Source organism: Sarcophilus harrisii, chromosome 1, assembly GCF_902635505.1.
Source record: "Sarcophilus harrisii chromosome 1, mSarHar1.11, whole genome shotgun sequence".
Taxonomy (NCBI): Eukaryota; Metazoa; Chordata; class Mammalia; order Dasyuromorphia; family Dasyuridae; genus Sarcophilus; species Sarcophilus harrisii.
Window position 1 is genome coordinate 78,598,429 of NC_045426.1, and position 144,179 is coordinate 78,742,607.

General features: G+C 34.9%; 1 protein-coding gene across 1 annotated transcript; it reads right to left on the reverse strand.

Annotated features, from left to right (window-relative positions):
• Positions 1-26,197: 26,197 nt before the first annotated feature.
• On the reverse strand, positions 26,198-84,893 carry RAMP3 (receptor activity modifying protein 3). Its single transcript, XM_012543741.2, has 3 exons — positions 84,303-84,893; positions 50,575-50,707; positions 26,198-26,805 (listed from the first exon to the last, which is right to left on the reverse strand). The coding sequence occupies exons 1-3, from the start codon at positions 84,352-84,354 to the stop codon at positions 26,550-26,552; spliced, it is 441 nt and encodes a 146-aa protein (XP_012399195.1). The 5' UTR covers positions 84,355-84,893; the 3' UTR covers positions 26,198-26,549.
• Positions 84,894-144,179: the final 59,286 nt, after the last annotated feature.

A 144,179-nucleotide genomic window follows, 5' to 3' on the forward strand; every position in this document is an offset into this window, starting at 1 on the left:
TACGTATAGGTCTTAAGGACCAACCTAAGTTCAGAAAGGTTCATACCAAAAGTTGATCACAGAATGATCCATTTCAAAAGCAGTTACACACAAAAATCTACTAAAATGTCACTGGGATTGCAATCTGCATCATTCCAAAAGAGCTTACACTGGCAAAATCATAAATAGTCTAAATAAATGTTTTTTTCAATTTAAGAAGACAGAATTTGGAGTAGTTAAATGAACTCATATCAGTGACATGACTGGTCATATCAGTTATATGACTGGTAAGCAATGGAAACAGGATGTGAATTCATGTCCTTCTGACACCATGGCCAATGTTCTTTCCATGACCCTAAGCTGACTTCTCAAGTCTGCTTCCTTGTTTCTGTGTCTACTCAATCTCTGGCACAGCTCATCAGGACCTATAGGAATACTAATAATTTTTGGAGGTTTGAAATGTCATTTATCAGTGAGAAAAGAAAATCCTTTATTATCTTCTAGTGGTATTTCTTCTGATCTCAGGAAAAGCCACACAGACGAGGGCTATCAGTTTTCCCCAGAAAAGCTGAATTCCATTCAGAAAAACCAAATTTAAATCTTTTCATTTTCAGCATTTCTGATCCAGTGAGATATTTTCCATCTCCAAAAAATGTCTTGATAAGTCCTCTGGGATCATCACCTCTCTATTTTTTTTCTTTTGCTGAGACAACTGGGGTTAAGTGAATTACCCAGGGTAACACAGTGGTGTTAGGAAGTGGTAAGTATCTTGAAGTCACATTTGAACTCGGGTCCTCCTGACTTCAGGATTGGTGCGTTAACCACTGTGTCACCTAGCTGTCTCATCACCTCTCAAATCTCCAGACTTTCTCTACCATAGAAATCTCTTCAACAGAAAATCATACTAGCCCCTGAACTTCTCCCACTGGAAGTATTCTCTACTCTAGTGGGCTCTTCTTCTATTTAGCCGGTTCCTTCCATAACCTCCATTTTTAAAAGGACATCAGGTCAGTCATATCTCCAGTCCTTCCTAAGCTTCATTCTTGATTGTTTGAACTTTTTCTACCATGCTTTCTGTATGCTAATACTCCTCATCACCTTCTCTCCCTCTCCCCATTCACAACTTCCCTTTATATGTTGTTTTCCTCTTTCTTACAAGCTCTTTGAGAGCAGAAAAAGGTTTTCTTTTTCTTCATATTTGTATTCCTAGCCCTTAGCCCTTATGCCTGCTACATAGTCAGTATCTATTAAATGTTTTTTGTCTTTTGGAAGTGTCAAAGTACCTAAAGATATAGAATTTCTATTACTGAAAACAAAATAATTCCCTGTAGCATAGAAAGATCTCCCGCCCCCAACTGTGTGCCAAAAGAGCAAAACTACTCATTTTCTTCCTTTTATTAAATAAATTTGTTTTATTCATGTTTTTATGGATTCAACTTCTTTATTCATACAATTTTCCTATCAAAAATATTCAAAATAAATATATTCAGCTAAATTATTCTTAGCAGGATAATCTGAGGCTGAGCCAAAATGACATTTTTCAGTCTCCATTTAAAATCAGTCCAAGTAAGTTAGGAAATAAAATTATTCTGATTGACAAGGACAAAATCTAGTTTGGACTGAAAGCAATTATTCTCCAAGGTCAGCTAGCATTGCAAGCCTACCAGTCAGTCAGTATGACTGGAAGCCAAAAATAAAATGACTTTTTACTGGGCCAATCCAACAGGGTGCCCTAGATTTTATAGCCAGAGAAAATGAGTGCAAGAGTGCAATTGATTCTACAGACTGGAAGGGTCATCTCTAATAAAAAAAAATATCATATGTGCTGAGCAGTCAATGAAACCACTACAGCCTCATCAGAGCTGCCAACAGAATGTTAATAAGATGCTAGACAGAGGCATAGGCAAGTATGAAATCCCACAGCCATTTTTATTTCTTCCTTGGGCATGATTCAAGAATTCCCAGACACAAAAAAAAGGCAAATTCTTTATCAAGGCACAAGCAAAAAGAGTTTTGAGTATACAACTCAGATGAAAATCCTGTCCTCTGCATACTTGTACCTTGTTAGTAGAACTGTGAATTACTCAAATTCTTCTAGAAAACAATTTGGAATTAAGGAAGAAAAGCCATCATCAACCTAGAGATTCTACTGTTGGTAATGTAAGCCAGGCAATTAACACCAGAAAGTTCCCATATATACCAAAATATTCATAATAATATTTTTTTCAAAAGACTAGAAACAGGTGAGTGCCTATTGATTAGGAAACAGCTAAACAAATTGCAGCTTATGAATGTATCAGATTATCATGCTATAAGAAATGAAAAAATGAAGGTAAAAGAGAAACATGGGAAGACTATGAAATAGTGCACTGTGAAGAAAGAAGTAGGAGGAAAAAAACACTCAGAAAACTCAATAATGTAGTGAAAACAACACCAAAAGGCAGCAGATCTCAGATTTAATGGTGACTAGAGGGGAAATGGCACTATAGTTGCAGAATGTTGCAAACAGCTAGAATTTATATAGCCCTTTTATATTTGCAAAGCACTTTTCATGTTTTATCTCATTTGATCTTCCCAACAATCTTCAGAGGTAGATACAACTATGATCCCCAATTTGCAGATGAGGAAACTGAGTGTGAGAAATTAAATGAAACATCCAGGATCACAAAAGGATCTAAAGCTGAATTTGAAGTTCCATACACTGTGTTATTTGGCCTTCTAGCATATGCACTCAAATGTTATCCCTCTGTTGATTAATTTTGTTTAATTGTTTTATTGCTGTGTTGTTATAAGGGAGGTCCTGGAAGCATGAAGATTGTAGGAAAAGATTATGGTATTTTTAAAAGCATCAATACTCTTTTAAAGTGGGGATTTGAGAGTTTTCATTTCCTGGCCCACTTTAGCAGTCTGATGAAGCCTTTCTCAGGACATTTTTAATTGTATAAAATCCAGATTATACCAAAAGCCTTTGTGCAGTTTTAAGCTTTTATAGCTTACATATTAATATGACTGAATATTAAATACTGTGATATTACAAATAATTAAGTGTTACTAATAATTTAATAACATTAATAAATCGTATGTATCATACTATTTGATAAGAGATATAATACATAATCCATTGGGAAGAAACATGAGGCTATTGATAAATCAATGTGATATTTTTCCCACTCAAATTCAATGACCCATGAAAGCTATTGACAAACACTCAAGAGGTCCATGGATCTAAGGTTTAGAATCCCTCTTTTAAAGTATAAAATAAATGAATACTCTACATGCACACTCACTACACCACAACACACTTACCTAACCCCCCAAAAAACTCTTTTTATCTACTTTGAGCTAGAGACAAAAGCTACCTGAAAGAAGTCAAGAAACTATAATGTTAGTATTAGTAATGTTAGCAAAAGTTATCTGTAACATAAACCATACTTCATAGTATACTTCAAAAAAATCAAAGATTACCAAATGACTGTAGTTTTTCAGTGTGTATTATTCTTACTTTAAGCACATTTCTGAATTTTCAGCTATTTTTTAGAAAGAAATTCGTTCTTGTTTGATTACGCTATTGATGACAATAAATGATATTATTGTTGTTTTGATAACAATTTATTATCAAAAATAAAAGTTAAATAAATTAATGATGACAATAATAGCTAGCATCCATATAGTATCTACCATGTGCCCCCCACTTTATAAATGTTATATACATCAAGAAATCTTAATTTTGTCAGTGTTGAACATATCCTCATGGACACACATTTATAAGTCTTTTGTAACTTGCCACAATGAGGCATCAGAGTAAAATGTTAATAGAGGAACTTTAATAATAATGATAATTACCATCATTGTTAATAGTAATTACAATAACTAGTATTTGTATTACACTCTAAGGTTTGCAACGTGCTTTACAAATATTGTCCCTACCCTACTACAGTCAGTCAGTCCCATCCCATAGGAAGTGATCAGTCAGTTTCTTCACTCTACTTCATCAACACCTTCTGGGTATTTGTCACATTGAAATGAAATAATACATCAAGACCATTTCATAAATCTTAAAGTACCAAATATATAAATGTTAGCTATCACCATTTTAAGTTTGTTAACTATCTGTAATCTATAAAGTTGATCAGCTAACTCTGGTATGCATGTTTCCAGTCTTCTCACACCTTATTCATCTCCATGTACTCTACAAAGTGAAACTGGCTTCCTTGCTTTTCCTCAAACAATTCTCCATCTCCCAAGTCTAAGCATTTTCACTGGCTATCCCTCATTCTTGAATCATCTTACTTCCTTCAAAGTTCTACTAAAGTCCCATCTTCCACAGGAAGTCTTTGCCAATCCCCTTCACTGCCAGTGCCTTCCCTGTGATATTATTCCCAATTTATTTTCTCTAGATCGTTTGCATGTAGTTGTTTGGATATTGTCTTCTCCATTTGACCACAAGTTCCTTGAGAGCAAGTACTGTTTTTTGCCACTCTTTGTATCTCCAGTCTTTACCACAATGTTTAGCATTGTGGTACTCCTTTAATGAATTCTGGTTGACTTCCTTTGACTCTTAAGTCTCATTTGCTGGGGATGAATTGGTTGCCTGAGACCATTCTGCCTTCTTCCCTTTTCTGAATACATCAGAACCCAAAGACTTGAGAGTAGATTTTGATCCCTAGAGAAATGCTTCTGTATTGGCTTAACTTTCCAAGGATTAACTAAGCCTTATTCAAATCATATCCTGATATTTCCCAGAGACAACTCTAGGGAAAAAAACAAAAACAAAAAAAGAATTATTCCCAGGACTTCAAGCTCAACGCTGATACAATTTGCCTTAGGGTGTTGAGTTACAAGTTAATATAAATATAGAATTGTGGAATCATAATGGAATATACTACCTAAAAAACAGTACAGAGGTTCAAATTCCACTTATTTTAAGGACAGAAAAAAAACCATTCTGGGACCATAGCATCATAAGCCTAAAGTCAGAACAAGCCTCAGTGGTCATCTGCTCCAAACCCTTCATTTTTTTTCAGTTATAGAAATCAAGGTCCAAGAAACTTTCTTGCTCAAAGTCATATGGGTGGTTGTTGCTGTTGTTCATTCTTTGTTCTCAGAGACAACCAATAATATCTTGAGGGTGTTCTCTTGACTTGCTCATGAATTGGATTCAAGCAAGGCAGAGCTGGGCTGAGAGCTTTGCTGTCTCCTCAAGAATCATGGGAATCCAATGGTAAGACAAAAGTCAAGATGACCAGTACTGGCCCAGAATACAGTAGGTGGCCTTGGCCTATATATGTATTAAGATCTTCCCTAGATCACAGTTTGCCTATGGCCAAAGTCAGATAGATAGTAATTTACAGAAGGAAAATTTGAAATTCCCAAGGCAGTGCCATTTCCATTATTTAGCCCTATCTTTGGTTTTGTGTTAAAAAAAAAATCTGCTCTAAACTGAAAAAAATCAGGGATTCCTTGGTGTCCTTCATATTCTCCTTCTCCCCCACTCCTTAAATCAGTAACACATTTTGAAAGTTCACAAATCACGCCAATTTTCTTAAGCTGTCCTTTTCTTTTTCAAACCTGAACTTTCTTGTGATAGCTTTACTCTTACTGAGTTAAAGCTGATATTAGGAGGCTCCCAATTATCTTGTAGCAGTTTCTAGGAGACAGAAAAATATCCCCTCAGCATGAATCCAGTTGAGAGATTTTTAAACTCCTACTGGAATTATAATTGGGTTATTAGAAGTATGATGGGTTGGTTAGAAACTGTCCCCCAATTAAGCTGGCCAACCAGCTCAGCAAGAGAAATTACCTGATCTAAGAAAACAAAATAGCTTCCATCCTTGCTTAATGGGGAAGAGAAAAGGGAATAAGTTTGTTATTATTAATAATTAGCATTTATAGAGTATAATGTGCAAGAACTATGTTAAGTACTCTTCAAATATTTTCTCATTTGATCCTCATTACCCTAGAAGGTAAATGCCATTATTATCTCCATTTTACAATTGGGGGAAATTGAGACAAACAAAAATTAAATGACTGTCTGGGATCACATGGTTAGTAAGTCTTGAGATCAGGTCTTTCTGATTCTAGACCCAGCACTCTATTCACTGTGCCACCTAGCTGCCTCTATTATTTCAACAATCATTTCTTCTTTTTCTAACTTAAAGATTATCTCCCAAGAGCATCACTTTAAGCAGCACATATCACCTTGTTATTGATTCACAAAGTGACTACTTGGGTTATCTTTCATATTTCCCTCACCTTCACTTATGATATCCAATAAGTTAATAAAAGTCCTCCAATCCCCCTCTTCTACATCTTTCAGATGTAGCCCCTTCTCTCTATTCCTAATGCTACCTCACTATCCAGCACTATCCATTATCACATGACTGAACTATTCCAATAATCTCCTAACAACTTCTCACCTAAACTCTTTCCCTCTTCCATTCCATCCTATAAAATGCTACCAAAATAGATTTTTCTTCGTATGCCTTATCATATTATTTCTCTGCAAAAATTAAAAAATATAAAAATACATAAATGAAACTTTCAATTTTTGTCTCCCCTTTGTCTACCAAATAAAATTCAAATTCCTCTGCCTGAGCTTCCAGGACATCCACAATTTGGCACCACTTATCTATTCCAATCTTACTTCAAATTACTTCCATATTCAAACCAAACTGATTTTTAAAAACCCTACTCAAATACCAACTCTTTTATCTCCCATCAGGAACAAACTGATTTTAGTCTGCTATGTTATATAATATATTTTGCTCTAGTTATTGTATCCTCCGATTGACTGTTTTATGAGGGAAAGTGGCTAATTGGTTATTTCCCCACAAAAAGCCTTGAATTTAAGGCAGTTTTCTGGGAGTTCATATGTAAGAGAAGGACCAACTGCTATACTCTTCTATCATAAACTATTTGTATCCACTATACCTCTCTCTATTGCCTTTTGTATAACATGCAAATCTGATTCTGTAGAGACTGAGATGTCCCATAAGGCATACAAAGAAAGATAAGACAGTCCAAGTTCTCAGAGAGTTGAGTCAGATATAGAACAGGATGACTGTAAATGGCCGTGGGTGCAGTGAGAGCCTTTGACTTAAACTAAGGTCTTTCCCAGGTCTCAGTCTCTCTGAGGTAATGCCCAATCAATGATTAAGGCTAGGTAAGAAATGAGGCAGAGAACGGTTTCTTTTATTTAGTGTGAATATATACACACACATACATATACATTTTATATATGTATAAAAATACGTATGTGTGTACATGCACACACACACAATCAAATTTATAAGAATAAAAGCCATTCCCTAATTGACAAATGGCCAAACAATATGAAGAGATGATTTTTAAACAAAGAAATTAAAGCCATTTCTATGAGGAAAAATGTTCTAAATCACTATTGCTCAGAGAAATACAAATTAAGACAACTCTGAGCTACCACTTCACACCTCTCAGATTGGCTAAAATGACAGAAAAAGATAATGACAAATGTTGGAGAGGAAGTGGAAAAACTGGGACACATGCATTGTTGGTGGAGTTATGAAGTGATCCATCCATTCTAGAGAGCACTATAGAACTGCCCAAAGGGCTTAAAAAATAAACAAATTGTTCACACCCTTTGGTTCAGCAGTGCCTCTACTGGGGTTATAATCTCAAAAAGATCATAAAAGGGGGAAAAGACCCACATGTGCAAAAATGTTTGTAGCAGCACTTTTTGTAGTGGCAATGAACTAGAAATTGATGGATGTCCCTCATTTAGGGGATGGCTGAATAAGTTGTGGTATAGAAATATAATGGAATATTACTGTTCTACAAAAAATGAAGAGCAGGCTGATTTCAAAAAATCCTGAAAAAAACTTGTATGAACTGGTGTTAAGTGAAGTAAGCATAACCTGGAGAATACTGTACACAGTTACAACAAGACTATGTGATGATCAACTGTGATGGATATGACTTTTCAATAATGAGGTGCTTTCAAGGCAATTCCAATAGACTTGTGATGGAAAGTGCCATCTGCATCCAGAGAGAGGACTATGGAGACTAAATGTGAATCAAAGTATAGTATTTTCACTATGTTGTTTAGTTTGCTTGCTTGCTTTTTTTTCCCTCTCATTTTTTCACTTTTGATCCGATTTTTCTTGCACAGGATGATGAATATGGAAATACGTTTAGAAGAATTTCAGGTGTTTAACCTATATTGGATTGCTTGCTATCTAGAAAAGTGGGGAGAGAGGGGGAGAAATATGTGGAACACAAAGTTTTGCAAAGGTGAATGTTGAAAACTAACTTTTCATGTATTTGGGGGAAAATACTATAAAAAGATATTCTGTATTATTTTGTTTCAACAAACAATTTGAGATTCTTAAAAATGCTATACAATTTGGACTTAATTGTTTCTGTAATTTTTCTTTTCTTTTTCACTTCTATTCATCTGCCAGCTAGTTTTCTTGTATTTCTTTGAGCTGTTTTGTCTGGTGCCACATAATTCTTTAGCTGTAAATGTGGTCCTCCTGAGTATTTATTAATTATACACTCTTCTAATGCCTTTGCTATTATTAAAACAACATGTGCATAGTCTTTTAAATAATGCTGCATAAATCATCTATCCCTGTGGCTCCATCATTCAACTTGTTCTTTGGATATATTGCTAAATGTGATGGCACCAGAATTAATGATGAATTCCCAACTCCTTGAGGACACGAGAAGGACTGAGAAGAAAAATGAGTAGGGAGAAGCTCATGTTCCTCATTTTTACCAACAGCAGCTGCTGACCCATTGCCATCCCAAAAAGTCATTCCTTCCTGTTGGGCTCGCACCTAGGGTTTAAATAGTATCTATGCACTCTCTTCTGAATGTCATGTGTTTGCTGCCTCCTAACTCATTCTCTCTTGGAATTATCTTCTCTATCCAAAGAGCATCACTCTGCTGGTTTTGTGGTTTCTGCTGGCCAGTGTTCCCTGCCATCATGTTCTGGGTTTCATCTCTTCAAAACCAGCTTGGCAGTCATCTCCACTTCAATCCGATAGACTGTGGACACCTGAAGGCTTTGCCAATCCATATCTATATAACAGACACCAGAGTGCTCTCTAGAGATCTTTTCTTCTAAACTCCTAGATCTAGGTCAGTCCTTTGTTTCAGATAGCTATATGATCTGAATTCAATGATCTTCAATGACAGCATGAAAATGAATTTGAGACAAAAGGAAAAGGAACCAAAATCATTCCTTTCTACTCACCTATCCTATATTTCTGCCTTTACCGTAAAGGCAGAAATATAGGATAGGTAACTTGAGAGTTATATGAGGAAGAAAAAAAAAACACCTCAATGTTTCCCTATAGGAATTTTGTCTTTTACTGAACTAAAATTTACTTTATTCTATAACTTATATCCATTTATTGGTTGTTTCACACACTGACTTAAAGCAAGGTTATCCAGAGGGATAAGATTATCTGAATTTGCAAAGGCTGCCCTCTATCCCAAAAGCTAAAGAAGATAGGTAGTCCACATTTTTCTAAGGCTTCTCTTTTATGATTTCTCTTCTTCAGTATTTGGAAAGAGAGGAGTTAGGTCACACTGGTCACTCATGTTGAGTCAATATGTAAAACATCATAATATAGCACCCTAACATCAAGAAAGTAGTAAAAACTCATTAAAATGTAAACAAAAAAGAAAAGAAATATAGAAAAAGTGAAATAATCAATACTAGATTGTTATATGTCCAAAACTTTACCTAATTTCCTTAAGTTTACAAAACACTTTTACCAAATACTCATCAACAACTATATTTATTAAGTTTAACTGATTTCATATTTAAATTCTACATTTTAATTTATCCTAGATTATGCAAGTAATTTCCACAAATATTTATTATATAGCTACTAAACACAAAATCATGGCTGGTATTGTTACAAAAACACAGTCTCTGCCTTCAGAGAACTTACAATCCCATTAAGGGAAAGAGATATTTACAATAACCATAAATTAAGACTGACAATTGCCTAAGAGAAGTTAAATGAAGAGCTTTAATATTTCCAAAAGGAAAGCCTGATAGTTGATCTATGCCCCAAAGGAAATAAATTATCTGATTTGATTAATAACATTCCCCTCCTTCTGGTCAACTTTTTCACTGTTTCCAAATGCTGATCTGGTTTTTAATCCTAGGCATTTAAACTAGAAGTAGTAAACTTTGAACTTGCCTCTCTGTCAGCCCTTTGGTTTGTTGGTACTCAGACTTTGGGCTGATTGACCTTGGGTTTAAGGGATTCTTTTCTGTTTATACTTTGAGTTGGTGACCTTTTAACTTTGGGGAATTTATTGACTCTAAATTTTGACTTTCTTGCTATTCAGTGTGGTCTGGCTTTCTAGCTAATCATCAGTTTATATAAAAATCAGCTGAATTTGTCAAACAAACCTAATTAATCCCCAGTCAAGATATAACTCTACTCATCTCAGATAAAACCTAATCTCTGATTCTGATCTGGACTCCAACATCCACAGTCTGGAAGAGTACTAGATGATAGGCAAATAAAACCACAATCTTCAGTGATTCCTTAGTGATAACTTGATAAAGTATAAACTTCTGACCTTGGCTTTCCCATTCAGGATCCTTTGTCTTATTGACAGTTTAAATGTCATGTGACCAGACCAAATGAGCAATTTTCCATCCCTGTTCTTGCCCTGTCCTCTCCCATCTCTTATCTCCATGTCTTTTTGTAATGACTCCTTTGAATTTATATCTTATCTAATATTATTTCAGGATTAGGCATTATATTATATAAATGTTTATATCTTTGACTTTTCTCCTTTTCATTAGATTGTAAGTTCCTTGACATATTGTTGATCACATTTGTGATTTACTGGATGCTAAATTCTTGGGTGGAAATTACCCTTTTCACCATTAATAATATTCTTCCTGTAGAGAAAAATTTTAATAACTTACTTTCCTAAGTTTACAAAATATTTTCCTCACAACTATGTGAAATAGGAAATGCAAGTACGAGAAGGAGGACATCACGTCTCAGAAAGGCTAAGTATCTTGTCCAACATCATATCACCAATTCAAAAATGGGACATGGACCAAATTTCCTGACTCCAAGTCCAGGAGTCTTTCTACTATATAAAGCTATTTCTTTTTACTACAACAATTCACCAAAACTTACTTTTATGTGAAATTTCCAGGAAATCAAACACTACTTTTATAAGAAAATTATTACAAGAATAATTAAGTCAAAACACCAAGTAATAGTATCAGGCCCTTTGCTAAGTGCTGAAGATGCAAAGAAAGACAAAATTAATAATAAAAAATATTCCCTTCTCTCAAAACTCACATCTGATGGGAGAGGCAACCTGCAAATCACCATGTACAAACAAAATATGTATATGATGAATTGGAGGTAATCTCAAGAAGAGACACTATCATTAAGTATGATTAATAAAGGCTTTCTGCAGAAGTTGAAATGTTAGCTTTCTAACCAGGGAAGCCATAACATGGAGAGTTGAAATCAGGAAACTAGGCACAGGGAGCAGCCCCCGAAAATGCAGAGTGAGAAAGAGTGTCTTGTTGGAGGAACTTCAAGGAGACTAGTGTCACTGTATCATAAAGTCAATAATAAATAAGCATTTATTAAACACTTACTGTATGTTATTCAGGAACTGTGCTGAGCTTCATAAATGTGGCTTCAAAGTCTACTTTTCTCCCGCTTATTGAGAGTTGGATCCCTTTAAATATAAGCCTATTCTCTCTCTAGTTTTCTCTCTCTAACTCTTTAGGGAGTTTGAATTTGCTTTTATGTCATCAAAAGAGGAGCTTTTCTTAACTTCTAACTACCAAAAAAGCAAGCGAACTGTTTTTTCCTCAGCTTACATCCCTGTTTAGGGGAAAAAATGAAAACTCATGCTTAACTCTCCTGGGTCTCTAAGTGACAGATCTCTTCTTTGATCCCAGCCTTCTACAGAAAGAACTTCCCCAAATAATTCATGCCTCTATCTCTTTATTCCATATTCCCTGTGTCCCCTTCAGTAACAAGGATCTTATAACATCAGTCATTCTATATGATCAATTGCCAGTCAATCCAACTCTAAGTTATTATATATCTATCCTAGATGAGAATTCAGGACATAACAATGATTTGAGGGGAGAGGGGTTAGCATTTGGCTGAATGACAATTTGTATGGCCTCTGGCTCATCACTGTTTACAGAACCAAGATTAGATCCAGCCTTTCCTAAGGCAAGAACTCCTTCCAGATTGGAATTGTATGTGACATCACTGTGTTGATCACCCCCCCCCCCCAAAAAAAAAAGCAAACATGATCTCTGGCCTCACATTCAAATGAGGGAAACAACTTACTATTATGCATATAAAAGATATATTGTAATATTGTGCAAATAGAAAGTTTTTATTGTTTGTCCTTCATTCTTAAAGACAATCATGATATCAGAGAGGTGATGTCATAACATACAAGTGAGTTGTATTTAAGTGAGGGAGGACTGTGCAAGGTCACTAGCCTCAATTTCTCATCCAAAACCCCCTGGGTTCAGTGGCCAGATATAGATCAGAATGACTACAGATGATCCTGGATGCAGTAGGAGACCTCGGCCTTTTTAAGGTAAGATCTTTAACAGGTTTCTGGTAGCACAGTGGATAGAGCACTGGCCCGAGAGTCAGGAGGACGCAAGTTCAAATTCAGTCTCAGATACTTAACACTTAATAGCTGTGTGACCCTAAGAAAGTCATTTAGCCCTGTATGACTCAGTTTTCTCAACTGAGCTGGAGAAGGAAAAAGCAAGAAAATAGGTAACCTCAGAAAAATTATACTGGAGTGAAGGGATGGGAAAGACCTTTTACAGAATATAGAAAAAGGAAGAGAAGCTGGGGAGATGGAGGTGAGGATTGAAACCATGCTTGGCTTAGAGAAGATGAAGTATCAAGTTCAAGGGAAAGCAAATAGGCCAATGTAGCTGGATCATAGATTATATGGAGAGGAATAAAAGGTAAAAATATTAGCAGGATAGGAAGAGCTCAAGTTATGAAAGGCTTTTTAAAAAAAACAGAAGATTTTATATTTGATCCCAGAAGATCCCAGGAGGAAAGCACTGGAGGTAATAAAGATGTGGTCAAATTTTAGGAAGATCACTTTGGCAGCTGGGGACCCAGAATTTCACTTCAGGATCTATAGATGCCCCTTTCTGTCCCTTGCAACCCCAGAACAGGAAACCAGCCATTATTCAAATGCCTCAGATATTAATGCCTATAAACAACATCTTAAGAGTTTCAAACCCACTAAAAAAGCAAGGGAGTTGTGTTTTCTCAGCTTCCATCCCTGTCTCAGAAAAAAAAAAAATGAAAACTCATGCTTAACTCTCCTAGGTCTCTAAGTCACAGATATCTTGTCTGATCCCAGCCTTCTAATAACTAATAACTCCAAAGGGGCAAAAAATTCCCCAGTCACCATTGTGTCTCTCAGTTTAAACTCAGTTTTTTGTTTTCACCTTCAAAACTTGTGTGCAACCTTGCATCTACATTGCTCCTCTCCACTTGCTATCTACATCAGGCTTTGAGAATGGAAGGACAAACAACAACCTCGTGAGGAAAAGCCACCCCACTGGGCACCCAACTAGAACTGTCCAGTTGGGCAACATAATTCTATTCTCTTTTCTGTTCTTTCTTTTTTTTCCCCTTTCCTTTCCCCTATCCACATAGGGCATCATACCCTTACTACAGGTGCTCTGCCTAAAGGATTACAAATTTTGATTACTGAAGTTTCACAAGATATCTTGGGGTTTATAGGCTAGGACCATCCCTTACATAAAAATCACTCTTTCATTAATTGAACAACAGTAGGTCCAGGGTCAAGCCCCACTTGGTCATTGTTTGGACTTTAATTGGCTCAGGATGAATGTAACTAGCAATTGTTTCCGGTTTGGGTCAGAAACCCTGGGAGCCTTCCCTTCCCAAACTGCTATTTTTTTTTAACTAGGTAAGAGACCATTCTGTTTCATTCCTTCCTAACCTTAATCACTGATGCATTGCCTCAGTCAAACTGAGAACTTTTAAAGACCTTAGTTTAAGAAGGTCAAGGTCTCCCTCTGTATCCAGGGCCAACTCCAGTCATCCTGATCTATATCTTAATACTGGATCTAAATGGCTTTGAAAGAAAAAGTAAAACCGTTGACTTTGCACAGCCCTCTCTCACTTAAATCCTACCCACTTGCATGTCATGACATCACCTTCTTGATATCATGGCTGTTTTTAAGAATGTAGGAAACAGCAACAACTTTCTGTTTATATAATGTATCACCTCCCTGATCACCTCCCTCTTTGAGAACAAGGACAAACAACAATATTAACCTTAGACAAAAGAGTTTAAGCTATGTCAGAACATCTGTGCATTATACAAAGAACTGGATTACTCTGTTACAAGTTTCTAACACTTAGAAGTAACTTCCTGACTGTGCTATGAAAAATTATGAACTAGATGATCTTAGAAAAACAAACAAACTTGCATGAAATTATGAAGAGTGAAATGATCAGAACTAAGAGAACATTGGCTACAGTAAGAGTAATATTGTTTGAAAAACAACTTTGAGCAACTAAGTCATTTTGACTATCATAAATATCCAAATTAACTACAACAGTTGTTGTTTATTCTTCATTCTCAAAGACAACCATGACATCAGGGAAGTGATGCCATGATTTGCAAGATGATTGGATTTGAGTTAAGGATAACTATGAAAGGTCACCAGTCTCACCTTCTCTTTTGGAACCATCTAGGTCCAGTGGCCAGACATAATTCAGGATGACTGGAGATGGACATGGATATGGGGGAGACTTTGATCTTTTTAAAGTATGGTTTTTAGTAGGTCTCAGTTTGATTTAATCACTGAACTACAAAGGACATATGAAGGAAAATGTTCTCAGCAATTAGAAAAAAAGAATAATAGATAGAAATATGTAGAAAATGGTTTGGGGGGAAGATCTGGGTAAAGGAAGAAGAGTAGAAATAGGAATGGAAATATCTATTTGTTTCTATAACAACACTTCCACAAGGAAGTTAACAAAAGGTTAACAAAGCATAAATAAAGGCAATACAAAGTATATCTAGATGGAAAAGAAGTCAGTATGAGTCAAATGTGCTACAAAGTCAATATAATCCAATAATGTGGTATAACAGGTAAAATCAACTAATGTGATCTTATAATGTATTGAAGAAAGCATTTTGTCTGGAAGGAAGAAAGTGATAATTCCACTGCACACTATCAGATAACATCTGGGATATTATGTGAATATCTAGTCACTACATTATATGAAAAACTATAACAAAATTGGTGAGCTTCCTAGGAAAGTGACCTCAAAGAAGAAAGGATTGGAGAAACTTCCATAAAAGGACTAGAAGAAGGAACTAGGAATGTTTAAGCTAAAGCAGAAAGCTTAAAGAAGGACATGATTATTATCGAGTAGTTTAGGGGATGACCTAACATATAAGCATATAACTGTTTCAAAGAGCAAAAAATTGAACCAATGAAAATGAAATTTCAGCATCATTTAAAGGAGAAGAAAATCTGACAATAAGAGTTTTCCAAAAATAGAATCAGTTTTTTTTAGGACACAATGAATTTCCCATCATTAGAGGTCATCAAGTAAAGGTTAAATGACACTTGTCAAGGCAAGTGTAGAGATGATTTTTCCTTCAGGTTTTTGTTAAACCAAGTGATCACAAGCCTTTTACAAATCTAATATATGTCTCAAATGTATTGAATAACATACAAGATAAGGTTAGGAATAGAATCTTAAACTTGCACTAGTAGTATTAGTATTATCTATAAGTATAATGCTCTGAATAATGATCTCTCTAGATAATCACATAACTATTGTAGGGCCTTCAAGCTCTTATATCAGTGAGAAGTTTGAAATCTCCCTTCTGGGTTAATCATATTAATCAGTGCCTATATGCAATTATCCTTCAAAGAATATGATTTGACCTAGAGCATATCTTAATCCACCTAATAGTAAGATAAATTGAAAGAATCTCTCAGTAGGCCAAATAATTTTCTAAGATAATTGATCATAAATGAAATTCTAATAAGCATCAGTTCAGGAAGTTTCTACTCCCAGAAGTTTCCTATACCAATGCAATTACAAGGACAGATTTTTTTTGATTGCTATAGTTTTTTTTTTAACTATTATATCACACAATAGAGTCATAATGAGTTTCCAAATCACTAAAATACCCAAATTTCAGACATACTATTTTACCACACCTCCCAATCTTACCTTTATCAAGTTGACTTTTTAACACAAATGTAAGACTATGTTTATCTCTATAAATGTATTCCCATCAGATTTTGTCCAACATCCTAACTTGTCAAGAGATTTCTACAAAATTTTCTCTGGGGGCCAGAATTTAAAGTCAAAATCCTGAGCCTTTGAGCTATGTAATATCAAACTATATCAACTGAAAAAAATACTAGCATTCAAATTTCCATCTAGTATCACTAAATTACATTGACTTTTCTTATACTTTTGTTTCTTCCTTCCTCTATTAACTATTGTACTTAGATATATAAGTAAGAATATCGAGTTTCAATTCCCTGTTCTAACATTTAAAAGCCATTCTTTATAGCCTGTCTCCAACTTACCTTTCCATTCTTCCTTCATATTACTCCTCTTTAAGAATTCAATACTTCAATCAAACTGGATCATTAGCCAAATTCAGTTTTCCATTTCTCATTTCCATGCATTCACTTAAATCATGAAACATGCCTAGGAAAGATGCATTCCCTTATCAATTTAGAGTCCTTAACTCTCAAGGCTCTATTCAGGTGTTACCTCCTCTGTGGACTCTCATATTCTCTCTTTCTAACCTTTTGTGCTTTTGCTCCCCTCATTTGTCTTTTTTACTATGTGTATTTACTTCTGTATTGTGTTTCTCCAGTAAGACTAAAGAAATTAAAGGTCAAAGACTATGTTTGGGTTTTATTTGGTTGGTTGGTTGATTTGGTTTGGTTTGGTGGTTGTTTGTTTTGGTCTTAGCATCCCTGGCACCTAATACAATCTTTTCAAGTAGTATGTGTTTAATGTTTATTGAAATACCATCTAGTAATACTGAAGTCCTTCCATAGATCACAAATTCCATTCTGATTAAAAGATAGTGAGATGATGGAAGTTTCTTGGGAGCTTCTCACTTAGGACATCTGGAATCAAAAGTAGCACTCTGACAAGTAGCCTGATGGTAATTTAACACAAAAGTAAGAAATGGCAACTCCGGAGAAACCAATCTAAGAGTTGATACCAACAACTTCACAGTGAAATGGTAAATAGCAGCTTTGGAAACAGAGATTTAACTGGGACACAACCTTAGGAGTATGCGTTGTATGGACTACTAGTGTCCCCTCTCTTATGAGTGTTATCAGAATTTGTAGGAGAGTATGTCTTTGCATGTATGTAGGAATTTTTTTTAATATAATTCACCTCATGATTCAGTTTTATTAAATACATTTTGTGACCTCATTTATAAAATCTGGCTTGGTCTACTAAAGAATACATTAGATAGAGGTTTGATCTAAAGATTCTGAATGTTGACCAAAAGAATACGGTGAACTTAGATATAGTTTTTGAGGATCTCCGTGGGAAAGAGAACAAGACGAGAACTGATAGATATGGGAGGTGAGGGAGAGAGAAGAATTATAAAATATTTGGGGGTAAAAAGACAAGTTGTGTCTCCTTAAATCTCAGAAACTTGAAATTATTTCCTTCCTCCTTTTTTGCAGATGGCAAAACTATAGAGACCCTGAATGGCTTTTTATTGACACAGAAGAAAAGAATGCTTAGAACCCGATGCCTGAAAGGTATGATCTAGCATTATGTTAACCATATTGCAGACTTTCAGATTAAAAAGTAACAGAGCAGTACTTCCTGGGGGGAAAAAAAGTTTATTTGTTTAGTATAGGGAATCAGGGAAATTCAGCCAGGCAATCTGCTCTGGTATCATTTTGTCCTATATTGTGCCCTGCCCTTTTCTGCTTTTAAAGTCAAATTTCCTGCTGAGTAAAGTTTAAGTTGTTTCTCCTAAAAGATCCTTAATAGTTTTGTGCATTCTGGCTTTGTCTGTTATAATAACTCCACCATCAATCCTCTATGATGCAGAATTAACCAGACTAATCATCATTCCATATTGGGGTCTGCCTTTTCAGGCTTTACTACCTTTGCTCAAGCTGTCTACTAGACCTGGAAAACTCTCTTCCCCTGTTCCTCTCTCAATCTGTTAAATTCCTGATTGTTCTGTAATACTCAAATCAAATATTAGCTCCTCAGGAAACTTATTCTATCCCATGCCCCAATCTTTCTTTAGCTCTTCTAGAAATTCTTGTTGGCTTTGGTATATTTTTCTTTGAGACTTTGTAACTCTTCACAACATTATCTTCAGAATTTGTGTCTTGAATTGTCCTTTTTCCATAAAAGATTTTTATGGTCAGATTCTTCTTTAGTTTTTTGCTCTTTTTTTCAGCCTATTTCTTGACTTTGATTTGGTTTTTATAATTCTGTGGCTAGGTCTGTACATTTTCAGGTGGTGATCTTGACTCTTGTTCTTGCCTAGGTAGGACTTCTGTTCCCTAATGACCACAAACATAAACACTCTTTTCCACCCATGATATGGAACTGGGTAGGGGCAAAGAAGCTGTCAAATGGCTCCCAGTCCTGCACCAAACCTAATACAAGGATTCTCTTTAATACCTTTTTGATCAGGAGTTTAGTTCCCTTATTGTTCTTGTAATCATCACTGCTTCCGTTTGCTGTCACTTTTTCCAGGTCCCACAGTTGGTGCAGCATCCTCGACACAAGCTCCCAGCCAGCATCCACCTCAGAATTTACAAGCAGAACTCTCATTTCTCCAAAGCTGTCCTGGGCTAAAAAAAATAAGATCCTATGACTTTTTTTAATCCTAAGAATTTGATTTCAAATACTTTGGATGGGAGGGGGAGTTAGTTGTTTAGAGTTGAACTGAAAGAGCTCAGCAAAAATGCTCAATTCTTTCTACCATCTTGCCTCTGTCCCTTACCTAAAAAGTGAAAGGTTACATGACTTGCCCAGGGTCACACAGTCTATGTATCAGAGGCAGGACTTGAACTCAGGTCTTCATTATGATGCGGTTTGAGTGGTCTCAATTCCTGGTGGTCAAAAGGTTAGTGGCAATAAGAGTTGTTAAGAATCCCCTTTAAATCAGCTGCAGGTTTAAGAGTAAAAGAATTCACTCATTCCTGAATTATTAGTTACAAAATGAAGGTTTATTGTTGGATAGAAATCATTTTCTAATAGGAAATGGAGTTTTGGCACTGAGAATGCTTTCTCAGTGGGCAGAAGGATCCTGGTAGCTGAGAGTGATAGCAAGCAACCTAGTCGCATCTGCAAAGACCTTAATTGAGGGAAGTTATTATATTGGGCATCTTGATGGGGACTGGGACAACCCAAGCAGATCAGACCTGCGGTGGGGGGCAGAGGCAGGGAACAGATCAGATTAAGATTCCTCAATTGAATGAGAATTTAGAATTTCTATGGGAGTTGATTCTCTCATCCTGAAAAGTCTGGGCTCTATCTCAACTCCTTCGAGCCTAGGAGATCCTGATCAAAGAGGACACAATCTCAGAATGATGATCTTAAAGGGAACACAACTTATGGTAAAGTTGTTCTTTACAACTTCAATTTCAGCAAGACCGACTCTAACAACTATGCTACATTGTCTCTCCATTGAGCTACAGAGGTCCTAGAACCTAGTTCCTCTATATTTGTTGTAAAGATCTTTATGTCTTCTGATTTCAATCACATTTTATCCCCTTTGCTGAATCTTTATTCACATCTTGTAACCGCTTTGTGTTAACCATTACTACTACCCCTAAAATTCTGCTCCGAGTCCTCTTCTCTCTCTGAATTGGTGACCTCATGAAATCTAATGGATTTGATTCCATTAGCTGTATATGGATAATTGCTCAAACTACTTATCAACAGAATTCTAATCTCCCCTAAACTCCAATTCCATGTCACATAGTATCTTTGGGCCACTTACACCTGGATATTAGCATGTCAAATTCAACATCTCTAAAATGGAATTCATATCTTCCATCCTAACTTCATTTTATCTAAATCTCCCTATTACTATTGGAGATACAAGTCACCCATCCTTGACTATTCCTCTTCTTCACTCCAATATCCAATCAGGTGGACATCTTGTCAATTCTATCTCTACTTGCCTTACATCCTAATCTGTCTCTTTCTTTCGGTTCATATGGCTACTATCCTAGTTAGTACATATTTCACAGGGTTCTTGTGGAGTTCAAGTGAGATAATACAGGTGAAGCACTTTGCAAATTTTAATATAGCATATAAATGTTAGGCGATTGTTGTTATTTGTTGTGTTTGTTTCTTCATCACCTTATTTGAGGGATTGTAAAATCTTCCTTATTGATTTCCCTGATTTTAGTTTCTTCTCTTCCCATTCTATCCTCTGCTGCTGAATTAATATTCCAACGACACAGTTCTGACCATGTCCCACCCCCTGAATCAGCAACCTTAAGTAACTCCACATTAGCTCTATGACAAAATAAAAGCCCCTAATTCAGCAATTAAAACACTTTATAATCTAACTTCACTTTTAAAGGCTTCTACCTCTTTATACACTATACATTCTAGCCAAACTACTAATGTCCCTCAAATTTGGTTCTACTCTTCCCATGTTTTTATGCCAACAATACATTCCAAGCCTGGAACTGATTCTCTTTCAATATCCATCTCTAAAAAGTCTGAAATTCAACTCCTCCTCCTTCAAGACTTTCTTGACCAACACTATTTTCACCAATTGGTAATGCTCTTCCTTCCCAAATTAGTTCACATTTATTTATCATAAATACTGTTTGTAGAATTAAGATCATTAAGATCAGATAATGTCACTTTTGTCTTAGTATTCATTAAGGGCAAGGAGTTTAATAATTTTTTAAATTTTCTTTCTGTCTTTGCTGTTTTACCATTATGTGTAGTTAGAAGGTCTGTATTCAAATACTAATTATTACCTCAGTGGATAGAAGATGCCATCCAACTTCTTGAAGTCTTTTTTCTTCATTTGTAATTAGACACCAAATAATCTCAAAGTCTTTTAAAGCTCTAAGTTCTATGATCACATAATAATGACCTCCAAATATTTTCTCTGAAAATATCTCACTGACCTTTTATAGAACCTAATTTCCTGAAGTGACATTTTTAAGGTACATCTTATCAATTTACTATATACTGAAGAAAACTTGAAATCAAAGTTATCCATAATCATATGAAAAAATACCCAATCACTTTTGCTTAGAGAAATATACATTAAAACAACTCTGAGGTACACTTCACATTTATCAAATTGGCTAATATGACAAACAGAAGATGACAAATGTTGGGTTAGATGTGAGAAAATTGGATTTTTCAATTGAATGAGAATTTAGAATTTCTATTTCCAACCACTGCTGGAGTTGTGAATTAATCCAACAATTCTAGATTTGGAACTATGCCCAAAGGGTTATAAAAACATGCATACTCTTCAACCCAGCAAATACCACTCACTAAAAAGTCTGTATACAAAAGAGATTTTTTTTAAAAGAAAGGAAAGACCTTTATGTTCAAAAGTACTTATAATAGCTCTTTTTATGGTGGCAAAGAATTGGAATTGGAGGGAGTGCACATCAATTAGGGAATAGTTAAAAAAAGTTGCAATATATGATTGGGGTTTAATATCATTATGCTATAAGAAATGATGAGCAGATTGGGTTCAGAAAAAAAAAAACTGGAAAGACTTACCTGAACAGGATCAAACCTTTGAAAATCAGCAGATTCTACTTTGGGGCACAAGTAACCAAAAAAGCATAAAGCTACCATCAAATAAAAGGATCTTATTTCTTTCAACTCCATAACAAGGGTTCAAAATCTTTTTGTATCATAGATTCTCTTGGTAGTTTGGTAAAAACCAATGAATCCTTTTCAGAATGTTTTTAAATTAATAGAATAAATAGGACTACAAAGAAAATCAATTATAATAAAATATGTGTGGCTTAGATTAAAATAACCCATTCAAGTTCATGGACTCTTTGGGAGCTAGAGGAGTGAGGAAGGTAGAGAATAGATTCAAAATGATCTTTCAGAACTATCCATGCTATTGGCATCTGATCTGGTGATTTCCATCTGCCTTGAAGACAGAAGTTTACTCTGTTTCTTTAGACTGCCTGAACTATTTCCCTTCTGGATTAATTTGAGTTTGTCTTGCTTTCATACATAACTATGATCTGATAACCCAGTGCTATCATAGTACAAGCTATGACAATACTCTTATCTACTGTGCTATATATACACATTTTTGTATGAATAATGTATGTATACATTTATTTATTGATTGATTATCTAAGAAGGCTAAAACTGCTGATATTTCCAGCAATTGTATTTCCAATTTCCAAATAATTGCTATAATTATTTTAATATTTCTAACACATATAACTGCACCAGAGTCCTCCCTCATCTTCTATAGCTTGGATCATCTTCATGGATGGCTACATATGAAAAAAAAAAAAATCAAGCCCAGTAACAAACCTTCTGGTAAGCACTTCTGTCCTTGTTAGGCTGATTCCCAGAAAAAAGACACACTCAAACCCTTTCCAACTTGGTCAGAATTGAAAAAACTGGAACTTTACTGGCATATACTTTAAGGACACAAGGTCATGCCTCCATGCCATGGTGATGCAATGAAAGAGTACTTAGTAAAAGATGTCATGAGCAATTCAGCCAAAGCAGGACAAAATGCATTCCAAAATTGTGAAAGAACTAGTAGGAGTGATTAATCATATGCTATCATGATTTCTGAAAACCTATGGAGAATAGAAGAGGTACCACAAGTTTCAAGATGGGCAAATGAGCCCATTTTCACAAAAGGGAGGCAAGAAGAGGTACAGTATAAAGTGTAAGCTGGCGAGCTTAAATTTGATTTGACAAAACTTTAGAATTAATTATTAGAGAGCTAATTTGTAGATATTTAGGAAAAGGAGCAATGATAAATAAAACAAAAAATTATTTCATTTAAAAAAAGATAATGCTAAATTAATGTAACTTCCTTCTTTAACAATGTTGTTAAACTGATACACTATAAGAATGATTTACATAAAGTAAGTCTTAATTTTAGCAACATATGTGTCAAACTTTTTCATGCTTTTATTATGGATTAAATGATAGTACAGTTTGACTGAGTCAGAGATAGTAGAGTGACCAAACTCAAAGAGCAGTGATTAATGGGTTCAGTGTCGAGCTTTGGAATATTTCTGGTGGACTATCAGGGAGAATTTGTCCTTAATCCATGCCATTCAAGATATTAGTCAATGTCTTCTAGTACAGTGTCAGACATATAGCAAGTGAGTAATGAATACTTACTTTGGGTAAAGGTATAGATGACATGTTTATCATTATTGTTAATAATCAAACTGAGAATGATAGTTAACACATTGACTTATAAAGATAATAATAATAATGCTAACATTCATGACTTTAAAACAAAGATTCAAAAATACCTTCACAGACTTAAAATAAATGAGTTAAATGAAATTAGATGAAATTTAATAACAATATAAATAAAATATTATTTATTTTTATTGGGTCATTTCAGTCACTTCTAACTTTTTGTGACCTCATTAACGTTTCTTGGCCAAGATACTGGAGTGACTTGCCAATTCCTTCTCTAGCTCAATTTAAAAATCAGGAAAATGAGGCAAACCAGATTAAGTGACTTGATAAGGGTTCAAAATGATCAACCACAAAAGCACAGCTAGACAGTTTAAATAAAAACTTGATAATAAAATCTTGAAACCAGGATTTTTTTGCACATCTCGAGCTCAAAATGAGTCAACTGTGATATGTTGGCCAAAATATTAATGTGATTAAGAAAAGTAGTAAGTCCTGAATAAAGAAGGATTGATTCCATTATACACTACTGTGAGTCAGAATGCATTCAAGTATTTTGTTAGTTTGGAATACATTTTAGATAATTATTTAATCAACCAAAACACATCCAAATGAAAGCAACCATGACAGTAAGGCAAAAATAGACCATGGCATAAGAAGATAAGTTGGAAAATATGGGGAAATTTGAGAAAAGGTGAACACAAAATAATTATTTAGAAGACTGTAATGTTGAAATGTAGGACCTGACTTCTGTGTGATCACAGAAGAAAGAACTAGGTTTGTTTAACTACTGTAGGAAGATTTAGACTTGAAGTGATAAAATAAAATTCCTGATAATTTCAGATGAGTTCAAATCCTTCTTCTGAAATTTACTAACTATATGATCACAGGAAAAATTACTTAAATTGCAAAAAAATTGCTTACATTATAAACCTCAGTTTCTTCATCTGTGAAGATCAAATAATGAATGCAAAGCAATTTGCAAATTTTTAAGTTTTGATATGCTTTGTTATCATGATAACCTTCATCTACATAGCTTTGCAAAAGTTGAATAGTTTTTTTTAGAAGGATATAGGTTTGTTCCAATGAGTAAAAGTCTACAAACATAAGGTAGATAAGTACTTATTGGAACTGTTGTAGAGATAATTCCTATTTACCCAATATTAGATTGATTATCTCTGAAATCTTTCCCAACTAGAAGATTCTGTGATTAAGTTTCCAACAAATGTTCAGAGCCAGATACAACCACTGAGGATAGGTTTAGGTGATGATTCTTTATGTTATAGGGCATATTTCTGAGAAAACAAAAACAATTCCTCTAATTGATTTTATAAGGTTGCTTAGAAATCTGTGGCTTTTAAAACATCTCAGTGTAAGAAAATTTACTGAGGTGGTATCAACAAAACACTCACAAAGAACTTCTCTTTGGTCTCTAAAAACTCAATATCTGATTCCTGGATCACTGTCAAGGAATAGAAAAGTTGGCTGGTTACAAAAGAAAATTACTACTGCATCTGAAATCCAATTAACAAGAAGAAAGAGCAACCCAATCTGCATAACTCATTTGGGGAGTGTTATCAATAGAAATATGATTATTAGAATGACAACCAATAAATAACATGGTCTACTTCTCTCAACATTGGTGAAACATTTGCTGTTTACTGGAATAGTGTGAAAGACAAAAAAAATCAACAACAACAAATACATTTACTTAGGGACTTTTTAAAAAACAGGATCACTGAATATTGCAACCCATAAACACATCTTACATATAGGAATTATGCACACAATTATTACAAACACACGCTTGCTCTCTTAAAAATAAAAGATCCAACTGGGACCCAGGAAAGATACATTTGAAGGAGGACAAATTTTGACTGAAGAAGTTAAACTGAACTACTCACTCAACATGGAATAGAGAATAATTGGGAAGTGACAAGAAAGGGGTTCACAAAGGGAACAGGGAAAACAATTGTCCAGAAAATACACAGACATCCACATTTTTACAGCAACACAGAAATGGTTTTCTCCCACTTTTTTGCAAGAGCTGTTTTCTTCCCCATTCTATGTAACCCACACTGGCTGTTACAAGCTTCCTCATGGCTTTTCCTCCCATCTTGATGCTTGTCCTTAATCCATCTATCTAAAAACAAAAAAGCCAGTTTCTGACAGCATTTCAAAGGCATCTCAGTCTGGGTACTCTATTATTTATAGAACATTGTGTACACTCGATCCCTTTGGGAGTTAAAAAGAAGGCATAGGAAGAAACCAGTCAGTACTCATTTTCATAAAAGTGACAATAATAATAAAAGAACAAATGAAGGGATCTGATGCATGTGTAGCTCCTTCATTACTTCTTGATAAATTAAGGCAGTCCATTTCCTTTTACTCTTTCACATTGTGAGAAAAGGGTCTGCATCCTTCTTGAAGCCAATTCTATGTCTTACTCAAGTCAAGAAAGCATTTCTGTTATCATCCCTTCATATGATATGGTCCTTTCTCCTTAAAGGTATGATGTGGCTATATAAAGTGTTGTCTTCAAAACAGCAGTACTTATCTTTGGTTGTATTTTCTTCCTTTTGCTACAAAGAAAACAACTGAGATAGCCTTCTGTGAAATCCAATAGTAGAAGACCTTTGGTATCAAGCTCACAATATAAGCCCTCTACCAACTCAAAGACAAGTGACTCAAACTGTATATAGATATTTGTGAGATGAATGGTTAGCAAGAAACAATGAACAAACTTACTTCTCACTGGCCCAGATTGCCTTTCTTTTTTTTTTTTTGTATTCAGCAGCTTTGATACTGTCAGTTCCTCCAGAAATTTCCATTTTTACTTCTGGTAGAATTAGAAATCTGATAAAATCCAGTGTCTTTGCTTCACTAAAAATGGGTGTTTCATGATGCAAACCAAATTCCAAAATGGCAGCTTTTCCTCGAGACTTTGCAAACCCAGAAATAATTCCTTTGCATAGGAGCTATTTAGCTAAAACCGCCATAGACCGCTGATTCCTAATGCTTGACTTCTGCTGGGTTTTTTTCCAAAAAAAAGAAAAAGAAAAAGAAAGAAAGAAAACAACAAAAGCCAAAAAAGGAAAATGCAGGCTACACCAAAACATCATTCCGTTTACTGCACCATACCACTAAGCTCGCCATCCCCACTGTCAACAGGACAGGAATCAGAATCAGGGGAATGAGAATTTCATCTGGTGGGTCTTCCCAATGCACTTTGTCTGATGTACAGTTTGAGAAGAACTGTTTGTGAACTCCCGTGATGAAGCTCTCTGTTAGAGGATTAGGCCAAAAGCACCCCACAATGTTGGTTTCAAGTTCTGTGCAAGAGGTAAAATTGTCATAGTACCTAAAAAAGGAAGAAGAGGGAAAACTATAATTAAGATATGAAATGAACACTCCACTGCTAAAAATTTACAAACCCAGATAAAATATAACATAAGATTTAATTTTAAAAGGATATAAATCCCAAAGAGATCTTAAAGGAGGGAAAGGGACCCACACGTACAAAAAAATGTGGCAGCCATTTTTGTAGTGGCAAGAAACTGGAAAACTGAGTGGATGCCCATCACTTGGAGAATAGCTGAATAAATTATGGTATATGAATGCTATGGAATACTATTGTTCTGTAAGAAATGACCAACAGGATAATTTCAGAAAGGTCTGGAGAGACTTACATGAACTGATGCTAAGTGAATTGAGCAGAACCAGGAGATCATTATACACAACAAAAACAAGATTATGTGATGATTAATTCTGATGGATGGGGCTCTCTTCAACAGTGAGATGATTCAAACCAATTCCAATTTTTCAGTGATGAAGAGAGTCATCTATACCCATAGAGAGGACTGTGAGAACTCAATGTGGTTCACAACATAGCATTTTCACTCTTTGTTGTTGGGTGCATTTTATTTTGCTTCTCTTTTTTTTAATTACAGGTTTGATTTGATTTTACTTGTGCAGCACGATAATTGTATAAATATATATGCATATATTGTATTTAACATATATTTCTACCATGTTTAACATGTATTGGACTACTTGCCATCTAGGAGAGGGTGTGGGGAAAGAAAGGGAAAATTGGAACATAAGGTTTTGCAAGGGCTAATGTAGAAGAATTGTCCACACATAAGTTTTGAAGATTAAAAAGCTTCAATAAAGAAAAAAAAAGATATAAATATAAATCATTGTCCAACCAATCTTGGGGAGATTTGACTTAACAGCTGTACATAAGAAAAGACTAAACTATGGTTCCCTCTGTAATATGATTTGACAGGACATTAATTTAACAATGAAACATTAGAACTCTGGCATATCTTCCATACCCTATTAACTTAAAAAATGAATAATTCACAACTTGTTTGTTTCAGATCATACACACAAAGTGGAGACAAACCAAAGTATGAATTATTGACTGGTAATTTTTGCTCTGAGATGGGTAGCTAAATGGCACAATGGATAGAGCATTGGCTCTGGAGTCAGAATTCAAATTCGACCTCAGACACTTACCATTTAATAGTTGCCCCTTGGAAAAAATTTTTTTTAAATAAACCCAAAATTTGTGCTCCGTTAGTGTCTTCCTAAAAAACCATAAAGTTGATACAAGAATATTCCAATGTACTTTTTTTTCCAATTTAGATATCTATTTACAATATAATCTGATCTGATTTTAAGTATCTCTGGGATTCTGACAAGAGTTTAAATCATATTGGATCATACCTTCCACTCTCTTGTAATGATTTATATACTGTGACATTTACCAAATTCAATTATGTTAAAAATTAATGATTAGAAACAATCTGAAAACAATTGACCATCTCATCAATTATAATTACTGCCACAATTTCTTAATTCAAATTATTGGATCCTATTCTTTGGAGGTCATATTATGGTCATCTGGACAAAATCACAAATAAAGTATTTAAAATGTTGTATTTAAATATATTACCCACTAAAATTTTCCTCTTAAGTCTCTTTTTCTCAAACACTTAACAGAGTAGTTTCTATCAAGAGCTAAGTTCGATTCATAAAGCAATGTGTATTAAAAATAAATAAATTTACTAGAAAAAAAGAGCTAAGCTATAGAATCTTTGAGTACAGGCTAGCAAATGGACTTGTGCCTATACTTAAGAACTAGGAGAGCTAAATTCAAAGAGAGTGCTCACCAAAAGACTTGATAACAGGGAATGAATTGTTTTGGTTCACAACAAATCATAAAGCTATCAAGGAGGAAATATTTTGATCAATATTGGTAGGAGGACTATTCATGTTGATAAAATTAAGCACCTTTTGTTTCTAGAGAGCGCTGTTATTAAAACTACAAAATGGAATCCTTTCCATTTTAACCTCACAAAAGATATTTATTGTATATTTATTCTATATTAGTAGTACTGAGCTGAATCTTATAGGGCAAAAGCAAGGTCTCTGATCTTTCAGAGTTCACATTTTAGTTAACAAAGAAAGAATTCAAGTGAAAAAAAAATTTTTAAAGTGCTTATCTAAGCAGGCTACTGAACTAAGTGCTGGGGATAGAAAGCTGAAAACCAGCATAGTCCATGATCTCAAGAAACTCAAATCTACTTAAGGAACAGGGAGTGAGGAGAAAAGATTATAACACATACACAGTTAAGTATAATAAAAGTTAGAGGCAGATCAAAATGATAAGAAAATGATTTTTGTAAATTTAAAGAAGAAATCATTTTTGACAAAAAAAAATTAGAAAAGATCACATGATAGAAGTAATACCTACACTTAAAAAAAGAAAAGTGTTTCAACAAGTACAACATTTGAGAATAAATTGCCATTAGTAATTTTTGTTCTGGCCTTTCTAATCCAAAGGAAATTCTCATCAATGGAGAAAAATATAAGCATAATATGGGTTGATCAGTTCTACCTTCTCTGTCACCCATTATCATTATCTCATCCACTGTAACCAACGGTCATAATTCTTTTTTGACTCTTTTCCTTCTCCCAAAATAGCTTTTCCCCCCATCTTCTAATCATTTTTATTTTTTCCCCAATAACAAGTCAAGACAATTTTTGGCATTTGTTTTTATCAGATTTTGAATTCCAAATTGTCTTCTCTCCCTATCCTTCCCACTTTCTAAAATGGTAGGCAATTTTATATCTGTTATACATGTGCAATCATGTAAAATATGTTTCTATATTAGTCACAGCTGTAAAAGAAGAAAGATCAAAAGGGAAAATCATGAAAAAGAATAAAGTAAATGAAAAAAACATGCTTTGATATGCATTCAAGATTCCATAAATTCATTATCTGGGTAAGAATAGCATTTTCCTTCATAAATCCTTTGTAGTCATCTGGGATCATTATGTTGCTAAGAAAAGCCGAGTCATTCAGAGTTAATCATCACACAGTGTTGCTGATACTGTGTACAATGTTTTCTGGTTCTGCTCTTTTCACTTCATATCAGTTCATACAAGTCTTTCTAGATTTTTCTGAAATCTTCCTATTCATCATTTCTAATTGCACAATAGTATTCCATTATATTCGTATATCACACCTTGTTTAGCCTTTCCCCAATTGATGGGCATTCCCTCAATTTCCAATATTTTGCCACCATGAATAGTATGTCACCATGCTATAAATTTTGTTTTGCGGGGCTTTTCCCCTTTTTATGACCCCTTTGGGATACAGACCTAGGAATGATATTGCTGAATCATAAGGTATGCATTAGTTTGCTGTAAAGTTACCCATGCATATAACCTGTAAATAAAAGGCTATTTAAAAAAAAAAAAAAAAAGGTATGCATTGGTTGCCTTTTAAACATAGTTCCAAATTGCTCTCCAGATTGGTTAGATCAGTGCAAAATACCACCAACAGTACATTAGTGTCCCAATTTTCTCATATCCCTATCAACACTGATTATTTTCCTTTTCTGTCACATTAGCCATGTCTGTAATATTCTCTCATAATTCTGATAGGTGTGAGATGTTACCTCAAAGTTATTTCAATTTGCATTTCTCCAATCAAAAGTGATTTAGGGCACTTCATCTGAGAACTTTCTATTCATATCCTGTGACCATTTATTAACTGGGGAATGATAATGTACTCTCATAATTTTGACTCAGTTCTCTATATTTGAGAAATGATGCCTATTTCCTAGCTTTCTGTTTTCCTTCTAATCTTCATTGCATTGGTTTTGTTTGTACAAAATCTATGATTACTCAGACTATCAGATTTGTTGGCACATAACTGAGCAAGATATTTCCTAATGATTGCTTTAATTTTTCTTCATTGGCGGCAATTTCACCCTTTTCATTTTTGATGCTAGATATTTAGTTTTATTCTTTCTTTTAATCAAATAAACCAACAGCTTATCAATCTTATTGGGGTTTTTCCATAAAACTCATGCTCAGTTTCATTAACTCGTTTTTTTTTTCTTTCAATTTTATTAATTTCACCTTTGAATTTCAGAATTTTCAAATTGGTGCTAAATTGGGAATTTTAACTTTTTTTTCCCCCAGGTTTTTTTTAATACCCAATTCATTGATCAGTTCTTTCTCCCTTTTGTTGATGTAAGAATTTAGAGAAATAAATTTTCCCTTAAGTACTTCTTTGGCTGCATCCCATAAATTTTAAGATATTGTGTCATTGTTGTCATTCTTTTTAATGAAATTACTGAATGTTTCTATGTTGTTCTTTGACCCATTTATCTTTAGAATTTAGTTTCCAATTGATTTTTAATCCATCTTTCCATTGCCCTTTGTTTATTGATTATCATATGAAAACAATATATCATATATCTGCCTTTATACATTTGAATTTGAAGTTTTGTTCCCTAATATATGGTCTAAGTGCAATATGCTGCTGAGGAAAAGGTATATTCCTTTCTGTTCCCATTCAGTTTTCACCAAAAGTCTATCATAGCAAACTTTTCTATTTAACTTCCCTAGTTTCATTCCTGTTCATTTTTTGGGATTGGATTTATCAAGTTCTGAGATGGTACAACAACTGAAACAATAGATTCTGCTCTTGTCCCTTACCTTTACTCTGTATCGTGTTTCTCTGCATCAAGTGTATCTTGTAAATTACATATTATAGAATTCTGGTTTTTGATCCACTCTGCTATTCCCTTCCATTTTATGGGAGAGTCCCTTCCATTTACATTCACAGTTATGATTACTAACTATGCATTTCCCTCCATTCTATTTTTCCTTCAGTTTGTTCTTTCTTTCTCCTTTTATTTTTCCCTTCTTCACAATGTTTCCTTCTGACTACTATTTCTCCTGGTGTGCCCTCTTCTGAAGTTCATCCCTCCTGTATCTAATCTCTTCCCCTCCTACTTTGCTAAGAAAAATTTTCTATATTCAACCGATTGTCTATATTATTCCCTCTTTGAGCCATTATTGAAATGGCTTTACTCTTATCAGAAGAGTAAAGTTTAAATGATACCCATCTCCCAAGTGAAACAGACCTTTCTCAATGATCTTCCAAGTTTCTTGGACTAAAAGATTATTTCACCCCATCTTTTTGCTTATCCAGGATTTGGTTTGGGGTAATATTTTATGGTTGTCTGAAAGTAAATGTGGGAGATTTATAGTGATTCACTGCTTATTGCACCATCTTGGCTCCTGGAAGTCTATGAGAGATTTTTTTTTTAGTTTTTCTTACATTTTTAGCTTTAAAACGCTTGATGGCCCTAGAGAATCAAATAAAAAACCATTAGAAATAATCTACAACTTTAGCAGGGTACAACATAAATCCACATAAGTCATTAGCATTTTTACACATCACTAACAAAATCCAATAGCAAGAGATACAAAGAGAAATTCCATTTAAAATAACTGTCAATAGTATAAAACACTTGGAATCTATCTGCCAAGGGAACATCAGAAACTATATGAGCAAAAATACAAAACTTTCCACACAAATAAAATCAGATCTAAACAATTGGAAAAATATCAAATGCTCTTGGAGAGGTTGATTGAATATAATAAAGATAACAATACTACTTAAATCAATGTATTTATTTAGTGCTATACCAATGAAACTCCCAAGAAACTATTTTACTGGCCTAGAAAAAATAAAATTCATCTGGAAGAACAATAAGGTCAAGAATTTCAAAGGAATTAATGAAAAAAAAAAAAGCAAATGAAGGTACCCTAGCTGTACCAGATCTAAAACTATATTATAAAGAAGCCATCATCAAAACCATTTGGTACTGGCTAAGAAACAGATGTTTCTTAGTTGGTTAGTGGAAAAGGTTAGGTTCAGAAGACAAAACAGTTGATGACCATAGTAATCTAGTGTTTAACAAACCCAAAGACCCCAGCTTTTGGAATAAGAATTCACTATTTGACAAAAACTGCTAGGAAAATTGGAAACTAGTATGGCAGACACCAGGCACTGACCCACACCTAACACCATATACCAAGATAAAGTCAAAATGGGTTCATGATCTAGACATAAAGAATGATATTATAAACAAATTAGATTTATATTTTAATATATTTAATATCTACTGGTCATCCTGCCATCTAGGGGAGGGGGTGGGGGGGGGGGGGTAAGAGGTAAAAAATTGGAACAAGAGGTTTGGCAATTGTTAATGCTGTAAAGTTACCCATGCATATATCCTGTAAATAAAAGGCTATTAAATAAAATAAATAAATAAATAAACAAATTAGAACATAGGATAGTTTACCTCTCAGAACTGTAGAGGAGGAAGGAATTTGTGATCAAAGATGAACTGGAAATCATTACTGATCACAAAATATATCATTTTGATAATATTAAGTTAAAAAGTTTTTATACAAACAAAATTAATGCAGACAAGATTAGAAGGGAAGCAATAAACTGGGAAAACATTCAAAGGTTCTGATAAAGGCCTCATTTCTAAAACATAGAGAGAATTAACTCAAATTTATAAGAATCCAAACCATTCTTCAATTGATAAATGGTTAAAGGATATGAGCAGACAATTTTCAGATGAAGAATTGAAACTTTCTAGTCATATGAAAAGGGCTCCAAATCACTATTGATCAAAGAAATGCAGATTAATACAACTGAGATACCACTACACACCTCTCAGATTGGCTAAGCTGACAGGAAAAGATAATGACATATTGAAAGGGATGTGAGAAAACTGGAACCCTGATACATTGTTGGCAGGACCATGAACAGATCCAACCATTCCGAAGAGCAATTTGGAAGTATGCTCAAAAAGTTATTAAACTGTGCATACCCTTTGACCCAGCAGTGTTTCTACTGGACTTATATCCCAAGATTTTATGGGGGAAAAGGGACCCACATGTGCAAAAATGTTTGTGGCAGCCCTCTTTGTAGTGACCAGAAACTGAAAACTGAGTGGAAGCTCATCAGTTGGAGAATGGTTGAATAAATTATGGTATATGAATGTTATGGAATATTATTGTTCTGTAAGAAACAACCAGCAGGATGATTTCAGAGAGACCTGGAGAGACTTATATGAACTGATGCCAAGTAAAATGAGCAGAACCAAGAGATCATTATACATGCCAACAACAAACCTATATAATGATCAGTTCTGATGGACATGGCTCTCTTCAACAATGAGATGATTCAAATCAGTTCCAATTGCTCAGTAATGAAGAAAGCCATTTACACTCAGAGAGAGGACTGTGGGAATTGAGTGTGGAACACAACACAGTATTTTCACTCTGTTATTGTTTGTTTCCATTTTGTTTTCTTTCTCAGTTTTTTCCTTCTTGATTCAATTTTTCTCATGCAGCAAGATAACTGTATAAATATTTGTGTGTGTATATATATAGTATTTTTAACATATTTTAACATATTTGACATATTAGACTACCTGCCATCTAGGGGAGGAGGTAGGTGGAAGGAAGGGAAAATTTGGAACAGAAAATTTTGCAAGAGTCAGTGTTCAAAAATTATCCATGCATATGTTTTGTAAATAAAAAGCTTTAATAAAATAAATAAAGAGAACTCTTGATGGTATTCTTAAAATAACTTGACATGTTTTTGTAAGCATGGGAAAATCTGGATTGATTTTCCCTAAAGAAATTTTAGTCAATATGTTCTCATTCAACCTTCCTCTGAACCTTTGGAAATTTGCTGTCTTCTAAATCTAGACAGCATGTCAGATTATGCCCAACTTTTTTTCTCTGTAACAAATTCTAGGAGAAAATGAACTCTCCTCCTATGCAAGGCTTTCATCATTTTTGTGCCAACAGCCAGTTCCTTCCTGTTACTGAGAATCAGGTTCACCATAGAACTTCCCCTTGACATTTCCACATTTTTCTGCTGTTGCCAAAGAGTATGTGCTCTAGCTCATGTCTAAACAATTGAGGACCCCTATATCTTCCTTATCACACCTCTGTCCCAGACTTGTGATCTGTTTCTCAAACTCTTCACTTATCTCTATTGGTGGCTTATCATATTCTCTAATGGCAAAAATTGTTTGTTTTCTCCCAACACTGAGTTTCATTCCCATGAGTCCATCATTTTCATATATAATACCACCCTCATCATTCCCCTATAGCCCAGTAGCTGTCCCATCTCTTTTGAATAAGGCATACCTATCTGGAGTCATATGCTAGTCATGGACCTCATCCCCCCCCAAGTTTTAGTTATTTCCAAAAGGTCAAATTTATTTGTGTGCATCCACTCTTATAATTTATCTTGCTTGTAGCTTATACTTTTCACAATCTACTACTCTTTTCTTGAATTTTGTCTCTCATGAATCTGTTATCTTCTTTATTATTATCATCTATTTTACTATATAGTAGTCCATATTTACAATATTTAACTTGTTATATGGATACACATAAGTAGTTTTCCCCTCTCCCTTTCATTTCAGTTTAAAATTCTTTTTATTAGAACTACAAGTCACCAGGTAAATGTGTTCTTACTAGTCTTTATGAGGTACTCCAACCCTGACCAATAGCCTGTTGTCCACATATTTAAAGCTATAATTCAGAAATATGAAACCACTCTCAAACACCATCATTTTAAGCATATTCCATTTCCCTCAAATATTTTTCTCTTATATATTACTTGCTTTTAATGGGTTTTATGGAAGAAAACACCACCGGAAACCCCTCTGGTCTTCTGTTTCTTGTCCAAGACTTTGTTTGTTATTATCGTTACTAGTGGAGACATCCATTGGAGAATTGGAACTATGATGTGACGAAAAGTTGATGAGTAGAAAGCAAGAACATGCCAGAAAGTAAGAACAAGATGTCTAATAGAAATTCCCAGCTGCCTAAAGATGGGCGGTGTCCAGTAGAGAACAGTATGATCCTATGATCAGAGATCATCAGTGTCTTTGTAGCGTTAGAAATTATTTGTCCCAGGAATTCATATATGATCTCCATTGAGTGCTATAATTGGACATATCATCCATGATAATTTCCCCCCCCCCCCATCAGCATGCTCTATATGCATTCTTCACACATATACCTTCCAACTATGTGTTCTGGTCACACATCTCTATGTATGTGCCCTCCCCACTGGTATGACAACCCAGATGAGAGTGTACTAATGTACACTGGGGGGAATTTTTTTCTAGTTATTTAATTTGTTATTCTTTTTGAAATTTATTATTTTAATTAATGTTCCTTTTGTACCTATAAAAATAGACAATTTGATACAAACATATGACTTATGGTTTTAAGAGGTTGCTGACTCGTTTGCTTTCTAGGTTTGCTTTCTGGGCATCCACATGTGTGGGGGGGAAAGGGGAGCATCACACCACTCTCCTCATTATTTCTCTGTCATGTGTAAGATTTGATCCTTCTTAGTTTTACTTCCAAGCCCTGGGAAAATGAGGTCAGGTGATTTTCATCATCTTTGCTGATTCCTGATGGTGACCACAGTGTCCTAAATATCTTCCCAGAATACATCAAACACAACTTTAATGCTCAAAGATATTTAGACTAGACACAGCCGAGGGAAAAGACAGTAAGAACAAAAGAAGAAAGTTGTCTTTTCTGTTAGCTGGGTGTCTATGCTACTCTCTTCCTCATTACCTAGTTTTCAAGAAGTCAGTGTGTACAAACAAAATGGGATTTAGATGGGGCAAAATGAGGCAGTCTTGGTCATCACAAACTCATTCCTTCCCTTTTATGTCTCAACTAGGACAGCTCAGTTTGGTTACAGAAAGGAGGATCTCAATTCTTTGCTACTCTGAAATTTTACTGGTGCCAAGTGGAAAGTTCCTTCAGGATTTAGAATTCCCTACTATTTATGGATAAACAGTCCAATCTCCACTTTGATATTCCCAATAGTCAGGGGAAATGCTTTGAATAGAAAATTAATGTCATATCTTTTCTTAACTTTAATAAAGATTAATTTATCACCCATAAAATATTGTTTTCCTAAAGATTACAACAAAAATAGGGTCAAGTGTGTATAGTTTCCTAAATTGACTCTGAAATCACTTTTGTTGCTTTGTTGCTATTTTATTCTAAGCCCAGATGGTAAATTGGATCATTTGAAGAAATGTATAACAATGCTTGAGGTAAAGGAAGAGAGGAAACAAAGAGAATACTAATGACAGTTTTACTGAACTTCCTTTTCCTTTTTCTTTAATTAGTATAAGAGAAAAATAATTACTATAAAAGATAAGAAAGTGGTGTGGCATAGTGAATAAAGTCAGCCTCAAAGCCAAGAAGACTAGACTTCAAGTCCTGCTTCTGACACATATTATCCATCTGATCCTAGGAGAGTCATTTAAGCTCTCATTACTTTAGCAAAATTTCTGACTAAATTATAGAGAAGGTGTAGATTGTATTGATGTAAGGAGTTGCCGTCTCTAGGAGTTTCCTATATCAATGAAATCACAGGTCCAATTTTCTATTTATTACATAAGAGATGGCTCTATTTTTAATCTATTTTTCTATCTGTTTTTGTAGTTTTATTTTTTCTCCTCAAGGTTACATTGTAAGCTGTCATTTCTTACTGCTAACATTAAAATGATCTATAAAAGTTTTCTCCCCCCTTCCCCAATTTGCTACTTCCAATATGTTGGGGGTAAAGGAGATGAGATAACTAAGTATATAAGAATCAAGTGTAAATTATGGGTCAAAAAACTCTTAAGCAAGCCTTAAGCAAGGCTAAACAACTCTCCTTTAAGCAAAGTATGAATAAAATGCATCAATTTTGGCTTCATAAGCCTGTCACTCAGGCTGTCAAAAAGACACACAGATTGTCAAAAATTGGCCTTCTGAGAAGAGAAATATTACAGTGCAAGTATTCTAAACAAAAATTAAAGCAAAAAATTTTCTGATTAAATTCCAATTAACCATAATATCTACCATCACCACCACTACTATCACAATATAGCACAATTTAGCAGGGAAAATGCTAGACATGAAGTCAATAGAGACCTAGATTTGAATCTCACCTTTGAAACTTCTTCAAACCAGTTTCCTCATCTGGTAAATGGGGATAATAACTGCATGGTCTATCCCATGGGTTTATAATGATAATCATATCAAATAATGTACTTCAAATATACTTAAAAATGCAACAAATTTTAGCTATTACCATTCCAATTATTTATAAAGTTGCTTTAAAAAATAAAAATTAGCATGACCGAACATTATTCTGGAAAGAAAGGTCTCTACTTTAAAGTGCTGTTAAAATGGATATTTAATGTCTCTTTAAAAATTAAAACACATTTTAATACTGCCATAGTGACTATTTAAAATCTGGATGCCATCAACTCTGCAGGGGTTTCTTACCAATCATCAGCATGTTTAAATATTAAATCAAAAGATGATGTTTCAAATCCTAGATCTGACCCTGACTAGCTTAATGACAGCAGAAATAGGGAAATTTGGAAAAAGGGCTGACTTTGGGGAAATTAAACAATGATTATTATGTCAAGCCCAGAATATTATAAACTTCCTCAAAGAGATCCATGAATACTCAAGAGATCAGCTAAATAGTATATATAAGAAAAGCAATAAGAGATGCATACTTATTAGAGGTGTTGTAGAAATACAAACACATTAATATACCACTGATGAAGCTATGAATTCATTCAACCATTCTGTAAAATAGAGTGTTGCTGAGAAAGTAACTACTCTTTAATCAAGAAGCCCTACTGCTAAGTATATAATCCAAAGAGGTTTGGGGTTTTCTCAAGTCCCATACAACCAAAATATTTTTAAAAAATTTTCCATTGGTTGGAGAAAAGAAAATAAATAGTAGTGTTTGAATGCAATGGAATATTGCTGAACTATAAGAAATTATGAATATGATGAACACAGAGAAATATAGGAAGTTTTATAAAATAAAGAGAACCAAGAAAACAAAATATTCAACAATGTAAAAGGAAAAAAGACAAAGATAAACAAAACTAAATACTGTGAAATTGTAATAATAATGCTTGGCTCCAAAGAGGAGTTATGCATCTCTATCTCCTGAAAAATGAGGAATTATGGATGAGAAACATTGAATATAATGTCAGATTTTCTTAATGTTTTATTTGTTTTTTCCCCCTCTTTTTGTTATAAAGGATAGCTTTCTGAATAGAAAAAAGGAAAAAGTATAAAATTGATATTAAAACAAAAGATGTCAATAAAAAGAAAAATGTCAATTATTAAAATTAAGACCATGCTATGCAGTTGAAAGGCCAATCAATTGAATAATACATTGGGATAAGTGCTACAGGTGGACAATGAGTTTGATCCCAAATTGAAGAAAGAAAGCAGAATTCATTGTATTTAAACTGTCTGATGTTTTTAACAATATCAAGTTGATCCCTGTCACAAATGTCCATATCAACATGAATGTTCTTTCAGCAAAGAACAGTTTATGTACAAGAAGGAAAATGTATGATCAGAAAAAGAAAATGAACAGTTGATATGTCAATAGCAACTGATAATATATGGATAGCTTAGAGTGTTCCATTGATACAAATACAATGTAAAAAGATCCAGAAGAAAGTCTATAGCACACTGGATTGATATTCTATTAGGCCCTCCCGAGACAAAAATTGCATCATCTGAGGAAGGTTGTAATGAACACCAATGGAGAGAATACCCATTTTCATGAGATCATATATCCACTGAAATATTAACAAGATTATAGTAATGTAGTGTTGATAAACCCAAAGGCCCCAGCTTCTGGGATAAGAACAAACTTTCTGACAAAAATTGGAAAATATGGCAGAAACTAGGCATTGATCAACACCTAATACCAAGATAAGTTCAAAATGGGATCATGATTTAGACAAAGAGTGATACTATAAGCAAATTAGAACAAAGAATAGTATACTTCTCAGATCTGTGGAGAAGGAAGGAATTTATGGCCAATGAAGAATTAGAGTACATTATGAAATGCGAAGTGGATAATTTTGTTTATATTAAGTAATTAGAAGAAAACTGGGGGAAATTTTTTACATCTAAGGATTCCGATAAAAGTTTCATTTTTAAAATATATAGAGAATTGATTCAAATTTATAAGAATTCAAGCCATTGTCCAATTGATAAATGTCAGATGAAGAAAGTAAAACCATTTCTAGTCATATGAAAAAATGCTCTAAATAACTATTGATCAGAGAAATGCAAATTAAAACAACTCTGAGGTACCATTACACACTTCTCAGATTGGCTAAGATGACAGGAAAAGATGATAAATGTTGGAGGGCATGTGAGAAAACTGGGACACTAATACATTGTTGGTGAAGTGAACTTATTCAACTTTTCGGGTGAGCAATTTGGAACTATGACCAAAGGGCTGTCAAACCATGATACTCTTTCATCCAGCAGTGTCTCTATTGGGCCTTGTGTCCCAAAGATCATAAAAAGGGGGGAAAGATCCACATGTGTAAAAAATGTTTATAGCAGCCCTTTTTTTTTGCCAAGGAACTGGAAACTGAGTGGATGCCCATCAGTTGGAGAATAGCTTAATAAGCTACAGTATATGAATGTTATGGAATATTATTATTCTATAAGAAATGATCACAAGGATAATTTCAGAAAGTTTTAGAAAGACTTGCATGAACTGATGCTAAGTGAAGTGAGTAGAACCAAGAGAACATTGTACATAGCAACAAGAAGATTATGTGAAGATCAATTCTGATGGACATGGCTCTTTTCAACAAAGAGGTGATTCAGACAATTCCAATAAACTTGTGATGGAGAGAGCCTTCTGCACCCAGAGAGAGAGGAGTTGTGGGGACTGAAAGTGGATCACAACATAGTATCTTCATTTTTTATTGTTTTTTGCTTTTGTTTTATTTCTAATTTTTCTCCCTTTTTAATCTGATTTTTCTTGTGCAGCATAATAATTGTGGAAATATATAGAAGAATTGTACCATTAAATATATATGGGGGGGAAGAGAGAGAAAAAAATTGGAACATAAGATTTTGCAATGGTGAATGTTGAAAACTAACTTTGTATATGTTTTTTTTAATTAAGCTATTGTTTTAAAAAAAAGAGAAATATTAACAATAAAATAAACATACATTGTCTTCTTTTATCATCTCTGATAGATGTAAAAAGATCAGACCCACTAAGAGTAGTATTATTTCAAGAGTAGAGTTAGGATGGCTAATCATTTAATTAACCAGAGTTATTAATTCTCATGCCTTTCATAATTGTTCACTTTTACAATATTGATATTAAAGTGGAAGTTCTTCTGGATCTACTCGCTTCATTCTGCATCAGTTCATACAAGTCCATCCAGGTCTCTGAAATAGTCTCTCTTTTCATTTCATACAGCACAATAATATTCCATTACATTCATACACTACAATTTGTTCAACCATTTCACAATTGATAGGTACCCATTTAGTTTCCATTTCTTTGCTATCATAAAAAAGGAACAAAAAAAAGAAAGAGGAAATTATACATACAATATTGTCATTTCCTTTTCCTTTGATCACTTTGGGATATAGGCCAGGCTATAATATCCTTTTGTCAATGAGAATACTATTTTTAATAACTTTGGGGATTTAATTCCAAATTTAAACATCCTTTTTCACCTTAATTTCCAGTTTAGCTTTTCTTCTCATAAAAGCATTAAGGAAAATACCGTGAAGGTGACTCATTCGAAGAAAAGTTATAAAATCATTTTAACTCCAGAGCTTCTCAGTGCTTTTCATTTAGAGTACTATTGGTCTGTCTCATACCTACCCCTATCCACTTGTGTCTGTCACTAATGTTAATATAATACACTTGTGGGAAGGAAAAACTCAATCTAAATAAGTATAAACTCATTAATGACTTCTGAGATCTTTCAATGTGTTTAAAATTATATTTTAGACCTCATACAGCATTTTCTTAGCTACATGTTTGCAATAAATTATTGGCAAAGAGAAATGCTTTTAAAACCATTTCTTTTTTTTAAATGCACATTATTTGTTGGGCTACTCCAATGACATGCCATCAGCTGGAATTCTTGAAGACTTCCATAACTTCCCCAAATTTAGTGACATCTTCAGTCCTTTGATGAAAATACTAAAACCAAATGATGTAAAGGGAAAGAAATTACACACACACACTTGAAAAAAAGATGGAATTTATTACAGCAGGGAGAATTTGAACATAACCTAAAAAGGAAGTCAGTCCTTTGTGCTAGAAGGAGAGTCCCCATCTGATTTTGATGTAGCTATTTTTCCATATCAAAACATTTCTACATCACAAAGGTTTATTCAAAATTGAAGAGAAAGATGAGAAGATGAGTTAAGGAAAAAGAAAAAATAAAGAGGAAAGAGCAGGAAGAAGCAGAAAGCATTATAGAATGCATAGAGTAACGAGTACTTAAGAGTCAGAAGACCTAGGTTCGAGGCTGTCCTGCATCAAGTCAACATTTAAGAGCTCACTGTATGAGATACCCAATATGCTTCACTGCCCATAACCAGTTAAATCACTTAATTCCTCTGATCTTCCATAGAATCACCTATAAAATATAAAAACTGACCATTTTCTACCTAACCTATGAGGTTGAGTGGGGATCAAGGAAAATAGTATTTTAAAAGTAATTTTTTAATGCAAAAGTGATTTTCAAATATAAGATAAACACTTTGAAAATTGGGGTTGTCAATACTTAGCAATGTGCCTCATTTATTTTGGTTTGGGGTTTATTTCTTTGTTTTTTCTATAATGTCCTTATGGTAACAAGCTCCCAGTGAGGACCTAATTCCTTCTATCAATTCAGGTTAGCACCTTCTCTGCAACTGAAAGTCATGGAGAATTGCCTTTGGTACCGGGGGTGACTTGCCAGGGATTACACAGTCAGCAGGTTTCAGAAACTAAACTTGAATCCCTTCCCGATCTTCCTAACTCCAAAGTCAGCTCTATAATCTATATTTAGATGTTGCTCCTTCTCATGTCTAGCACAGAGAAGGTATGTAATAAATGTTTTATTTAACTGTAAATGAATAAAACAACACTCCACCAGGGAGATCAGACAAAATAAACAGAGGCTTTATGAATGTACCTTATTAACATAGTAATGTAAATGTTGCTTTTATTGTTTCAAGGAAATTATTCCATCCCAAATAACTCCCCAGAACATCTAATATTCAACATCATGTCTCAAATAGAAAAAAAAAAAACTGCTTAGAAAGACAAAATGACTCATGTTGCATTTTATAGTTCATTTCCTCTGTGCTCAGGGCAAAAAATGAAAAAGAAAATCAAGTCAATAAGCATTTCTTAAGCGCTAATTTTGTGCCTTACACTGTGATAAATGCAAAGAAGAACAAGAGAAAAGACAGTCCCAGTTTTTAAGGACCTCTCACTCCAATGGGAGAGGAAAATTTGCAAGCAACTATGTGCAAACAAGCAATATATAGGATAAAATGGAAATAATCAATGGAGAAGAGACACAATCATTAAGGGAGATCAGGAAAGGCTTCTTGAATAAGGTGGGATTGCAGCCGAAACTTCAAGGAAACCAAAGAAGCCAGAAGACAGAATATTCTGGCCCAGAATGAGCAGCTGCAAACCATCAAGACAAGATTAGTTATTTTTTAATTATGAAGAAGTCATTCATTTACTCAGCAACATTAAGATGTAAGCATAAAAGAGTGGGCTCAGTATCAAGGAAAATCACAGTTAAAATATAATGTCTGTCTTCATGGAACATACAATCGAGGAAAGAGATAAGACACTAATACAGATAACAATATTACATGTTCACACTCTAGAGAGGAGCAAGTATACCATGAAATCCCAGGAGGGATGGTTGTTACCAATTAGGATTCAGTGTTATTAATACCATCCTAGGCGAGGTGACACTTCAATTGAGCTTTGAAGACCAGGGATTCCATAAAAGAAGAGACTTTGACTTTCTATAAAATGAAGCAATTGAACTAGTTCCCTTCTAACTTAAAACTCTATAATCTTACAACTGAGAATTTTCTGATCTTGTATCATCTTGGAGAGAAGAAAGAACTATAAGCTTTTTCCACTTTCCCACATTCCTCTGATGATCTATTCTACTAAAGAGTACCATACCAATCCTATATTTTGCTTCCTATTACTTAAACCACTAATTTGACAGTTTCCAATACTTTCGGCCATCTCTACAACCAAAAACATGAAACGCAGCCCATATTTTGCCTTAGCAATCCAAGAGTGCCCTCTGCTGGTAAAGGGCAAGTCCCATGCACAAATACCCCATGCCCAACACTGTCCAAACAAGGTCCATATCATAGGATCATAGGACTATCGATCTAGCAGGATCTAGAAGATGACTTTCTTAGAAATCATCTAATTTAACCTCTCATGAAACTGAGACCCAGAAAGATTCTGACTCTCTTGGGGTTAAAGTTAGTTAGTTAGAAGCATAGTTAAATTTGATCCGAGGTTCTCAGATTCCAAATACAGTATTCTGACCCTATCACCATACTACCATTACATTCCCGTGCCCACCGTAATAATATCATGAAACTCTGCTGAAATATTGTTCAGCCATTCTGCCCATTTTACATCATTGCCCCTAAGGAAATAACTTTATGAATTAGTTAAGTAAAAGCACATGATTAAAAGGAGACAGTTAAGTGACATGTGTCCATACAGGCTTTCCATGCATCACAGGAAATTACTCATTTTTCACTTGTTCTTTTCCCAATAATTATTCCCACAAAATTATGTAACTTTTAAGTTAGACGGGATTGAGAGATGATCTCATCACTTCCTTTACTTTATAGATGAGAAATTGAGGCTAGTCAGAAGTACAAAAAAGTTTAGTAGACTAAACTTTATATTTCCCTCAATACTGAGCAATATGCTCTATACATTAGCAGTGCTTAATTTTTAGTAAGTCAATGATTTGAACCCAGGATCAAATAATATAACTGATACTTATGTCTTAATTAACTAGCTTTGTGACCCTTTTCATATCACTTAACTCATTTTGTTCACAAAGAGAAAGAAGTAGAGAAGGAAGGAGCTTCTTGACCTCCAAAAAATAATGCTATAAAACTACAGTGGCCATCAAACAAGAGGCCACATGAAGGACAAGGGTACATCAAAAGAGACAACCAGCAGTGGTCAGTGGCTCTTTGCAGAGTGATACTTGTTGACTTGACAGGCATAATAGAGAGGTTTATATGTTTCCATGGCATACCTTCAGGGTGTAACAAAGAATCTCTCAAGACCAATCAAACCCAATGATTATTGTCCCCTGTTGACAAGTCATATGGACAAAAATGATATCATCATAATTAATATAGAGAGAATTTCTTTGGATTGGACACACAAGATCATCAGGATACATATGGTATTTTCATCACTGCTCCCCGTCAAAGACGGGAGATTCAGCATAGAAAAGAAAGACCATTTACTGAATCAGATTTGGCTTTCCATAGAGCTGAGAATGTGATATGAGTGACAGCAAGTGGGTCAGGAATAAAGGGCACTAAGCAAGATCTAGTAAAAATGCAATTGTCTGGAGTCCTTCATATGCAAACAAAAGGATTTTCGATCAAAAAGGAAGGAGGGAGGGGAATATCTATTAACTGGATGAGATGCAACAGATGGTAGCTATAATAAAAAGGAAAGAATAGCAAGGCAGGAGCCCAGAACCTCACAGGAGAGGAGGAATCAGCGATGTAATCATAGCTTCAGAGATCTTGAGGTAAAATATAAAATGTATTGGCAACAAGAAAGATAAGCTAAGATATCCTAGCAGGAGGTAGATTTGACACTGAGAAATTAGTAGGACAGGAGATATAATTGGAACATAGTTCGTAAAGGAGATGATTTTATTCGAAAGGAAAAACAAAATCAGGAAAAGGCAGAGGAGAGGGTAGTGAGCTCTGTACTACATCGAAAGGGAGGAGTTCTGTATTACATCATAAGGGAGGAAATCCAGGAACCTAAGAGAAGGAAACATAGTTGGATAGCATTTGGGTAAAGATCAACAGGGTCAAAGATAAACAATCCTGTCATCAGAATAGTCTACAGGTCCCAGAGAAAGAAATGAGAACTATAGGGATGAGTTTAAGAAACAAATTAGAGGCCAATTTATGAAGAATTTGTGCTCTAAAAATTCACTTGTAAATTACTCAGCTGGGAAATCTGAACAAATTTTCCTTGAAATAAATAGATTCCCATGCTAGATAATAAAGAACCATTTAATTTAATCTATAATTAATTGAATCCATTATGTAGCTAAATTTTTTTCCATCAATAGCATCTCCAAACCCTGAATAGGAACCTTAAGAATTCAAGGTATCAAATTCCACACAAAACCCTTTGGGTTATTTCTAAAGGAAGCAAAGTCAGACCCATCATTGTTGAAAGGCTGTTTCAATTGAAACATCTTCCTCCCCTTAAACATATATACATGTGCGTGCACGCACACATTCTCAACTCATCTTGTATCCATGATCACATCTGCTTCTCCATAGTCCCAGTTTTTATTTTCTCCCTACATGTTGATTAGGGGTTTGAACTTAGACTGGAGGTTCATAATTATTCTTACTAATCTAACTTCCTCTTTCCCTGCCTTGCGCTAAGATGCTCCCAAGGTTGTGACCTTGGCATTTTCCCACCAGACTTCCTTCTATTCTGATTTCATCTAACTATAAATATCTCCCTACTTGGTAGATAGTGAGTGGTGCAAGATACCCCATTAGCAGCCCCCCCTCAATACATCATTCTCTTCCCATTCTCTGCTACCCTTTAGTGATATATTACCTATATCAAATAATCAATCAATGGTAACCAAATGTGGCACTGGTCACACAGTTATTTAGCATCAAGCTCTAAGAGTCTCCAATGACTCAAAAGCATGAGATGAGTCCTGGATTAAGAGAAAGCACAAGGATTCTGAGTGCTAACTCTAGCAGAGGTGGGACCTCTTTTAATCACAGAATATTCAATTGTTTAACACAAATGCCATATATAATGCTGCTTTGTTGGCACCATTATTAAATAAAATGAAATGCCAACTAAAATGAAAATTCCAAAGAAATAAGTCCAAACATTCTCTGGAAATTTATGAGCACTTAAAGGAGTTGTCTGTTCCATTACACTCTCTATGACTGCAATTCAAATAATTAAGAATCACTTTAGATGAATCTTCTGAGGATCTCTACTCTGAATAAAGCTCATTCTGGAGTTGGAAATAACTACAGTACTACCAAATATGATGCTGTATATCATCATGACAAGTTTGTTCGCAAAGGGAAACATGGATAAGTACGATTACCTTCTCATTTATCATAAAATATATAAAAAACAATTTTAATGATTTGGTTATTTAGGCAATTAATAATTAAGCAAAGTGATTTGATAAACATTTAAAAAATGAATCCCAGGAAGATTCTAGATAATACAATAAAATTTCATTTGGTATTAACTATCCTGGAAACCTGTATTTTCAAAGTTGGACTTTGGATAGTTTCCTTTTGTAATAATTTATCTAAAAGAGAAGAAGAAAAAAGCACCAGAGATTTGTTATCAAAATACATCACCTATTGTGTTTGAATACTGCTATCTCTTTGGAGTATTAATCCCAGCACTGAATTAAATATTCTAGGCTATCTCTTGGGAAAAGATTGACTTAATATTCCAAAGATATAACAGTACTCAATCCTTCATCCCTGCCTCTTAGGATCTCTAGTTTTCTCCAAGACAGCTCAAATTCCATCTACCGGAAGAGACCTTTCCTAGTCTCTTTTATTGAGCTGCTAGAGCCTTCCCCTCTGACATTGTTTTCTAACTACTTCATAAGTATCTTTTAAGCAGAGAATTATTTTTAAACTTATCTCCCTTATTAAAATGGATTCCTTGAGAGCAAGGATTGATTTTTCTTTCTTTTTAAGATGTCCACACTAATTGCTTAATAAATACTTTCTGATTGACTCTGGACAAATGATTTAACCATTCTGAGTGCCAAGCAATTCTCTAATATTTATCTGCTAAGTTATAGACAGGATATGATCACAAATTCTTGACATACAGATGTGCTCACCATATTTATTAGCTACTAAAACATGTGCCTATTCAACTGGTACAAGAATAAGTATTTAAATTCAATTTAATTTTTTAAACCATGATTCAAGGGGCAGGGTCACATAACACTTGGAATTAGGAAACTCAAATGCAAATCCTAATTCTTCCACTTTGTTTGAAGCAGCTCTTTTTGTGATGGCAAGGAATTGGGAAATGAGGAGATGTCCATCAGTTGGAAAATGGCTGAATAAATCATGGTGTATAAAAGAAATAAAAATCCTCTGAAGCCACAGAGATGAGAATAATTTTATAATTTGATGCTGGTGTTACTGGGAGAGGAGGAAGGGTATTTGGTGGTTGGGATGGAACTGAAGTTTTGCATACTTTCATTTAATATGATTATAGGTCACACATATTTCTATAACAAAAATGAACAAGCTGATTTTAGAAAGGCCTGGAAAGATTTACGTGAAATGATCTGAGTGAAACAAGCAGAACCAGAAAAACATTGTACATAGGAACAGCAAGATTGTGCATTCATCCAATATGAAACATTTGTTTCTTCTTAGCAGTTCAATGATCCAAGGCAATCCCCAAAAAAAAAAAAATGGAATAGACACAACATCTGTATCCAGAGAGAATCGTGGAGACTGGATGTAAATCTATACATGCTATATTCTTTTTTTTCCTTTTTCTTCTGTTCTTTTCCTCTTATGGTTTTCCCTTTTGTTCTGATTTTCTCTCCCATCATGATTCATAAAGAAATGTATTTTTAAAATTAATGTACATATATAACAAAAAAAAACAATAAAAAGAGGGGGAAAAAATCTGGCCACAAGAATAGAAACAATATTGTATCTCTTTTCTCCCCTCCCCCATTAGATTGTGAGCTCCTTGAAAGTAAGGACTGCCTTTTCGTCTTTCTTCTTATTTCCTGCATGAAGCACGGTGCTGACAACATTGCAGGTACTTAATAAACACCTGTTGACTTGACTTATTGATTTGCATGGGGACAGAGTGCTGAGCTTGGAATCAGAAAAACTAATCCCCAAGATCAAAATTGACCTCAGACATTTAACTGTGTGACACCGGGTAAGTCACTTAATTCTGTTTACCTTAGCTTCCTGATCTGTAAAATGAGCTAGAGAAAAATGGTAAATCACTCCAATATCTCTGACAAGAAAACCCTAAATGAGATGACAAAGAGTAGGACACAATCAAAATAAAAACTTTGATAAAATTATAGTTTTATTCTTTTAAAAAAAATTACAGGGATTTGTTTAGCTATGAAGTAGCTTATATATCATCAACAATCTTAGAAAAAGTAGTATCTAGCAGATTCTGTAAAAGCTCAGTCCTATCCTGAATATATAAACTCAAATATTCAAGTCCTGATAATCAGAAGAGAATATATCAAAGTTATTTTTACCTTAGTATGCAAACTATATAAAATTCGTGTTTTTATAACCACAAAAGAACTAGAAGAAAACTTCCCCTAGTTCTTCAAAAAAAAATGCATATTCAATAAAACTGTGACAATGATCATTACTTTATTTAGATGTTTGAATCTGAAAAATTAGTAGCTTATCCTGGTTATAATTTTGTTGTTCAAAGTCTAGGTTCACCAAAGGCATTTTGAAGTGAGTCAAAGAGGATGGTATAGTTTCCATTCAACTATGCTTTTTTAAAATTAACTTGTTAAAGTAAGTATAAAGTAAGATATATATATATATATCATTTACTAGTCACTATATTTACAATAATAATAGACCATTAGGTTAAGATACTGTATAAAGAGTTATAAACACCTAGAAACAATCAGGTATCTTTTTCCACTAGTCCAATACAGCAATAAATTCCCTTCTTTTTTCCTCCAAAGCTTTCAAAAGAAAACTCTTTTGAAACAAGAAGATTCCTTCTGACTTATTTACTTAAATAAACTTCCTTTATACCTTTCCTTTCTAGATCAATTAAAACTTGAAACAAGAGCCATTTCACTGCCTTAGCATCTCTTACCCATGTAGGGATGCCTCAGGATTTTCATCCAATTATCCAGCTAGTCTCTATCACTTGGAAGGAAAATTTACTGTTCAACCCAAAATGCTTTAGCAGAAAATAGAAGAAAGAGAAACTTCAAACCATATATGTCCCATCTCTACCTTGTCCATCTTGTTGTGGTAAGGGGGAATTACTTTGCCTTTTCTCCTCCTGAATAACTTCCTCCTAGTTTTTGCCCTTCTTTCTGAGCAAAAATTTACATCTACATACTTAGTTCCTTTTATTAACCAAAATGCTTAGGATTAGATTATTCTAGACCAAATATATTTTTAAAGCTCCAAAAATAACTTGGTTCTTTAAAGAATACATATCTCCCTTTCTGAAATTTTTTTATATTTATAAAGCTTCTTATTTTCAAACTATATGCATAGATAGTTTTCAGCATTCACTTTTTAAATATTTTTCAACAGAACACAAGTTATGAAATATCCTGGAATTTCCAAGATTTCTCATGATATACATAGATAAACAGTTCAATTAATGGAAAGTCAATATACTCATTATGTAGCCTCACCTAATAAGTTTCAGTAAGATTATCCTGGAGTAACTCAGTAAGGTCCAGATCTCTGGGGCAGAATTCTAGGAGGGATAGCCCCAGAAAAACAATCATGAAGAGTTTCATAATTACAAATATGAAACCAAGGCCCAATGTGTTCAACCACTACAAGAACTTACATGATAAATTCAGTCAAGTTGCACCAATTCTTTGTATCTACTTTCTTCATCATGTCTTCAAATGCTTTGCCACATGCAGGCAACCTTTCCAGCATAAGTGTTTCATTGCAACCACTTGTTCTTTGACAAGTACCTGGAAAAAAGTAAATACCAATATGAATTCCTAGATTAGAATAGCAAAATATTAAACCATCCCATAGAGCTCAGGTAATCCCATCACTTTGATATGTTCAGTACCTAAAATTCTACACGCACACACACACACACACACACACACACACACACACCAGTGAATGTAAGGTTGCAGACATTCAAAGTGATTTTACGGAAACAAACAAATCAGTATTTTGCAATCCCAGAACACTACCTGAAAAATGCTGTATTTGGAAAGATTGTGCCTCTTTTACAGAACAAAAAATAAAGAAATAAATATTGATAAATTCATCTAATGATAACAGTAATAATAATAATAGTATTTATATTTGAGGTTTGCAAAGTGCTTTATATATGTTATTGTATTTGATCCTAACAACTTTGTTAAATAGGTATTATTATTATCCTCCTATTAGAGATTAAGGAACTGAGAAACTGAAGCTGCACAAAGTCACATAGCCTAAGTGTCTAAAGCAGGATTTGAATTCAAGTCTTTCCAGTTCCAAGTCCAGTGTGCACAATGACCCTGTAAGGTAGGTGTTCTTAAAATACACATTTTTATAGATGAGGAGAACTGAGGCCAATAGAGACGAGGTGACTTTTCCAGGCTTGCCAAGCTAAGAACGCAGGTCTTCCAGATCCCAAGTTTAGCCCACTTTGTACTGCATCACTATTTCGAATTAAATTGGTAAGAAGTGAAGTAATTAAATCTGAGTGTGTAGATTCATTAACTGTCCAGTTGCATAACAAGTTGAATTCAAGGCCCCCCAGTAATTACAAGGACTGAATAATAAGATAACTTTTTTATAGTTAACAATGAGGAACATATTAGGTGCCATAACTTTGAGCAATAGGAGCATTTCTTTCTGATTGGACAGAACATGACAAAACCAAAGGGTACTAACTACACATTATAAAGAGCATTTTGTGGTATTTTCCTGACGATCATATGAACCAAATTTTTACAGGAATATAGACATTAAAGTCACAAAATAAATGCTGTTCACCAAATGGAGTTAGTTTGGTTTTTCATTACCCTCCCCCCATGGATCACTTATTTAAACACTTACTAATTTAAAAGGGAAGATTTATATGTCTTCAAGCTTGATGGTGAAGTACATAGAGTGCCTGGCCTGGAGTTGGGAAGACATCTTTCTGAATTCAAATCAGGCCTCAGATACTTACTAGTTATATAGCCCTAGACAGATCACTTACCCCTGTTTGCTTCAGTTTTCTCATCTGTAATATGAGCTGGAGAAGAAAATGACAAACTACTACATACTGAAGTGACTCAACAACAAGAAAGTAACCAAGAATCAGCAAATACCACAGAACAAAAGACTGAAATAATACAATAACGAACAGGTTTTTAACCAGGTTACAAGGAGACTTGAAGTTATTTCAGGGTCCTTGTACCTGGTAACCTAATGTCCATTTAATCAGCACATTTCATCTTGAGTCCCAGACATCCCAGATATCCCATTTGTCTCCCAGAAACTTCTTCCCTTAAACATTTAGGATTTGGTCTCATTCTCAGGGCAGCATTCTGAAGGAGGTTCCTCCTAATAGATTCGCTCCTCTGGCTCCAAAACACTTGAAGAGATTCCTAGGTAATTCTGCTAAAATCTGCAACCTGAACTAGTTATTAGAAAAGTAAACCTAGTATAACCTCTTTCTCTAACCATTTCTTGTGGTGAAAACCAGTTTGAATATTATGGTTCTGAAACAACTGGAAAGCAATTATACAGATATATATAGAGAGACATACACATACATCTCAATGGGGTATGTGTGTGTGCTTTTTGTATATATGTATATATGTGTGTGTATATTTGTGTGTATACACACACATATGTAAATTGATCCTGTTGCTTTCAGATATAAATTGTAAATTCTTCTCTATGAGAATATTATCCTTATCATCCTAAAAGTATGAGTTATCTTATACATGAATAATTAGTTGATTGAAATGGTAAGATTGTTACTACAACAGGGATGCAAATATAAAGAGTTGTTTCTGTATTAGTCTTTTCATTAATAAATTAGTATTGCACAAAACTTCCACTATTTACCTATTCTGTTTACAAAAATTTTCTATGAAAGGGAAAAGGAGGGACATAATTATGTTGATTTCAAGATTGTAACAACAAAGTCAATTGTTATAACATAATAATTACATATATTGATTATGTATAATATAATTACCTATATAATAATAATAATAATAATAAACCATAATGAATGAAAATTCCCTTAGTTCTGCTTGCTTCCAAGCATAGTTAGTCACACAACATAGCTCTGCATTTTTCACAAGGAATCAAAATCCAGGTTCAGAATTTAACCAGGTAAGAAATTTTCCTATTCAAAAAATGAAAATAGAATAATAGGGAAACTGAGTCAAAAGGCGCTAACCTTTGCTATACAAAGTTGTTCCCTGAACTTTTCCCAAGGATTGTAGAAATTCTCAGATTTCACGGCACATGGCATTCCCTTGAATAGTGGACAATCTGGATAATCCAGACAATCATACATGAAATAAAAACAACAAAACAAATCTTATCTTAAATAGAAAATTTTCATTAATCACAGTTTAGGATTAGAATATTATAATTTTCTCAGATGTGCAGTAACAAATAATATAACTTTGCTACTCTTTCTCTCCACAATAAATTGTTATTCTTGTTATTTAATTAAAAGCAAAATATCTCATTAAATATTTAACCATTTTCAAACATTTTTACCACGTACTTTTAATAGGTCAATTAATAATCTAACAGAATGCAAATTAAAAGAGAAAATGTAATATACTATTGTATCTAGAATGCTACGAGAAAAGCAGCTTCATGCCTAATCTAATAGTGAATTCACTAAATTTTATAATTCAAAGAAAATAACACATGATAGCATGTATTTAAAACATGAAACAAAACACTCTGTTGGCCTTAATTTGATTTAATGAATTTCTAAATTATTCTACATAGAAAAATCAGTGCCTACATACTATATTGATTGCACTCAAGACCATTATGATGTATTCAAAAGTATATTTACTAACATTTTTATAGTGTTTTCATGTATCAGACACTGCACTAAGCATTTAACAACCACTTGATCATCCCAACTGCCATGGGAAATAAATGTTATTATCCTTCTACAGATTAGGAAATTGGGATAAACAAAGATGAACTTCTTCAAGTTCAAGAGCCAAAAAATTTGAGACCAAACCTGAATTTGGGCTTCCTGATACATGTACTCAAATGTATTTGGCATTTAATGCTGATTTACCATAATTACCCTAATAAAATAATACATCTCACCATAAATGAGACCATATAATTTAAGGAAAAAATTCAACCAAATCAAATTTGGGTTTATAATTTCAAATGGTAATATTTTACCAGCTACTTCTACCTAGCCTACTGCCAAAAATTTTAAAGTTAGTCTTATATTTTCACCCCTTTTTAATTTATGAATGTATATTCCCTACTTAAGGACTAAAACAGAACCTTCTAATGATCCTTCCAAGGCAGAATTTAGTTTTCTATCCTTAAATAATTCAACACTGCAATTATATTTCCATATTTTCCATATCACAAGGAATAATCAAGTAGTTTCTCATATCCTTCTTATCACAATGAGATCAAAAGCCTTCCTCAAACCTTCCTTTCCAAAACTTCAAAATACTTCATATTTAAATGTTCTATTCATACTTTCAATGCAGACAACTTCCTTGGCTTCATCTGTCTTGTTTCTTTTCAAATTATTTTTCCTACTTGCTTAATTCCTCTATTCTTTATTTCCCAGTTATATCCCAAACTATTTATAGAATCAATCTTTATTTCCATTGAGATTTTGTTTTTTTCCCCACTGAATTTTTTCCCCTTTAAGAGTTTAACCTAAGTTTTATAGTGCTTTTAGTTCACCTAAACAATTAAGTTCTGTTCTATCACTCACAAAAGAAAACATAAAACATTCCTCCAAATTAGATTTTACTTACTTTAAGTTATCTGATTTAAAAACTACTCTTTTCTTGGTCTGTTTCCATGCAACTTTCAGAGAGTCTTATTTTTACTTTTCCTTAAAACAAATATTTATAGAAAACTCACTAAAATAATTCAACAATTATTTAAAAAAGCATTCAAAGTGCAATTTGGAATGTCAGTTTATATACATACATACATTATATATATATATATATATATATAGTCTCTAAATAAATTTCTGCAGATTAGAAAAAAAGATTCCCTTTGTTCTTATTTAAATCTCTTTTTTGCCTCCTCAATTTATCCAGAGTTAAAAAAAAAAAGAAGAAGAAAAAAGAAAAGAAAAGAAAAATAGTGGGCAGAGAGACAAAGTTCCTCAGAAAAAAAACATCGTCTTTCCTTGACTGATCAGTCTACAAGAAGTTAGCAACATTTATCACAGACAAAACAAATAAAACAGACTCAAATGTACTCTTTGGCAAAGTTTTCCTTCTTATATATCCCACTGAAAGTTTAATCAAAAGTCAGGTATACAATTTCTTAAAGTAATCTCAAAATTATTAATTCGAAAAATAAAAGTGAGCCCTTTAAGAAACAAAGGGCATGATCCATTAAACAGAGCACCCCAGTAAAACCAATAATTCATTTGGTGTAGGTATGGTGTTGTTCAATAGACAATCCCAATTTCTTTAATATACAATAATCTAAAATACAAAATTTAATCCAAAATATTTATTAACTCAATCTCTTGCAGGTTTAGAGTAAATTTTACACAATTTAATAACTCACTTTTTTTGTATTCCTAATTGAACTGGTAGCTTCTCCTGGTTCCAAAATGAGGACTTTCTCCAGAGAGGTTCCTTTCAGTATGCTAATACTGGATCCCATTATTTCTTTAAGAGCCTTGCCTTAAGGGACTTTTCTGATACTGTAGAAGCTTACCTTAGCTCAAAAAGTTGAATTTGAGGTCAAGAGGGAGTCCAACCTCCATGGCAGTCCTCCATGAAGAAGTCTCTTGGTACATTCTAGGAGATTTTTCAAAGAGGCTGTCTTGGAGGCCAGCATCCCTCTCTCAACCTCCTGACTGGCTTGCCAACTGTCATGAGTGAAATAAATAAGTAGCAAGACATTTAAATCCGAGCATGTTGATTTATCAGCAAGGCATACTGTTACATAACAAACTGGATCCAGAACCCTTAAGCAGGTACAAGGACACTGAATCATGCTTTCTTTTTGGGGGTTAAGTGACTTGCCCCGGGTCACACAGCCAGGAAGTGTTAAGTGTCTGAGACTAAATTTGAACTCGGATCCTCCTGACTTCAGGGTTGGTACTCTATCCCATGTACCACCTAAATGCCCCCTGAATAATGCTTTCTTACAGTTAATAATGAAGAACATATTAGGTCATATAATCTTGAGCAACAAGGGCATTATGTACTAACTGCAAGTTGAATAGCACTTTTTGTGGTATTTACCTGAAATCATATCCACAAAGCTTTTAATCACTATCAAACTTTAAGTCACAAAATAGATGTTGTTCACAAAATGGAATTAGTTTGGTTCTTTTGCTATCCGCTGCCTCTAAGAACATCATAGATGTTTTCTTGTTCCTATCCTATATGCTAAAGTGAGGAAATTCACTCTTCTGTAATGGAATGCAAATTTTCTCCATTTAAGATGTGACCAAAAAAATTCCGACTTATCACATCACTGCTCTTATCATAAATATAAAATTATTTTCTATTATCTATAGAATCAAATCCAAACTTCTGAGCCTGGAATTTGTAATCTGACCTAATCTATTTTGTTAAATCTCTGTCTCTGAATTTCTAGCAAATTCTCTTTCAAATCAAATTGATCTACTGTGAATGTGCCATGTATATTCATGAAAATAATTCATGACTTTTACTCAATTAACACAAATTCATCATAGCAAAGAAGAGTACAGGGATGGGGTCCAAGTCCTAAAATTGAAATTTATTGGTTCTGTGACCTTGAGAAGATTACTTCGGTTTTCTAAGCCCCAATTTCTGGATATAGATATTTGTATTGCCTACCTCACAGGGCCATTATGGGGAAAAGTACTTTGTCCATTTTAAAGCTTTCCAAAAGGTTATATAATTATGTGGCTTATTATTGATTATTTGATATTGACATTATTGTTGATTTTTGATATCATGTTCAACTATTTATTATATTATATTATTACATATAATTATTTAATAAGTACCATATAACGTGGCTTACATAACATAAAATCTTATATAATTATAACACATAGTTATATAATGTCATATAACAACTATTTGCCCAGCAAAATTATCTGAAATATTGAGCAAGAAAAAAAAAAATGGACATTCAATAAACTTACAAAATTTTCAGGACTTTCTATCAACCAAAACCAAAAAATGTTTTATTTCATTTTGTTTTATATTCCTTTTCTGTTTTTCTTTCTCTTATTCTGTTTCTTTAAATAAAATAAATATGGGAGGAAAATTTAAAAACATATATATTTGAACTCGAATTTGGAGAAATTCTCCCGGAAGAGAATGTCTTACTAAAAATGAATTGTCTCAAGACAATGAAAATGCAGTGTGGAGAAGCAAACAACTGGAGCAAGGAGAATATTTTTAGCCTGTTAGTGAAGAGATTCATCCCTGAGAATCTGCCAACTGAAAAGTAAGACTTTTCTGGGATGGTATTTTTCCAAGTAGGAAACATCCCATTATTCTCAGGGACATACAAAATGAAAGAGAATCCCATAAAATATAGAAATAAGCCAAGTTCGTTTCAATTGTCTTGTCTTAAAAATCTAGATTCATTTAGGTTTCTTACATTTACAACTGTTCCAAAAATTAGAAACATACCTTTTTATCAGAGTGGCATTGACTTGGCCATGCTTACTTTGCAAACCTTAATAATTAAAGTATCTAAAACACCTAAGATTTTAGTAGCATGAAATTGAAGGGTGGCAAACATTAAATGTTCACATGTTATTCAAACCTAGGTCTGCCTTTTCAAATTTTTCAAGCTTAATATCTAATTGTTTATGTAAAAATGTTTGTTCATAGTTTATTTGTTATTTATAAAACTTCAGAGCCAGAAAAGCCCTTTAAGAAAATATTGAGACCTTGACCTTGTAAAACTAGTTGGAAAGTTATAAATTTAAGTAAAATTTATTCAAAAATAATCCTAATTATAGATAAAATGCATAGTTTTGGTTTAAATGGTTTAAAAATGGAAAAATGGTTTAAAAAAAAAAACAGTAGACGTTCACATTTTTAGCATGCCTCTGGTTGAGCCATTCCTAATTTTCATGATTAATGAAAAATTCAAATTTTTTTGAAAGATGATGTCTTATTTATAGATCTATATTTATAGATAAATGATATCTATATTTTTTAAATCACCAAAAAAAAAAATCCAGGTCCTAGAAATGTCAGTTTAATTCTTAATTTTTAAAAAGTATTATTCTCCTCCCAAACCTGATTTACAAACCAATTCCCAGTCAGGTAAAAAAAAAATTGAGGAAAGCTATCATGGACCCAAAAGGAAAACTGGTCCAGATCAACAATAAAAAGTTATATGCAAAATAATTCAATTCATAGTATCATAGGAAACTAGCATCATAGCTTTAGAATGCTGCAAAGGATCTGAAAAGCCTTAGAGTCCAATCCCTCATTTTATTGATGAGGAAACTAAGGCAGACAGATTAAGGGATCTGCCTAAAGTCCAACAGCTAGTAAGTATTTGAGGCAGGATATGAATTCCCCAGACTAAGCCCAGAATTTTATTCATGGTGACACTTCACTCCATTGGAGAAGAAAGTCTATTCTCATCAACTACCCTCACTGCCTTCATACATTGCTACTATATTCAATTTCTTGAGCACATCCATTGTGAGTTAAGAAAAAAAAAAACTCACTGGATTACTAGTCAGGAAACTAGGGTTGAACCCTCACTTCTAACACTAAACTAATTGTATAACATTGGATAAAGTCCCCCAAAAAAATCTCTTCAAACCTCAGTTTCCTAACCAAGATAATTACACTATTTGTTTCACAATGTTGTCAAGAGGACTGAATGACATGTCATATTCATAAGCTACAAAGCATTATTTCAGCATTTTGGTATCTGTAATCAGATTAGTACCTTGGCCGTCTTTACCAATACAGGTAGAAATCCCTACACACCTTCTCAATTTGTATGACTTTTTTTCATTTCTTTCCATAGAAGATCCACTAGAGCCCACTGGGGCTCTAGTTATACTTCTTTGAAAACCAAAATGACCCTTAATCTATCCATCTGTTATCTCTCATTCTCACTTCAAGATTGGCTCACTTCTTCTTTTGGGTCATGAATATTTTTAATGTCCTAATCCTCTTCAAGAACATAAGCCATCATTGGTAATATACTTCAGCCTATTATTTCCACTTTGTATTTTTTCCTGTTGCACTTGATACCCTGCAATTTTAACATGGATAAATTCACTGAATTCTGTTGTTTGCAGCCATATAGCATTACTAGAAGAACACTGGTGTTTATATATAAAAAAAGGTATATGAGATATATGCACCAATAAGCAACTTGAGGTCCCTAAAGATCTGCACAATTTTTCTATTAATCTCATGACGTTTTTTTCTTCCTCTCCTTTACAGAGAAAATAAGTTTGAGGATGTCACTAAACTTCTCTATTCCCATTTGCTCATTCATAAAATGGGAACAAAACCACCTGCTCTCCCCCCACCTATCTTACTGGATTGAAATTTTTGAGGTTCCAAGAGATAATACATGTAGACACCATCCTTTGAAAAACTGACCACACATTATGGGGGAGAACTTTTATTTGAGATAGAAGAGTGGGAGTAGACAATGATTAGAAATAGAAAGAAATAAAAAAATAGTGTCGGTGAAACATTTAAAAATACACAGAAGACAACAGTAGGATATTCAGAATATATACAATAAAGATCTACAATCTCATAATAAATCATTGTTTTTTGTGTATAGAATATATAAAGTGTGCACAAATTAATACTTTGAACAGCTTTCACCATATGTATGCCATATAGCACTGGTTCTAATAACTATTTATGAAGAACTCTACCTCATTGTCAAACAATTCTAATTGTTGGAAATATCTTTTTAATATTAAGTCAAAATTTTATTCCCTGTAGTTTCCACTACTTTGAAGAAACATGGAACATGTCAACTACCTCTTCTATATTATAACTCATAAAATATTAGAAGACAACTAAAATACCTCTCCTTATATATTACCCTTATTCTAGTTAAATGTACTAGTAACTTCAGCCCTTCATTGTACTGACTAGTTCCTAAACACCCAACAGTTTTAATACAACACAGCAGTTACTAAGTAAAATATTTCTTCAGTGTGGATTGTGCTTTATGGTCCTCCTTAAAATGTGATAACACATTACATCACTTGAAAATAGATTGAGCACCAAATATAATCAATATATTATTTCTTGACATTTCATATTAATGCATCCCATGATTGTGTTAATGGTTATATTATGTTTGAGTTTTTTTTTCAAAGTGCAGTTACCACATTGATTCATACTAAGCTTGTGGTCAACTATCATTCTTAAATCTTTTTTCACATGAACTAGTTACCAAGCTCAGTCTCCCCTGTCATGTACTGCTGCAATAATTTATTAAACCCCAGTGCAAGACTTTAAATCATCTCTTTAAATTCCATTGGGTTGCCTGGAACCTTTGAATTTCAAGCTCCTGACATTTTTCTTCAATCGTGATTCTGTTGTCCAAAACGTTAGCACTCTCTTCCAGCTTTGTGACCTCTGCAAATGTGATAAATAAGATTTCCATGTCTTCATCTAAATAATAGATAACAAATGTTGAATTTGTTGTTCTTCAGTCATGTCTGACTCTTCGTATTCCATTTGGAGTGTTGTTAGAAAACATATTAGAGTGCTTTTCCATTTTTTTCTTCAGCTTATCTTAAAAATGAGGAAACTGAGGCAGAGGTAAATCTCTTACCCAGGGTCACATGGCTAATAAGTAATAATGGCTAGATTTGAACTCAGGAAAATAAGCCTCCCTGATCCAGATCCATACTCTATTTACTATGCCACCTAGCTGCCTGACGGTTGATTGGGTTATGCTAGGGAAAGGACTCTGTGTCTGGATGCTGATTTATATGGACTGCTATGTGATTTTTAGTGTCAGTCTTTCCTACCTTTTAGAAAACTGAGATATTTGCCCATCTCCTCTCTTTTGAAACCTCATTCATTTTGTTATTTCTCAAAAAAAAAAATCCTGATAGCACCCCCGAGACCTAAAGGAGAAAGATCTTTGCGTACCTTGGACTAGCAACTTGAACTCATTTCAAATGTTCTTTCTGACTCCAGGCCCAGCATGCTATCCCCTACACCACCTAGCTGCCAAGTTCTAACTACTAACTCAGTCTTAAATTACATTTTAAAATTTGACCAATTTTCATACACAATTTGGAAAGATGCCCTTTGTGGCTAGAAATGGTGATAGTACATGAAGGCTCTTATAGAGAGCTGCAATATTATTTTAAATAAATTTTTATATGGTTAAATTTTAGGACATTTGTTTTTGGTTTTTTATTACTTCTGTGAATCTTTCTGATTTTCTTCCATATTTTCAGTCCTCATCCTCTTTTCCCAATTTCCAATTTGTTTCAACTTCTAGTACATTAAACTGTGTGACTTCTTTTAAAGAAGAAAAATGATAAGATACAACCATCTGGTTTTGAACTTGTAGCCCTTTGGCAGGTTTGAGAAAATCACTTTCTGTGAGGTCTGGCTGCCTGTGTCTGGACAACACAGAGCTGTGCCTGTCAGATGGGGAATATAAACTTGGCATCCTTCTTAGGCCCCAGAGCACTGTGTGAGAGCAAAGACTGCATGAGTAGAGATGACTAGAGGCTGCACACTTGTTTTCCATCTGTGCTCCTTCAATCCATATTTTTGAAAGTGATGCAGTGGGAATTAAGGGATCAGTGCTCCATTCCCTAGATTATTCCCAGTAGGTGCAGATTATCCTACACTGTGCTAAGGCTGGAAACAAAGAAAAGAAAACAGGCTATTATTCTGCTATGGTATAAGGGAGAGGAGAACCAATCCACATTTTTCCTGTGTAGGTTTATGCAAGTCAGATTCCTGATATGTAGGAGGGAAGATTAGAGTTGGTTTTCTTTTTATTTTTTTTCTATGATTAAGTGTTTTGCAAGGAAATTATAACTTGTTGAGTTAATAAAAATATCTTATTCTTTTTTTTTAAGACTTCAATAAATGTATTTATTTTTTCAAAAACAGGAAAACATCAGTTACCCCCGCTGTATTTGGCACTGCTGGGATATTTGAATGGACCAAGAGTTAGGGTATTTGAACCACAAGTGTGATTTCAGCTTTGCAAGACATACCAAAAGCCACGTCAGACAAAGGCAAAAACCCACCAGGAGGCAAGGGATTTGAATTTGGCAGAAACTGCTTAACTATCTCGACTATTACAGATATTGCTAATATCCCACCAGTTCCTTGTGAAACGATCAAATAGGTGCTAGGCAAAAAACATCTTATTCTTATAGAATGCTTTTGTTTTTCTTTTTTTCTTCTTCTGAACCTTATAAACATCAGCAAACACAAATATACCAATGTACCTATGTACCAATAACAGGAAAGACTATCTCTATTATATGTAATTTCTTTTGAGTATAATAAATTTAGTGTGATAATAGCAACTCTGCCCTATTTGTTTAAAATAATAGTGAATAATGGAGATAATAATATTTTACAGTACTTTAAGGTTTGCAAATTTTATTATATAAATATATATTTTGGAAAAAAACAAATATTTAATTTTAGTCTCACAACAACTCTGGGAGATGGGTGATGTTACTATTCCCATTTTACAAACAAAGAAACTGAGGCAGAGAAGTTAAGTAACTTGATCCATGTCACACGGGTAGTAGACATCTAACTTTTGAACTCTTGTCTTCTTGACTCCAGACTCACCATTCTAATCACTGAACCACCTAGCCATGACTATAAGGAGAGATAACTTCAAAGGCTTATTCTATTCTGCTATATTTATTTGTATTCTTCACAGCACTAAACAGTTCCAGACATATAACAGACACTGTATAAATATTTATCCAATCACTGGAACAAATATTTGTCAAAATCTGGTAAGGAAGATTGACAATGACAATAATAATGAACATTAAGAAGTTAGTAAGAAAGGACAATAAAACTAATAGAAATTGCAACCATTTTCTGCAAACAAATCTCAGTGCCCAGGGGAATTTAAGGTTTCTAGCTCAAATTCCGATAGCCAATAAAGGAATATGTACAACAAAGAGAAAGATGGAAGTCAACAAGCTCAAGCCAATAACGACAAACAAAATATAAGTTTAAAATTTATAAATGCAAATAGTCTTTCCTTTTTATAAGTTCTAAAGTTTAAAGCATTATGATTGAAAGAATTAAGTTTCCATTCCTGCAGGTCTTAAAACAGTGGTGGAATAACTACAAAATTACAGTATTGGAAGGGATATTAGGGGTAACACAGTCCTACTGATTCCAAAAGGGAAAAGCCCATCATAATATACTGCCCTATCCTTTTAGCTGCTTCATATTCTAAATAAATGCTTCATATTCACTCCACATCCCTTGTCACCAGGCTTAATCTTTCCTTTTTCCATCGATTTTCCATCCTTTGCTGCAGAAACAGCAATCAAACAATGCTGTTGCTTCTTTAAAATATATATATGCTAATCAACTGCTCTGATTGGGGAATCACAGGAATGTTGAGAGCAAACTAAAATTTCCTTACCTGGCTATCTCCTCCTTAAAGGCATCTAGAAAGTCCAATGGATAGTGCTGGACCTAGAGCTGGGAAGACCTGAATTCAAATGTGAACTCAGATACTTAATAGCTGTATGATTTTAGGCATTACTTAATCTCTATCTGCCTCAGTTTCCTGAACAATAAAATAGGAATAATAATAGCCCTTATTTCCCAGAGTTATTGAGATAAATCAAATGAAATAATATTTGTAAAGTGCTTAGCAGAGTACCTGGCATATAATAGGTACTTAGTAAATGCTTTCTTTTCTCCCTTCACAAATAAATACAAACATTTATACATGTGTATGAGGCATAATAATAAAGATTATATATAATATAATAGGGAAATATATGCATATCTACGTATATATGCATTATATATATAACTATATAATATAACTAGATAGATAACAGAAATAGTTCCTATTCTTTTCCTCCCTTTATAAATAAATAGAAATAATCTTTCCTATTAAGCTGTTAAGTTTCTTGAGAACAAGGAAGATCATTTTGGTATTTGTATCCAATGCCTAGCCCAGTGTCTAACCAATAATAAGTGCTTAATAAGTTCTTTTATTTTTCTTTCAATCATTTATTCATTCATACCATGTCAGACAAGTAATTATTCAAACCCTTTGGAAAGCCTTCTAATAAAGGGGTACCACTTTGGAAAGATGTGGAAGCATTTCCTGGACAGGTATGGGTTGAACTGGATAATTTCTGAAATTCCTTCCAAATCTCATTCAATAATTATTACAAAGATGATAGCATGCTAGAACTGGAAAAGACATTTGGGACTATCGGCCAGTCAATCAAAAAGTACTTTTTAAGTGTTTACTATATGCTGGGAAGTGCTAAGTACTGGACTATCCAATTGTCTTATTTTAAAAACGGGGAAATGAGAGCAGAGATATGAAGTGATTGAAAACTGAACAGCTAATAAACAAACGGACCAAAGACTTGAAATTGGTTTTTTCCTAACATTTTAAACCCAAGTCTAGTGTTCTTTCTACTACCCAGGAAGGTATAAAGAAACTAGTCACTTTGCATTATTGAGACAGGCACATAGTATCAAATGACTTCTCTAAAGAAATTCCAACAATATCAAATCAATAGACAGATTCCGAGTTTAGAAGATTAATGATGATCTCACATCCATTTTTTTAAAAAAGTATAAACATTTGATTATGCCACAAATAAACATGTAAATATAGCTAATCTAATAATATTCAAATATACCATTTCTATTCCCATTTTACCAACTACACATACATCTTTGGATAAATTGTATTAAAATGGTTATTTTCTGGAATAGAAATTTAATTCACTCATGTAATGCCTTTAAAAATATTTTGCCTTTTAATTCACTAAAGAAATAATCAAACATTCATACATGATGTTCATCCATAGAACATTTGAACAAGCCAGTTTTCTCTGACTTATTTTCTTCAACGAGGAAAAAATTCTCTAAGAAGGATCAACTTCACACCTTTCTTGAGCATTGATTTCATTTGTTCTACTGGAGGGGGGGAAAAAATCACATATGCACACTTCAATGCTCACAAAAGCTTATAGGGTTAGTTTCTGTTGCAAAAGTCAAGAAAAATAGGCTAATTCTACTGTTCTGAGCTGTCACCACATCAGAAAGAAGAGAAGAATTATAGAATCTAAAGCCTGGCAGCAATCTTCAAAGACAAGAACATGTCAATCACCACTTGGCAAAAAGCATAGTGTCTTAATAATAAATTTGTCTCTCAATCTTAATTTTCTTTCATACTTCTGATTGCTGGCTCTGAATGCTCCAGGAGAAGTTTTTGTCCTCAAAAAAAGGTAAAAATGTGACTTCTTTGAAAATTGGGATTTTAACTGAGAATCAGTATGTTCAAATGGCAATTCAAACCACATTCCTTAGCTCACTGCCTAAATTCTGTTCTAACTAGAAACTCTGAATATCTGCCCCTCCCAGATTGATTTTTTTTTTTATGAAAGCAAACTAGGCCATCTCTTACTGCAATTCTTATTTAGCCTTTAACTACTAGATGAGTGTTGCCTCAGACTGGGGACCTGGAAAAGACTTTAGCTTTAAAAGTTCAAGGTCTTCCACTGCATCCAGAACCACTGCCAGTCATCTCATCTATGTCTTGCCACTGGACTCTAATGCTCTGGAGGAGAGGCTAATGACTTTGCAGAACTTAAATCTAATTCATTTCCAAGTCAAAACATCACCCTGATATCAATGGTTCTCTTCAAGAAGAAAGGACAAACTACAACAACAAAGTTTTAAAAAGAGACACAGACGACCAAGAACCAGAAGCCCTGGCCCCACCATTCCTAGTCACACGGTCCCATGGTTTCCTCATACGAAGGATACAGAGTGTCACTTGCCCTAGCCACCTCTCGGGGTCATTATGAGGGATAAATGAGAAGACACATGAAGACACTTTGCAAACTGAAAAATGCCAGACAAACATAAGCTAGTTATCCTGATGGTATAATGTTGTTAACAAGAAGGAAAAATTACTGATCTCCCCTTTTATTTCCATTTTCTTCATGAAGGAATGCTCTTCAAACTGTAAAGGATAGTTCAATCACCATAAAAAGTTGAAGACAGACTAAGAGTAGTCTGTCTAAATTTGGTCAAATGTCTAGATAAAGATAAATTGCACCATCTGATACTGAAAGAATCTGTATATATAATGGAGGATTGCTAAAATTAATTTGGTAAATTGTGGAAAACTTAAAAGTATTATTCCAGAAAATGGACAAATATGGCTACAATTTAGAGAGGCGGAAAAGAAATTCTATTAACACAGATTATCGAACCTAAAGTCAAATTTCCAGTAAATTTCACAGAATTCCTCAGATGCAGCATCAGAAAGCATCCATATCTGATGAAGAATTGTTTCTTCATTCTTTTCTGGATAATTGATTTTTTTGATGATTAGTGTGTACTTGGGAATGAAAGCAATGTTTACTAGACAACAGCATGAATTGATTAATGCTTACTTGGAACTGTGGCCTCATTGATGTGGGTACTCCATATAAGGATACAGTTTACAATCTATTCAGACTATCCTGGACATTTTTATCCATTTTCCTTCAAAAAATCCTATAAAAAGCCTCTATCCAATTTTTCAGTGTACTTATGTTAGTATTTTTTTAACATCTTATTGGACTAGTGCAATACTCTATTGACTGATAAACGACTTAATAAAAATCTTAACTCTGAGACCAGTTTGCCAAGCTGTACTATCCGGTACAATCACATATCTATAGCACCATACATGTTTATATACACATACATTCTACTTCCCATATTTGGAAAGAATGCCAAGTTCTGAATCAAAAGACCTAAAATCTCAACTCTGACATTTACTATGTAGTTATGGGGAAATAATTTCTTTGAACCTATATCTTCATCTAAAAAAATAGGGACAAAAATATCTGCCCATATACCATATAGGTTGTTATAGAGAATATGCTTTTTTTTTATCTTAAAAACTATATTCTAAATGTCAGGGTTTTTTGGTCAAATTTATAGTTCTCCTTATTTTTCTACATTTGTTCTTTTAAAAACCAATATGATACCAAAGTTGTGTTAAAGACCATAAGTCAATTACCCATGCATGTTTTATAAATAAAGCTTTAATTAAAAAACATTAAATGAATCAAAAAATAAAGACCATAAGTCTATATTTATTGAGTATACTCAGGGTATCAATTCAAAAGATCCCTCTATTCTATCAGTTTTAATTACATTGATTTATACAAATTTAACTAAAAAGTTTGAAGGAGAGATTTTCTAGAATGGATTATGCCAAGTAAGATCCAATAGATAAAGGAGAGATACCTACATGTTGAATATGAGCAATCTAGGTTATACTATAGTGTTAAACAGGAAAAAAAAAATATACAAACATCACCCAAGAACCATCTGAGCCAGGAAAAAAAAAAAAAAAAGGAAAGAAAGAAAAGGCTGGTTGATCACACCACAAAAGTGCTGATGGACAGCTCATGTACTCCAAGGCACCTAGCAAACATAGGCAGGCCCCCAGCACAAACTTTTAGGAAGAGATAGATAGAACCAAATGCATTATAGATAGCCTTGACCTTTCTAAATCAAGGTGTTTCCCAGGCTTCAGTTTGTCCAAGTCAACAAAACTAACAGCTAGTCAATAATTGTGACACAAAATGGTCTATTTTACCATCACAAAAACATTCATTTGGGAGAAGACCCTCAAAGTTTCTTGCCACTAATTATAAGCCATGAAAACCTAAACAATTAACCATGAGACCTTAGAAACCACATAGCTGAGTGTTCTCATTTTACAAGAGGCCAATCAACAAATATTTAAGGGCTTACTATGTGCCTTGAACCATGCTAGCTGTTGTGCATACACAACAAAAAATGAAATAATCCTTGTTCACAAGTGGGGAGAGAAAAGGGACAATAAATGCACATATAAACAGATGTAGCATAAAGAAAATGTTTACAGGCATATATATGTGTACATACATATATATACACACACATATATATATATACAAACACACATATATATCTTCAAAATAAAAGGAGGTAGATAAGCTTTAAAAAAAAAAACAGGAGGTCAAGGATGGGTTGCCGTATTCACCATTAGAGGGAATACCAGTATTAGTGAAATCAAAGGTCAGTGTTAGTGACGAAGCTCACACTAGTCTCAAGATATTAACAAAGGCCAGACAATCTCTAGAAATTTTTACCAACATCATATTTATTTTATTTTTTAGAGGCATTTGGAATTAAGTGATTTGCCCAGGGTCACACAGCTAAAGCCTGAGGCCTAATTTAACCTCAGCTCCTTCTAAATCCAGGATTGGATTGCTCTCTCCACTGTACCACCTATATGCTCCAATCCAACTACATCTGGAATTACCTTTGCTACTTTCTACAAATGCTTTCTTAATCCTTATGGAAAAAAATGCATTTTCAAACAAGTAACTTCCATCTCTTATAATGAGAAAAAAAAAAACTTTAAAAAGTTTACAATTTTCTATCTAACTTTCCTCCCTTCTCTGGAAATTAAATTAACAATGAATGGCCCATTATTGAAAGGGAAATTCTTAATTTGGGTTTTCACTCTTACTAATAAGGTAAAACTCAGAACAAAGAAAAATAAAAGGAGTTATTATAGGTACATTAAGGTGGTAATTGAGGAGCTGATCCCTGAAGATCATCAACAGCTTGAAGGTGGAGCCAGGTTTTATAGGGTAACTTTAAAATGATATGGATAGGTTCACTTAAGCAGAAATTGAGCCCTCCTCGAGTTTTTTCAAGATAGTAAGAACATGATAATTTGCAGGTAAAGTACCATTAAAAAGAGCAGATAATGCAGATGTGGTGACTCCTATCCCATCAAACCTCCTCCAACACTGATTGATAGATAAACAGAGCTGAAAACAATAGGATATCAACACTATGAAGTCAAAGACTTTCAATCTCCCTATAATAACACACCTTTCTTATCAAAACTTACACTGCAGTGGTACTAAGAAAGTGACAAAAAGATTTTTTTATCAGCTGTCAAGTTCAAGACTGTCCTCTAAATGCTAGAAAGAAATGATCATGCATGGAAGAAACATCTCAAATGGGCATTACCACAATGGTTTTCTGCTCTGTTTTTTTGTCTCCACAACTCACAATCCTATAGGTTGATGACCCACTCTTTAAATGAACTTCAATATGAACTCCTTAGTCTTCTCTATCATATAAGGAGTTGATCCACAGGAAAATGATAAGGCTGACCTGAAAACCATAAAGTTTTTTTATAAAGTACAAATTAACTAATTTCAATTAATTTGGATAGCAAAAAGATCTTCACTTTTTCTAGATCTTCTGCTACCATTTCCAAGGGGCCTAGAGTAGTCATCCCAAAGCATATTCAAGGGAAAGAACATTGAACTTGGTAACTAATAAAAGACGCAATTTCAAATCCTGACTCTAGCTGTGTGATCATGGGCATGTCTCTGAGCCTCAGCTGTAACATGGAAAAATTTAGCCAAGATCATCTTGAAAGTACCTTCTCACCTTTCTCTAACATTCTGCATGTCTGTAATTATCTGAAAGAATTTACTTTAGATATTTTCCCTCAGCTACTGAAAATCCTACAACAACTGTTCTATCCTCTGCTTATGGTTTTCTTCAGTATTTCCTCCCCCCAAGAAATCTGTTATTTCAGGAACAAAGGTATCCCCTCTACCAAACACGTCTTTATCCTAAGAGCCTACCTTATCTTAAAAGCCTATCTTGTGAGTCTTTATGGATTTAAAAAAAAAAAAAGTTAATTTTGTGACCCATATGATGAAGTATTTCCACATTAAGCAAGGTTGGTTCTTGGATGAGTTTTGGCAGAGCTTGGCAAAGCTTGCATCCCACTGGCATGGGATAGTGAAAATAATTCTCAAAGTCTATCAGAACAGAGCATCAGAGTAGACCCTAATGAAGGGGATATCACTGTAATTTAATAATTACATATTAGTATATATAATAGTACAACCTGATATTTAGATAGCATCTAGATTATTATTACTAGCCTCAAAAATGGCCTATTAGTCTCATCTTCTCCCACCCCACTCAAATCCATCTTCTATTCATCCACCAGATTTTCCTAGAGTATGAGCAACCATGTTGCCCCTCCCCTGATTTTTATGATCATCTCTATTCTTTGTTTTATTAAGAATTCTTTTCATTACCATAGATGTACTAGGAACTTCTAGTTATTTTATGATATAACACTTAAATTAGATCATTTTCCATTTGGAGATTATTGTAATACAGTTTATGGTTCAAGATAATTGGCCATTTACTTCTTCCCAATTTTCCCAGTAAGACTTATCAGTCTTTGGCCCAGTTGTTGGTATCCCTGAGTTCAATGAACACTAGGCTACTATGTTTGCCTATTTTATTAATTTATCAGCTTTTCTATTTTTTAAAACCAGTATTAAATAGGTTTTTTTTATGATTATAGCCCCATTTCACAGTCAGATTTGGTAATGCCAAGTCCCCCTTCATGCCTATATTTTTTCATTATATTTTCCCTTGAGATTTTCAAAGTTTTGTTCTTCCAGGTGAATTCTATTATATTTTCTAATTCAGGAGTCCATAATCAATTTTTGAAAATATTTCAATAACTGTTTCAATATGATTCTTTCCTTTTGCAGTTCTATATATTTTATTTTATCCACTTAAAAATATTATCCTGGGAAGAAGTCTACAGGTTTCACTATGAATTCATGACACCAAAAAAAGATAAAATGCCCTGTTCTAATTGTATAAGATCATCCCTTGTAGTAATTTAGTACGCCACTATCTCCATAAATTAATTTCAGCAGTAATGTGTTGGGAACATAATATATAACCTCTGGTAGACTTTTTCTTCTCTTCTTATGAGAGGATGATGGTGATTCAAGGAGACTGACAGGCAGTTGATGTTCTCTGACCTCCCCACTGAGAGGCTCTACTGACCTCTCTCTTCTTCCCTCTGCCTCCAATTTATTTTCCCAATCCACAAGCAACACCTGTGTCAGTAAAGGCTGCTTTGCAACACCTTCAGATGTTTACAGCTGTAGAGGCTCTTGGAGAATTGACCTTCCCCTTACAGTGCACTTAGGCATGGTCCTTAACAGTAATGTCCTTTGCTATATAACATAGTCTCTTCTCTAGACGTGACCAAAGGTATTTCTTTTAATATTACTAGCTTACATTTCTTTCATTTTGTAAGCTTCAACCTTCTTTCCATACAGCAATTTTGTGACTAGAATTTATCCTCGTTACAATAAGGAAATTTAGACTTGGAGACATTAAATAACTTGTTTAAAATCACATAGTTAATAATTTTGAAAGTCATAATTTGAATGCCAATCTCTTACATACAAATCCAGTATTCTTTCCCTCGGATGGAAAATAGCCCTCTAAAACCAGATGGTTTAATTTTATCTGGAAAAATGTTTATAATACAAGATATATAATTGCATAACTAACATTCACACTTTCACATGCATGTACCAATACTATTGTCAATAATTCAATAAATAATTCAACAAACATTTTTTAAGTGGAACAGATAACAGCTATTGATAAACAAAATTTTTATCATAATAAATATTTGTAAGAACAGCCTGAATTATGTCTCCATTTCAATATGAGTTGTGATAGATCCTATAGGCCATTTCATTTTTTCTGTCCTTATTTGTTCTTTTGGAAATGTCAACAACCTCCTCCTAATTTTTGTGGACAAAACAACATCTGAATACAGTGTTCCTGAGATAGTGTGGTTTCAACTATCAGAACTCAATTTTTATTTTGACCCAAAGGCAGAAAAAATATAAATGAACAATTCACTTGTACTAAATATTGGTGCATATTCGACCAACTCTCAAATAATCCAGGAAGATTTAACCCTTTCAACTCTGGCAGTCTTGCCCTAATCTTGATCTCCACCCACCTTTGGCCCCAATTGATTGATGAGTGTCTCACATGGTCCACAGTGTGTGCCAGTTCTAGCCAATCTTCCTTTTATTGGAAGCATTCTTCTCACCACCTGCCTCACCATCAGTACCAACACCATTTTTTTATGCCCCCAACCATATCTTCTCTAACTGGAAAGTCAAGAAGTATTAAATACCTACATAATTAATAATGTTTTAAGTATTTTCTAGGTCTTATTCAAGAATGTAGTAGTAGCATAAGAGTCTCACCAAGAAACTTAAAATCCAATTGAGGATAAAGAATTAGCATACATGATCTTGTATTTATATCAGATTTGCCTCTCCCAATATATAACTTATAGCAGCAGAGTAGAAAGGAGGGGTGAGACATTTTTGTTTTGGTTTTTATTCCTATTAGCTAGCACAGTGTCTTGCAGAGTAGTTGTTTAATAATTGTTTTTCCTCCTTTCTACCTTAACGTTTTTACATCAATTCCTGTTTCATCCTTGCCTCCCAATTCAGAGGATAAAGTATGTCCTTTCTTTTCCAAGGCTTATTTCTCTCCCTGAGTTATTGGTTCTTGCACTCCCACCTGATAAGAACCTGGCTACATCAAATGTTCCCCCTTTCTGTGGCTCTAAATTGGTCTTCTTGCCTAAATCTAACCCTCTCAAATTCATTCTACACCCGTTGACAAAATAATTTCCCAAAGGTGCATATTTTAACATGTTAAGATTTATAATCTCTCTATCCTCTCTCTCTCTTACTGAATCCTAAAGCCTTAAATATACACACTCCCTCAATAAATTCCAATGGCTTTTTATTGCCTCTAAAATAAAATATAATTTAAAGTTCTTACAATCAAACCCCAATCTACTTTTCTATACTTATCATGCATTACTCCCCTTCTTTTCCTCTACAATCCAGTAAAGGTGGCTTCTAATTATTCTTCACACATGATATTGTGCTTTCATTCTTCCTATCTTTGCTCTGGCCATCCTCTAGGCCTAGAATTATGCCTCAATTCACCTCTCTCTGAGAAGCACTTATTTCTGTTAAAATTCTTCCCAAGTGTCACATTTCTTTATGAAAAGCCTTTCTTGATCCTTTCCACTCCTCCTCAAAAGACTAATGCCCTCTCCTCCTTTCCCCAACCAAAACTGAATTAACTTGTATTTATTTTTTATATATCCTAAAAGTACTTATTTACATGCATATTGTCTCCCCCAAAATGTAAGCTCTTTGAGTGGAGGGATTGCTTCATTTTTGTTTTTGTAAATCTCTGTCTCTAGCACACAGTGCTTAGCACATAACAGGAGCTTAATGAAGGCTTTTGATAGATTGATCTTCAGTCCCTTCCTTTCTACCAGATCTTTGACTGTTTCCTACTCACATCTTAAGTCTTTTCTATCCTATGTTATCCTTTCTTTGACCCTGAATCCCTTTGAGCTTTCAGTCTTTTTTTTTCACTACTTAAGAGCTTGGAAGAATGATGTCCTCTCTGCCAGAGTGCCTCATCACCCACTCAACCACTTGCCATCTGGACTCCGCAACTGCTCTCCCAAGAGGTCAGTAATGACCTTCTAATAAACAAATCTAATTGTCTTTTTGCAATCTTAATTCTTCTTGACTTCTCTGCAGTGTTTGATTCAAGGTCCTATTGCTATTTCTATAGCCTCTCTAATCCTGTTTCTCTTACTGGTTCCTGGTGCCTTAAATACACACATTCACGAAGCTCAATCACCATTGTTGTCTTTTTACATCCTCTACCAAATCTATATCTATCCCTTCTTGGAAATTCCAGATCATATTTCTAACTGCTTACCGGTCTCCTCTACCTGGATGTTCTACTCATAAGTGAAATTTAATACATCCTAAACCAAAACCATTACTACCCCTATAAGAATTACATACACTTATACATACACACACATACACACACACAATCCAGCAGCACTGACTACCTTGCATAAAATATACTTCATAACCTATTCCTGCAATGTATTCCCTCTTTATTTCCACCTCTTGATTTCTCTGGCTTCCTCAGCAAAGAAGAATTTCCTGATACCATACCCCTTAATACTAATGTTTTTTCTCTGAAATGACTTACAATTTATCCTGTATATATCTTATATCTATATAGTTGTTTGCATGTTTTTTTCTCAATAAGAAAGTGAGCTCCTTGAGGTCAGAAATAGATTTACCCTTCTTTGCATCCCCAGCACTTAGTACAATGCCAGGCACATAGTATTTTTAAAAATGTTTGCTGACTCATTGACTCATTGCTGCTGCTTTTCCTCCTAACTTCCCATTAATGGCAAGACCTTTTTCTCAAACCCCTAGACTCAAACATTAAATTTATCTTTGACTCTTCCTTTAATACCATTTTTTGCAAGAGAGCAAAAGCGATCTTTTTCCCCATTCTATCCCCCCCATCCAATCTTATTCAGTCTCCTTTTACCTACCAAATTAAAAAAAAAAACCTGGATTAGGGGTAAGCAAGGTATTCAACTATCTAGAATATACTATACACAGCAGATAAGATGAGAAACACATTTTAATATTACTTTTATAAGTCCTCATGTTTTAATGCCAGAAAATTCTGATTGGGATGACATTGAGCAATTCATTTTGACCTGTATTACAATACAGATTCAAATCAGTGAAGAAATAATAAAGCATTGGAAATCTAATTTTCATATGAAGAATGTTCCATAAATACCATGTCGAGACTAAAGAGCAAGTCAAAAGTTTTTTTGGCATTCTGGCTTTCTTTACAACTTTATGTCCTAAGAAATACTGCCTTTAACATACTTTTACTCCAGGTAAACTGGACAGCAGATCACTTACCACACATGACATAAAAATCAGCTTCTCTACAATCTCTGCCCATTAATTTGAGATCTATTTAACACATCTAGTTCCTCCTTCCATAAAAAGGTATTACCATGGTCCCTCTAGGCCTTCTCTGCATTTAACTTCTGTTCCCTAGGGCCTTTGACATAACTACTTCTCATCTTCTTTTCACTCAATTTGACATCATATTTGAAATTCAAACTTGCTTTCCTTCTCAACCCAATCCCCTTAGGGCTCAATTCCTCCTCCCTACTAAAAATGAAATGAAACAAAATAAAATAAAATGACCTACTCCTTAACTATGAAATCCAATATGACTATGGCTAAATTTTGATTAAAAGAAGAATGACTTCCCACTTTGTTGCTTAGGTCAAATTTTTTTATTAAGTCAATTATCTACAGAACTTTTTAGGAAAATTCCATAATGTTTACAATTCATTCCATGCAAAAATCATACATTTTTACATACCATGTGTGGTCTTGTATTTTGGGCAAAAACAATACTATTCTCATAAATAAAGTTATAATCAAGAAATGGCCAAAGCTATGAAGAGCTTTAAACAAATTGGTCACTTATTCATCAGCCCTAGGAAAAAAACCCCAATCTGAAGGATAAAGAGACCAAGAAAGTTTCAGTATACCTTGTGTATCAGAGAGAAACCCTAAGGTCAAAATATCTCATTCTTCAGTTTTCAGTATATTTCATTGAAGTGAATGGAGAAAAAGAAAGGATCAATCAGTACCAAAGAGGAAAAGAAAAGAAAAAGGAAGGGACGAAGGAAGGAACAAAGGGGGGGAAAGAGAGAGGAAGAGAGAGGGAAGAGAAAAGACAAAAAAGAGAAGACAAAAGAAGAGGGAATGGGAGAAGAAAAGGAAAAGGAAAAGGAGGGAAAGGAAGGGAAAAGAAGAGGAAGGGAGGGGAGGGGAGGAAAGAAGATGAGAGGAAGAAACATTTGGCTCCAGAAATATGTTGCTCATTTCTGTGTCCTGTCACTTGGATGGCACATAGACAAAAGTCTTAAGGTAAAACCAAAAATTGTTAATATTTTACAAAATCAGAGAAAATGCAGTTTTCTGCCAGCAAAGCAATTTGCTCCTTCATACAGTTCTAATTAAAGAACTTGTATGTTTGCAGTAACTAAGTTAATCTCCAAAGTGATTTTCTTAGTCATAAACAACCAGGATTACCCTATGTCTTAGAAATAATAGCATTTTTATTCACTTCCCATGATGCTCTATTCTGAGCCCATTCTGAGGGGCGTAATTGCAAAAATTATTTTTCCCAGATAATGTCAAATATATACTATTTTACTTGCTTTGAAAGAACAACTACCACTGACAAAAAAAGAATAGTCCATATGTTATCCCTGCAAGGAAAGACAAAGCATTAAAAAAAAATCAGTCACCATAGTCTCCTAAGCACTAGCTAGAGTAACAGGGAAGAGTGACCTACAACTCTACTCTACTCCCAGCAAGCATCGCCTCTACCCATCACATTATCTGACTAGAAGGTTTAGAGAGCAAAACTTTGGGTGGTACTGAATTATGTTAATACTTTGAGAATGCTCAATCAGGAGAAAAGAACTCAAGTATTTGGGATCTATAAAATCATTAGTGAAAACATTTGCTTTCAAATCCCATTCCTGCCCCTTAATATCTATCTATGTGATCTAGAGCAAGTCACTTAAGCCTCCCTAAGCTTTAGTTTCTTTACCCATAAAAATTTATGGTTAAATTTTTATTGTTGGACCAGATGCCATCATAGATCCCACTCTAAATCCATGATCTCTGATCTCTGAGATTATTATGACTCAGAATGGCTACCTTGGGGAATTGACACTGATTATGTATAATTTTTCAAGTAGGGATCTGACTATATGATCTTTTAAATCATTTTCTGCTCTAAAATTCTGTTTCCTAGCACCTTCTTTATATTTTCATATATTTATCATATTCTATGTTGACATATCTATATACATGTTTTATCTCCTCTACTATAAGTTCCTTAGATTTATGGACTTCATATTATTGATCATGATGTCAATAATTATTAAGTATAAACAAAAGAGGAAGGGAAGGATGAAACAAAAAGGAGGAAAATTACAGAGAATATTGATCAGATCTTGGGTGTGCATAAAAGTTTCCTTCTATCTGTCTCATTTTAAAGTAAAAAAAGTAAGGAAGGAGAAAAAAAATTGTCAAGTCTACCAATATTTATTAGGTATTTATTATGCGCCAGGCACTTTGGTAGGCACTGGGAGCACAAATAAAGGCCAAAACAGTCCCTGCCTTCAAGGAGCTCTAATAGAGGAATCTAAATAGTCTCCTGAAGAAGAGAACATTCAAATAACTATGTACAAGGGAGAGAGAAAGCCAGAAAGAGACAGAGAAGAGAAACAGCAGAGAAAAAGGGAAGGCAGGAGCTTTAAGCAAAATGGTGGGATTTTAGAAGAGACAGAAGAAAACCAAAAGATGGAGATAAAAAGGGAAAGAATTCAAAGCAAGGGTGGAAGCTAATGAAAATACACAGAGTTGGAGGATGGTGTGACTTGTTCAAGTTAAAACAAGGAGGTCAATGTAATCAGATAATACAATATGTGGAAAGGAATGAAGTATGAGAATACTGGAAAGACAGAAAGGGACCCAGTGATAAAGGATTTAAAAGCCAAACAGAGGATTTTACATTTGATCCTGGATTTATTAGGAAGCCACTTGAGGTTACTGAATCGGGAGGGGAGAGGAAACATGGTAGTCAGAATAGTATTTTAGGAAGATCACTTAGAATGGTGAATGGAGGATGGCAACAATACAGAAAGATGAGGTTGGGAGACCAACTAGAAGCCTATTACAATAGTTCAGGTGTGAAGTGATGGGGGCTTACCAGTTACCAGGGCAATGGATGACAGATGAGAGGAGGCATGTACAAGAAATGTTGCAAAGGTTTAATTAACAGGATTTGGCAACTATTTGAATGTGAGGTATGAGGAACATGACAAGTCAAAAATGACATCTAGGTTATGAACCTAGATAATTTGGAGGAAGATGATGTCCTTTGTAGTAATAGGGAAGGAAAGAGGGAAATGGATTGAGGGAAATACAATGAATTCGATTTTGGACGTGTTGAGTTTAAGATACCTAAGGTGGCCAATAGACAATTGGGGATATGAAAGAGGAAAGTGATTAGGGCCAAATTTAAAATTTGAGAATTATCAGCACAGAGTTGATGGGAGAAAATGAAATCATCAGGAGAAATAATATATAGAGGTCAAAGAAAAAAGAACCTAGAATAAAGCTTTGGAAGAAAGTCACAGTTAGCAGATATGACCTGGAAAAAAAATTCAAGTCTTTCAGGCCTAAAAAGGATCAGTCAGAGAAGTAGAACAAAAACCAGTAGAGAGTAGTGTCACATAAACCTAAAGACAACAAAATATCAAAAGAAAATGACTAATAGTGTTGAGAGTTATAGAGAGGGTAAGAAGAATGAGGATTTAAAAAAAGGGCATTCAATTTTTCAAATAAAATATAACTAATGATTTTACAGAGAATAGTTTCAGTTAAATGAGAAAAGTGAAAAGCCAGATTGCATAAGATTTAGAATCAAGTGAAAGAAAAGGAAGTGGAAGCACCAATTATAGACTTTTTTCTCAAGGAATTTAGCTGAAAAAAGGAAGAAGAATATCTGATGATAACTAGAAAGGATGATCAGATCAGGCGAAGTTTTGTTTTTTTTTTAAAGATGGGACACACATGTGTTTATTTAAAAGCATCAAGGAACCAAACAGGAGATGGAGAGGGTGAGAATGAGTAGGGATGCTAGAGGAAGCAATATGCTAAAAACAGGACAGAACAGGATCATGTGTGCATGTAGAGGAGTTTCCCTTGGTGGGGAGTGGGAGGGAAAGAGGAAGAAGAAGGGTTATATGACATAGGAATGACAGGAGATAGTGACAGAAGGCATTTGAGTGGTGTGAGTTGAGGAGCAAGGAAGAAGAGGGAGCTCTTGGTGAATAGCTTCCCTTTTTTTTTTTAAGTGAAATAAGAAGTCATGTTATCAAGCATTGAGATATGTCAATTAAATCTTGTATATAAAGAATAAAGATCAGAGATGCTGGCTTAAAAAAAAGTTAAGTGAAAATTAGTTAAACGTGAGAATGTCTAAATTTGGAAAAGAGAAGACTTCAGGAAGATATAATAGCTTCCTCCAGATAACTGAAGGGCCATGACATGAAAGAAAGATCATACTTTAATGCAGCATACGAGTGCAAAATTGGGGTTCCACTATATATTTTCTTTGACCAAAAGGTAGAAAATGAAGGACTCTCTCTCTCTCTCTCTCTCTCTCTCTCTCTCTCTCTCTCTCTCTCTCTCTCTCTCTCTCTCTCTCTCTCCCCCCCCCCCCCCCCCCCCCCCCCCCCGCTTCCTCCCTCCTCCAGCTTTTAATTCTAGTAAAGTAACAAATTTCATCTCTTCCAAGGAATAATTTGCTTGGGGACTTAGGGCATGAATTTAGGATATCTTCTGCTGCCACCATCTGGAAAATCCTGTGCAATTCATAAAATTCCCATCTGTGTAGTTCATGAGATCCCTGTCTCTGTTGGCAGTGGAAAATGACAGCAATTTACAGAATTAAAATACATAACAACAAATCAGGGATAAGACTTCTTCATTTTTACACCAAAAGTCAATTCCACTATTTGGCAAGGAAGTTCAAGTTAAAACTGCTAATGAAGTACTTTTGTTTATAAGGGCTTTTTTCTGTCTCTTTGTTTTGTTTGCTTGTTTGAAGAATGAGCAGTCTCAGGAAATAGTCTCCCATCCCTGGAGATGTCCATTCAGGGGCTAGATGTTTAGTCATTGGGAATGTCACCAAGGGGATTCCTATAGAAGTATGGATGGAACTAGATGACCTTAGAGATTCTAAGAATGAATGAATAGATGAAGGTCTAGAAATTTATAAGCCCAATACATAATTTTAACAGTAAAATTAGCAGGGTAGGCTAAATTAACTCTCGCTTGCAGAAAGAGACCTTTTGTGTCAATGCTGAAATGAAGAGTTCTAAATGCATTTTGTGATTTGTATTTCCTTGCTCTTCCCAATTTCTTCTGACATACGTTCTCAAGCCCAAAACAGTAAACTCTAATCACTTAAAAGTTTTGTTTTGCTTGGTTCTTTTCAAATTATACTGAATAATGGCATTTATTATGGCTCTATAATATATCTATAATGAATCTGAGCTAATAGCATTAAGCAAATGACTAAATACCTTTCCATAAAGAAAACATACATTCAGCCCATATAGTAAATGCATGGAACCCGTTTTCTATAAATACAAATAGGTGCTTTTCACTCCTACTACCTGTTACATTATTAAATGGATAGGACATTACAACATTAAAAATACTAATGCTCTTTGCTTCTTAAAGCTGAAAAAGAACATGCAGACCCTAAAAATAAACTAGCGTGCATTACATTTGCTTCTTTTGTTTTAAACAATGAGTTCCAGACTCCAGAGGCAGGAGAGCAGTAAATGGGGGAAAAATAAAAATAAAAATAAATAAGCAGAGATGATAACCATGATAAAAAGACTAGTGTGATATCATTAGCAGAGCATGAAAATAGGAGCCAACAGGCTTAAGTTTCACTCTCAACTCTGCCAAAATCTAACTGCATGATCTTGGCAAGTCACTTTCTTGTTCTCACTTCATTTGTAAAATAAGGGAATTGAATCAAATCATATTTTACATCCTCCCAGCTCTAAGGATCCCAGGCAATGCAACCCAATGAATGCAACTCAACCCAGGCAAATCAGAACTTATTAAAAACAGTCCGTATTATGGCCAAAGCACCATGTTAAGTGTTAGGAACACAAAGACAAAAAAAAAATCCTCCCAAGGACCTTATATTCTGCTGTAATAATCCTACTAAAATGGTTTTTTTTAAGTGAATTTTATTTGTGATATTATAAATCACCCTAAGTAGTCAAAAAAACTATAGGAATATACTCTCAATAAAGCCATTTCATATTAACATTGTAACCAAGCTGGGAAACTATATTACAAAGACATGCAGACACTACCTACCTATTTATAAAACCCTGATCCCAAGGCTCTACCACCTGACATTCATTTTATCTAAAGATGTTGGGCAAGATACCCATTACCAACTACAGTAGATCCAGAAAGTGATTGAACACACTATTTGCTGTTGTAGTTCAATCATTTTTCAGTAATGTCTGACTCTCTGTGACCCTGTTTGGGGTTTTCTTGGCAGAGATAGTGAAGTGCTTTGCCATTTCCTTCTCCAACTCATTTACAGATGAGAACACTGAAGTAAACAGTTAAGTGACTTGCCCAGGGTCATACAGCTAGTGTCTGAGGTCAGATTTGAATTCACAAAGATGAGCCTTCCCAACTACAAGCCTAGCATTCTGTGTTAATTCCCTGTTAATTTCTGGGAACTATACCAAAAAATAATAAAAATCTAGAAAGGGAGAATAACAAATTTCTTTAAAACCAGGAGCATTCCTTTCATTAGTGCATCCTAATGGGGGGAGGGAGGGAGAGAAAAATCAATTAACATATTACATTCAATTAAATAAATCCTTCATAACCTCCTAGCAACAATATATGCCCTGTGCTGAACTGAAAAATCTGGACTAGGTGAATATTAGAATTAATTGTGAAATCGACACATAAATCTACATATTTGTAGGGCGGGGTAGCACACTTTTTATGTATAATAACAGGGAATTCCAGAGGTAATAATTTCAAGGATCTTCCAAAATAATCATTTTTAGGATCCAAATAGAAAGTGTTTGTGGTTTTTAGTTATCTCCTTTAAATGGTCATGAAGAATTTGGAAATTTTAAGACTCAAATCACAAAATTGAACTCTTCTGACATGAACTATTCCTATAACATTGGGGGGGAGGGGAAGTTTCCTTTCTTCCATTTTCCATCTAGCCTTCAGGCAAAAAAGGCAGGTACACACAATTCATCCACCCATGCACACCCAAAGCTAACTTTACAACATGCCTATACAAACCATCCTTACCACAACACTTTTAACTCTCAAAGTAAAACACATCATAAACACCAAAAAAACATTTCTAGGTTCCATACAATTAAAGAGTACATTAAACCAAAAATCTAATATAACTCCTCTGGGGTAGCTAAAGCAAGTTAAAGCAGAACTTTTGTTGTCATTAAAAAAAATTGTTAACCTACAAGACTTCTAATGGCATCAACTCATTGCCAGGTCTGTGCAAACTAAATGAAGTCATGGCATCTTACCAATCAACTTCAAATTGAGAAATTTTAAATAATTGGATTTGGGGAAGATAGGATGGAGTGAATGACCACTAGGAAAAAGTCCCTTCCTTCCATATCATCTTAGAAATGTATTTTTGCTCTTTACAGATTCTGGCCTTCACCTCTTACCACTTCCAATTATTCTCCCTTAAAGTGTGGGTCTCTAATCCAAATCACATCACCAGCTTCTCCCCACCTCCACCAAAACAAGGGAAAAAACACTCATACAACTGTGACAAATGGGTTTTAGCTTTTACATAATCAATTCACTTATGAGAAATGGATCTCAATTAAATCCTTGTCCCAACCCCTATTTTCCATCTCATTTTTCGTCCATGCCTTTCATTTTCAATTTAACAAACATCTATTATGACCTCTGTGTACTGAGCACTGTACTAGTAAGAAGAGAATAGGGGTGGGGAAAGGGGAGGTTGACTAGAGATAAAACGTTTAAACAAGACAATCCCTCCAACAAAAACTGCAACTTTAAATATGAGATGTCAAGGGAGTGGGGAAGGAGGAGGGAGGAAAGAGCCTCAGCCTCAGAGCTGCTTCAAAAACCCCCGCAAACGCAAGGGGCGGAGGTAAGGTGGAGATGAAGGGAAGGGGGCGAGGAGGTCGGGGGAGGGAATGAAGGGAGAGAAGTTCCGGAAAGAGAGGGAGGGAGCCAGAAGAAAGGTGCCTCTTGAACTCCAGCTATCCCATCTATTGATAAGCTATAAAGGGGTGCAAAGAAACGCCTGTCTGAAAGATCATTTGAGGGGAGGGAGGAATCCAGCCAGTTTACAACTCCTAATCCTCTTCCCCCACTCCCACCCCCACATTGAAGTCCCAGCAACCACTACCCGCATCTTCATAGGGAGAAAAATAGATAAAATCCAAGAAATAGGAACGCTCTCTGGCTTGGCGCTGAAAGGAAGCTTTCATCCAATGCAACCTAGTCTTTTTAGAAATGAGAGCTGTTTGGAGAAAGGGAAATGACTAGCTCAGAGTCAAACAGGTAGCCAACAACAAAGGCCGAACTCTAACCCAGGTCCATTAAATTGATTGAAACCCAACTCTAGCTGCTGTTGAAATCTTCTCTGGCCAGTTCTCAGACCATATATCTTCCCCGCTCCGCTTCCCAACCAGCCTCCTTCCCCCACTCCCGAAAAAAGAAAAGATCAAAAAATAAATAAACCCAGCAGACAAATGAAAAAGGGAAACAACGCACCTCAGCTCTGCGTCCGAAAACGCATGTCCCTTTCCGTGGTCACAGTCCAGCAGCCTCCCAGGTATATATCACGTTTTCGCCAGAAAATTCCCAGATCAACTGATGCCGACCCCAAGTCCACTTCTCCCTACCGCGGAGAATGAAACCCCGCCTCCAGCCAAGAGCCCTAGCTCTTCTACTCCTCTGGCCCCCTAGTCTGGGACTGGGGTAGGGGAGAAAGGGAAAAATGAACAAACGGATAGACTGGGGACGGGGAGGAGAGAAGAGAGAGACAGAGACGGGGGGGGGGGGGGGGGGGGGGGGGGGGGGGGGGGGGGGGGGGGGGGGGGGGGGGGGGGGGGGGGAGGGGAAAAGAGAGACCCAGACCCAGAGACAGAGATAGAAAAAGAGACAGAGAGACGGAGAGAGACAGACAGTGAGACAGAGAGATAGTGAGAGACAAAGCCAGAGACAGACAGAGAGACAGAAAGACCGAGGGAGACAGAAGGCAGAAGAGGCGCAAGCACTCGGCGGAATTCCTCCCGTCAGACCCCTTTCACAGTCTCGCTGGCCAGCCTCACCACTCGCCCAAGTTTCACGGGTGGGCAGCAGGGACAGCTCCTTCCTCCTTCCCATAGGCTCAAGCCCTCTTTTCGCACCGGTGGAGCAGCGTAGGACTAGGCAGAAGGAAGGAGGGTGAGGATTCTCAAGTATATAGCTCCAGAGAGACAGACAAGATTTCAAAAGAAAAACTTAGAGGATCCAGCGGGAAGGCGGCCGCTCCCTCCTTTCGGAAAGGAAGCTCTCCGCACCAAGAAACCTTGCCTCTGAGCCACCGCGAGAAACTCCCTCGCACCCAGTCGACTCCCAGTCCCTTTGTCTCTCTCAGACCCTCAGGGTCCCCCGCTTACCCCAGAGGAGCACTAGGAAAAGTCGTAGCCACCTCCGCGCTCGCAGCTCCATCGCGCTCGTTCCGGAGAAGCTCCCAAAGAAGGGACACTGAAGAGTGGAGCCAGGGTCCGGCTCCCGCTCGTGGAGGCGGGGAGAGGAGGGACGGAGAGGGGAGGATCGGAGGAGGAGCCGGGAATAAGAGGGAGTCCGAGGCGGTCCGAGCTAGGTGAGCAGCTACAGCAGCGCGCAGCAGCCAGGCTCAGCGTGGATGCGCCCGGACACCCGCCACTCTCTCCAGCCCGAGCGCAGGAGCGGGAGGAGAGCCAACGATTTGCGATCTCCCACGACTCCCTCTGCCCCCGCCTCTCGAGCAGAGGCAGACTGCCGCTCAGAGCCTATGAACTGGAACCCTCCTATTTCTTTTTCTTTTTTGTTTGGGGGGGAGGAGGGGGAAGGAGGAGGGGAAGGAGGATGGTGGTTTGTTCCCTCCCCGCACGGCAGGTCTTCTTTGCATGGGATGGAGACTGAAGAGGATGTAATGGCTATTCTGGGATCCTCCTGGGGAGTTAGAGCCGGAACCACAGCGAAACAGGACTGCAGGAGGAAGGAGAAACAGAGGGAGAAAAAAACCTAGACGCTGTCACGGGAGAGAATGGTGTGTGTCTGTGTATGTGTGTGTCTGTATGTGTGTGTGTATCTGTGTGCGTCTGTGTGTTTCCCTTTTTGCTCTCTTGTGCATCAGCACCACGTGTGTTTGTGTAAATGTAGCTGTCCTGTCTTCGTTCTTTTCCTGACCAGACTGTCCAAACACGAATGTGAATGTGAATGAATTTTCGGAGGTCTTAGTGGCCACACACACACACACACACACACACACTCACACCTTTTTCTTCAAGCACCAAAGCTCAGGATGCATCGATTAAGAGTCTCTTTTCCCTTATCCTTCTATGCAAGGACACTGCTAAGACTACTCTGATTTTCTTTGGCTTCCCAATAATAATAATATTCGAGGACCATCACTACATCCACTGTACCACTTGGCTACCTTGGGATAGATCTAAATGGAAAGAGGAAATAGCAAGGTAAGGGCTGTCCAAAGATAGTTGTCAATTCCCAAAGTATCAAACTCTTTTCTTATTCCTTTAGTTGTGATAATAATAATGAAGGGTAGCATTTTAGAAGACATTGCTCCAACTACTAGTAGCCCAACAAATGAGCAAACTGAGGCTCTGAGAGGTTAATTGCTCATGGTCCATGGTCAGGGACTGAGGGGGAATTTAAAGCCAAGTTCTTCCAGGTAAACCCAAGCTACCTCTCTGATTTACATCAGAGACAAATTTAATATGCGATGTCATTTTCATCAGAACTACAAAGGTTTTATCAAAAGTCTGTTTTCAGAATGTGGCTAGCACTTAATAAAGGGTACTCACAGGGGTGATAGCATTATGTTACTATCTTATCTAATCCTGGAGGATTTATGACCTTGCTTCTTTTTTCTCTCTCTGCATTTTTAATGTTTATTTTCATTTTCCTTCCTTCTGAGACATAAGAGACTGAATAAAGGAGTCGAGATTATCATACCTTACAACTTGAGTAAATTCTAAAATTATATTTCAAGGGATTGTTTCCCCAAAAAAAATTAACTGATAAGCTCTCTCCATATAAGGAAAATCATTAGATATAAAGAAGAGTGTTTCTGGAGGTCAATAGCAAGTCCATTGTCAAATTTATTATTCCATTATAAAGACTTTAAAACTGGGAGATAGTGAATGTAATCACCACTTCTATAATAAGTAATGCTGATGTGGCAAAAAAAAAAAATCAATAAAGATAAACTGAGTGCACAACTCTAAGCAAAAATCAGTTTGTTAACAGTGACATATGTCACTGTTAACAGAGCAGGTTCAACTGGCAACTTCAGTAAAGCCAGGGATTCCAATTAGGAGGGGAACCCTTTTATTGACACACAACAAAGAAAAGGTCTTGGTAGTTATGGAATATTATGATTGGCTACACTAAGAAAAGTTGATTGGCATTCAAGTGAGGTGGCACCCCCTTTCTGATAATGAAGAGCAGCTATATGGCAAAGCAGATAGAATGCCAGGGCTACAGTCAGGAAAACCTGAGTTCTAAATCCAACCTCAGGCACTTGCTGTATAAGCCTGAGCAAGTCACTTAAGTCTGCCTCAATCTCCTCATCTGGAAAATGAACTGGAGAAGAAAATAGCTTACCACTTCAGTATCTATGCCAAAAAAAAAAAGATCCCAGTGGGGTCACAAAGAGTTAAACATATTGTTTATATAAATGCATATAATATAAGATATATAATATATTCACATCTCCACCAATATATTAGTGTCCCAGTTTTCCCACATCCCCTCCAAAATTCATCATTATCTTTTCCTGTCATTTTAGTCAATCTGAGAGGTGTGTTGTGGTACCTCAGAGTTGTCTTAATTTGAAGTTCTCTGACCAGCAATGATTTAGAGCACTTTTTAATATGACTAGAAATGGTTTTAATGTCTTCATCCTTTGATCATTTATCAATTGGAGAATGACATGTATTATAAATTTGAGTCCATTCTCTAGACATTTTAGAAATGAGGCCTTTATCAGAACCATTATATGTAAAAAATTTTTCACAAGTTTCCTGTTTCCTTTCTAATCTTGTCTGCATTGGTTTTGTTTGTACAAAAACTTTCTAACAATATAATCAAAATCTCCTTCCAAATTCTACATGAAATTAGTTAATGACATCTCTCCTTCTATTGGGAGGTTTTCAGGCAATAACAAGCTGCTGATTGGGTACAGATTGAAGGTAAGGGAGGAAAAATAATAAGAGACAGAGACAAAGACAGAGAGACAGACTGAAAGACAGAGACAAAAACAGAAAGACATAGACAGAGAAAAAAACAGAGAGCACATACCAGAGAGAGACAGAGACAGAGATAGACAGAGAGACATAGAGAGACAGACAAAGAGAGAAAGACAGAGACAGAAAGAGAGAGACAAACAAACAGACAGAGACAGAGAGAGAGAAGGGAGAGAGATAAGAGAGGGAGGGAGGGAGGGAGGGAGGAGAGAGAGAGAGAGAGAGAGAGAGAGAGAGAGAGAGATGGAGAGAGAGAGAGAGAGATGGAGAGAGAGACAAAGAGGCACAGACAGAGAGAGGAGACAGAGAGAGAAAGAGACAGAGGCAGAGAGACACATAGAGATAGAGACAGACAGAGAGACTGAGACAGAAAGAAAGAGAGAGGCAGAGAGAGATGGAGAGAGAGAGAGAGACAGAGACAGAGACAGAGAGAGACAGAGAGAGATGAGAGAGAGATGAGGAGAGAGAGAGAGAGAGCTGGAGAGAGAGAGAGATGAGAGAGAAGGAGAGAGAGATGGAGAGATGGAGAGAGAGAGAGAAAGAGATGAAGAGAGAGATGGGGAGAGAAAGAGAGAGAGAGATGAAGAAAGAGATGAAGAGAGAGATGGAGAGAGATGGAGAGAGAGATGGGGAGAGAGAGAGAGAGATGAAGAGAGAGAGATGGGGAGAGGGGGGCACAAAGATGGGGAGAGAGAGATAATAGAGAGAGATGGGGAGAGAGAGAGAGATGGAAAGAGAGAGATGGGGAGAGAGAGATGAAGAGAGAGAGATGGAGAGAGAGAGATGAAGAGAAAGAGAGATGGGGAGAGAGAGAGAGATGAAGAGAGGGATGAGAGAGAGTGAGAGAGAGATGGAGAGAGAGGGAGAAAGAGATGAAGAGAGAAATGGGGAGAGAGAGAGAGAAAGGAGAGAGAGAGCAAGAGAGAGAGATGAAGAGAGAGATGGGGAGAGAGAGAAAGGGAGAGATGAAGAGAGAGATGGAGGAGAGAGAGAGAGAGAGAGAGAGAGAGAGAGAGAGAGAGAGAGTCAGAGACACAAACAGAGAGGCAGAAAGGCAGAGAAAGAGGCAAAGATGGGGGGGAGAGAGACAAAGAGATACAGACAGAGAGGAGACAGAGAGAAAGAGAGAGACAGAGACAGACAGAGACAGAGAGACACAGAGAGACTGAGACAGAGACAGAGAGAAAGAGAGAGGCAGAGAGAGATGGAGAGAGACGGAGAGAGAGATGGGGGGAGAGAGAGAGATGGAGAGAGAGATATGAAGAGAAAGAGAGATGGGGTGAGAGAGATGAGAGAGAGAGAAATGGAGAGATGAAGAAGAGAGAAAGACATGGAGAGAAAGAGAGAGAGAGATGAGAGAGAGAGAGCAAGAGAGAGATGAAGAGAGAGAGAGAGATGAAGAGAGAGATGGGAGAGAGAGAGAAAGAGAGAGATGAAGAGAGAGAGATGGGGAGAGAGAGAGAGAGAGAGAGAGAGAGAGAGAGAGAGAGAGAGAGAGGAGGAGAGAGATGAAGAGAGAGATGGAGAGAGAGAGAGAGAGAGAGAGAGAGAGAGAGAGAGAGAACACGCAATAACGGTATCCATACACAGAGAACCCAGCATAAACTGGAACAAATATTGTACTTTCTAATGACAGAGATGATTGGAGGGAAGTAAGTGGTATAAAGGAAAAATGGTGACGTCTGATGTCAGATCTACCTCACACATCATTACGAAGATAAAAGACCAGGAATCTCAACTTAAGTTGGAACTTGAGCAGCTAAGGTGCTGCCTGCTTGCTTCCTCTTCTTCTAGAAGTTCTTATAGTTCTTCACTTCATAAAAATATTCTCATCAATCTCAAAATTTATATATGAATTTGTTCATTCTAACTGTAGATATGAAATGTGGGTATGGGAAAATCCCTTTCTCATGGCAATTGGGTATCCAATCTGTCATTTCTTCTTAAGAAAACTGGTTTGAAGATTATACAGTGATCGGTTCTGATGGATGTGGCTCTTTCCAACAATGAAATGAAACAGATCTGTTCCAATAATCTTATGATGAAGAGAGCCATCTACACCCAGAGAGAGGCCTGTGGGAATTGAATAGGGACCACATAGCATTTTCACTCTTTCTGTTGTTTGCTTGCATTTTGTTTTCTTTCTCAGGTTTTTTTTTTCTTTCTTGATTCTATTTTTCTTGTGCAGCAAGATAATTGTATAAATATGTATACATATATGGGATTTAACATATATTTTAACATTTAACATGCATTGGATTACCTGCCATCTAGGGGAGGGAGTGGAGGGAAGGAGAGGAAAATTTGAAACACAAGGTTTTACAAGGGTTAATGATGAAAAATTATCTATGCATATGTTTTGCAAATAAAAAGCTTTAATTAAAAAATAAAAGAAAAAAAGAGAGCTGATTTGCTTCAATGCACTGAAAAAGTTAAGAAAAGCTTGTCCAGGGTAGAACTATAGGTTAAGACTTTCAAGTCCTTTATTCTGTCCCACACTTTAGTTACTATTTTGACCTTCTCTTATGGATTTGAGAACACAAATAGGAGAGGATTCTTGAAGCAAAGATAGGAAACAATGGATTGATGAGCCTGACAGGTCCACAAGATGTTATGAAAGCAAAGAATATTAGAAGAACACTGAAATTTTGTGATTTGGGCAGTCTGGGAAAATCTACCCACCCTCCATTAAGAAAATGCCATTTGAAATCATAGCCAATAAATGAACTTTACCTTTAGAGATTCATCCTTTTTGCTTAGACATTTTGCTATAATGTTTCATCCTCTATTTTTTCTATTGCCATACAAGTGAGTTTCTCAGTTGCCTGCCTCCCATTTCTTTTAATGGGGTGGAGAAAGTGGGAAATAGGGAAAGGCACTGGAAGGAATTGATCACTTTCATCAAGTGTGTTAAATTTTGTGATTTGGGCAGTCTAGGAGAAGCTATCCACCCTCCATTAAGAAAATGCCACCTGAAATCATAGCCAATAAATGAACTTTACCTTTAGATCTTCGTGATTTTTACTTAGATATTTTGCTATAATGTTGAATCCTCTGTTTTTTTTTCTATTGTCAAATAAGTGAATTTCTTTTAATGGTGAGAAGAGTGGCAAAATGGAACAAAAAAAGGAGGAAATAGGGAAAGAGACCTGAAGGAAATGATCTCTTTCATCAAGTGTGTTGAGACTGGCTCTCCTGCACAACCATAGTAAACACTGAAAAGCAATTCTCTAGGCTGTGCCAAATTAGATATTAAGGCCTTTTAGGGCAGCTACTCCTTTAGTTGGGAGGATGAGATAGTTATTGTAATAAGAGTTTTTAGTACTTATTTGTTGACATTCTTCCCCAGGAAATCTACAGCTGAATGGGGAGAAGAAACAGGACATTTCCCAAGGGTGACAATCAATTAATCAATAAACATTTAATAATACTTGTTTTTCTATCAGTCACTGTACTAAATGATGAAGATACAAAAAATTCATTATGACAGGGAGGACCATAAATACATAAACTAGAATACACCAGATAAATACAGAGTATATGGAAAGTAACATCGGAAGGCATAATCCTAATAGAACAATCAGGCTGTTAGAGCAGTTTAGGAGAGAGGTGCACAAGATCATGAGGCTGATAGCTACGTAAGTGAAGAAAAGTAAACCTCTGGGGGAGAAATGTTGTAGAGGAAGGACTTTAAAACACATTTGACTAAATGGATGGAATATAGGCTAAGTAAAGAGAAAAGTTGTGGATGACTGAGCCTGCAAAGCTGGATGAATGGAATAGGGAATTTCAGACATGGGGAGAGTTGGGAAATAAAGATTATGAGTTGTGTTTTGGACACGTTGAGATTGTTGTAAATTGGGCATCTGATTCAAAATGTCTAACAGATTTTATATGGGAATTGGGGAGGACAGCTCAGGAGATGGACTAGGGCAGGATCAATATACCTGGGAATGGTTTGCATAGAGATGACAATTGGATGTCAGGGAAATTGATGAGGTCCCCAAGTAGGAGTACACGGAGCAAAAAGATGGCTAGTGACAGAGGCATATGGGAGTCACCACCTGGATCCATAACATGAATAAAGATCTAGTCAAAGAGACTAAATGGCAAGCAGGTCACATAAGTCAGTAAAGAATCTAGAACAGAATCATGAAAACTCTGAAAAGAGTATTCTGAAGGAGAAGAAAAGGCAGTCACTACCAAAAATGTGCCAGAGATATACTCTGTATTTATCTGGTGTATTCTAATTTATGGATTTGTGGTCCTCCCTATCATAATGAATTTTTGTATCTTCATCATTTAGTACAGTGACTGATAGAAGAACAAATATTGTTAAATGTTTGTTGATTAATTTAATTTTAAAGATCAGAATTAGAAAGATAGAGGTCTATCAGTTTTGCACTATAGAGGATATTAGTCATTTTTCATTTCAGTTAGTAAAATTAATCTGAATAAAGAGGGGAGAAGCCAGAGTGCAGAAAGTTTAGAAGAATAAGTGGAAGCATCAGTCAGTCAATAAACATTTATTGAGTACTGTGGGTCAAACTCTGGACTAAGCACTAAGGGGATACAAAGAAAGGCACAAGCCAGGCCCTGGCCTGGAAGAACTCCCAGTCTAAGGGGGTGACTCCATGAAAACAACTCTGTACAAATAAGTGGTTTAAAGAAAAATTGGAAGTAACAAAGTTGTCTCTTGGGCTTCCAGCAAGTATGAAATGAGGGATAGCACAAGCAAGAACAAGTTAAAAAGGGTCCAGCTCTACTCCAAAGGCCAGGTTTCACTCTGAATAGATCTCTGCTCCCTCTACTGCTGCTGCGTTTCCCATACTTATATTTCCTGATTCCTTCCCTTTTGTTCATATGTTGCCTTCTTTACCCACAGACCTCACCCCATTGCTTGGAAAAAGCCTCTTCCAGCAGGAACTTGTTCCCCAGTCCCCCTTACTGGATTTCGCCATGGTGGGAAAAACACCCCCTGAACACCACTGAGCAGATGCCCCACTGCCAGGAAGAATTTGTGCCCTCCTCATAGCACCAACATCTGGACTTACCTGTGCAGCCCCTAACGCTGGATATGACCAGTCCCTTGGCTGAGCCACTACCTCCCCTTCAATGCCAGGACAATCCGGAAGCCACCCCATAGCAGATAGACTGCTATCTAAGTCCTGAGCACCTGCCTGAGCACCCAAAGGCCCCAGTTAGAAACAGTTGACCACCAGGCTCCCTTTAGGGATTTTCTACAAGATGGTCAGATGAAAATTTAGACTGTGCATCCACCCTGCTTACCAGATAGATGAAGAACTACCTAGCCTTGGTCCCTGCGTCCCTAGTTCATTTGATGTCCCAAAATAGGAAAGACATTGGCCATCCTTTTAGGATGCTTTCTTAAAAATTAAAAATTAAATATAATTTTCTCTCTTTTTGAATGTCTAGTAAATTTATTTATTTTTAATATGCATTGCAGAGGTAAGTCCAGGTGTGGTGCCATGAGGAGGGCACAAATTCACCCTGGCAGTTGAGATGGGGCATCTGTTCAGTGGTGTTTAGGGGGTGTTTTTCCCATCATGGTGAAATCCAGTGAGGGGGACTTGGGAACAAGTCCCTGCTGGCAGAGGCTTTTTCCAAGCAATGGGATAAGGTCTGTGGATGAAGAAGGCAACATGTTGGGAAGAAGTCGTGTTAGGAGAGAAAGATCAGAGCAAAAGGGAAAAACCAGAGGAGAAAGAAAAAAAAACATAAAAATAGAAGTGAGCATAGCATGTTTTGCTTTACATTCTCTCTCCTTAATTCTTTTTCTGAAAGCAGATGGCATTTTCTGTCCAATGTACTGGGATTGCTTTAGATCACTAAATCACTGAGAAAAACCACTTCTTTCATTAGTTGATCATCACACATTCTTGCTGTTACCGTATACAACGTACCCCTGGTTCTGCTTGTTTCACTCAGCATCAGTTCATGTAAATCTTTCCAGACCTTTCTGAAATCAGATTGTTCATCATTTTTTATAAAATAATAATATCCCATTACCTTCATATACTGCATCTTGTTCAGCTATTCCCCAGCTGATGGGCATCTATCCGTTTTCCAGTTCTTTGTTATGACAAAAAGAGCTGCTACAAATAATTTTGCACATGTGGGTCCTTTTCCTTCCTTTATGATTTCCTTGGGTTACAGACCCACTAATGGCACTTCTGGGTCAAAGGGTATGTACAGTTTTATAGCCCTTTTGACATAATTCCAAAGCACTCTCCAGAATGTTTGAATCAAATTCTAAAAAATAAGTGGGTCAAACAACAAATCACAGAAACATTCCATAATTTCATCCAAGAGAATGACAATAATGAAACAACATACTAAAAACCTATGGTATGCAACCAAAGCAGTACTTGGGGGAAAATGTATACATCTAAATAGCTACCATGAATAAAATAAAGAGATCATTGAATTGGGCATGTAAATAAACAAGCTAAGAAAAGAACAAATTAAAATTTCTAGTTAAATGCCAAATTAAATTCTGAAACTCAAAGGAGAGATTAATAAAATTGAAACTAAGAAAATTATTGAACTAATAAAATTAAGAGTTGGTTTTATGAAAAAACCAACAAAATAGATAAATCTTTGATTAATTTGATTAGAAAAAGAAAAAAAACCAAATCACCAGCATCGAAAATAAAAAGGGTGAACTTACCACCAATGACAAAGAAATATTTTAAAGCAATAATTAGGAGCTATTTTGTCCAACTGTATCCAGCACGTCTGATGATGTTTGAATGAATATTGAGAAAAATATAAATTGCCCACATTAACAGAAGGGGAAATAAATTACTTAAATAGTCCCATTTTAGAAAAAGAAATTGAACAAGCCATTAATGAACTTCCTTAAGAAAAAATCTCCAGGGCCAGATGAATTCACAAGTGGATTTAAAGAACAATTAATTCCTATACTATGTAAACTATTTGGAAAACTAGGTTAAGAAGGAGTACTGCCAAATTCCTTCTATGACAATATGGTATTGATACTTATATCAGGAAGAGCTAAAACCAAGAAAAAAACTTACAGAACAATCTCTCTAATGAATATTGATGCAAAAATCTTAAATAAAATATTAACAAAGAGATTACAGCAAGTTTTCCCAAGGATAATACACCACAACCAAGTAAAATTTGTACCAGTAATGCATGGCTGGTTCAATTTTAGGAAAACCAACAGAAATTATATGATAATCACAACAGATGCAGAAAAAGCTTTTCACAAAATATAGCATCCATTCCTATTAAAAAAAAAAAACACCAACAAGCATAAGCTTAAAGAGAGTTTTCCTTAAAATAATAAGCATTATTTATAATGGAAAAAGAGACTAGATGCATTCCTAATAAGATCAGGAATGAAACAAGGATGCCCATTACTGTTACTGTTATTCAACATTGTACAAGAAATGTTGGCTTTAGTAATAGAAAAAGAAAAAGAAATTAAAGGGATTATAATAGGCAATGAAAAAATAAAACTATCACTCTTTGCACATGATATGATGATATACTTAAGGAATCCTAAGAAATCATCTAATCATTTAGCAAAGTTGCAGGATATAAAATAAACCCACACAAGTCATCAGTTTTTCTATATATTACTGACAAAACCCATCAGCAAGCGATGAAAAGAGAAATTCCACTTAAAATAATGTAGACAAAATAAGATACGTGGGTGTCTTACCTACCAAGACAAACCCAAGAGCTATATGAACACATTTACAAAACACTTCTTCCACAAATAAAGTCAGATCTAAACTATTGGGAAAATATCAATTGCATATGAGTAGACCAAGCTAAAATAATAAAAATGACAATTCTGCCTAAATTGGTCTACTTGTTCAGTGCCATGCCAATGAACCAGCCAAAAATTTATTTCACAGAACCCAGAAAAAATAACAAAATTTATCTGGGTGGACAAAAGGTCAAGAATATCAAAGAAATTAATGAAAAAAAATTTACAAAGGATAGTGGCTTAGCAATACCAAACCTAAAACTATATTATAAAGCAGCAGTCATCAAAACCTTTTGGTACTAGAATGGTCGATCAATGGAATAGATTAGATACACATGACAAAATGATAGAAGCCTATAGTAATCTAGTGTTTGATAAATCCCCAAACTCCAGCTTCTGGAATAAGAATTCACTATTTGACAAAACAAAATTGCTGGAAAACAATTTGTCATAAACAGCATAGATTACATCTCACACTCCATACCAAATCTCCACTAAGTCCTGATCACCTGCCTGAGCACCCAAAGGCCCCAGGCAGAAACAGCTGATTACCAGGCTCCCTTTAGGGATTTTCTGCAAGGGGGTCAGATGAAAATTTAGAATGTGCATCCACCCTGCTTGCCAAATAGATGAAGAACTATCCAGCCTTGGTCCCTGGATCCCTGATTCATTTGATGTCCCAAAACAGGATAGACATTGGCCATCCTTTTAGGATACTATGTCAAAATGGAAAAGATCTCAACCAAAACCAAAAGTAGTTTGAAACTCCTGCAATGGGGCCTATGAGTAAGTCTATCTACCAGGATAGGTACGCTTCTTCTGATGCAGGAAAGGGGTGACTAACAGCATTAGCAGGATTTTAGCTGGGTACATATAGGCCAGGCTTGACAAACTTACCTAATTATTAGTGATAGCTTATATCCAGAGAAAAAGGTTTGACAGGGAATGGAGACTATGTTTTCCCAAGTGAGTAGCTTATTGCAGGTCAAAGAAAATGAACACTGGTTCTGGGATTGGAAGCTGGCCAGAGGGAATTGAAACCATCGGGGGGAGAGGGGCAGGAAGATTTTTTGCCCTTTCTTTAACATGGGCCTGTCCCTGGGAACTCCGAGAAGATGTACAAAAGTCAGGGAGCTTGGGGAGCAGGGCTGTCATGGTTAAGGGCAAATGTGCAGCAGTCCCATAGCTGATTCTATAAGCTTACTACTCTGATGTGGAATGAGTTCCCCTTCTGATGTCCTTTACCAAATATTACAGAAAACTCTGGGTTTGTGTGAAGACCGTGTATTTTTAAATCAGCAGGAGTCAGGAATTCAGATTAGGGGAAAATCGTCTATCTTTATTCTCAGTGAAGAAGGATCGGAGGTGGAAGAGAATCGGCGATAGCAATGTGTGCAGCTGAGTCAAGAAGCTAGCTAGACCAGCAGCCACACGACCAGCAGCTAGGAGTATGGAACCCAGGCCCAATCTCTCCCCCAGCTTCTCTTCCTGTCTCTCTCTCCCTCCACCCACCAAAATCGTCATTTCCTATACAACACATCAGGACTTGCACATTCTTTATCCAATCATGTATATTAATAGAGTATAGCCCAATTACTATTTAGCCTCACGTACTTGGGACCTCAGTGCATCAACTCAAACCTCAGCCCATTACAGGTTTCGGCGTAGCCTGCAGGCAACATAGAATTTCCCCAGCATACTTCATGATGAAGTTTTGGCTGTCAGAAATCCTTTTCCTTTGCAGATTGCCCCATGAGCATGTGAAACATTGGAGCCAGTATAGAAGTTCCCTCTCAATCCTTTCCCCCATTTTTAAGCTTTGGGGAGAGAAATGAGCAGAGATCTCCAGGGGAAGAGGTCCAAAGTACTATTGAAGGTCACTATGGAGTCACCTACCTTTCTGTCTCTATCTTCAAAAAAACTGGACCCTTCAATAAATCATTCACCATCTGGACTGTGGAAACATCTCTCAAGTCAGGTTACCTAGAGTAGACTGAATGTAAAGTTTCCTCACAGCTATGAATAATGTCACTGAACTGTACAGTGTCAGGAAACAAGGTGGCAAGTGTGACACACAGGGAGTTAAATTGGGAGTATCGACTGGGAGGGCCTGATATTTGGTTAGCTTTCTGCTAGCCAGCAACAGATGGCCTTCAGCTTCTAGAATGCTCTGAACCCATTGGGGAGTTGTTCAAAACGGTTTTTAATTTTGGCAAATAACTGTTTTTAACTATTGTCCAAAACTCCCAAAGTTTTCTCCAACAGCTGGATCTGGGGAACTTCTTCTGAATGTCTAGAGTAGTCTAAGTAATAACATTCATGTTGAGAACAGTGGCCCCTTCAGGAGAAAGGGAAAGGGGGTCCAGGTTGGTGTATTTCTTTTTAGTTTGTATTAACTTCACTTCCAAATTTAAAAAAATTAAAAACAGAAAAAAACAGAAATTAAAAATTAAAAATATTGCCGCATTGCACAGAACATCAGGGAAGATTCAAAATATATAACAATAAATTTCCTTTTCAAGAAACTATATATAATAATAGACATTGTATTCATAATAGTCCCTTTCTTCTTTGCTTCCTTATAGGATTTCTTTTGTTCTCTTCTATGCAATTTTTATTTTATCTTTTTATCTTTATCTATTTTTATCTTTTTCCCCCTTTCCTCCCTACTACATCTTCCATGCAGGCTTCAGTTCAACACAGATATTTTTATGTACACATGTATATCTGGATACACATATACACATACACAAATATATGCACATATACTAAAAAAAGATCATATACATACATCTACATACATTTCAACTATGTCCTGGACTCTAATAGACCTATTCAGCATACAAATTGGAATTCTATATCCCCATCTACCATTTGGAGCCATCTATCACCCCAACCATTTGTGCCCCCAGTAGATAGAATAACTCTTCAAAAATAAAGATTCCTACCATTTAAAACAGCAACAACAGAAATACATACAGAAACAAACAGACATATATGCATCTAGCAACAAAAAGATGACTAGCCAAATATTCATTTACATGTTTTTGATAGGAAACTGCAACATCTCACATATATGAATTGGGTTCATAGCTTCTACTGAACACTTTCCCTGATCATAGAAATTTGCTATAAGAGGAAAAAACAGGAACATGATTATAATCAAAAACTAGTCTTTCCGGCTTGAGCCTGAGAGTACATACATGACAGGATAAAACATCCTTAGCTTGGCTTTAGGTAATTATATGCAATAACAATTCCTCCTTTTAGCCAGATTTAGGAATAATCAGGTGAGTTCTTATTTAAAGGAATACCACTGGGAAACTGAGTCAGAAGGATCCCATGTTAAGCAAAGGCCAAAGTTGTCCTCCCAGCTCTTGACCAGCTACTAACCTCCACCTATAACAATTCAGGATTACATTCCTCTGAGTAGCTTGTGACATATTCCTTTCATCAGACAATCATACTTGAATTCAAAACTCCAACTAATATCAGCTACAATCCTGGAGATTTTGTCTCAAATATCAAGTTTCATTAAGCAAAGCTTCAGGTGAATTTAGCTTTCAAGGATCACATATCCTAAATAAATATTGATTATAATCTTACACTGATATCAGTAAGAGATTTATCTTAGAAATTTCATAGCTTATCTGCATATCTAAGTAGATGGGCTTTTAATTCAACATTACACAAATCATTTTACTTTAAGATGCTCAATAATCAATCTATATCAAAACATGTTCAATATTAACCATATTCAAAAGGACAGACATAGATCACTGTTCTCAGAATCTTCCTAAAGAATGGAACAGTTTTAAGATGATTCAATATAACTAATTAAAACTCACATAAAATATAGAATATACAATGGGAACACTTTAAGATGACTCGGTATAACCAATTAAAACTCACATAGAATATAAGATATATTATAGAGAATATATATTCATATAGAATATACAATACTGTGGTGAAGTTAAAGAATTAACAATAAAAATTGTTTATGGGACATATCTCCATCTTGTAATCTTTATTAGGGGATCAAAACTGCTAGACTTTCTGTCTCCTGGAAAGAGATTTTTAAAAAGCCTCCCCTAATAGGACAAGGGCAGCCAAGGAGAGACTTGGGGAGGGTACCAAGTTAACTTGTGCAACTTAGAGATAACAAAGAGATGTCAAAGATTATAATCAATATTTATTTAGGATATGTGATCCCCAAAAGCTAAATTCACCTGAAGCTTTGCTTAATGACAGGATATACACCAGCATGAGACAAAACAACTTTTCTATTAATTAACATTTTAAATTAACTCAGAGGGAGAGCTAAGTTCCTGAACTCAACTCAAAAACATAGAAAGGCAGCTTTGGGCAGATGTAGACTCAATTATAAAAGTCAATACAACATAAAATCAATTGCATTGTAGAATCAATAGTCAAAACTTGAGCTAATATTAATTTGATCTTCTCACTGAGTTATACATATATCAAATATTGCAGATACCAGATGCAGCTACAGCTTCATAGTTTATGTTCTATTCTGTGGTGCATTATGGTACAATGAATAAATATTATCCTAAGTGAAAGCAACATACCACAAGACAGCAAAGCTAGCACCACACCCACATTATGACAGCTGGAAGGTCCATTAGTCTAGAAAATCATTAAGTGATTTTTAAGCTGTTAAGTTAGTTCATCCAAGGTACAATTTCCAATAAACTAGAATAAATGACTCCAAAAAACAAATGTTTCCCCTGTACAATACATACAAATAGTTTATGAATAAAAATCCTTGGGATTAATACACCTTAGTATAATGCGACTACAGTTATTTCTGGGTACCCACCCTCTCAAAAGCAAATTGCCATAGCCCTCTGTAAATTGTCTAATCAAGCCAAAGCTCAGAATACGATATGAAACAGGTGCAAAGAAGGAGGAAAAGAAGGGCTTTTGCTCTCCCAAGATGCTTAGACCTGTGATTCTATCCATATAAAGACTCATTCTATAGAAGTAAATGGGAACCAGAGCATTAGTTTTAGAGCATTATCAGAGGCTTAGCCCAAGATCACACATTAATTTGTGGCAGAGGAAAATTTGAACTCAGATCCTTCTGACTCTAGCCACTAGCAGCATTTTACAGGACACATAGTAGATGCTAAATAAACTTGGTTGATTTATTTCAAGTCATAGGATAAGGAAAAGGACCTATTGTAAGCCAATGGAAGAGAAATTATGAGATATGGAAGAATTTTCAGCCAATAAATAAATCATGGCCACAATGCTAGCCTTCTGTGCCTGCTAATGGCATGAAGGAGTAGGGAGGGAAAGGGAAGAATTTCCTCTGATGTCTTTCTTTCAAGCCTGGTGACTGTGTAGAGTTGTGAGGATGAGGGGAAAAGAGCTAGGGTTAGGGGATTAGAAAAAAGAATCAGATGACTCCTTAGTTTAAACCAAACAGAGCAGCTATTTGTCTCATGTCTTATGTTTCAAAGGAGAGAATGACCCATGAAAGCACTTCTCTAATGATTCAGGCTAGTTCCAATGACCTTATGATGAAGAAAACCATTTGCACTCAGAGAAAGGAATGTGGGGACTGAGTATGGACCACAAGATAGTATTTTCACTTTTTTATTGTCCCTTGCTTACATTTTGTTTTCTTTCTCATTTTTTTCCATTTTGATCTTATATTTCTTGTGCAGCACAATAATTGTGGAAATATGTATAGAAGAATTGTATATGTCTAACATATATTGAATTACTTGCCATATGGAGGAGAGGGGCAAAGAAGAGAAGGAAAAAAATTGGGAACACAAGGTTTTGCAAGAGTGAATGCTGAAAATTATTCATGCCAAATGTCTTGAAAATCAAAAGCTTTAATAAAAAAAATTGTAAAGAAAAGGAAAACAAACACTAGAGATAGGAATAAATGGAGTTTTCCTTTTAAAATAAAATAAAATAAAAACATTTCTCTAAATTCACTTTTGGAAAATCAAAGACCATCCACTATCATCTCCACCCCCAAGACATACTAGAGGTAGTTTCCATTACAAAGTAATAATATGGTAATTATAAATAACATTTATATATATATATATATATATATATATATATATATCATAATAATTTTTTTCCTTAGAGTTCAAGCCAACTTGCCATCTAGCTATCTCAGGTGAAATTTCCCGCCCCACTCCCCAATCCTACCATATAATATCATCCCACCATATAAACATCTGTCAAAGCCACATAATTGGACCTTCTGTTTTTATATGACCACTCTTTCATCCAAGTATTCTTAAGCCTATGGAAGGTCTGTATTCCCAAACCTTGTCACCCTTCTCTAGTTCAGGAACCAGTTAATAGCATCTAAACCAATAATACCTAACACCGGGCCCCTCATCCAAAGAAATAAGATATTTTAGCCTCTCCCCTTTTCCAGTCCGTGTTATATATTCTGCAAAAATAATAATCTTCAACTGATTAAGCAGAGGTGAAAGAGGGACAGAGAGAAAAGCATTATATTTGTAATTACAACCTATGTGGCTGGGCAATAATTTTAACATCACATTTGTATAGGCTTTAAGGTCTGCTAAGTACTTTCCTTCTAATTACCCTGTGAGATATTAATGTACATATCATGAGCCCTCTTTTATATAAAATGAAATTCAATGAATTTCCCTAAGTTAAAGTTTCATCTAAAAAATTAAGAGAGTTGGACTAGATTTCTCAGAGCTTTTCTCAGCTTTAAATTCTATGATCTATCATTTTGTGGTCAAGAGCTTTCTATGGTTCCCTATTGTTGTCAGAAGACTTACTCTTTGCTCTGCTATTAAATGTATTTGTTTTGATCCCAGACTTATTTCTCATTACTCTCCACTTATTTCTCATACATTCATTTATGTCTGAACATATCTGTGATGGACCCCAGTCTTAAAGGTTCTCAAGAGCTCATTGTTAAATTAACTGAAATTAGCAATAACCTCTGAAATAAGCAAAACCAACAAATCACAGTTCGAGTTATTGTTTTATAGAAAGCCTAGATTTTAGAAAATGATGGGAAAAGTATTAATAATAAAGATTGAGCTTAAAAATGTGTCATGCTTGTTGGTAGAGTTGTGAACAGATCCAACCATTCTGGAGAACAATTTGGAACTATGCTCAAAAAGGTATCAAACTGTGCATACTCTTTGATCGAGCAGTATTACTATTGGGCTTATGTCCAAAAGAGATTTTAAAGAAGGGAAAGGGACATGTATGTGCAAGAATGTTTGTGGAAGCCTTCTTTGTAATGATCAGAAACTGGAACCTGAGAGGATTCCCATCAATTGGAGAATGGCTGAATAAATTGTGGTATATGAATGTTATGGAATATTATTGTTCTGTAAAAAATGACCAGCAGGATGAATACAGAGAGGCTTGGAGAGACTTAGGCGAACTGGTGCTGAATGAAACGAGCAGGGCCAGGAGATCATTATATACTTCAACAACAATACTGTATGAGGATCAATTCTGATGGAAGTGGCTATCTTTGGCAATGAGAGGATCCAATTCAGTTCCAATTGATCAGTGATGAACAGAATCAGCTACACTCAGTGAAAAAACACTGGGAAAGGAGTGCAGACTGCTTGCATTTTTGTTTTTCTTCCCAGATTATTTTTACCTTTCTAAATCCGACTTTTCTTGTGCAACAAGAGAACTGTATAAATATGTACACATATATTGTATTTAAGATATACTTTAACATGTTTAACATATATGAGATTGCTTGCTATCTAGGGGAGGGGGACAGAGGAAAGAAAGGGAAAAGTTGGAACAGAAGTGTTTGCAAGAGTCAATGTTGAAAAATTACCCATGCATATGTTCTGTCAATAAAAAGCTATAATAAAAAAACAAAGTTAAAAAGCATTTAAAAATGTGTCATGCTTACATTTTTTAGTACAATGTTAAGCATTTTCCAATATGCCCTACATTCCAATTAAAATGATACTACTTCCTATTCCCTGAATGTGTGTGTGTGTGTGTGTGTGTGTGTGTGTGTGTCACAACTTCTTGCTTCTGAGCCTCTGTTCATGCTGCTTCCTTTGCCTGGAATACTTATTCCCTCTTCCTAGTTTCAATTGTTTATTTTCTATACATCCTCTGGCCCTCATTCAAATACCACTTCCTCCATAAAGCTTTCCTCAATCCTCTTCCCAAAATAATCTAGAGATACCTAACACCCTGTCTCCCACTCACAGAAATAAGATGTTCTGAGTCTCCTGTGTAGTCCAGTAGCTCTGTTAGTAGTTTCCCACACACACACACAGGTTTTTCTCAAACCAGTTTTCACTGTAGTTAACTGTTTATCTTAATAACCTACTGCAAGGTTAACACAGATGGCAGAAAAAAACACTTTCCCCATCTCTGTATTCCCACAATACTTGGCAGTGCCTTCTATATGGTAGACACTAGATAAATATTTATTGAATTAAAGACATCTCCATCTGCTACATCCTTCCCAGAACCCTACATCCTTCATTTCTTTGAAAGCAATGATTCCAGTCTTCCCCTGACATCCATCAGAAATTCAATGCATAAAATAATCCTCCCCAGGCTATGGCATTTTTCTTCCAGTTCTAACAAAAACAGAAGAAAAGCCAAATTATCACATTCCAAGTATTGGTTAGCTTATAGTCACACTTCAGCTGGAAATTCCCAAAATGAATTTCATCCACCAGACTTTCAAATGTTCCACTTCTTTGTTCGTAGGCAAGTTCAGACTTTCAAAAGAACTCATTTACAATTTCAATGCACATCAGTTAACACAATTCATTAATCCTCCAGTTCCCACTTAAAGCTTTTCAGCATGCATCTTCACTGCTTTGAGAAATTGGAACAGAGAGCACCTGCAGGGAACTGCAAATGCTTCCTTCAAAAAGAGCTCATGTTACCTCTCTGAAATCTATTTGCATAATTTTACAGAAATGTTTTCCAAAAATGTCAGAGTCCTTTACCAAAAAAGTCTAAAACCAATTAGCACAAACTTGATTGGGATGAAAGACTGATAGAGTCAAACTGCAGCCTCCCTTGAATCCACAATTAAGTTTAGACTCCATATATTTATTCCATTAATAATGTTGGAAAATAAAGCAAAAAAAGAAAAAACAGAAAGAAAGCCATAAAAAAAATCAAAGGCAAACAGAAATGCTTCAAAAGTTATATATTGAATGTGTTATTTACTTAATAAAAAGAAAAGCCAGTTCTTTTTAATAGAGATTCATGGTTTTAGGAACATCCTGTCTTGTTCTACATGCATATAGAAATGCTTTTCTTTGGAACTTATTAACTTCAAAATTTTTAAAAAGAAAATAAAAATTACAAAAAAAGTAAAGCTGGGAGGGATATTGCAAATTATCTAGACTTCTCATTTTATAAAGCAGTAAATTGAGGCAAAAAGATGGGCCAAGACTTACCCTACAAGTAATCAATGGCACAGACCAGTTCTTCTGACTCTTATGACAGGGCTCTTTTCTCTATTATACTGCCTTCCTATGCTGGAACCAAATTAGACTAATTCAATCACAGTATCTGAAGTACAAAGAGAAAGTTCATTGTGTACAAAGATGTCACTCTGCTCACCCTAATGTAACCAGATGTTCAACTACAAGTCCCAGAATTCATAATTAGGTTTCAAAACTTTTTCCCCACCCCTGGAGAATATCTAAACTATGATTATACTCTAGAAAGAATAAAAAGGGGAAATGAGGTGTGATTCCTGCTTAGAAAATCTGAACTTGCTATCAGACATCACAACAACTCTTCTCATCCTTAAAACATTATTCAGTCTTCATTTTATTCTCTTACCCTCTCAGTTCAGCAAACTTATTATGGACTCCCTAAATTAAAAAAAAAAAAGATGCCACCTGAATCTAGATTTTCCATTCTTCCTATCTCAACATATGTTCAATCACTTCATCTGGTGTTACAAAATGTGAACTATCAGACAACCCAGGTTTGAATTCCGGTTCAGTCACTTAGGGATTTGAAAAAGTTATTACATTAGAATGGAAAACTGAACTCAAACAAGAATTCTTAACCTGGGGTCCATGTTTTTTTTTTTTTTAACAACATTCTGATCACTGGGTTTCAATATAATTGTTTTACAATTCTTTGAAAATAAAATTTCATTTTATACATCTAAAAACATTATTTTGAGGAGCCCATAGGTTTCACCAGACAACAAAGATGTTCAATGAAATAAGAAGCTTAAAAACCTCTGAAGTAAATTATCTCTAAGTGGTTTATAATGTACCAAAAGAGGGAAATAACAGCCCTACTATGTAATTCCCTGGTCAGAATATTTCTAGAAGCAATGGGTCCCATTTAGTTGTTTGCAGATCCCCAAGGAGTTCATGACAACGGTCCAAAAGGTTCATGCTAAAAATTCTTTAAAGGCTCCTTAAGCAGTAAATAATGTAAGGAATATTATCAGTAGTATATTAAATGACTCTGGGGTTCACAAAACAGCAGCTGCTGTTGGTGATAGATAAGATATCAAGTCCCATCTCCACAAGAATGCCTACCTGGGACATAATAAGCATTTAATTAATTCTTTTTGACTTATTGATTCATCAATTGATCACATATGTATACATTATCTTGATGTTCCTGCTTTGAAGCTATCAGCCAAGAGCCTGAGAAAATTCCCCCCAAATGAATTTAAATCTTTTATTTATTCAACAGATGTTTATTTAGAAACATTCATGTGTCAGACATTATACAAGGTACCGGAGATATGAAGACAAAAACTAACTAGTTCCTGCTCTCAAGGAAGCCATATTCTATTGGGAGAGAACACTCTAGACTCATATGGGTAAACTCAAAACACACAGCAAGTAAATACAAAACAGATGATGGGAGAAAGAAGAAGATCAGAATATGCATTATATGGGAGATAGAACCTGAGCTGAGTCTTAAAGGAAAATAGTAAAATTACAAGAAGTGAAATTGAACACTCCAAGCATAGATTAAAGCCTTTACAAAGTTTTTGATGCTGGATAAATTTATACTGAGTGTCTTTATAGAGGATACTTATTCGGCTTCATAGTGATACTTTAAAACAGTAGAAATCTAAATGAAAAAAGAAAACAGACAGACTGGAAAGATGCTAAGAGTGTGCTAAGCTTGACCCCAGCTACTCCCCAAGACAATAATTAAACTAGAAATGGAAAGTGGTCATCTTGCAAAAGTGCCTAGACTTAGATACCATTTCCAGTAATTAGATCATTATCGCTTGGAAAGGGCTAGAGCCTTCCATGTTATTTACTTTGAAATTTTCCTGCATTTTCTTTCTCAGTGCTAGTCAGGTTCTGTTTTGTAAGTATTATGTTTAGAACTTCCTCTTGTCATTTTTGAAGTGAAAGAAAACCAAATGGGCAAACATAAATATGAGCAAAAATTCATCAATAATACAGGAAAATTTCCCTGATCAATTTCTCTTGTATTCTAGTCAATTCTTCTAGAAGTATTCCTATTTCTTTTGTAAAAGAGAGCCTTAGATTTGGAATTAGAAAGTGGCAAATTCAAACTTATAACTTACTACTAGTAGTAGTAGCAGCACCTTTGGACAACTCTTTGAGCAACTCAGTAGTTCTCACATTTTTTTGATCTCAAGACCCTTTTAAACTCTTGAAAATTATTAAGGACTTCCCTTCAAAGAGTTTTTGTTTTTGTGCATTATATCTATCAGTATTTATGATATTGGAAATCAAAACACCTTAATGTTATTATGAAAATAAAAACTCCCTCAGAGTCCCCATGCTTTCAAAATCACCAGAGTAAATGATTACCAAAATTCATTGTACTATTTTGCACAATTATATTCCAATAAATCTAATGATCTAAATGAGAAAAAACAAGACCTAGAGTCTGCTCTAATCAAACCATAATATATTAGTAGGCTCAAAGTCAAGTAATGTGTCTGGTATATTGAGAAGAAAAACATGATTTCCTCAGACTATCAACAGAGTCCATGTCACAAAAAAGTGTTAACAATCCCTCCTCTGGATTTATGATCTAAGTCATAAAGTGAGGATAGGATTGTTTTATATTCCTTTTCATCTGCAATGAAAATTAATGGACCTTGGAGGATTCTAATCAGATGGTTGACTGAGACAAAGAACTAGAATTCAGCCTCAATCAAAGGAACTCAAAACCTAGTGAAAGATTGCACATTCAATAAATAGTGATGTTTCTATTTGGAAACCATTGGGGGAAGGGCACAACCTTTCAATTCAGTCCCTTTCCACATTTGGATAGCTCTAATTTGTAGGTTGTTTTTCATAACATCAAATTTAAATTTACCTCTTTGCCACTTTCATTCAATACTCTTGGGTCTATTTTTTTGGGTAAAATAGTTTAATCCCCTTTCCCCACACCTCTTCAAACACTTGAACATAGTTATCTTATCCTTTTTCCACCTCTGCTTCACCTAGTCTTTTCTTTGCTTGACTAAACATACCTATTTGCCTCAATCTGTTCTTTTATCTCATATTGCTTCCTTCTATGCACTTGATGTTCCAATTATATTGGGCTACTCTCTAGTTCCAAAGCTTCCAGCCAAATCTCCTGCCTCTGTGGATTTGCCTATACTGTGCGCCATGCCTAGAATGTTTTCCTTTTGTACATTCACCGATTAATTTTCTTATTCAATTGTTTTTGACTAGTTATGACCCCATTTGGGTTTGGGGGTTTTTTTGGGCAAAGACACAGGAATGGTTTGCCATTTTCTTCTCATTTTACAGATGAGGCCATTGAGGCAAACAGGACTAAATGACTTGAGCAGAGTCACACAACTAGTGTCTAAGGCCAAATATGAACTCATGAAAATGAATCTCCTTATTCCATACCCAGTGATTTATCTCCTATGGCCTCTAGCTGTTCCATTAATCGTCTAGCCATCCTTTAAAACTCAATTAACTTGCCACCTCTTCCATGAAGTCTGTTTCCAGGGTATTGATGACCTTCTGCCTTAGATCTTATATAGTAGAGTGTTAGGCATCTATGTAATCCACTTATTTAGTACTTTTATTTCTGTTTCTCTCTCATTCCCTTATTAGATAAAATCTTCTTGGAAGTAGATGTGAAAAGTGTAGCCCAGAGAAATTTAAATAATTTGTTCAAGGTCACACAGCCAGTAAACTGGATTTCAAATGAAAGTTAAAACTAAACATTCAAACTAAAACCCTAAATATCACTTCAGGAAAAAGGAAACTAACCTAGAAAATAGATTGAGAAAAATGATTTAAGAATTATTAGACTACCTAAAAGTCATGATCAAAAAAAGAGCATAGATATCATATTCCAAAAAATTATCAAGGAAAACTCCCAATATCTTAGAATCAGAGAATAAAATAGAAATTGAAAGAAACTACCAATTTCCTCCTGAAGAGATCCCAAAATGAACACTTGCAGGAATAATATGGTCATATTCCAGAGGTCTTGGTTACCCAAAGAAAAGAATTATGCAAATAGAAAGAGACCATTCAAATACTGTGAAACTAAAATAAGGATTATATAATATTTATTTCTACTTGCAGAGTTCTAAAAAAAATCAGAAAAAAATAATTTCACTAAAAATAAGAATAATAATGAAACAATATACCAAAATTTATGAGATGTAGCTATAGGAGTACTTAAGAGGAATATATATATAAAACAACAAAGTAAAAATCCCAAATTAAATAGCAAAATAGGGACTCTGAAAAATCAAAAGGGAAATTAATAAGGGTGAAATTTTAAAATTATTGAACAAATAAATAAAACTAGAGAAGCTGGCTTTGTGAAAAACCACAGAAGTTGATAACCCATTGGTTAATTTGATTTTAAGAAAACAAAAGAAAACCAAGTTACTCATATCAAAAATGAGAAGCTTGATTGTACCACCAATGAAGATGAAATTAAAGAAATTATTAGGAACTATTTTGCACAATTATATTCCAATAAATCTAATGATCTAAATGAGAAAAAACAAGACCTAGAGTCTGCTCTAGTCAAACCATAATCTATTAGTAGGCTCAAAGTCAAGTAATGTGTCTGGCATATCGAGGATAATTTCTGAAAGTGAGAGGTCTAACAGTTAAAACTAAACTCTCCATATCTTTCATTTTCCTCCTCTTACCATTCAAATTCTATTTGATTTTCTCTTATATTGCAGAAACATGGTAGAAATGAAAACTGTTAATGGTTTCATAATTACCTCCCTCCTTCTCCCTCAAGTCAGGAGTTGCATTTTCAGACTATGTGCTTTCAAACGCTGATGGATTCTCCAAAAGTTCATTGCAGACTTTCTCTCTTACTTTCAGCCATAGCTCATTGAAACTGTTTTAAAGGCTGAAAAATACAGTTTATTTTTAATATTAAAGTTCAATTTTTCCATATAATTCAAATAAGATGCCCTTTGTGAGAAGGAATGCTTTTAAATTCTAGGAATGGATTTCAAAATCTGGAGATGCCTTCATTTTGTATATAGTCATATAAAATAATATGTAGTGCTTTGCAAAACTGAAGGTGCTATAGAAATGCCAGCTATCATTACTGTTGTTTTGTTGTTGTTGTTGTGAAAGGGATGAATACTAAAAGGTAATAAACCTTATTAAAATTCTTCTTTCTGTACTGGCAAAGCTGGTGGTTATGAAGTTAGATTATTTGGGATATTGTGTCCTTTCTTTTAAATTTAAAGTAGAGGAAAAATGAAGGGATAGAAGAGATAGTTATCCCAGGCATAAAGAATATACTGTACTTACATGTGGTTGTACCATTTTTCTGTATCCTTTAGGTGGGGGTAAGGGAGGAGAGAACCTATGCTTTAAGGGAAAGCAATTGTTTGCCTTGCGTTTTCAATAGGACTAATTACTCTTAAATGAATTGGATTTAATTGGGGATTTAAATTGTATGAAATGATCAGCCTCATTCACTCTTCCACAGTCATCAAAGTCTGGTGGCAGCAAAAGTAAAAATTCTGACAATGACCTAGATGACCCAGGATGCAACGGATAACCTTGATCTTAGAAGTCTGAGGAAGCTGGAAGCATTCCACCTGCTTCTGAAGCACCTGCTTCTCCATTATCAAACAATACAACCCAGGGAGCAATTAACAATTACAGACATCTGCAAGCCCCTTTTGCCTTCCAAGTACAGTTTTCTACCTTTCAACTTAAACATCCCCAGAGTCTAATAAAAAGGTTGCATGACTGCAGGTCTTGGAATCAAATCTACAGACAAGCAAAGAACTAGGTTTCTAGCCAAAATTATCATATCCAACAAAAATGATCTATAATTTTCAATGAGAAAAAAATGGACATTGAATGAATTTGCAGATTTTCAGGATTTTCAATCTACCAAACCCGAACTTAACAGAAAATTTTACATATAAGAGACAATATCTTATATTTACATATAAGAGATAATGTAAGCCAAGTTATGGAGCAGAATTTAATGAGGCAGTAGGGATAGGAAAGACATGTGTATGTATGTGTGTGTGTGTGTATACATGTGTATATATATATATATATATATATATATATATATATATTTAAATATATCCTTTCTTAAATATAGCCGCCTTGGGGGGAGTGGGGGTATAAAAGAGGGGAAAAGAATAAAGTAAATAAGATATGCAGCAGCGTACAAAAGAACAATTTACAAGAAAGAAAAGAAAAAATGGACACATGAATATAATTTCTTCTACTAATATATATATTTTCTTAAATTGGTTATTTGTTATCAAATACTTTGCATCCTCCCTGATGTTCTGCTAGACACATGATGATGTTCTCTTTTGTTTCATTTTGTTTTGTATTGCTTTTCGGTTTTTCTTTTTGCTTATTCTATTTCTTCAAATAAAATAAATTTGGATAGAAAAAAGATTGCATGAAGGACATATTAAATCTGTTCATTTTTATTCCAAAAGGCAGAACGAAAAGTAACGAGAAGCCAAAAAGAGGCAAATTTAAAATGGATGTTAGAAAAGGCTTCTGATCAATCAGAACTAACTAAACATAGAATGGGCTATTTCAAGAAGTAGCAGATTCAGTCTCATTGGAGGTCTCCAAGCAAAAATTAAATGTTCACTTCTTGAGTAATATTGGACAGGGAATTCTTTTTTAGGTATGGTTGAAGGAATCTCTCAGGTCCCTCTGGCAAAGCTGATTCTAAGATTGGAATCAAGGTCTTCCAATTGCATGATTAGCACTTTCCATTATGCTACTATATGGCTCAGAGAAACTCTAGAAGATTGTGGCTTTCCATAGGCACCAAGCACAAATCATTAATAAATAAAGATGGGTTTTAATTATACTACCCTTCTGACACCAGTGATAGGAGAAAGATTTACAGGAATTAGAAGGGGAATAAGAATTCTGAATTGCTTTCTAGGTTGTAACTATGACACGAACAACTCATAGAAAATACTAATCCATTCCTAGTGAGAAAGCACATTATTTATGCCGTGAAAGAAACAGGGAATATTTGCAAAATCCAATTATGGAATACCTGGATTATTTCTGTCTTTTTATTTGTGGTTAATACTTTTGTTCCAAAAAGAAAAGAAAAAGGAATTTCTAATGCAGCTTTCTCCCCATTCAGTGAATAGTTTTGTATCTGTGAAGTCCATCAAATTGCATCATTTTCTCGGCTAAATCTTCCTTTTGAAACTATGAAAAGCCAGATAAGAGGCATAGGAAAGTCATGGATTTGGCAGGCCCCAATTTAAGGAATTCATCTGGTACATTTGCGAAGAAAAAGAGCTTTAAAAGAAAAAAGAAAAGAAAAATAGAAAACAGTCTGTATACTTAAAGTAACTCTGAAGAGAAACACAATTTAAATAATAAAAACTTTAATGTATCATGTTTTTTAGGTGAATGTGGTAAGAAGTTAACTTGAACTATTTTTCAATATTTCTAAGTAGTGATTCTGACTCTTGCTTACATTATGTTGGAATATATATTTCAGATGTCATAAGTCAGATAAATTAGCAGTGGTTGTACATCGTGATTCATTTGCACTAAGATTTTGAAATAAGATAATTTTTGCCCCAAAGCTCACATTCAAAAACTTGATACATTAACTGACTCAAGTTTCTCCTCTAAAGTCTTCTCCAATACCTTCCAATGATATAGAAATGCTTCCAGGTCTTGTAGACTGTGCCAGTTAATTATATTAAGAGGGTATACCTTATTTCAAGGAAATAGAGTAGGTAAGGCAAGGCACAAGGAGGAAAAAAAAGAGTATTATTATATATTATGTTAAAAAATATACTACTTAAGGAAAATTAGGACCCTGAGGGAAGAAGCATAGAAGCAAGCATATGTGTGGAAATAAACAGTGGCAGAAATAGAAGGAATATTGTCATTAAAAGTCTACTATAAATCACCTAAACAAAAAGAGGGAATAGATGAGAAGCTTGTGAGGAAAGGGAAAATAATAAACCTATAATAAAGGCACATCAAGGAAAATATAAATTAAGCATTGATTTGCTATTGTCCAAAGTCAGACCTCTGATAATTACTTGTTTTGCCATAATAATCATCTCATCTTTCAAAAGATGGAGAATCTGAGAAGAATTGTTAATCTGAACTGTTCTCAACAGTAAGGAGGAAGAGGTTGCTGAAGTAGAAATGATGGGAGTCTTGAAGGTGGGTTGGGGAGTAAGCACCCTATTTTAGAATGGAAAAGAATAATAACCCTAGATTTCTGAAGAACATATTTCTGAGTCTCAAAGAAAGGATCCATTGTACCTGAGACTAAAACTTTATAAAGATAGTTATCCCAAAAAAATGAGAATCACTCAATAATGAAATTCTAAGAATACAGGGAGTCCACAAACAAGTCCAATCATGAGGGGAAAGGAAAGGAAAGACATGTATAGAAAATAGAAGCTAGTGAAGGAATCAGGATAAATACTTCTAATATAATTAACCTAGATTCTACTAAAAACATTAGACAAAATTTCTCATACTATTCTTGTGGACAAAATGGAAAGACACCGGCTAGATGACAGTTCAGTTAAGTAGGTTTAGACTTGTTAATTGACTAGATCCATACTGCTGCTATTAACTAACCAAAGTCAATTTGGAAGGAAGTCTCTAGTGGGATGTTCTAGGAGTCTATTTTTGCTTTTATGCTGTTTAACAGTTTTAACAATGACTTGGCTAAAGGTACAAATGAGATGCTTATACAATCTGAAAATGACAAAAGGTAGGAGAAATAGCAAATTGACAGATGATAGGATCCAAAAAGGCATCAAGAGGTTCATGCATTTAAGCAAATCTAATCAGATCAAATTAAATGGGGATAAATGTAGGATCTTACAAATTAGCGTAACCAACTTCACAAGTACAAGAAGGGGAAGATATGGATATATAACAATTTGTCTAAAATACATTTTCTGGTATTAATGGATTGCAAGTTCCTTGTGAGTCAACAATGTGATATGGTAGTCAAGTCAAAAAGTATTTATGAACTTAGTACAGACACTATGTAGGAATACAAAAACAAGGAGAAAGAAAACTAATTCTTACCATCAAGCAGCTTACATTCTAACAGGGGGAAACAACATGTAAAAGAGATGAGGGGATCAGAAAAGAGAAAAAACTAGTACCTGGTTCAGGAGTATTATAGAAAAAATCCAGGAGAATCAAGATGGAAGCTAGCTAAGAATGAAGACATTACTAGCCTGGGCCTCCTCCTCAAAACAGAAGCTCTGGGAGGAGCCAGCCAGCAAAAGTCAAAAGGGAAAGGGTACTTTCAATGTGTGAAGTCCAAAGGTGAACTAAGCTTCCAGTGTGAAGAGGTTCCCCGGGTATTACAAAGACTGAATTATAGAGAGAGTAAGAATCAGGCGTGCATCCTGTAGAAGAATGGATACCTGGAGAAGAATGGCAAACAAACAAACAAAAAACTAATTCATTCTTAGCTGCATTAAGAGTACGCTATATACCAGTTGAGGGAGATTCTAGTCTTGCCGTGTTCTTCCCTGTTCAGGCCACATATAGTGTATTGTGTTCAGTCCTGGACACTACCAAATATTCTAAGAGCTAGAGTCCATAAACTTGTTTTGAAAAGATTTTAATAATTGGCTTTAAATACGATTGGTCTTCTTTGTAATTCCTTGTATTTCATTTTAGTTTCTTAAAAATATTATTCTGAGAAGGCATCTATATAAGACAAAAGCTCCAGAAGATAAAATTAGGAAGGGAAGAAGGGAAGGGGCTGTGGAGAAGCAGGCTTCTGTTCAATATAATTATTAAACTTCTTTAATAGTTATTCCAAAATAGAATGAGTTGCCTTGAGCAGCAGTGGATTCCCCCTTCAAGTTGTTTAGAGAATTACCTATCATATATTGTTGTATGTATGTTGTAATGATCTGTGCATATGTATTATCTCTCTCTTGAACTATATTGCCAAGTGTACCACTGTCTCATATAAATTCTTCCTCCACTTAGCATCAGTTCTATTGTACTATTTAATTGTACTATTTAATAGTATTATGTACTATTTTTAATGTGATTTGTCTTCTTTCTTCTACAATCCATCTATCTCTTTAAAGTCTAGGTTTTGAGATCTCATCCAAATCTATGATCTTGCGCATGTTGTCCTAATGTCTCTCCCCATCTCTAAAACCTTTTGATACTGTGATCAAGTTCCAAGAATTCTAAGGATAAGATAGAGGAGACCATGAGTCACAGTTGCCAAGGATGAAAATTTGTCTGTTGTGTAAGAATGTCTATTTATTTTGGGAGATTGCCAATTAGGAACCCTTCCCTCTTCACCTCATGTTCCCTTCTTGTTTAACAGATAACAGTGTTAGAAGCTGGATCTGATGCTGACTACATAACTAGATGATCTATACAGTGACCTTCCAACTATAGTCCCACTGTTGTATTTGCATCTTTGGGGGTTTTCAGTACTTGTCACGTAACTACTCTGGATTCCAATTTTTTAGGACTGATGCCATTGTTATGATTTTAGCCACAGCTACCATTTCTCTTCCACTACAACTCCATTTCCTCACTGACTCCCTGAATTGTGCTGACAACTTGAAAACATGACAGTGCTACTTAACAGTTTGTAAAGTTCCTTCACACACATTATTTCATCTATTTCTCACAATAACTCTACAAGGTTTTCAGGGAAGTTATTCAAGAAACTGAATTTCTTAGTGACTTATTCAAGATTACATAGCTGGAAGTGACAAAGCCAGAATGAGAAGAACCTCTTGTTTCCCATTTAGTGTTATCTCCATTTTACCATTAACACCTTGGAGAGAGAGATGTGAAGACAAACACAGAACATAGGAACACAGGATACTAAACAAATATATGTGCAAAAATACACAGAAAAAGACAAATGGTCAAATGATAAAAACTGGCAATAAGACTGTCCAGCTTATGAGCCACAAACTATCATCATGTCTCACCACAGACCTCATAAGCAAATAGTAGGCAAATCAAGCTAGTGGAAGTATATTGAAGAACAGTCCAGACCTTACAGACTCCCAAAGAATTAAAATTTCTTATATTTAATTAATTTTTATTGCAAACTTTAGAATTTCAATAAATATACAAAGAGGAGGAAAAGAGAACTAGATCTACATGAAAATCAGTTTCTATTATGTAGAATTTAAGTACAACTCAAGTTAGGTTCCAATTAGGACAAATGAAGAATCTCTTGAAGTGGTTGTATTATTTTTATTCATGCAGCCAGATCAAAGGATTCATTATCCTCACTAAATGGAACCTATATCTTAAATATACTTTGATGATGACTAAACTGCCCTGCTTGTTGTCTGTGTCTCCTTCTAAATCTCCTTCAGTTTCTGTCTACAGGTTTTTAAATATTTCGTTTGTTAATGTTTTCTCTTTTTAAAAAAAAATTGCATTGCTGTCATTACTCATCTATTTACTCATCTATTCTCCCAATTCTCCCCCTAAAATAAAATTCCTCTGTTGTGACAAATAAATACAGTCAAGTAAAAACAAATCTACAAATGGCCCATTTATGAAAAAATATATGTCCTATTCTGTTGTATCTCTAATTTATCACCTTTCTGTCAGAATCTTTCACATGCTTTGTCATCAGTCTTCTCATAGAGTCATGCTTAACCATTACATTAAACAAAATTCTTAATTCTTTCAAAGTTTTTTTTCCTTTATATTATTGTATTTATATCAATTATCCTCCCTACATCTGTTCACTTAACTCTACATCAATTAACATAAATCTTCAGGTTTTTTTTGAGTCTGACTCATTATTTCTTATGATGCAATAATATTCTATTACATATAATATGTTCAGTTATTCCCCAATTGAATCTCATCTATTTTGTTTCCAATTCTTTGCTATAATAATTAAAAACTCTATAAATATATTTGTACATATGTGTCTTTTCTCTCTGTCTTTGACCTCTTTGGGAGGAGGTCAAAGTAGTTTTCTAGTTGTTGTATCAAACAATCAAGTATTTATTAAATACCTATGTGATTTGGAGACATAGTTTTATGTATTTCCAGAACAGTTCGATCAATTAAGAATTTTGTCTAATGCAGTGGTTAATATTGCCAGGCAGTGCTGGGATGCTAATACAAGATATATAGAAATGATACCTCATTTGGTCAATATCTTTCCCTTATCCATAGTTATGAAAGGTATTCCCTTCCCTTCTTCTTGCCCAGAAAGCTAAAAGGAAAGCAAATTAAGGGACTAGCAGTTTCCATCCCTTCAAATAAGCAACAATAACAAAAAAGTATCTGTTGCTTTCCTCCCCTTTTTATTTTTTAAAATGAGGTTAATTTTTTTTTAATGACAACAAATCTTACCTCCAGGGTCAGACTCTTTATTGAAAGTTCAAAAAGTTCCATCATTGGAATAATAACAATAATAACTCAGTTACATGGGTCTTCAAAGAGTGTCAGCTCCAGTTTTTAACAAAAGAACAAATCGGTTCTACAATGGCATCAAATGGTCATCCAAACTCTGTTTGAAGACCTTTTAAAGGTCTAGAAACTCACTATCCCAATTTGTTTATTATGTTACTATGAAGGTTTACTGGAGGCAGCTTTAGTCTCAGTTGAAATAAATAATTACTCCAAAATTGCAGCCAGCTGATAAAAGTGTAAACATTTATTTCTCCTTCCAAATTAGCCCGGTTAGTTGAGGCCTATCTCTCTGTTTGGTTCCAAGAGATCTTGCAACTTTGTCCTTGGCTTCTGTCTCTGCTTTCTTTAGCCTCCAGCCAGCACCAAGGTAGAAGATGCAATGAATCTCTTGCCTCTTAGATAGGGCTTGTGGGTTCCAAGAGCTCTCTCCGACTCCAAGTAAATCTCTCTCGAGCTTCCAGAGTTTCTAGTAACTCCTCAAGTAACTAACTCCAGTCAGTCCCACAAGAAGAATTAAGCTCAAGCTTCAAAAGCTCCCTGTATATGTGATCTCCCAAAGGTTAACTCCGCCTTCTGGAGGGAGAGGGATTCTGGTTTATCTCCCAGAGTGCTCTCTGGCCCTAAGGGAGGTGTGAATTTGGACTAAGCCCTACTAAGCCCTGCATCCTCCCAAACGTGTGAACTCCATTGAGTACTTAGATACTTATGAGCTCTCTAGAGGTGTGAACACAAACATTGTTTCTATCAGTTCCAACTAGTACCTTGTTTCAAGTTCTGGCCCAAAATATCTCTTTCTAAGATCAAATCAACTCCAATGGCTTAACACTTTGTAAAGATTCCAACATGTTACTATATAATTTTATATATAAAAGTATATATAATACAAATATAATATTTATTTGCTAAATACATAATATTGTTATATTATTTCTATTGAGATCATATATCCATTTGGAGTTTATTATGATATATAGTTTGAGATGTTAATCTAAACTTAATTTCTGCCAGATTGTTTTCAAGTTTTCCCATAGTTTTTTCAAGTCAAGTCAAAAAATACATTTGTTAAGCATTTATTTGCCAGGCAGTATGTTAAATATTTGGGGTGCAAATACAAGCAAAAAAAAGTTTTTAACAAATAATGAGTCCTCACCCTAGTAGTTAGTATTTTTTTACTTTATCAAATAACATGTTGCTATTTTCAGTTGCATCTGAGTCTAATTTACCTTATCTTTTCCGTTAATCAGCTTTCTTATTTTTTAACCAGTACCAGCATCACAGCCTATTCACTCCAATGAGCTCTAGCACTACACAGAATGTTTTAACTGTCTTATCTCTGCTCTTCAGGAATTCGGAACCTAAAAATACCACTTGACAGCTGTTGCTTCTGTATCTTGCTCTAATAGTCACACATTTGCTATATTTTGTCTGGCCAGCTCTCATCTTTGTCATGTATTTGCTGGCTCAGACTGCAGAGGAAGCATTCCAAATCTTCCTTCAAGTTCCTTGTTTGCAGGAGGAAAATCTAGCCTTTCTCCAGGAGTACACAGACTCATTAACTAATCTCTAGAACTCAGTGAAAGTTAGGGTGGGATTTACCATTCTACAGACATCTATTTGGCCCATTTATATTTAACTAGTGAGAATCTTTTTCCTAATCTGGGGAGGGGTGGAATCAACTGGTGACCAATTAAGAGAAGGGAATTTTAATTGAGTTGTTATTTTGCTTTGATTTGTTTTTAAATGCAAAAAAATGTAAGGTGTTCCATTCATCTGTTTTTAAATTAAAACAGGTATCATAAAAAAATTCTATACAATAAATAAAACAAATAATTTTTAAAAAGCATTGTTTTATTGAAAAGTAAGAATAAGAGAGAATGGAAGGAGAGAAGGGAAATGAAGAGGGGAAATTCTTATGATGTAGTAGAGAGCAGGCAGGGTTAAATAGCATTGTTATAATATTCCCATTTTTCATAGCATTGTCACTAAAACCTTTCAAAGCTCCATTTAATTGTCCGGCAGCTCCAATGATTATAAAGTTCTTCTTTATTTAACTAAGGCATCTCTGCTGAGCCCCAAGGGTACTAATAGCATATTATACTGCTCCATTTTCTAAGTAGAAGGTCTTTTGCTCTTGGAAGCAGGCATGTGGTTAGACTGAGTTCCCTCCTCATGAGGATTCTCCTAATGAGAATTATTAGGTTCCCTTTTTTCATACTCTGGTTCATTGAACTCCTACTCTGATGCCTCAGGGAAATTTTTATTCAAAACTTATGTTTATTTAAAACTTCTCACTATAATCTGAGCAAATTCAATTTCTTCTTATTGTACTTGGCCCTAGAATAGGGAACTTGGATGAATGAGTGAAAGTTATAGTGTGGGTAAAGGGAAGATTTCAATTCAATTCAAATGTATCAGAGATTTTTAACCATCAGGTTTAGGCTTACCTCCAAGGTTTTCTCCAAAAAAAGGAATAGAAAGATAATCAATATAAATCAAACATGGAACTAGTATTTTATTTCTACATACAAAAGAAATGTTAAGCATACCTCACATTAACAGGACTACCAAAAAATGGGATAACAATTTAAAATTACTTCTACAATTTGGAGGGAAACTGATACTTAAATTACATCAAAACATAAAGCAGTTCTCAGGGTTGATGATTATAACCAAATGCTGAATAAATATTTGTCACTGGAGTCCCCACAAGTTTCCAGAAGAGTATGGAATACATGCTCCCTTGAAATGATCTCCACAGATCAATTCAATCTCTGATAGACTTATACTGAGATAAAAAATCTCCCTTTTATTCCCATTATAGCTTCCATTCATTCATTCCAGTTCTTAATTTTCTCATCAAGCAGAATAAGAAGAAATCATACTTGTCTAGATGATAGTGAGATGAATAACATTAGCAATCTTCAGAAATGGGTTAATGATGACCTTAAGAATGACCCAGTTCAAATCTGATTTTAGAAAGGCCTGGATAGATTTACATGAGCTCATGCTGAGCGAAACAAGCAGAATCAGGAATACATTGTACATAATGACAGTAAAAATGTGCGATGATCAATTATAAAAGACTTGGTTCTTTTCAGTAGTTCAGTGATTCAAAGCGATCTCAATAGACTTTGGACAGAACATGCCATCTGCTTCCAGAAAAAGTACTAAGGAGATGATACAAATCAATATATGCTGTGTTCACTTATTTTTTCTGGGGGTTTTTAATCTCTCCCATGGTTTTTCCCTTTTGCTCTGATTTTCTCTCCCAATATGATTCATAAGAAATGTGTTTTAAAAATAAATAAATTTACCAAAAAAGAAAAAAAAAAATACCATCCTCTTAAAACCTAGGATCTTTCATCATATCTCCAACCCTTTCAAAGGACTTTGCATTATTATAGATAACTATAAAGTCATTCCAAAAATTCAAAAAATTCAAAAAAAAAAAAAAAGATTGACACAGTCCAAAAAGATTGTATTGAAATGGGATAATTTGTATAAATTCAAGTAGGAAAAAGACAGTCTAAGAATAGGGATTTATCAAGGATGGACAGAAGCAGCTATACTCAAAGAAAGAATACTGGGAAATGAATATAAACTGCCTGCATTTTTGTTTTTCTTCCCAAGTTATTTTTACCTTCTGAATCCAATTCTTCCTGTGCAACAAGAGAACTGTTCGGTTCTGCACACATATATTGTATCTAGAATACACTGTGACATATTTAACTTGTATAGGACTGCTTGCCATGGCGGGGGGAGGGGGTGAAAGGAGGGAGGGGAAAAATCGGAACAGAAGTGAGTGCAAGGGATAATGTTGTAAAAAAAATTACCCAGGCATGGACTCTGTCAATAAAAAGTTATAATAAAAGTCTACATAAAAAAATAAATAAAAATAAAAAGAATAGGGATTTATCTCACAAAGTACTTTGATATCTAAGAATAATTTTATCTAATATTTTAAATGCATGTATTTGGGTACAATAGTTTAACATTTTACTAACAGCTAAACAGCAATAGGTCCTGCTTGTGCAAATAGAGCATCCTGACTGGGATCCCAGACTGTTACCATCAAATCTCCCTCTCCAGCATGACTCTTGCCTTCACACGATGGGATTTCAACAAACATATTGGATATTCTTTAAAATATCATGATTTTCCAATTCCTCACTCTATTACATTCTCATAACTATGCTTCCATTCCACTTGAGCTAAATATTTTGCCATCAGCCACAAGGGTTCTGCTTCCTTATCTACAAACTCTGAAATTCCTTTCTCTGATCATAATTTTTATTATTCTATCCTTTCCTATTTTTAATGACCCTCAACCCTGTTTTTTTATCCTCAACCATGACCTCCATTTCCTCTACCCTTTCCCAGGCATTCAATCCTGCACTGGCTATAATTCCTTTGTTCCTAACATTTGCTTCCTCTAAATTGATTCATTTGTAAAGGGAGCCAGTCTGTCAGTCAAAAAACTTTTTTTAACTTTTCTCATATTTATTTATTTTATTTTGATTTATGGAATAAAACAAGCATTTCTATAACAGTATAAAATAAATGATGAGTTCACATAAAACTACAAATCTATTATGTACAACTTGCTGTTCCTTTTAAATATATAAAGAATATATGTTATCGTGTAATTTTTTTTCTTCCCTTTCCACTCCCTTTCCCCAGAGATGGTTTAAGCACCTACTATGCATCAGCTCCCTGAACTCACTCCTGAGTATGAAAAAGCAATTTCTTATATTGGTTGGCAATTCTGGAAGAACTAACCATCTCCAGATTGGATCACACTTGTACTGTGGAATATCACAGTATGAACCTGAAGTTATTTGTTTGTTTATGTCACTGGTATACATCTTCACTGTGTTCTTTATCTTATCATCTAGAAAAGGGTTTTTCTAGCACTTTGCCAATATTCTGATACTCTAACATATAGTCTTGTTTGCCCTTTAGTCTCAAAATACTTAGTTTTCCGGTGCAATGGACTCTAAATAAGTATGCACTCAATGGTGAGACCTTTTTTTTTTTAAGTCAAGGGGTTAACATGGCCATTGCTACATGAATTGCATCAGGCCATGAGATTTGGAGATTATTATTTCTATTTCCTTCTAGCAAGAATAGGAGTTGGGTAGTGATTTAGCCATCTTATTGCAGCCCCAGAAAATTTCATTGTTCCTCCTGTTGCCTGAAGATGCAATGTGGCCTATATTCTTCCTTACCTGAATGGAAAGTTCCTGGATCAAGCCAAGCTCTTGGTTAAACAGCCATGACTTCATACTCCTGAAAACTCTCTGTTGCCTATAATAATGGGAAAACTTTTTCCAAAGGCTCCAGTTTCTCTTGACTAGAGCCAAGACATGTTGAAATCACAATAGAAGTTGGTGGGAACGTGGAGGAAATGAGTTGGCTAACTTAGGTTGTGGATGTTGGATATGTTGGCTACTGATAGATTTCCTTAATATTGTCATGCTTTTTCTAAATAAATTTCTTGAGATTTTATCACAGTATGGAGTTGGAGTGATATATTAGCAGTTAAGTTTCAACAAAGCAGAAGAAGTTGTCAGTGAACTGAAGGAAAGAAAAATAACTGGAAGAACATGACTTGCAATAGTGAGAATAAAAGGAGACTCCAAACTATAGCACCTGTTTGTGAGTTAACTGACATGAATGACTAGTATAATTCTGTGGTGAATAGATATGGGGATGTTTTTCTCATTAAGCAGAAAGACTTCCTGCTTTCTTTTCTCTTACAACTTGGAAGAATGAATACAGTGGAAATAGACTCCATTCTGAGAGGCAAGATTAGCCATGAGGAATGGAGCTGAAAAGAGTCTGAAAGGTCATTTTTAAAATAGGATAGGATGAGACCTGGGGTTCCATAGATATAAAGGACTCTCAGAATATACATAACTGATGCTGTCTTAATTTTGCCATGATTTTGGAGGCAGCTAGGTGACACAGTGGAATAGAGTACTGAACCTAAAATCAAGATGATCTGAGTTCAAATCTAGCCTGAGATACTTATTAACCATGTATCCCTGAGAAAGTAATTTAATCACAGTTTCCTCATCGATAAAATAGGAGTAATCATAACACCCATCTTCCAAAGATTGTTCTGAGGATAAAATGAAATTAGATTCATAAAGTGTTTTGCAAATTTAAAAACATATTATAAATACTAGCTATTGTTTCTATTATTATTATTTTGATAAACTGTTTAAGCTATTCACTTAACCACAATCTTGAGATTTCAATGACTGAAACTATATATTGGATTTGGAGAGAAGAGTAGCTGGTAAGTAGGGACTGAGTCAATGAGTGACAAGTTGTGATTGACAATTTCTTCTCTAAAATGAGCTGAAGATTTTACTGATATAGGCAGATTGATTGATGACTGAGATTACCTGACCTAAATCTTTGTACAAGAAGAGAGAAGGTCTTTATACAGAGACTTTACAGAATGCCCATATGTGACAAATAGTAACAAAGCAACATTAATGTCAGTCTATATATCATGATTTGAAAACTATATTATTAAGCATTATTAATATGCAATATAATAGAGTAGTATGATTAGTGATGAAGGTTATATATTTAATATATCCTTTCCCCTTTTAATTATGGAAAATGATTACAAGAATATAGAGAGAATATAATTTCTCTATTCATTTTAAATTTTCTTGCATGTGTTTAACACATATTGGATTACTTGTTGTCTAGAGGAAGAAGTAGGGGAAGAAAGGGAGAAAAAATCTGGAACACAAGGTTTTACAAAGGTGAATATTGAAAACTATCTTTGTATATATTTTGAAAATAAAAAGGTATTATTTAAAAATAAAATAAATTTTGAAGCACGTTACAAAGCTAGAAATTGCCTATATTTGGGATTATTTATAGGTTTATGTCTCAACATGATAAATTACGAATACCTGTGACTAATGTCCATATGATCAGACTACTTTAACAAAACAGTAATCATTCCAATAGTGGTAGGATATTGTATATGATGCTCTTTCTGTAATCTCTCCTGGACTGTCCATAACCAGAGTCTTGTGTCAGTTCTAGCAATGCATTAAACAAAGAATACTTTGTGGCAAAACTGAACCCTACACAGAAGGGGATAAGTAGAATGTTGAGAGAGCTGGAGACCATGCCATGTAGTTGAACGAACTAGGGATGTTTAGCTTAGAGAAGGACAATTCAGGGACAAATAAGACAGCAGCCTTCAAGTATTTGCAGTAGAAGAGGGAATAAATGATTCTGACTGAACTTGGGGAGCAAAACTAGTGATGGGGAAGAGGGACAGTATCTGATTCCCAGAGTTGTTGTGAGGATCAAATGACATATTTTTTTAAAAAGCATAGTGTCTAGAACCCACTAGGCATTTAACAAATGTTTATTTCCTTCATAAAGAAAACAAGCATAACAAATATTAAAGGTAATGTTGCACAAGTTTCCTTGAAGTTAAGAGGAAAATAATGAGTTGCTCTGATCTAAGACCAGTACAGAGCCAGGAGGCATTTAAGCATAGCTAAAATTCTTGGTTAAAATATCCTGTGTGAACACTCAGTCACAGGAAAGCCAAGCATTTCAGAATGTAAACAAATGTCAAGAATAATTTGTCAGCTCCTGACCAGGTTTACTTTTATCATTTGTAACATTCATTATAATCTCTGGCTCAGGATGAGCTTAAGCATGGTGCAGGGAAAAAGAAGAAAGGAATTAAGTATTTAAGTGTCTATTAGGTGCCAGGCACAGTGCTAAGCACTTTACAAATGTTATCCTGTTCTATTTTCACAATTTCCCATTTTATAGTTGAGGAAACTGAGGCAAATGGACGGTAGATCACTTGCCCAGAGAAACATAGTTAATAAATGGAGTCCTAGGGCTGCAGCTACTGCATAACCTTGTTGCCTCTAAGAATGCACCCTGGCTTTGAAACTGGAAAACCAAAGTCCAGAATCTAATTCTTCTGCTTTCTATGGGATTTGGGGTAATCACTTAACCTCTATGTGTCTCACTTTTTACTTATTGAAATAAATAATCTTAAAGACTTCTAAATCCCTTCATTATAAATTACTTTTCATCAACTACAGAGTGGAAAGTAAACTAGATTTAAAATTGGTAAGCCTGGGATGTGGTCACAGCTCTGCCATTTTCTAGCTGTGTGACCTCAGGCAGCTCATTTAGGAAACTGAAGTCCAGTTTCTTCATCTACAAAATGAAGATAACTGGCTAGACCTGTGGAACCTGTTCACACTCATGTGAGTGGATTTATATCTCTTTATCTTGGATAATTGTTACAAAAAGATAACAATTTAGACCCATAATTGGGCAGGACTATGGCACAGGCTAGATTGCCTTTGGGGAATTAGGAAACTCTTTAATAACCCAAGTGTCATTTAGAAACAAAAACTCATCTTTACATGAGAGCCATATTATTCTAGTGAGAGAGGAAGAGGTACAATGGATAGAGAACCATCCTCAAGAGTTAAGACTACCTGAGGTCAGGATCTGCCTCCAACACATACCAGAGATATCAAATCAGAGTCACACAACCTCTGAGACTATAAATTACTGAGCAGATGCCTCCTGATATTGGTACAAGTTTCCCCACTGAGTGTTCCCAAGATCAGTGAAATGATGGCTTCATCAAAAGAATTTTTTTTGTGTGCTGATGATGCTTATAGTAAAATAATGAAATACTACAATATTCAAAGAATAGAAATCTGCAATCATCCAGAGGGCAATGGAAAGGCATATGGTGGGAACAAAACTGAAATATTGCATTTTCATGATGTTGAAAGTGAGGAAACACACACACACACACATACAGGGTAGACTACTTGAGACATACTTATGAGAAGACATAGTAGGAATCACACAGTGTGGGTTAAGAATTGATAAGTTGCAATCTACATCAGTGAAATCACAGATATACTATTTATCTCATAGCATGGTTATGAAGTTAAAATGAGATAATGTACCTTAAAGTACTACATGAATGTTAGCTATGAGAGAATATGAGAGCTATAGGAAAATAAGTAATAAGGATGATGAAGGAAAGTATCACGTGTAAAAACTACTCACCAAGAAAATCAATTAACCAATCAACAAGAATTTATTGAACATCTCTGTGTAACACTGAGGATGTAAAAATCAAAGTAAAACAGTTCCTGCCCTCAAGGAGCTTAGAGTTAACTACTAAACTTACAGAATCAGAGCACTTTAGAAATTATCCAGTTTGACCTTCTTAGTTTACAGGGGAGAAACTGAGGCCCCTAGAGGAAAAGTGACCTGCCTGTAGTTACTTACACATAACAAAGTAGTGGCAAAATCACAGACTTCCTAATACTCAGTGTTGAGTAAAGTGATTTCTGTAGGATTTATAGGAAAACTTTGCCAAAAATAACAGGATGAGAAGACTTGGAAAGATTGCAAAGTGCCCTAGTGGAGAAGTACCCACATTGATGAGATCATGGACCCACTGAGGTTTCAGTTAAACCCCACCTCAAACCCTTTAGGGTAAAAAAATAACCTGGAAGTCATGAATCACCAGATTTTTCCTGGTTTTATTCTTTTAGACCAGCTGAGAATTTCCTTTATTGGTGTATATTGTTGTTCGGCTCCACCAAAGAAATGCACAAAAAAACAAACTCAGAATATCCAAAACAAAACAACAAAAGATAGGGGGTGAGGTGTGAGGAAAGGGGTGGGTCACTAAATCCATTTGGTAAAAAACCAAAGAAATTCAGGTAAAATTCATTTTGACCCTTTTTCCCTCCAAATTTCTCCAAAGTTTAAAAGCATAAAGATTCTTTCCTGTAAATGAATATTCAGCTTTCAGTACTTACTTCCTCCATCTTCACCCATGCAGAAGTACCAAAATATCCAAAAGCAGAAGTTACTGTCTCCTATTAGCCCTCAAGAGCAAAACTAGCCAGAAGTAAATGTTTTAACTATTAGTGAACTCTTTTTGACCCTCATCTTTAGGCCACCCTGAAAAGTTCTATCTTTGGTACAAGCATTCTTTAGAGAAAGGCTCAGTGAGCAAAATCACAGAGGAAGTGCAAAAGGAAAAAAAATGGAACAAGGTTTCTGTCAAAGAAACCATTTATAGCCTTGTACGAGAAAATGCTAGAAGAAGATATAAAGCTGGAAAATAAGAAGAAAAAAGAGCCAAAAATATTAAACAAACTTTAAAAGCTATGTTTGATGATAGATCTTATGTAAAAAGGCACTATGATTCTCACATTCAGGAACTTGGGATAAGCATAGGAAAGAGAGGTCAGGAAATGCATCCTTGCTGACACTGGGTAAAAAGGTCCAATAACTATGTGTGTTGTGTTGTGTCTATATAAATCACAGGAGACCTAGTAAGTTGAAGAGATTGTGTTTTTTTTTAATGAAAGGAAAATAACCAAATGATAAGGAAACACTCCAGAGTTTCAAGGGTCCTTGAGATAAGCTTCCTATGAATGGATTAGATAGATGGATAGATAAATGGATTTTTAAAGCATTTATTAAGCATTCATTGTACAACGGAAACTTTGCTAAGCACTGGGGGGTGCAAAGAGAAGAAGACAGACCTTGCTCTTATAAGGAGCTGTGGTCTGGAGCAGGGACTCTGTTATTCTCAGAGGTCCTGGACTTATCTGCCCATAAGTGGACGTGATTGGTGGTTGGTGGTCACTGCTGGAAGCAGCAGGTTCCTTTTCCCTAAATATTGATGTGCTCCAATGTCCTCATTGCCTTCCCCCTTTTCATTAAAACCATCCCAAATTTCCAGGTACTTCTTTTAGGTTTCTTTAGACTCCCTTTATCAGCCCAACCAATACACATGATTTCAAAGAGAATGGATTGAAGAAATCTGGGTTTGAACACTCTCTTTTGTTAAACTGTATATAAGCTTATTTGTTTGCAAAACTAGACAAATGCTCTCTTGGGCTGTTGAAACATGATAATCTCATAGGTTGGGATGAGAGGATCAGTCACTCCTCCTACCCCCAAACAGAGATTCCAAAGTCAAACCAAAGGATAAGAAAATTTCAGAACTAAAAAATACCCTAGAAGTCATTTAAGCCAACCCCTTAATTTCATAAGGGAAAAAACCAAAAGCCCAGAAAGCAGAAACTGAGGTTGTCAGTGCCCTAACTCCAATTCTATGGGTCTTTCCACTACACAATAATTGTCTTCTTGAAACAGCAGCACTAAGTTTAGGATCACAGAATCAAACCTGGAAGAGATCCTCAGAGTCATTTAATTTAATCCCCTCTTTTTACAGGATGAGAAAGTAGGAGGCCAGAGGAAGTAAAATGACTTGACCATGGTTGAACCATGGGGAGGGGAAGAGAGAGAAGAAGGAGTAGGAAAGAGAAAAAGAAAGAGGAGGAAAAGAAGGTGGAGAAAGGAGAGGATGAGGAAGAGAAAGAGAAAGGGAAAAGGAAAAGGAGAGAAAGGAGAGACAGAAAATGATAGAGAAATTAATCTAAACTATTTGTCAAAGAGGCTTATGACTGGACAAAAGCAATAATCCAGAATACATTTGACCATGCTAAATAGTGTTGACTGCACTTCCTATCTCACTTTCCAATGAGTGTTCTTGTCCTCAAAAGTCTGTTTAATTGCACAAGATCTGGACCCTCTCAAAGAATCTGCCAGTTTTCACTATTACATTTCTACATTTTGCTATTGGAACCACTTGTTTCCATGAATGCTTCTTTCTTCAGGTCAACTCCCATATTCAAAAGCCTTTAATGTTTCTCTCATAGGATAGTTTCAAAACACATCTACTAAGTTGATTGTCTAAATGAGCAGGAGACCACCTAGCTTCTGTATACCTAATCCAACAAAACCCTCGAGTTCTGATTAGATTGAATAATGATGAAGAAACATAATATGAAATTGTTGTATATTTCACCCTAGAACTGTACAATATGGCAACCAGAAGACAGAAAACAATAGGAATAGATCCCCATAAAGCCAATATCAGACCTGCATAACATTCTAGTACTATTAGGATCTGCCAGGGCCAAGTACAGCCTTTGAGGCCCTTTGAGGACACTATCCCTCCTACCTCTTCAAAAGAGCCTCAGGGCACTCAGACAGCCCCAAGGCATTCACAAAACCTCAGGCAGGGGGACTTGGAAGTCTGGGAGAAGGGCAGCAGCAACCAGTCTAGCTGATAGTAACCAACATGGTACCTACTGGTATGTCATTGCAAAACTGCAGCCAGGTGTAAAATTCAAACTCAGAAATTCCAGGCCAGATGTTCTTTCTGCAATGTCACCCTGCCTTTCTGTTTCCATCTATGTCAAATATAAATTTCTTGACTGATTTGTGTTATCTTCCACATTCTGACATCTCCTTATTTCTCCAAACTTGCTTCATAAAATCACTGGAAGGGACCCTATAGGTTAGCTGGGCCAATTCCCTTCATTTCATAGATGAGGAAATTGAAGTTCAGAGAAGGAAACTTACTTGCAGGCCAGTGTTCAATGGATAATATTCTTGAAATTCAAACCCAGTTTCTTTAATAACAAAGCCAGTAATCTCTCCATGTACCTCTACTTCTCATTACATCTTTTCAGGTCAATATTGTTTCCTTATAGCTGAAATAGTAATGATGACTGAAAATGCATGCAATAATCTGCCCTCATGGTCCTCTACTAAGAGGAGGGAGGTGTCTTTCATTATCTGTTCTCTGTGTTCATCAATGATTCTTCAACTATTCAGAATTCAACTTTCTTTTAGTGATACTTTCCATTATATTTTGTGGCTATTGTCATTCGTTTGGTTCTATTCATTTTCACTTAGAATCAAGTTCATATTTTCATGAATTCTTCATATTTGTCATTCCTTACCACAATTATTATCCTATTTTTATGACTGTTTTTCAGCCATTTCCCAATCCATGGACATCCACATAGTTCCTGTTTTTTGCTACCTCAAAAATGCTGCTGTCAATATTATGGCATGTATTGGGACATTTCTTTCTGTCTTTGACCTCCATGGGGTATATACTCAATAACAGGATGACTGGTGTAGAGACTATGAACACTTAGTTATTTTTCTCACATAATTCTAAATGGTTTTTCAGAATAGTTGGACCAATTTACAGCTATACTAATAGTATATTAATATTGTCTTTCCATAGCATCCCACAAACACTATTTTCTGATTTTGTCATCTTTGCTAATTTGCTAAATATGTGGTAAAATTTCAAGTGAAATCTTTAATTTGTATTTCCCTTATTAGTGATTTGGAACATTTTGTTCAGATGACCATTGGTATTTTATATTTCATCTTTTCAAAAATATGTGTTCACAATATTTGGGCACTTATCTATTGAGGAATGATCCTTAGTCTGATACCTTTGGATTAATTTCCTATATATTAGGGATATCAGACATTTGTCAATTATATTTTATGAAAAATCTTAGAAAGGTTATTTTTTGACTGTCCAAGAGATGTATTGGAGAGGGAGAAGAATGGAGGCATGTAGCCTTCCTTGATAGAATAAAAGCTCCTTAAAGCATTATATAAAGGTGTTGAGATGATGATGATGATGATAATCCATTCTAGTCACCACAGGAAATACATGAGCAAAGGCTAAAGTAAATAGGACACAGTTATAGATTCATGAACATCTTGTATCCTAGCAGGCGTGGCATCTAGCCACATAATGAGAAAACATGAAGAAACTATAAAAGTAACTGCTTCAAATATGCATAAAATATTATATGATTAACCCAAACTCAGACAGAGTTGAGAAAAGACAAAATTCTCTATCAGAGGAACCACCCTGGGAGCTGTCACTGATTTAAACCAAATCACTTCAAACTACAGAAAGAAAACAGAGCTTAAGGATCCTTTAAACTGTAAAACAAAGACAGGATATGATACTTATCCATTTGAGCAAAGGCCTGGGAAAAGAGTTTGCAAGTGCTAACAGTTAAAATAGCTGTCAATGTGACAAATGCCAGAATCATTCATTTACCATTCAGAGACTGGTAGAATAGGAAAAAAACTACTTTTTATCACACTTTTTTCCCCAAATGAGTAAAGTGTGTAGCCAAATAAAATATAATCTCTGGTACATGAAAATAATAGCTAAAGTATTTTTTTGTAATTTGGAAATCAGCACCATACATTCTTATGGATTTGTATTCTCATAGGTGTATTTAAATATATCCCTTCAGTTGGATGATTACAATACATCTAAGCTTGCCCATCCTTTGAATCTCTTCACTCATGTCCTCTCAGGAGACCACCCAATGTGCTGGGGACCTTCCTAGAGTTTTCTAAATTGCAAGAATTCTAAATTGCAAGAATACCAATGGAGTATTTGTGCTGTTCAAAGTATATCTTTGATTCTTTGCAATCCATGAAATAATCAACATGAGAGAAATTAAATGTATAGTCATAAAATTTAGAGATGAATGAGAGCTTAGAAACACATATTCTAATGTTCTCATTTTACAAAAAAGAAAGCTGAAGTTCAAACAGATAAATTAACAAGTAGCACCATGCTAGCTGTTGGGTATACAAAACAAAGAATGAAACCACACTTTTCACATGAAAGGGGAAGAAGAGAGAACACAATAAATTAACATATAAATTGATATAACATAAAGAAAGGGTTTGTGTTTGTGTATTCAAAATACAAGATGCTTTGAGAGGGAGGACACTAGAAATAGGGGATATCAGAAAAAATTTCATGCACAGATGGAAATGAAGTGTCATGAGTAAAGAATAGAGAGAAGAACAGTTTGGGCTAGATTACAGAATATAGGAGTGGAAATAATGTCCAATGAGGCTGGAAAGAAAAAGAAAGAAATTGTGAAGAGCTTTTAAAAGCTAATCAGGGAAACATATCTCTTATTGTAGAGGTAATAGGAAGGCAAAGAGTTGATTGAATAAGATAATCGAATGATCAAATCTGCACCTTAAAATTACTTAAGCAAGTATCATAAGAGACTTGAGGCAGGAAGACCAATTAGAAGGCTGTTGTAATAATCTAGATAAGAGGCAATAAGAGCCTGAACTAAGGTCCTGTGTTTGTGGAGAAGGGGATCAGATATAAGAGATGTTGTGAACATTAAAAGGGCAAGATTTGATAACTGATTAGATATGTGGAATGGGTTTTTAATACAATGCCAAGATCAGACACTAGGTGTTGATACTTGAACAGAAATAGGGAAGTTTGAAAAGGTGCATAGTTTAGGGGAAAAACTAATAAGTTCACTTGTAAATATGTTCAGTTTGAAATGTGACATCTCAGTTGGACATATCTGATAGGCAATTGATGATATAGGGTTGAAAAACAGGAAGGTAGCTTGCCCAAAGTCACAAACAACAGGATTAAGATTTGAGCCCAAGTTTTCCTGAATCCAAGTCCAGTGTTATTTTTATTATATTATATTTTATATATATGTAATATATATTATATTATGACATTATACCACACCACAATACATTGATGGCAAATTCAAAGTGAAACAGACAAATCTAAACAGTGGCAAAAACTGAGCTTTTCTAGTTGCAAAGAACTGAAGAGTTAGTTATTCGAAGGATCTGTTTTGCTGCCTTCAGGGTTCTTTGGCAAACCAGTTGAGGACTCTGTAAAATATGTAAATTTGATCCTGACCACCCAAATGTTTTGACTACTTAGTAGAGTAGATTAGTGTCTAATTAACTTTATTAAAACGATGTAATTTAGACATGCATATATATACACTAAGGTTGCGATTTTATCTTGTAGTTTATTCACTCTGTTGTGCTTGAAGGGAAAACAGTAAAAATCATAGAAATATGTTATTTTAGTAGTTGCAATACTTTATTAGAAAGAACTGGATTGCACCCAGAGAAAGGACTGTAGGGACTGAGTGTGGATCACAACATAGTATTTTTACTCTTTTTGTCTCCCATGTCATACAATCAATTCTAAAGCTCTTAAGAGAGACCTTGAAGATGTCCTTGTATCACTTTTTCTGATTATCTTGTGAGTGCTTGCCCTGTGTGAGTTCTCCATAAAAGAATCCTTTTGGCAAATGTACATTTGGCATTCAAACAATGTTTATATTTATATTTAAATAATATGTAATATGTTATTAATAATTATTTTTTATTATTATTAATATATATTTATATCATAGAAATGTTCCCTCATTTTTACAAAAAAATTAATATATGTTCACATTTTTCATAAAACAATATATACAAGTAATTTCCTTACATTTTATTTTATTCAAATAAAATTTAGAATTTGTTATAATTTTAATAATAAATCAATCTTAAACACAAAAATTTAAAACACATTATGTGTAGATATAAAAATGCTCTATAATTTTCATACTTGTAACAAAATAACCATAATGAATAGCAACTATCAATTAATAAATATGCATTTATTAAGTTCCCACCCCATTAAGATACAAAGAAAGGGAATCGATCTCTACACCAAAGGAGTTTATATTTTTATGGGGAACCCAACATGTAGATGAATAGGTACATATAAAATAGCTATAAAATATGTGAAAGTTAGTATTAAAGAAGAAAGCAATAGCAACTAGGTGACATTTGGTCATCACAGATTCCAGTATCTAATAATAAGTATTTGCAAAAAGGCTTCCATGAGTATAATTACCTCTCATGTAAACAATGAATGTAGTAGAGAAATTCTATGAAGAATTTGATAAGAACCTGCAAATCAAATCAATTCATACTTTAATACTTGAAGACCTCGATGCAAAGGTAGGAAAATATAAAGATGGGAAGAAATATATGATTCCAAAGCAGTTCATACAAAAGCTTCATTCTTCTGTATCATGAATATTTTCTTCAAAGAAAGAATCAGTAGGCATTGTACATGCCAAGTATCAAACTACATCATGGAGAATAAAATTGACTATATTTTAACGGAGAAAAAGATTTATTTATGGACATAGGAGTCATTTCAAAATCAACCATCTGTGTAATCAGACTATTGACTTTCTTGAGTTAAGATCTGAATTTATAATAGGCAAGAAAAAAAGAATAACAGTGAGGAAAAGATATGGTATACAGTTATGAAGATTTAATCCTCAATTATTTAAACAAGTTGTTACAAATCAAAAATGGAAAATTGACAACAAACATAAATAACATCAATAACAACTAATAATTTCATCCATAAGTTGTCTATATAAATAGATACCAGTAGACCCAAAGAGTCCAGAAAACTATTTAATTAGCAAGCATTTTAATTATTTAGAAAACAGAGACATACCTGCCAAAGACAACACTAGATTAAAATGTAGGCCCATCTGTAAAATGTTACAAAGAATAATAATAGACAATAAGTCATGTTGTCTCATAAAACAGAGAAGAGGTCAAAGGGTAAAAACCAGTCTAAATAAAGCTTGGGAGGATATCCAATAAAGTAAAATCATTCCAACAACATTCAAGGAAGAAAAGAGAAAGAGAGTTATAAAGAAAAGGAAAAATGGAGATGATTTGCAAAAATTATTACCACACACTATTTTCACAGGCAAGGTACAAGTGGAACCAACACACTTGGAGCTTAAGGTGCTTACAGAGACACTAAACTGTCTCAGATCATCTCTATAGAGGAGAGATCCATATTAGAGGTGATACTACTGGGGGACATGAGCACCTGATTTATAATGTATCTAAAAGATAAGAAGATAGCAAAGGCATGGAAAATTTCTCTGACCTTATTGATTTCAAAACAAGGTAACCTAGAAAATTGCAGCCTACATGCCGCTTCTATATAGACAAAATTTTTGAGTGGCATTTATATATGAACTGGGGAATCCTCAATAAGGACCTTAGTTAGATATAGGCAGGCTTTTGCAAATGGTATTCAACATGAGCCACATTTCTAGCAACTAACAATTGCCTGACAGAGGAAGAGAATATAAGATTACATTGTGCTAATCATTTGTTGGTTGCCAAAAATATAAAACAGGATGTCACCTTATAAACTTTTTTACAATAAATGTATCTCTCTCCCACATATCAAGAGCATTCAATATACCCTAGAAGATGTAATAGCAAAAATAATTCTATTCAATAACTTATTTGAACATAAACATCAGACAAGGAATTAAAGTAATAGATATATGCTCACTGAAAGTATTTGCTTGGAATATTATATTATACTATAAGAAACGATCAGCTGGATGATTTCAAAAAGACCTGGAAAAACTTCTATGAACTGATGCTAAGTGAAGTGAGTAGAACTAAAAGGACATTATACATGGCACCACCAAGATCAGGTGATGATCAGTTCCGATGGACATGGCTCTTTTCAAATTGAGATGATTCAGGACAATTCCAATAGATGGAAAGAGCCATCTGCTTCCCCAAAGAGAATCATGGATCATAACATAGTATTTTCACCTTTTTATTGTTGTTTGCTTGCTTTTTGTTTTCTTTCTCATTTTTTTCCTTTTTGATCTGATTTTTCATCATGACAATTGTGTAAATATAGAGAGAAGAATTGTACATGTTTAACATATATTGGATCACTTCTTGTCTAAGGGAGGAGTGAGGGGAAGAGAGAAAAAATGTAGAACACAAGGTTTTGCAAGGGTAATGTTGAACAGTATGTATATATTTTGAAAATAAAAAGCTTTTTTAAAAAAAAAAAGTATTTGTCACTACAATGGAAAAATCCAGTCAGAGTCCAAGTTGAAGAGAGATTCCTTGTGAATGGTAAGATCCTTCAGATGCTCCCACTTGTGGATGACATTGTGTTGATTGCAATAAGATCCAAAGCATTGCAGAGACTGCTCGAAGAGACCTGTAATCACTCAAAGAAATGTAGCCTATTTATCCAAAAGACCAAAAGAATAAAGAATGTTTATTGCCCAGATTTCAACATGTATCTGAATGGACACCCTATATGAACAATATATTGGACCAGTATTGCAAAGGAGAAGGAGAGAGTGCTTACTGGATTGCTTTGGGACAGATGCATAGCACTTTTACTGTACAAAATAGTAAAGACTCATTGTTTCAATACAAACAATTTTACTGGTATTTTAGAATGGCACCAAGCCCTAGAACACCATTGCTTCTGGAAATGAATGTCACACAGAGGGCAATGAAAAGTCACATTTTAGTTATGAGCATTTAGCCAACAAACTACTGTATGAATAGAGGAAATTCCAAAACTGATAAAATCATAGATCCTTATGAATAATGACATAAAAGGTTGGCATGCTTTTCAATACAAAGTTTCTCAAAACATGGTGTCTGATGATAATGCTACTCATAATTCCATTTGAACCACTAACCAAGAAAAATATTTAGATTTTTATATTAGCTACAGCAAACCCAATTTCACACAAAGAAGGTATTATAAGCAGGAGAAAAATTAACATCATGGATAAACCAAAGAATTCTTTGTTCACTCATTCAAAATAAGATTTTCAGGTTCAAGTGATTTATTCAACATATTATCACAAAACAAATCTATTAACTATTCTTGTTCTAATGTAAAAAAACAAACCTATGTGCCTCATGTCTGTCCATGATAAATGGGTTCCTAATCTAGTCACAATTAGAAATACAAACATCTTTAAAATAAGAATAGAATTGCTTCTCTAAACCAATCAAATAAGAAAATTTTATATATTTGCAGGTCAGAACTTAGAATCCAATAGCATTGCTCTCAGGGTCATCTCTTTATCGTGATTAGGCATTAGAAAGAACATTTGTGAAGATTCCTTACCTATAACATGGTAATAATCATACTCTACCTCTTCCATAGTATTGCCATGCGGGAAGCATTTTATAAACTGTAAATCATTCTTGTAGGATGAGCTATTGTTATTATTATGCTACTCATTTCCCTGGAAAAAGTAAAAAAGCATTCCATATCCTATCCATAGTTCTATTAACATTTGAGTTACACATGCTTAAGAAGTTGGCTATTACAAGTCACTTTTATGCCCCCTGAATGAGTACTAGGAATTTTAAAAATGTCTTGACAAACGGACTGATTTTGGAAGTATATGTACCATTTGCTAAGTAATTACCAGTTTCAATCCTAAAACAAATAAAATGAGGTAAAGCTCCTGTCAAAGACTCTCTTGATTGCAGCTAAATAGTTCCTTCCTTGGGTGCCAAGGAGATTTAGACTCTCACTCTTGCCATATTGAAAGGTTATGGTCTTCAGGATGCTAATTAAGCAGAAAATGAAAATTCTGGAAAGGACCTTAAAGATTATCTAATACAACCCCCATATTTTATGGGATGTTCAAATATGGACCCCTTATAGTTATCCCTGAGTTCAAGACACACTTAGCATACAAATTACATTAAAATCATATCTTATCAGCCCCCACCAGACTAAACCAGAAAAATGTATTACTTCAAAGGAAGAAACATTGAATTGACATAATAACAAGATAAACAACAAAGAAATTCTCCCCATTTTCATAGAGTCCCCTCTCCCTTATATTGCCATGTCACTGTGAGCATCGGAACACACTTTGTGAACACATATGACCAGAAAATACATGTGAAAGAACACAGAGAGAATGTACATAACCAAGGCAACTCATGCTCCTAGAACTGGATCCTGACTGGAACCTCTCTGCCCACAAAGCCAGCATTTTCTGCTTTCTCATAGAGTTGCTGAATGCCATCTGCTGATTGTTAATGCCGCCTGGCTTCTTTCTTCACCAGACCTCCAAGTGCTTCTTGATCTTCTGAGCTAAAAGCTATAAACAGCCATCCTTTATCTACAGATCATTTGTTTATTTTTTTTTTGTTTATCTGCTGCCATCTATCGGTTCAATTGCTTTGGACTCTTTATAGGAAAATGGTCGTAGTTCTTGAATGTGCTTAGAACGCACAAAGGCAGGACTACTTCAGCTTTCTGGGGGTCAGACAAACCCAAAGTCAGTCACTCAGCAGAGCTTTAAATCAAATCTTACTTTGAATTTTGTTGGTTCCTTCCCTCTGTAATTTTCTTGGACCTGCTTGCTATTTGAGTTAGAAGGAGAAAATTTCTTCCAGCTCCCATCACTCCCTTTGCCACTAATATTGACTCCAGACAAATTATCTTGAAACTTCACTTAGCAAAATTGGAGAAGATGGGGGTGCAATCTTTGTCCTGTTTTCCTGCTGATATCAATATTGTTATTCATTCTAAATACAGATGGCAGGGCAGCTAGATAGTGCAGTGAATAGAGCACTAGCCCGGAAGTCAGGAGGACTTGAGTTCAAATCCAACCTCAAACACTTATTTTCTAGCTGTGTGTGACTCTGAGCAAGTCACTTAACCCCAATTTCTTCAACCAAAAAAAAAAAAAATGAATCTATTGAAATGATATATAGACTAAGTGTTGATTTTTTTAAAAAATACAGATGGTCAAGATAGGTAACAGGTTATAACATGACAGAGTCAAGACTAGAAACCAATAGTTTTCTATATGACCTTACCCTGCGAAGGATGGTTTATTGTTTCTGCAAGGAGAACCCTAAACTTATCAACACTTATACAAAGGACTCAATAAGAACAGTTTATTTTATATGTGAAAATGTAAACCATATGTTTAAGATTGTTATAGCAATTGGATAGTTCAAAAAAAAGATTGGAATTGAGGATGATGTGGTTTTAGAAAGAAAAAGGTAAAAAGAGTAATTATGTAGACGAGGTGTGAGGGGATGAACTGACACAGAGGAATTAAATGGGGGAGAAGGGCTAGTAGTTCTGGAATCCTACTCTTAAATGGAAGCTTGTGTAGATTAAAGAGAATCAGATAAAGAGGGAGGGGAAGAATGGCAGGAGAGAATTAAAAAGGGATACTTGAGTAGGGGGCTGGGAGGAGGAGTAGGTGAACTAACAGCAAAACAAGATAGTAAGTAAAAATAGAGCAGAGAAATCAGCAGAGATAGAAAATAAGAGAAACACACAAACATAATAATAATGATCAGGAGTAGAATTTATTAGGGAAAAAAGCAGGGGTGTTAATCATTGATCTCAGACAACATTAAAGCTAAATAGATTTAATCAAAAGAGAAAAATTGGGGAACTATGTTGTATGTCAGCCACATTAATCAATATTGTTTTAGAATATGTAAAATAACTAGAAAGTATAAGATTGGAATGTTGCTGTGGTGTAGGAAAGGATGAGTTGGTGGATTCAGAAAAACATGGCAAGATTTGGATTTAGGAAGAATGATGTTATCCACTTTCAGAGAAAAAAGGACAAACTAGTAGATGTATATGAATGTGTGTGTGATTATAGATATCTATGTATATGTGTATGTGAATAAATGTATTCATGATTAATTGGAGCTTTCTTGGAGAAAAAGAGAAAAAAACAAAGTAAAAAGTGCACATTAGAGAACAAAAGAAAACCCACAAGGAAGCAAAAATAAAGATTAACACAATGTATAGTATTTATTATATAGGCATTCTTGATATAGAAATTTATTATTTCATATCCTCTCTTTTGTTCTGCTCTGCACAGGGAAATTTTTTTCTTTTTCTGTTTTGTATTTAAGTTTTAAATAAATAAAATTGATTTAAAAAATACTTGTAAAGTACATTCTTCGAGCCCATATTTGCAGATATGTTCACTCATTTAATTGAAATCAGTCTGATAGTTATTTCTAAACACTTGACATGTGCTGTCCTTTTCCTTTGATCCAAGACCAATAAGTGGTTGTGACATTAGAAGTGTCACTTTCTGGAGCCAAGATGGCAGAATAAAGTTAGGAAGCTGCTCGAGCTCTCCCAGTTTCCCTTGGAAACCACAAGAAACCAAGCTTCTGAACAGAGTTTGATGGAATGAAACTATTCTCCAGCTCAAGATAGACTGGAAAAACTTCAAAGTAGGTCAGTCTCACTGCTGTGAAAAAGGTGTTCAGCCTTACTTAAATAGACTCTGGGAAAGTCAATGACAGGATCTTAATTACAGCAAATCAGCAACTAAGACCCTCAGTCCTGGCTTAGCAGAGGAGCACAGCATGGAGGCAGCTTCCAGTGCTAGCTCAGAACTCTGGGAAAACCAGACTATTTCCTGAGCAGAACAGGTAATGCTACCCCTGCAAACACAAGGGAACTTTGTGCTCAAAGGCAAGGCTCAGAGCTGCACAAGAAGCTTAGGACAGCGCCATCTTTACCCCAGGAACAGAGTTCCACCTTAAAAATAAAATAAAATACCAAAAGAAAAAGAAAGAAAATGAGCAAGAAACAGAACAACTTTGACCACAGAAAGCTACTATAGTGACAGCACAGACCAAAATACAAACTCAGATGAGGACAGAATGTCCACAGAAAGAATCTCAAAGACTGATATGAATTAATCTCAAGTCCAAAGAGGCTTCTTGGTCATACTCATAAAAGACTTTAAAAGGCGAATAAGAGAGGTAGAAGAAAAAAATGAGAAAAGAAACAAGAAAGTCAACAGCTTGGAAAAGGAAAGGAAAAAAAATTGTCTGAAGAAAACAACTCCTTAAACAGTAGGATAAAACAAATGGAAATGGATAGTATTCTACAAGAGGTCATTAAGGAAAACTGCCCTTATAGTCTAGAAACAGAGGGGAAATAATGATTGAAAGAATCCATCAATCACTTTTGGAAAGAGATCTCACAAGGAAAACCCCAAGGAACGTTGTTGCGAAACTCCAAAACTATAATCTCAAGGAAAAAATACTGCAAGCTGCCAGACAAAAACAATTCAGATATCAAAGAACAACCATCAGAATTACCCAGGATCTGTCTGCTTCTACAATAAAAGATCAGAAGATCTGGAATTCCATATTCCAGAAGGTAAAGGACTGTAGGGATACAAACAAGAATTAACTATCCATGGAGATTCAGCATCATCTTTCAGGAGAGGGGGAAAGAGATGTAGCTTCAGGGAAGTAAGAGATTTTCAATCATTTTTATTGAAAAAAACAGAACTAAACAGAAATTTAAATGTATAAACACAGGATACAAGAGAACCATAAAAAGGTGAACAGGGAAAAAAATTATATTTGAAGGTTAAACTGTTTACATCCCTAGATGGAAAAACTCCTGCAAACTGTATCTGACCCTGGAGCAGACAGAGGGGGCTATCCCATGGACTGAGGATGTGGTTGTGAATGGCCCCTTATATGATGATATCAAAAGAAAAAGACATTAAAGAGTAGGAAAAGGCCTGTACTAAAAAAAAAAAAAAGAAGAAGAAAGGGGAGGTATAATGGAAAAATAAATTCACATGAAAAGGTGCAAAAGACCTATTACAAATCCAGAAAAAGAAAGCAGGGGGATGAACACTGTCTGAGGCTTGATCTCATCAGTTTTGCTTCTAAGAGGGAATAATTTAATCACTCAGTTGGGCACAGAAATTTATCTAACCCTATAAAGAAGCAGGAAGAGAAAGAAGAAAATGAAAGGGAGGGACAGAATAGAAGGCAGAAACATTAGGGAAAAAGGTAAGAAAAGGGGAAAGGGCTGATAGAAGATAAGGTAGTGAGTGGGATGGGAAAAAAATACTAATAAGAGAAGGGGAGGGGTAATAGGAGACAAGGGATAGAGTGGTGTGAGTAAAAAATCACTATTAAGGACAGGTTGGAAAGAGAGAACAAAAATCTATATAGGGGAGAAAACAGGATGGAAGGAGATTCAAAGCTGGTAATCATAACTGTTAATGTGAATGGGATGAACTCTCCCATAAAATGGAAGCAAATAGCAGAGTGGAATAAAAAACAGAATCCTACAATATATTGTTTACAAGAAACATATTTGAGACAGAGAGACACAGAGTAAAGATAAAAAGATGAAACAGAATTAGGCTTCAGCTGAAATTAAAAAAAAAAGCAGGGGTGACGATTCTGATCTCAGATAAAGTAAAAGTAAAAATAGGTCTTATTAAAAGAGATAAGGCGGGAAAGTACATCTTGATAAAGGGTACCATATATAATGAAGTAGTAACAATACTAAATGTGTATGTACCACATGGTAGAGTAGGCAAATTACTAGAGAAGATGATAAGCCAGTTAAAGGAAGAAATAAGAAAACAAAACAATTCTAGTGGGGGACCTCAACCTTCCTCTCTCAAAATCAGACAAATTTAACCACAAAATAAACAAGAAAAAAACTAGGGAGGCTAACAAGGTCCTAGAAAACCTAGATATGATAGACCTCTGAAGAAAACTGAATAGGGACAGAAGGAATATATGGTTTTTCTCAGCAGTACATGACACCTACACAAAAAATGACCATGTATGAGGACACAAAAACTTCAGAATCAAATGCAGATGAGTGAAATGAGCAGGACCAGGAGATCATTATATACTTCAACAACAATACTATATGATGACCAGTTCTGATGGACCTGGCCATCCTCAGCAACGAGATCAACCAAATCATTTCCAATGGAGCAGTAATGAACTGAACCAGCTACGCCCAGAGAAAGAACTCTGGGTGATGACTAAAAACCATTACATTGAATTCCCAATCCCTATATTTATGCCCACCTGCATTTTTAATTTCCTTCACAAGCTAATTGTACAATATTTCAGAGTCTGATTCTTTTTGTACAGCAAAATAACAGTTTGGTCATGTATACTTATTGTGTATCTAATTTATATTTTAATATATTTAACATCTACTGGTCATCCAGCCATCTGGGGGAGGGGGTGGGGGGTAAGAGGTGAAAAATTGGAACAAGAGTTTTGGCAATTGTTAATGCTGTAAAGTTACCCATGCATATAACCTGTAAATAAAAGGCTATTAAATTTAAAAAAAAAAAAGAATCAAATGCAGAAAGGCAGAAATAGTAAATGCTTCCTTTTCAGACCACAATGCAATAAAAATTATATTCAATAAAAGGCCAGGGAAAAATAGACTAAAAACCAATTGGAAATTAAATAATCTAATTCTAAAGAACGAATGGGTCAAACAACAAATCACAGAAACAATCCATTATTTCATCTAAGAAAATGACAATAATGAGACAACATACCAAAACCTATGGGATACAGCCAAAGCAGTTCTTAAGGCAAATTTTATATCTCTAAATAGCGATGTGAATAAAAGAAAGAAATAGATCAATGAATTAGGCATGGAACTAAAAAAGAGAACAAATTAAATACCAAATTAGACATCTTGAAACTCAAATGAGACAGTAATAAAATTGAAACTAAGAAAACTAATAAATTAATAAATAAAACTAAGAGTTGGTTTTATGAAAAAACTAAATAGATAAACCTTTGGTTAATTTGATTAGAAAAAGGAAGGAAAAAAACAAATCACCAGCATCAAAAATGAAAAGGGAGAACTTACTACCAATAAACAAAGAAATTAAAGCAATAATTAGGAGCTATTTTGCCTAACTGTATGGCAACAAATCTGAAAATCTAACCAAAATGGATGAATAGTGACAAAAATATAAAATGCCCACATTAATAGAAAAGGAAATAAATTACTTAAATAGTCCTATTTTAGAAAAAAAAAATGAACAAGCCATTAATGAACTATCTTAGAAAAAAATCTCCAGGGCCAGATGGATTCACAAGTGAATTCTACCAAACATTTAAAGAACAATTAATATAATGATCAAGTAGGATTTATACCAGAAATGCAGGGCTGGCTCAATATTAGGAAACTATTACCATAATCAGCCACATCAATAACAAAATCAACAGGAATTATATGATATTCTAGAGAACATTATGAAAGATAAAATGGACAACTTTGATTACATTAAATTAAAAAGATTTTGCACAAACAAAACCAACAGAAACAAGATTAAAAGGGAAGTACAAAGCTGTGAAATAATCTTACAGCCCATGATTCTGATAAAGGTCTCATTTCTAAAATATATAAAGAACTATATCAAATTCATAAGAATACAAACCATTCCCCAATTGATAAATAGTCAAAGGATATGAACAGACAATTTTTAGATGACAAAATTAAAGCTATTTATAGTAATATGAAAAATGCTCTAAATCACTATTGATTAGAGAAATGAAAATTAAAACAACTATGAGGTACTACCTCACATCTCTCAGATTGGCTAAAATGACAGGCAAAGATAATAATAAATATTAGAGGGGACATGGAAAAACCGGGACACTAATGCCTTGTTGGTGTAGTTGTGAAATAATCCAACCATTCTGCAGAGTAATTTGGGTTTACTCCCAAAGGGGATCAAATTGATCCAGCAACTATATCCCAAGGAAATCATAAAGGAGGAAAAAGGACCCCATATGTAGCAGCTCTTTTTGTGTTAACAAAGAATTGGAAAATGAGATGTCCATCAATTAGGAAATGGCTGAACAAGTTGTAGTACATGAAGGTAATGAAATATTACTGTTGTATAAAAT

Excerpts from the sequence above, each read along its gene's own strand:
- RAMP3 (XM_012543741.2), bottom strand. The coding sequence starts at position 84,354 with ATGGAGCTGCGAGCGCGGAGGTGGCTACGACTTTTCCTAGTGCTCCTC. Across the intron at positions 50,708-84,302 it reads TTTCCTAGTGCTCCTCTGGG|GTACTTGTCAAAGAACAAGT; the intron begins GTAAGCGGGGGA and ends ACTTTTTTCCAG. Across the intron at positions 26,806-50,574 it reads AACTTGACTGAATTTATCAT|GTACTATGACAATTTTACCT; the intron begins GTAAGTTCTTGT and ends TTCCTTTTTTAG.